Here is a 121445-nt window from a genome sequence, read left to right on the forward strand (position 1 = left end):
AAACACCTTTCCAATCTTTTGAAATATTACATTTAAGCCCAAATCCTTACTGTTGAAGAAGAAGCCAGCTTCTGGTTGAGTGAAGAAGATGAAGGTCTAGCAGCGGCAGGGCAGAAATAGCGAAGAAGAAAATAGCCGCCAAGAATAATAACGAGCGGAGTTTAGATTTAACATTTCTGACTATGTAATCATTTTTTTATTTTAAAACCTCATTAATTTAAGGATAAATATCACTTTAAATCCTAAACTATTTTCGCACTATCAATTATTTAATTGGGTTAATATTGTTAAAATACACCATCTTTTATTCAGTTTTGAATTTAAACACAAACTTTCAATTTGTTTGCCAAAATACATGAACTTTCAAAGTCCTTCCAAATTTAACATACAAATTCTCAATAATTCCAAACCTGGCCCAACAATCATTCAAAATCACAAATATCCCCAACATGACTTTTCTTTAGGCAAAATGATCCATCAGAGTATTCTAAACTTAGTGATTTTGTAGAAAATTATTCCCGAAGTTTGAAGTTTTGCAGAAAATTATTCCCGAATAATATATATGCGCCGGTATCATGGAAATATATCGGTGGTGTCTTGACCTTGTACCAAGGTGTTTGACCTGCTCCGCCGATTAATATTTCTGTCTGCTTTACTCTCTTGGATATGAGCAAAATCTTTTTGGAGAAATCCCTTCCCGCAATTCGAGGTAGTTCTTCTTCAACTTCTTTAGTCTGACTCGTCTCCGGTTGATCCATTGGTCAATTCCAAATCCTCAGAGCTAAAGACTTCTTCCTGCTCGTATATACTCTCGTCAGAGGATATATCTTCGAACTGATACACAGGTATCAATTCCTGATGGTAGAGAGCGTCTTCGATATCCGGTGTGGATTCGAATTTCCTTATCCCTCTTTTCTCGTTGTCTGGGCAATTGGTAGAGATATGCCCTTTTGCACCGCATGTCCAGCAGTTACAATCTTTGAAACTTTCATTTGTTTTGGCTTGGGTACGCCTGAAAGTTTTCCTTGCCGGGATTCGCTTTTGAGATGAAAGCCGGCTCCTTGATGGTCCGCTCCGTTGGCCAGATTTGTAGGAGCGTGCCTTCTGTCTGGTCCACATAGTTCTTGGCTTCCAAGAACTCCTCTTTGATCTTTTATCATAGGGTTGGTACCTATGTTTCTTTCTGCTCCTCAGTTGATACAGCAACTCAGCTCCAATCTCTATTGGAAGATCAATATTGTCGCACATCAATGGAGATCTTTTATTGAGTCTTCTCAATTTCTTGAGATTTCTCTGGTCTGCTGCCTTCTGACACCATTCGGACAGCTTCCTGTGGACATATGACATCCTTCTTGATGCATTATCAAGAGGATAATCTCCTGGTGACACGTACTCGTTGATGAGCATCTCTCTCCATGGACTCGAAAACTTTGTAAAAAAGAGGTCCTTGGCGGTTTAATCATTATGGACATATAGGGTGTACAGGCGCAGAAATTCATCAAGAGCTTTTGGCTCTAGCACTACCAATCGTAGATTGTAAAGTGCTTGTCGATATTTTTTGCGCTTCTCCTCTGGTGATCCTTCGAAAAAACTCATTCCGAGAAAATGGATTTTAATCTGATGGGTGGCCTCCTCAAGGATTTCAGAAACTGATGTTTTGGTAAACAACTCATTCTTCTCCTTGGTTGCCGCTTTATCCCAGAATTGTTTTGCCATGCCGGCAAAACTTGCCTCGAAGATTTTGATAAATTCTTCTTTATCATATTCTATCGTGGCAATCATAATCTTCATTGTTGAAGCCCATTCGTCAATGAGTCCTTCCCAATCTTTGAAACTGGCTTCATCGAGGTTGAGAATCAATCCGTATGGATGGATTGGTTCAAGTGTAGCCTTTCCTACGGGAGTATCCCGCATTTGAGGCCGTCTTCGTCTAGTTCGTTGATATTGGCTCAAATCTTCTTGAGCCCCATCTCGTTTAGACGATTCTGCTTGTTGATGCTCAGCTTTGGGCACCTCTCCTCCTTGGTTCATCTTTAGATCAACCATATTGAGGTTAGCAAAAGATTCTGCTAACTCTTGTAGATCTTCTAATCCGATTCGATCAAGGTTATTCATGTTGTTTTCCTTTCACGAGTCGGATTATATCCTCCGGCTGCAACTCCTTGGGTGCTGCATTGAGTGGTAGTGGATATGTCGGGTCTTTGGACCATTTATTCCGAATTCTTTCGGAACATGGTTTTCGCCGTTCGATGTCCTCCACCTTCTTCTTGATATCACACAAGAGGTTTAGAATTTCCTCTTGCTTGAGTGATATTTTGCTCATTTCCATCGGTAGTTCATACAGCTTGACGCCATAATATTCCACCGTTCTTTGGATCTCCCGCAAGTTGACGTTGTCGGAAGAATTTGGCTCGATCTTTTTTGTAGCTAGGATAAGCTACCCCTGCTTTGTCCTTCTGTTCCATCAAATGTGATACTGATGGAGGTTGGCTCTGGCTCGTCTGTTTACCGATTTGGCCTCGGCATTCTCCAGTAGGGCATCATGATGCTCCTGGATGTTCGTAATGATCTCACGAACAGTCTCTTCGTCCTCGGTAATGTTGAGCATAAGTGCTCGCCAATACCATCGTAATTCACCCATTAGGTGACTAGCCTCTCTTTCCAAGATTTAGAAAGATATCCTGTATACAAGACATCTCGGACATTCGTCCGAATCCATTCCAATTCTTATGGAGTCTCCTCCCACATAGGTTAATCCATAGATAAATCATAAAATAAATTAAATATAATATAATTCATCTATAAAAATCCGCTCTGATACCATTTTAGGCGAGAGCGTGAAAATCATGAAATTTTGATTTATAATTTTAGAAGGAAATACAATTGTGATCATAAGCCTAAATTTGGGGTTTTTTGTCCAAGTCATGAAAATTTTGGGTCTATGTGCAGTTAAACAAATTATAGGGCAAGTCTGTAAATATCAAATTTTGGATGGTGTCAAATTTAGACAAACCTTGAAAGTTGGTGTATTTTGATGAAAAATTGAAAGTTCATGTTTAATTTCAAAATAGAAGGAAAGTTGGTGTATTTAGACAACAATTACCCTATCCTGAACTATCGAAAATAATTTTTTAAACTTTGAACTATTAGTTTTGTATCAATTGTACCATTCGTTCATTTTTTTAGCTTCAAAAATTTGACGTGGCTCACTGAATACCATAATGTATTTAGAATCATTCTCTTTTTGACGTATATTATATAAAACGACGTGATTATATGCATTACTCATTAAAAATTCAAAGGATGAAAAATGGATAAAGGGTATAATTGATACAAAATTGATAGTTCAAGGTTTAAAAAATTATTTTTAATAGTTCAGGATATAATTGATAGTGCGAAAATAGTTTGGGGTTTAAAGTGATAATGTGGCCCTTTACATTTTGGTTTATTAATTTAATTTTAGTTAGGGTGATTTTATACATAACCCGTATTTTATTCATTATAGCTTCTAATTTAAATGCCTCTTTTATATATATATATATATATATATATATATATATATATATATATATATATTAATGGCGGTACTATTTTACCCCTATAGCCTCCAAAATTAAAAGTACTATCTCCGTTCAAATAATAATATCCCGAAAAAGTGGGACACGAAAATTAAGAAAATATAGATAAAATAAAAAGAGAGAAATATAGAAAGAGTAGTGAAAAAGTAAAAAAAAAATAAGGTAAATGAGAAAAGAGATAGAAAGTAGATAAAATAAATTATGAAACAATAGGGCCGAATGGCCCTATTCAACATACAGCATCAAATTTTGTCCACCATTTGAAAAAACATAAATTTTGGCCATTTTTTGTATGTCATGACTATTCTACTCTTCTCTCTCTCTCCTCTCTCTTTCTCATCTCCCCCTCTCTCTCTCCAGCGGCTCTTCTCTCTTTCTCATCTCCCCCCCTCTCTCTCTCTCTCCAGCGGCTGCGCGGCAGCGGCGCCGAGCTTGGAGAATTCGTCGGAGCTCTCGCGGCGGTGGTGGAGGAGATCCTCCCTCTCTCTCTCTCCAGCAGATGTCGCTCTCTCCTCTCTCTTTCTCATCTCCCTCTCTCTCTCCAGCGCGCGGCGGTGGCAGATCTGGTCTAATGAGGCGGCGGCGGTGGATCTGATCTGATCGTTGCGCTGCCTCGTCCATCGGCAGATCTAATCTCCGCCTCCTTCGATTTCAGCCATGGCAGATCTGATCTGATCTGTGTGCTGCACGTATGGCATTTATGGCACTATTAGTGCCATAAGTGCACACTTCCCCCTAGGGTTTAGATATTCCGGCCATTTAGGGTTTAGATTATCCATTTGAGGTTTAGATGTTCCATTTAGGGTTTAGATTATCCATTTAGGGTTTAGATGTTCCATTTAGGGTTTTAAATGATGTTGTTGTTTTTGTATTTGTGTTGCACGTATGACACTTATGGCACTATTAGTGCCATAAGTGCCCAAAATGATTATTTTACTTGGTTTTATTTTGGATTTCCGTTGGCACTTATGGCACTAATAGTGCCATAAGTGCCTAACCCGACCCGGCACGCGACCCGCGTGCCTGATCCTACCCGGTCCGCCTCATTAAGGGTAAAAACGTCCAAATCAATAAAAATTGTCAAAATTTGTGTTTTTTCAGTGTGTGGCCATAAATTGTGTTTTATGCTTCATTTTGGCTACTTCAAAATTTTACTCATAAATTATTTTCTTTTTTGGGTTGGGATATTATGAATGAGACGTTCAAAAAGAAATTTGAGACGCCCAAAAAGAAAATTGCCCCAGCACCTCTCACCCCCCGGACAATTGCCGCAACGTTACTTCCCTTGGCATACTACGTCTTCGTTGCCGCTCCCTACCCCCGAAAATTCCCAGCGCCGATCCCAAACCATTTCTCATCCACTGCTACTGCAGCGGCTCCCACTCGTTCCAAGGATTCATTCTATTTCGACTCCTTCAAAACACATAGCAACACCTGATCCGACTAACTTCTAATCCCCCAAATAGCCTCATTCCCCTTCAAAATTGCTTCTCGTGGCGCCGGATTCGTCCAATTTCGTCCCCAAATCAGAGGGATAGGGATGAGACCACTATTGTCGCCTCTCTCAGTCCTAGATCCCCAAAATTCGCCGCCAATCTCTCACCTCCTTCAGTGCTACCACCCTCCCGCCTTCGTCACGAAATCGCCGCCATCATCGACATTGCTTTCCACCAGAGAGAGCGAGAGAGAGTAATGAGTTTGGAAAAGAGAATGTAAAAGTAAAATGAAAGAAAGAGTAGCATTATTGAAGGTCTGTAATTTTATTTCTGAAGCGAAACGACTCAACTTAAATGAGAGGACATGATAATGAATACGACTCAACTTCGTGGGGATAGATGATGGAGTATAAAATAAGCACCCATGCTTACTAAGAGGTGATGTGTAATCTAAAGGATAATTTTCAACACGTATCAATTTTTTTTCTTGGAAATTTATTGCAATAGCTATTCATGTGGATCGTAATGCTATCAAAACTTCATACCCTTGTAGTCATAAAATTGTCTACTCAAGCGTTAAACCACCATGTGGCAAGGAATGCATTTGTCGTGGCACTCAGCTTGACGTGCCCAAATTTGCCACTAGCCTTGCAACCAAAATCAGAATAAGTGCCATAATTTTACACAAAGTTGTTATGGGATCACACTTTTTTTTAGACGAATATGGGATCACATTGTTATTCTACTATTTTATCAACAATAATTTTCAATATGGACCGCACAATGAAGGAGTATTGCTCCTAAAAGACAATTCATGCATCTATAAATGCCCAATACTTCCTCACATGCATAAAGAAAACATAATCATATTCCCACGCCCTCCTCTTCTTTAAACGTTGTAACTACCTTCGAGATTAATGTAATAGCGTTGTATCAACATTTACATGTTCTAATAACGTTGATTACATAGTAAATACCTCTTATAATTTTATTTTATTTTTAGATGAAATATATATATATATATATATATATATATATATATATATATATATATATATTCCGATGAAACATGGAGTAATATTTTATTTGAACAAAATGAATCTAGACATGTGTGGAACAAAACGTAAACTATTGCTTGACTTGATATTGAAAATGCCATACATTATGCATCTTACATGAACACACAATATCAAAAGTTACTCTCAAAAAAGACAAAAATATCAAAAGGTCCATACATGAAAGAGGGAGTACACTAATATACCCTTTATTTCAATATAAAAATATCAAATACCAAAACACAAACGACTAAATGTAATGGTTGAAAAAAACACAGATACCACATAGTATATCGGGTATCAAACAAAAACACAATAGTAGGTAACTAGTAGAATGTGATAGAAACGGAGACTGAAAAGCAAAAGAGAAATATTATTATTTCTTATCGTTTTCCTCATCCTCGCTTTCACTCCAGCAGCAGTGTAGAATGGACTTGGGAGATCCACAGCCAGCGGCGCTCGTGAAGTTGCAGTAGATGATGGATCCGCCATCACCGAGCACCTCGCATCTCCTCTCTGCACATCCATACTTATCAATGTCGAGTTTAAACGCAGCATCAAGCTCCTTCCCAGCAACAGAAGCGCGCACAGCCACAGAAAACTTGGCCGGGTTGAAACAGGCCAACACCCTCTCCACAAGGGGAGTCAAATCCACTTTTTCGAAATCATAGCCGACGGTTTCGAAACTTGCATAGCTGAAGCCATCTTCCGGCGTCACATGAATGGTGGACACCGCACCCCCTTCAATCGAGTTCATGGAGTAGCCACACGGCTCAAAATCGAAGTCGCATATCTCTGATTCAGGGAGGATGTTCCTGATGCCAGACGCATCAGTCATGACAGCAGCAGAGCTGGATTGGTTCTTGAAGAAGACAGATGCCTTCTTCTGGTCCAGATTGGTCATGCACATCTCGAGAGTATAAACGGGATCCACATCGCTCAACGGCTTCGAGTAGGCCGAGTAGACATGCCACTTTTCTTGCTCGTCAGCATCTCCCATCACATAAGCTTCGCTCATCAGTCCAAGTTCGGAGAAATGGCTGTCAAGAACAGCAACTTCCTCGGTGAAGCTCCGGTGAGGAAATGGCTGAGCACCGGGAAATATGAAGCTTCCACGGGAGTATCGAACAGAGCTCACAGTCAGTCCAAGTCCATCAGCCAGCTTCAAGATCGGTGGGATGGATAGCAGTAGTTTTGTAGTCCCACAAGTTTTCAGAATGATCTTGTACGAGTAGACAAACAGGCTCGACTCTGACAGGACATAGGAGTCGACATCATCGTTCTTCAGAGATGCAACAATGGTGCATTGAGCTGGATCTAAGATTTCATCCAACTGTGCTTTGGTGAGAGAGCGGAGGCCATAGCCTCCGGGATCAGCAAATACTCCAGGCTCAACGAAAGAAATCTCGAGCCTCTTCTCATAACCCTCAAACCCAATTGCAGAGACTGGCATGGCCATTTTGGCTTAATCGGCTGGCAGGGTACTTCGCAGAGAGAATAACAAGGATGAGGAAAGAAAAAATGAATTGGAAAAGCAAAATCTAAGCTACAATCCTGCGAGCAACGCAGGGTTGGTTATTGTAAAGATTAGCGAATCTCAGGATGGCTTGCGAGCGCACTGCAGAGAAGAAAAGGTTTAAAATTAAAATCCCATAAACACTAATAAGCCAAGTTAACATCATAAAGTGTTGGAACATAACAGGAGAGCAAACGAAACTCACGTTTGAGTATGCAGCAGATCTGAATTTCTTGATTCCTCCGTGTGGTCGAACGTCTTCAATGCTGTAACCGAGGGGAGCTTCGTAGAATTGGGATTTACTACTACTAGACTTCTTCTTCCCACCCTTTGTCTCCATCAGATCATTCAGATATTCCTGGATAATGAAGCAAACGAAATTCAGAACCAACACTAAAGTAACACACGAAACAGCAAGAGAACTGGAAAAAACAATCATAACATAGACATTGTTTTGAAAAGGCTCGTTATAATTAAAGGCGTTCAAATCATAACAAAATATCGAAAAAGATACCAATAGAAAAACCAAAACGATAACTTGTATATGACTGACTCATAGTTCCGGGTTTCAACGAATAAATTGTATACCCCAAAAGTTACCGTGAATTAAAAATTTAGCATATGCCATAATACAAAAAATTATACATGCCATTGTCGATTACGAAAACTGAAGACGAATTATCAATGAATGGCTAATTAATTTTTTTTGAGAAATTATAAAACCAATTGATATTTGTCTAATCCAGAAACTGTATTGAGATTATATAGGGTACAAGAAAATCAGGTTTCATCCTCAAATAATTGAAAACAGGAGCAAAAAAAGCAAAAGCTCAAAAGCAAAATAAAATAAAATATATCAACGGAAAATAAAACGGATCAAAATCATCACAGGGTATGCAATCGACAAGCTTCGTGAATTATCATACGAATTCAACATAAAATTCGATTAAAATATATCCAAAAACCAAAATACATTATCAATTTCGTGTATGACAACAATAATAAATATACAAAAAGAAACAACGTCAACGACCAGAACAATGGAGATCGAAAGCTTACAAAAAGTTGATTGTTGTAATTTAAACAGCCGATCCAGGAGGCTCTTTATCCCCAAAGCTTCGGCAACCAAAACTGAAATTTCAAAAAAAACAAACGCAATCTCATAAATAAACAGTTTCATGCAAATAGGAAACGAAAACACCAAAATCTAAACGACGAACAAAATTGATCAATTACCAGAAACTCACGTATTGAAACAAATAACTTCTATGAGAAGATCGAAAACAAACCCTAGAATGAGAGTTCTCGACCGACTGAATTGCAATATGAGAGAAGAAAAATATAAGAGTTTTTGTGAATTAGGGTGTGTGGAGGAGCGGAATTTATGGAAGTAGGAATAGGTGGGGGAGCTCGTTAAATAGGCGCAACGGTGGGAGGGAGTAGAATGTACGTGCGACGCGTGTTTTCCTTAAATTACTTTTATACCCTCCGCTTACTTCTGCCGCTAATATTTGTGAGGACGATTTTACCCCTGGAGGCTGCGTGTGTATTTGCGCATCGAAAATTGTTGGGATCTGATTCGCTTCGCATTGTGTTATTCTTGATCTAAATAAATACTCACTCCAACCCATGTTAAGGTCATTTTTCTATGTCACTTTCAAAAAAAAAGAAAAAAAAATTATCTCACAAAAAATTGTTATCTTACGCTCTCTATCATTTTAATTCTTTAATTATATTTATTCTTAATTATCGTGTCCAAAAATAAGTGATCACATTTAATAAGACGAAATGAGTTCTACATTCGCTCAACTAATTTTACAACAAAGAGACTCAACTCTTACTTCATTCTCTCATCTTCCTTCTACGCATGCTTCTTCTCAATTTCTTCCTTAAAAAATGGACCGCAAATTCAATAGAAGTTTGAAAAATCAAAATCAGTTTTTGGGAGTTCCCACTTCTTCCTCATGGGGTTCTGCTCTCAAGCTCGAATGTCTTCGCCACTAGTTTTGAAGCTATCAATTTAAACGAAATTTGTTTCGTTCAAGACGATGATGTTACAGAGATTTTGTCACTCTCTAAAACGAAACGATGAGGTCACGCACCAGCTACATTCCGATGAAACCTGAACTCGATTGCACGTTGTGGACGGAGGTTACCGACAACGTCATCAAGAAAAAGTCATAAATGTGTTGGTTCTGCTGTCATAAAATTTTATTAATTTATATGAAAATATAGAAATAATATGCTATACATTATTCGTGAGCATTTACCATGAGTACTAATGTACTCCACTACATTTTTGTGTTTCAAATTAATTTAAATGTTATTTTATGCCTCATGAATATATGGCAATTTCCACGATATTAATATTGGACATTCACATGTAATAAAATTATGACAACTTAATTTATCTTTTATTTAATGAAGATGATTTTTCACATATAAAAATATGAAAAGAAATAAAAGAATTGAACTCACTATTTCCAACATTTTGTAATAATTATTATACTATATTATATAAATATAAATAAATTCAACGTATAATTTTAGTGAAGATATATGGGCAACAAAAATATTTAAGTACATCAGTTCCATTTTAACTTTGATCTTCAATCCTTTTATGCAATATGCATTAATATATTAGTTGTTTACGTTGATGACAAACGTGATTTGTTCCTGCATTGTCTCCGTTTCGAAAAAATATGCATAATTTACTAAACACGTATTTTAATAAATATTTTCTTCATTCGTTTTATAAAAATATGCACATTTTTTTTATACACTATCTCATCACAATCTCTTTACTTTTTATCTCTATTTTTTATAAAGTGGGATCCATCCCATTCATAATACATTTTGAGTGAAAATTTAAATGGCCATATTCCCTAAGTTATATATGAAAAATGCCCTCATTTATAAACATAAACTTTCTATGTCATATTCTTTAAATACTCTTGATGTTGATAGATTTTACATTTGATAAATTTGACAGCTATCAGTCAACGATTTGATAGCTATCAGTCATTAGTAGATATGATCGGTGGGTAACTAGATCATCTGACATTGCCGTCCGACGACGGATGAATAAGTATGAGTTGAAGTTGAGATTATCATTTAAGAATAAAACATTAAAATTATACTCCAAGTCCTACTATTCATCTGACAGAATATGATCCACACAAAAGGAATAATTGACACGTGGGTTAGATGATAACCGTGGAAAATATATGTGTGGTAGGGTGGGTGGTTGAGGCTGATTCAAGTCCACATGGACCACACAGCTTTTACTCGCCATTACAAAAGTAAGTAAAACACAATATAGCTGGATTTTGATTTTCTCTTTTAGACTTTTCCACAACTTTCTCGCACTCACTTTGCATACACTCAGCTTCCCCATTCTTCCCTTTCATGGATTGTGACTCCAACTTGTCCTTTCAAAATGGCCATGCATGAACAAAGTTATGTCCATAGAAATCATAGTCACTTTTCCCAAATAAAATTGGATATGATTTGTTTGTTACATTGTCGATATTGAGTCAATTGTTGTGACGTGACTCTAATTACTTCTCAACACAAACGCAATACCTTACAATTAGGTTGATCCGTATTTAAAATAATGATATTTATACGGTTCGAGTCAGTATACAAATTCGAGTTAGAATGCGAATCAAGTACAAATGCAATTTAATTGTATGATACACTCGATTATACCCAAGATCGTCTCAATTCTCAATTACTAGAGAGCCCAACATTTTATATTGTATAAGCACAAAATCTCATGTACACCCGAGTCGTATTGGATCCAGATCCTAACCCGAATCCAACCCAACTGGATTATCCTATCCGGATATCAAGTGTTAGTTTTATTTCGATATAGTGTTAGTGTCATTTGTAAAACAAAATAGTGTTAGTATTGTTTTCGAAATAATGTCATTTGTAAAACAAAATAGTGTTAGTGTTGTTTTCGAAATAATGTCATTTGTAAAACAAAATAATGTTAGTGTCATTCCAAGATCGTGTTAGTGTCATTTTAGAAAATAGTGTCATTTGTAAAACAAAATAGTGTTAGTGTTGTTTTCGAAATAATGTTATTTGTAAAACAAAATAGTGTTAGTGTCATCAAGATCGAGTTAGTGTTAGTGTCATTTCAAAAAAAAAAATCAAAATAATTTAACTTGGTCAGAATCTAAATCGAGTACAACTCAAATGTACAATACACTCGAGTGCACAGGGAACCACCTCTTCTGCAAGCCACAAGCCACTAAAGTTTCGTACGCGGCTATCACAATTCACATGCATCGGATATTTTTGTATTTCTTCACCAAATAGCGTATCAATTTGGGGCCACCCATTACTATCCAATCCTACGAGATATTGTATATCCAATAATTGTACTAAATCTGATGATGTATTATTTATTATTCCCACCGAAAGTGATGCGTATTTTTTTTTCGACTGTCCCATTGAAAGTGGTACATTTCTTTTTCTAGTAATAATTTTACACTATAAACAATGTGGTCTCACACACATTTACACACCTTTACACTGTAATCTTATTCTCCTTAAATCTCGTGCCCAAAATAAGTGCACCATTTTGATCGGGACGGAGGGACTACGATCCAACATCAAAAAATTATAAATATAAAACGGAAAATGCATATAGGTATGAACCACTAAATATGAACAGACTGACGCTAATTTTGTATATATATATGATATTTGATATAATCTCTATTATTTAACACGTTGAGTATTGTCAAGATTGTGCTGACATTATTGTATAATAACTTTGACCCCAAGAATCATTGAACCCAAGTATACGTTTAATAATTTCCTTATCTCTTAGGTTCAATTAATGGAATTATTGGTTGTGTGCCGATTCAAATTCTTATTCCAAATATAGGTATATTTATTTATATATAGTGGATCAAAAGTATTGTGTGCGAATTGCGTACATATCTTGCTTTACTGGTTCACACTTCATCAAAAATTTCTGACCAATAATTCCTTCAAATTAATCAACTCCACTTGCTATCGAATTATTTTACGCCTCATATAAGGTAGACTTATAACAAGAAGTTAACAAAGGGGCTTCCATTATTTCATATGGGCTAACTTGAGGTGTTTCATTGCGAGATAATTTTTATTTTAAGGGTGGGTTTATTTTAATTGTAAAGTTTTTATTGAAAAGTAATTATATTTTTCTTTCTTTTATCATTATATTTATTAGAAATAAAAAATAAAATAAAATATATTGAAAAATATTTTCACACCACTACCCAAAGATAATATTATTCAACATTGAAGATAAAATAAGTGAAAGAGGAGCTGCTCAAGAAAATATTTCATCATGCCTGTAGAATTTTTTTTTATCATAGTAAATATTTGAAAATAGTGAAAATATATATTTTTTCTCATTTTTCATTAAAGTAAACGCACCCTAAAATGCATATAACGGGTAGCTTCTATTGTTGTATCTAAATTATTTTAGAACAAACTATACATATCACTGGATGGAAAGAATATAGGTCTTTTCTTTTTCTCTTGAAGTTGGGGAATATAAGGACTTTAACCTCACACACTTTGGGTGATTTCCTAATGGACTTAATGTTGCGTATTATCATCTTAAAATTACATAATTCTAAGTGCACATGCAATATGTGTTGGACAATATTTTTCTCCTTTCAGGTGCATTAAGACAATATTCAATATATATATAGGGTGTGGTTCTAGAGAGAACTACATTATTTGTGAGAACGTGAGAACCATCAAATCCAATGCATCCACTGTAAAAATTAATGCATTTGCTGTTAAAATTAATGCACTAAAAAAAATAAATAAAAATTGCTCCCTTCAGGATTCGAACCCAGGATTTGCATTCATCCAACAAGATGATGCATCCACCGTAGATCTTCATAATCGAATGGCTGAAAATGGTTCTCTATTATTCTTTTATTTAGTGATTCTTTCTTGAACCTCTCCCTATATATATATACATATATATATATATATATACACACACACACAGAGGATTAGGCTAAAAATAACTTTTAAAATAAAAATGTGAATCAGTTAAAAAATGTCAAAATTTTATGCAAGTGATCACTAATATATTAACAATAAAAATACGAATCAGCGACATGTGGATATGGTTGCCGAGATGTCCATTGAGCTCATGTGTAAACTCCTTCTCATCGATTACTATTTACTATTGCGTGTGACTTTCTTGTTTCAGTGATATCTCCATCCTCTAAATTTTGATTTGTGATTCGTTTGCGCCGACGTACTTGTATCGAGATGATTTACAACTTTCATCCAGACCATTCTTCCTAATTCAGTTTCAATATTTCTATAAATTTTATCAAAGTGTTAGCAAGTATCACATTTTACAAGAGAAAGCAATTTAAACACAAAATAATTATCAAACACTCAATTTCCTACAAAATTGACATCATACGAATATTAAAAACTATAGAAAAGTGAGTGTTATCTAAGACATTGTTTGTCCTTGAATAATGAGAAGAACACAATCAATAAACATGAATGGAGAGATTTCTAGATCATCTATGCCTAAAAATATAGAATACAAGAATTCCCAAAATCATCGACTATCAAACACAAAAATCATCAATAAGCATAATCACTAATAAAATCAAACATTGGCATTCCAAACAACTGAATCTCACAAGTATCACTCAACTCTCAATTGATGGAATATGACGTGTATACACTCATCAAAAACTCAAAACAATATAGATCACTTGCCATAAGTTTGTCAATCGTCTACAATCTCCATCTTAATAATGTGCTATGAGTCTATGACTAGCTAAGATTAAAAATGTCTTTTCTTTGTGCTATAATATAGAGATAATGATTAATGTAGAGAAATTTAGGCTAAATAACTCAATCATATATCAAGATACCTTATTTTTTCACAAAACAAGTACACAGTAAATTTCATCTTCTTTCCAATTATATTATCACAAACAATTCAAAACAAATGATTCATCATCAAAATACCACAAAGTTAGATACCCTCTTACGCTTTCACTTTCTTTCCAAATAACAAAGTCCATTCTAGTAAATAATTCTCCAATGCTCATTTTTCTAGACTTCCACAAACTTCTTCAAAAATTTATAAGAATAACTAGCATATATCAACATAAAATTATTTTTTCAACAACCTCCAACAAACTTCCTCAAATTAAGGTTCCCACAAACTCCATCATCCCCTATTATCTGATAAAAAAATGAGGACAAAATAGATTCTAAGTAGATAAATTTTCAATTAAATTACTCAATATACGTATTTTAATAAATTTTCAAATTGAGATGACAAGAGTTTTAGAAAAAAAAATATGACAGTTGTGTCCGAGTAGAGATTGAATCTCACATTTTCTTGTAAATAGTGATAGGGGAAGTTTGTAGGATTATTTTTAAATAAAGAAACACCACAATTCTCAAAAACGTCTCCATATATATAGTAATAAGACTATAATTTTCAGGGATTAGAGGGAGCATGTATTTAATTTTTGAATTCAACAATCTTTATGAGCTGGTATCCATGAAAACCGGGACAAATCTCATTTTCTATTAATTTAACAATTAATTTTCCATGATTGCACCGAAAAGATAAGATTCATTATTATCTTATTAATCTTATACTAACGAGTTGATAAGTCTAATGATTTAACAATATTGTTCTAGCGTGAACAACAGCATTACGTGAAAGCATATTTGTTTGTCTTTTTGGGGGCCATATCATAATCTCCTAGCAAATTATGTTGAATGGATTTATACCTTTTCAAAGAAACTTTTAGACGTTGGAGATGTGATTAGTGGGGCACAATTGGCATTATTAGATGGTATCTTACTAATTATTTATAAATTTATATTGAATCGTAAATGAAGGGGAGAAATTCGAATTTATATTTAGAGTGGATTTTGAAAATAGCCACTTTTATATAGTAAAAATAAATTTTACCCACTAATATAAAAACTTAAAAAAAATACCCACATTTACCATTTTACCCTTACATATACAATTTTTACAAATACCCACGAATTCACAACCGGTGAATTCACAATCAAAATAAATTTTGGTTGTGAATTCAAGCTTTAAAACTCGAATTCACAACTAAATAACAAGTATTGGTTGTGAATTCAAGTTTTAAAGTTTGAATTCACAACTTGAAATAGTGTTAGTTGTGAATTCGCGTGAATTCACAACCCACACTTTTTCAAGTTGTGAATTCACAACCGATAAAACTTGAATTCACAACCAACATTTTTTCATGTTTTGAATTCACAAGTCACAACCAATAAAACTTGAATTCACAATTAACACTATTTCAATTGTGATTTCACAACCAACACCGATATTTCAGTTGTGAATTCATAAACTTGAGGAAAATTAATAAAAAATAAAAACAAGAGGAAAATTGCATTTCGCAACAACAAATTTGAATTAAATTCTAACACATGATTAAATCTGAACTAAAACTTCCCAAGAATTTTCGATAAATGAAACAAATCTCAAACGAAATCACAGCAAAATCCCCACAAATCACGAACAAGGAAACTGCAAACAAATCGATTTAATCAGAAACAACCATCTTGCAAAATTAGGGAAAAATTCTCCCCCTATTTCTTCTGGAACAGCTTGCTTTTGTTGTACTTGAGTTTCACCCAATTGACGCCGACGGTGGCCCCCTTCTTCACTTTCTTTGCCGCCACCTTCGTCTTCTCGAACCCCACCGCCGCCACAACTTTGGTTTTCTCGAAGCCTGTGGTGGTCACTTCCGCCGCCGCCACCACATCCAGCGGCACGGCGATTTTCCCCAGCAATCGGCCGGAGCTGACTCCACAGGTAGCGCCGCGGCGGCCGGAGTAGACCGAAATTTTGAGCTGCGGCCTCTTGGAGGTGGAGAAGAGAGAGGATTTTCCGATGAGCCTGTCGAAATCGGGTTTGGTGAGTTGGCGGTGGCCGTGCTGAGGCGGCGGCGTGGTGAAGGACTGAGTTGGCGGTGGTGGCCGTGGGAGCATGCGGCGGCGGCGTGGTGAAGGGAATGATCGAGTGAAAGAGAAAGAAGAGAGAGGGCGTGTGGGTAGAGAAAGAGAAATGAGAGAATGAAAGAAAATTAGGGTTTGCCCATTTATATAGAAGGGTAATTTAGTCCATTCAACAAAAAATTGGGTAAAATTTTAAGTTTTAATTTGAGTGGGTAAAATTTATTTTTGTTATAAGAAAGTGGGTACTTTGATATATTAGCACTTATATTTATCTAGGTTTTGTATTAAGAGAAATATGTTACGTTAGGCAGTGATGGAGCCAGAAATTTACATTACAGGGGCTAAACTTGTATGAGGGTTTCCCGAGCCAAATTATATTACAATCTATACTTTTTTATAATATTATATTTAAAAAATAAAATTTTCTAAAAGTCTGCTCTGGCCTCATTCTGGGAATTGCTCCCTGAGTTAGGATGTCCATTTTCTCGACCACCATTGTGCCTATTGTAAGACCAGCAAAGAGACCAGCAGAGGATCATAACCTGAAGTTAATTCCCCTGTTACCAAGCTGCCTGAGTTCTTCAATGGCGACGCCATTGTCTTTCAGAGTCACGACAATATATGGCTTTAAATTTTGAAGCACATCTCTGAGCTCTTGGCTTGCATTGTTAACTTGAATCATCAGTCATGCTATTTCATCCTGCAATTATAGAATGTGTACTGCTGCATGTTCCGCCAGTTGAGGCTGTTGCAGTCTCGTTAATTCTGTCTGGCGTGCGCCAAGCTCTGCTCTGATGAACTGCAGACGATTCCCAAAGTTCCGCGCATCGCTCCATCTTCGGTAACCTCCAGTGGCGGAGCAAGAAATTTACATTACAAGGGGCTAAACTTGTATGAGGGTTCCCCAAGCCAAATTCTATTATAATCTATACTTTTTTATAATATTATATTTAAAAAATAAAATTTTATAAGTTTTTTATATTATATAAAATAGCTCTAACAAAAATAGTAGCATTAAAATAAAAATGAAATTATTTTATAGTGGAAGCCTCATCAAATGAATGATCAAGATTTTGACAAAACTTTTTTTATCTAATGAACACTATTATCTCTTTAAAGTTTTCACCAAAATACCTAAATATTTTTCTTTCAAAATTTCTATTAGTGTAAAAAGAGTTTTTGGAACTTTTAGTTATTTTTTATAGATTAGTATTTCACAACATATTTTTTGAGACGTTAATTGGCTGTAAACCACAAACTATTATTGAATTTTGGTATTTTTCTAATTCTATAAAGTTCTAATGCTAATAGATAAACTTTAATCAATTTCGGAATTTGCCATGAATTTTAATTTCACCCAAATAAAAAATGACATGACAAAATCAAAGTTGATATAATAAACATACATTATATTAACAAATATGGATGTCAATCGGGCTAGCCCACTCGGTTTCGGGTCAGCCCATTCGGATACTGGTTATTTTCGGTTCGGGCTAGTCGATTTTTTTTATTTTTCGGGCTAAAATTTTTCGACCCTAACCCACTCGGTTTTGAGCTAACCCGTTCGGGCCCGTAAGTTAATGATTTTTTTATATGTTTAATTTTTTTATATAAATAATCATATTCTTGTAATAAAATATGCCATATTTTTTAAATCCAGACATTTTGTCTTATTTTAAATACAAAAAATAGTTTTATTTGAACATAAGTTTACATAATATCTAACTTTGACTTCGTTTCCGATATAAATTGTATATAGATTTAATATAAATGATTATCTTTGTTTGACTTTTATATGATAGATGTTTGTTATTAACTATTGGAAAAAATCAAAATATATTTTACAAGCATCAAAATGTTATTATCGAATTAAAAAATCAAGTATTAAAGTTTAAAAATCAATTATTAAGAAAATGTTCGATTAATCGGGCCAACCCACTTGATTTTTGGGCCAACCCTATCGGACTCGGGCTATTTTCAATTCGGGACATTCGGGCTAAATTTTTTCAGGCTAAAAATTTTCAGCCCTAACCCACCTTTTTTATCGATCTATTCGGGTCGACCCGTCGGTTTCGAGCTTTTTTGACATCCCTATTAATAAATGGACAAATAAATTTGATCAAATTCACCCAACAAAGAGTTAAAATTTCAAACCAAAATAATAAATGATGTCCCCCCAAAAAAAGAACTAATTTACAACTGTAGTTTAAGTGGAATTTTTTTTTTTTTTTTATCATTATGCTATTATATAGATTAAACGAACTTTCAAATTCTAACACTATGAATAGGGTGAGAAAATTTTAAAATAATATTTTCAAATTCATAATTATTATAACATTCTATATAGAATAAGTTAATTTAATTACACAAATTATATTAGAATCATATACATCTAATTTGACTATCATATTTTAATATATACCCATACGTATGCAAATATCTACACTTGTAAGATACATGTTAGTTTTATATTTAAATTAATTACTTTTAAATAAAGAAATATGCAATTATCTACACAAATTATTGAAATTAAAATTAAAAATATATGAATTGATACTAAATTAAGTTGATTAATTGATTTAAATATATGAACTATTTAAACAAATAATTATATATATATATATATATTAGTGTAAATAAAAATTAAATTGGTTTTTTTTATAAAAAAAAAACTGAAAGTTTGGGAGTGGGCTTCAGCCCACCCTAGCCTACATGTGGATCCGCCACTGTATGTTTGAATAATATAGTTATTATTTATGACATAACTAACTATTATTATTATTATTATTTGGGGAAGGGGAAGGGGAAGCGGTGGAATTTGAACCCTGTGACGCCCCAATTTTCATTAAAATAATAAAATGCACTTTGAATAACATAAATAAGATTTTAATACTTAAATAACTAAAACTCAAATCCAATTGAGAAATGTGATTAAACATCATAAACTGAGTCTTCATTCTAATTGAAAATAAAACATTATTTCTTCTTTGATCTTGACCATCACTCGCCCTGCCTCTCATCGCCCGAGTCATCTCCTGAAAAAGATATTGTTTTGGGGTGAGTACAATAAACTCAGTGGGGTGCATTTATCTATATTATAAGAATCACAACAAAATATAAGTGCAATAAAAATTGTCTGCTCTTTCATATTGCCCGAAAGCAATAACTTTCTGTCTCTTAGCCCGAAGGCTATATAACTTTCTGTCTCATATAGCCCGTAGGCTATAACTTTCTTTCTCATATAACCCGTAGGCTATAACTTTCTGTCTCATTTAGCCCGTAGGCTATAACTTTCTGTCTCATATAGCCCGTAGGCTATAACTTTCTTTCTCATATAACCCGTAGGCTATAACTTTCTATCTCATTTAGCCCGTAGGCTATAACTTTCTATCTCATTTAGCCTGTAGGCTATAACTTTCTGTCTCATATAGCCCGTAGGCTCTGCCTGCATCTCACAACATATAATTTGAGTAAAACGTATAATAAGGATAAATGTTAAATGCAACGTTATAACCCCACCTTAACCTTTCTTGAATAAAACTCGCAATTAAATAATTAAGTCTTGCGCGCCGTTCCTAAAATGAATTATGAAATCATAATTAAAATATGTTTGACTAATGAATGCACATGATCATGAATATATATATATATATATATATATATATATATATATATATATATATATATATATATATATATAGAAAGAAATAAAACATCTAAACTTATTCTGCCAACAATTTTCTTAAATAAAGAAGGGTTAATAGCCGGAAAATACACGAACTATTTTGAGATTTGCATATTGCACATGACCTTCAAAATTAGCCCCATAATACATGACCTTTCAATTTAATCGCAATTTGCACCCGGCGAAAGTTCCGGCCACTCTTATGTTTGACCGGCAATGACGTGGAAAAAATTTTAAAATACGTGGCATTACACTTGGCATTTTTTACACAGTGGAATGCCACGCGTTCAAAACGACGTCGTTTTGATAGGGAGAAAAAATAAAAAAAATAAAGAAAAATGTCTTCTTCTTCAATCTCCTGCCCCGCCGCCGTTCATCCCCGCCGCTGCGACTTCCTCTCCCGTCCACCGAGCTTCCGAGGCCATCGAAGCAGCCCAGCCGCTGCGACTTCCTCTCCTGACCACCGAGCATCCGAGGCCATCGAAGCAGCCCAGCCGCTGCGACTTCCTCTCCCGACCATCGGAGGCCACCGCGACTTCCTTTTCCCCCACGATCTGCCGCCCTCCACCTCAGGCCACCGCCTCCGTCTCAGATCTGGATTGGGGATCTAGGGGCGGAGACATGGACGGTGGCTGTGTCGTCGCCGGATTTCAGAGCGAGGATTACTTTAAATCCCCCAGCCTTCTCTTTTCAGTAACCCTACTTCAACCTCCCTCTGCAACTCCGACATCGACGCCGCAACAGCAGCAGCAGACCGGCGCCTACCTCCCCGGCTTCTCCTCCGCCGCCAACAGACCGACGACGCCGCCCTTCGTCTCTCATTCTGACTCAAAATACGAAAACCCCCAAAAATTCTTCCAATTTCAGAACCCTTCTCCTTAAATCCCTAAATCTCTCTGAAATCCCCTCTCCTTCTGCCACACGTCAATAGCCAACGGCTGCCGCCGTTTCACCCTCGATTCACGGCGAGAATCGCCGCCCTACTCTCAACCGGTGACAATAGTAGGGTGTCGAGATTTGGTGGCTGAGGATTTGGTGCGTTGTGTGTGTGAGTTCTCATGTGTCAGTGTGTGTGCTTGGTCTGTGTGTGAGAGACGAGAGAGAAGGAAGTCGGGAGAGGTTAGGCCGGCTGGCTGCTCGCCGGAGCAGAGGAGAGAGGGGGCGCGGCGGGAGAGAAATGGGCCAGAGAGAGAGAGAGTCAGGGGGAGGGGCGCCGGATTTCATGTTTTTTTGTTTTTTTATTTTTTTTTATTTAAAAAAACTTGACAAAAACGACGTCGTTTTACTTGATCGCCGGTGCGTCCACGTCAACAAAATCTGATGGCCATGTCACCACCGATCAAAGTGTTAGTCAACGCGGGTGCAAATTGCGATTAAATTGAAAAGTCATGTATTCTGGGGCTAATTTTGAAGGTCATGTGCAATATGCAAATCTCAAAATAGTTCGTGTATTTTCCGGCTATTAACCCAATAAAGAATTACAATTTATAAATATATAATTATATATTCTGATGAAATCATACTCTTTAAACAAACATATACATATATACACACGTATAATTCTAGTATATGTATGTATATAACAAAGTTCTTTTCTATTTAAATTTACTAATATTTAAAATATACGAGTATATATATATATTGCATAAATAAAAGGCACATAACTACTAATCATGTCAAACATAAAGTTAAAATTAATAAATCATGCGCATAAGAAATTAAGGGAATTAAGGTATACATGCTTAACACAAGTATATTATATATTACAATAAAAATCTATTATGTATCATAACTTTAAACAGATATACGAAAATGATTTCTACTTAATATATAAATATTAAACATTAGAAGGAACACTATCCAAACATATAAATATATATATATACACGTATGACATCATTTAAATATGTATATATGTTTGCTTGTATAAAATAATGACTAATTATTAGATCATCACTAAAGCATGTATCTGCACACCTACATATCTACATATGTATAGATTATAATTAAGTATATTCATGGGAATTGGAAATAAGATACACGTAGTGATAAAACAATTATAATACTCTGACATTTGAAAATTGAAGACTCACTATCATCATAAAGTTTTCTTCTAAAGACAAGACTTAAAAATAAGAAAAAATGTTGTCTTTTCTTTCGAGATTGGATTGATAAAGAGAAAAAAATACAGAGAAAAATATAAGGGAAATGAGAGGATGAGTTATTTACCTCTCCAGCAGAGAGAATTCGGTGGTTTATAGGTGTGAGGAAGAGAATGAAAAAGGGTGCTATTTATACTAGGAGCTAGGGTTTAATTTTGGTAAAAGAATCAATCAAGAACAATCTTTCCAAAATTTTAATATTATCAAGAAGGAAAGGTGAATTAGGGTTTCCAATTGGTGCTGAAAATTCTAGAGAAGAAATTACTTTGGGCTCAAGCAATGGGCTCCAAGAAAGAATTGAGCTGAAATAAAAAATATAATTGTTTGGGTGTAATACCCCGTTTCCTCGAGCTAAGTTTAGAATAATTTTAAACTTAGATTTAAGATGATTCACGCCGGATTGAGAAAAAGAATTTATTTTTAATTCCAACAAAAATAATTTACAAAAAAACATTTGTAAATTTAGTTATTAAATTTATATGCATCGCATAATTATTTAATTTAGCATTCAAGTATTTTCACGAGCTATTTATTTAGCGAACACTGAACGATTATTACAGTTTTCATAGTACAACCCGGAAGATTTTTATTGTATTTTATTTTATTCTCCCATACCTACCTCTCCCATCAGCCACTTTAACACCTACTCAATTCCACCCACTCTTTCCACCTAACCAATTTCCTTTCCAACCACACTACACACGATACCTTGTCTCCCCAAAATCACAACTTTAGCCATACTTTTGTTAAAGCAATCAGCCATACTTTTGTTAAAGCAATCACATGCAAATCAATATTTTACAACAGTCAATCCATTTGGAAATTTCCTCACAAGCTCTTCTTCATCCCTGAAGTGCGCAGCAACCATAGGTAAATTCCTCTCAACTTTGAGATTTCTCCATCTCATTCTTAGTTCCTCTGCATATATTGAAGAGAAGCAAAAATCTGAAATATTGTGCAGTGATTCCAGCAAACAAGCAAATCCAGATTCAGGCAACACCTATTTCACATTTTGAGTAATTCAAACCAAATTCCTAAAGGTTTCCTCTCGAGCCCTTACCTCATTTACTCGACTGTTAAAATTCAAGCATACCATCTGTGCCAATCCAGTAAACCAACATACATGTATAAACTTTTGCAAGAATTTCTAATGATGCAAACTTTATTCATATGCATACACTCTGTTCATATACATTTATTTACAAGCATGAATGTTTTTAAAGAAAAGAAGAGATTTGTTTTATATTGAAAGCATCAATGTATTTGAAGGAATAAAGGTCGAGTCTTGAGGATTTGTGAGGACAGGACGGCGACGGCCTGAGAGTCGCCGGCTGTCGGGAACAAGGAATGGGCTGGGGGCTGGTCGGAGCTGGTCTGGGTAGAGGTTAGGGCTCCGGCGGGCGGCTCCGGCTGCTGCTCGTCGGCGGGAGTCACAGAGAGAGTTCCGAGGGAGATAAGAGGGCGGCGATGGTGGTGGCATGAAGCTGCTGCCGTCGGCCAAAGTTTAGCGGAGGGAGGCAGAGCACGGCGGCGGTACCGCTTCTGCCCGGCCACGACTTGAGAGAGAGAGTCGGCGGACGGCGGCTGCGTGCTACCTCCGTCTATGTGTCCTGGTGTGTGTAGATAGCCGAGGGTGGCGCGGCTTGTCGCTGCTGCTCCTCCGGCGAGCTCCACGGTGGGCGGCTGTTACCAGCCGAAGAGAGAGAGGTCAGAGAGAGAGCTGGTGGCGGTAGCTCGTCGCTGCTGCGCCTCCGGCGAGTCTCCGCGGCGTCGTACTTCCGACGTGAAGAGAGAAAGAGAGAGGTCGATGGGGAGCGAGAGATGAAGGTTGAAGAAGATAGAGGCGAGAGATGGGGAGAGGGGAGTCAGGGGACGGCGGAGGCGGCGCTACTACCGCCGCCGGAAAAGATCGAGAGGAGGGGAGAGGGTGCAGCCGCGTCTGTGTATGCGTGAGTGTGTGTGCTGCGCCGCTTGAGAGAGAGAGAGTGAATTGCAGTTGTGTGTGTGAGTGTTGTGCGGCTAGGGGGAAGAAGAAGGGGGGAGGGAGTGTTGGGCTTTGGAGTAGGGCTTTGTTAGAGAGTGGGCCGATTTTAATTAGTAGTGGGCTCGAGTCATGGGCCGAGATTTTATTTATTTTTGTTTCAGTTGGGCTTTTAATTTTTAAATATGTTGGGCCTTTATTAATTTATTTAATTGGATTTATGCAGATTTTTATTTAAAGGAGATACACTATTTTAATTAATTAGACTTATTAAGTTTGATTAATTATTTTTAATTTGCATAATAATATTATATTATTATTATGTGCATATTTTAAGTAAATTACTTATTATATGCTAAGCATGACATGCATTTGCATATGCATTTTTGCAAATAAAAGTACTCATGATTTAAATTGGTTTTCATTATAATTCCAATTATTAAAGAAAGTCGAGTAAGAATATTGTTGGTGTTCTTAACTCAAGAGAAATGTTTTCAATTATTTATTTATTAAATTTTGAAAACCCGGCTAAGTGAATCATAGAATGTTAAGCACTACACCATGACTTAAGATTAGATTTAAGGAGACCTATTGAGAATAGATTTCTTGTAGGCTTTGAGCATCAGAATGATTAGCACTGCTATTCCGATTCAGAGATAAGGTTAAACGACAGGCTTTGCCTATACAGGTGGCATTACTTTCCAAATGTACAAAGTATGATTGAGTTATTAAGCTCTAAATGTTTCAATAAAATGCAAATTGTTTATTTAATGTAATGAAAACTGTTTATCCAATAAAATGTTTATGTGCACTCTGCTCTGTTTAAGGCTCGCGCAGTTAATCAATTGAGGTTCTCTTATGACCTAATACGTTGTTTGAGAATTGTGTACACTTGTTAGTTGACTCGGTGAGTTGATCTCCATCGGGCTCTAACCAGAGGCGTTATAAGGGTGCTCGGCTGGATGTGTTCCGGAGCATGAGAAATATCAGGCCTGCCTGGGTAGCGTCCCGAGGTCAAAGTAAACTTGTCTGGGTTACGCCCTCAGTTCAAGTAAGCGGGAGACAGAGATCCGTCGGTGGCTAAAAGGTCCGGGATCACAGCGAGTAACAGAAAGGGAGTGTGACATGTGCGCACAAATGAAAGAAAATATTTTAACATGCTTAGAAGTTATTTCAATTTAAAACCTTCTAAGTCATGTCAAGTATGATTGGATAAACTGTCTTTAAGAAAATAATGAAATGTTTATGAAAATGCATGCCCACTAAGTACATTAGTACTTAGCCCAAAAATACTTTCAAATGTTTTCAGGTTGGCTGGCCGGTGCTGACGGGACGGAGCTGAGGCTAGAGATAAATTCCTATGTTAGACTTCCGCTGTAGCAATTACTCATATCAGTCTTTTGTTTTCCCAACTTAAGATCTTCATGTTAAATTTCAAATGATATATCTGACCGAGCTTAGACTCTTCACTACTTAATTTATGCCAATGAATGTCGGTTGTCAGAAGCATGAAACAAAACTTGTGATCCAAAGGGGCATAGCCCGACTTTCTATCCTATTTCGGGTTTTTACAAGGTTGTTCCTTGTTTATTTCTATGAATTAGTTGCACCTCGATTATATTTATTCATTCAAGAATTGGGGTGTGACATTGGGCTTAAAATATGTAGTAACTTATGACATAATAATAATAATAATAATAATAATAATAATAATAATAATAATAATAATAATAATAATAATAATAATAATAATAATAAATATGCTTGAAAAGATTAAATGCTCATGCTCATGCAATATCTAGGCGCGACTTATAAGACTTAAAATTTAAATAGTAAAAATAATTAAGGAATTAAAAAAAATTGTAGTAAAAAAAAAAATTTGGGGCACTACAACCTTACCAACTAAAAAAAATTTCGTCCTCGAAATTACTTACCTGAGTCAAACAAAAGAGGGTATCTAGATCTAATGCTATCTTCATTTTCGGCCTTTCCTATGTAGCCTCGCTATGATCATGTCTACTCTATTGGACTTTGATTAGAGGGATTTCTTTACTTCTTAACTCACGAACTTTTCTATCCAAAATGGCTATCGGGTGCTCATCATAAGTTAGGCCTCTATCAAGTTCTAGCTTGATGTGATTCACAATGTTGCCCGGGTCATGGACGAATTTTCTCAAAGACGAGACATAAAAGACGTTATGTATCGAAGTCAAGCTTGGTGGCGACACTAATCGATATACTACCTCACTAACTCTTTCGAGACTATCAAAGGGCCTGATGTAACGAGATCTTAGTTTTTTTTCTCCCTTGTCAAACGATCTATTCCCACCACCTTTCCTGAGGGAATTCTTACCTTCAACGGTTGTATCTGCTTTTCGTAAAATCTCCTTGCGATAAACGAATGCGAAGCACTGGAAAGAAATAGTACTAGAGCAGTCTTGTTCGAAACGGGTAAGATACCTGACATAGTCTGAGCCTCTCCCTCCATCTCTTCCTGGTTCATGGCATAAACCCGTGCCTCTCCCTTGCGGGCACCATTGTTGTTGTAATTTTGGTTCATTCCCCTGTTGTTGTTGTTGTTGTCCTGATTTCTTCCCCAGTCATTGTCCCTATTCCGCCAAGTCGGGACGTTGTTGTTGTTCGAGGCATTCGTACTTCGTGTTTCTGGGCAGTTCATCGCCATGTGTCCTCCTTTGTGACATCGAAAGCATACGTTCTCGCCAGATTTGCACTCTCCGAAATGGTAACGCTGACAACGTGGACAAAGAGGTTTGTGTGGCGCCAATTCTTGGTCGTCTCCCACATTACTCCTTGGTTTCTTTTCTGGCTGGGAGTTCCTCATGTTGTCTCGATCATCCCAGTGCCTCTTTTCTCCAGTATGTTGAGGTCGAACCACAGAGTTGTCCAGTTTCAGGCGTGATGCGACTGCTTGGGCTCGTTCTAAGATTTCCGAGTATGATGTGATGTTTAGAGCTGCTAAGTGCCCTCCAATCTCAGGGCGTAACCCATTCTCAAATCTCCAAGCCTTCTTTCATCGGTGTCCACCAAATGGGGAGCAAAACGGCCTAGTTGGGTGAATTTCCGCTCGTATTCCAGAACAGTCATGTTTCCTTGCTCCAAGTTCATGAGCTCTATCTCCTTTTGTTTGCGAAAACTCCTTGGGAAAAACTTCCCCATCACTTTCTCCTTGAACGTTCTCCAGGTGATGGCTCTCATCTGCTCTTCAGTAAGGACAACAGTTTCTGACTCCCACCAGTGTCCTGCATCGTCTATTAGTTGGAAGGCTGCACATGTCACCTTCAAATCGTCCCTGCAACGTATGTAGTTGAAAATGCGTTCCATCTGGCGCATCCACTCCTCGGTCCCTAAGGGTCCTTCATTCCCTCTTAGAATTGGTGGTGCCATGCTTCGAAATTGAGCTACTACTCCATTTCCACCTTCTGCTTGAGGTTGATGCGGTTGCTGAGGCAATACTCCTCTCAGTGCTTGTGCAAGCACGTGGGCCAGCGTATTAACGTCATTTCGATTTCGATTCCTATTCCCCATCGATTGAGTGGCTTCGCTATCAGATTCTTCGACTGCCGGAGGTCTCCTGTTACCCCTTGTTCTGGCCATAATCTAAAATGGTGCAGTATATAGTAAGAGTTGTGCGACAAAAAAAAAAAAAAAAAAAACAACAACTATAGGTACTAATTCTCATTGATTCTAAGAGATTCGTCGTCCCAATTCTTGTACACGTGTTGGCATCGCTGTACTTATTCTACAGGTTTTGTGTGTTCTAATATCATCTAGATAAGTAATCTCGAGGACATGAGAAGAAAAAAAAAATGAAATAAAATCTAACTTCATCAAGAAAACTTAAAGCATCATAAATATACTTTTGACTTTTACCTCACTCGGTAGCGATGTGGCGGCTGCGATGATGGTCATTTTTCTTAAAAAGATTTTTATTGCAAGTCTACAGAAATGTAGACCTGCTCTGATACCATACTGTGACGCCCCAATTTTCATTAAAATAATAAAATGCACTTTGAATAACATAAATAAGATTTTAATACTTAAATAACTAAAACTCAAATCCAATTGAGAAATGTGATTAAACATCATAAACTGAGTCTTTATTCTAATTAAAAATAAAACATTATTTCTTCTTTGATCTTGACCATCACTCGCCCTGCCTCTCATCGCCCGAGTCATCTCCTGAAAAAGATATTGTTTTGGGGTGAGTACAATAAACTCAGTGGGGTGCATTTATCTATATTATAAGAATCACAACAAAATATAAGTGCAATAAAAATTGTCTGCTCTTTCATATTGCCCGAAAGCAATAACTTTCTGTCTCTTAGCCCGAAGGCTATATAACTTTCTGTCTCATATAGCCCGTAGGCTATAACTTTCTTTCTCATATAACCCGTAGGCTATAACTTTCTGTCTCATATAGCCCATAGGCTATAACTTTCTGTCTCATTTAGCCCGTAGGCTATAACTTTCTGTCTCATATAGCCCGTAGGCTATAACTTTCTTTCTCATATAACCCGTAGGCTATAACTTTCTATCTCATTTAGCCCGTAGGCTATAACTTTCTATCTCATTTAGCCCGTAGGCTATAACTTTCTGTCTCATATAGCCCGTAGGCTCTGCCTGCATCTCACAACATATAATTTGAGTAAAACGTATAATAAGGATAAATGTTAAATGCAACGTTATAACCCCACCTTAACCTTTCTTGAATAAAACTCGCAATTAAATAATTAAGTCTTGCGCGCCGTTCCTAAAATGAATTATGAAATCATAATTAAAATATGTTTGACTAATGAATGCACATGATCATGAATATATATATATATATATATATATATATATATATATATATATATATATATAGAAAGAAATAAAACATCTAAACTTATTCTGCCAACAATTTTCTTAAATAAAGAATTACAATTTATAAATATATAATTATATATTCTGATGAAATCATACTCTTTAAACAAACATATACATATATACACACGTATAATTCTAGTATATGTATGTATATAACAAAGTTCTTTTCTATTTAAATTTACTAATATTTAAAATATACGAGTATATATATATATTGCATAAATAAAAGGCACATAACTACTAATCATGTCAAACATAAAGTTAAAATTAATAAATCATGCGCATAAGAAATTAAGGGAATTAAGGTATACATGCTTAACACAAGTATATTATATATTACAATAAAAATCTATTATGTATCATAACTTTAAACATATATACGAAAATGATTTCTACTTAATATATAAATATTAAACATTAGAAGGAACACTATCCAAACATATAAATATATATATACACGTATGACATCATTTAAATATGTATATATGTTTGCTTGTATAAAATAATGACTAATTATTAGATCATCACTAAAGCATGTATCTGCACACCTACATATCTACATATGTATAGATTATAATTAAGTATATTCATGGGAATTGGAAATAAGATACACATAGTGATAAAACAATTATAATACTCTGACATTTGAAAATTGAAGACTCACTATCATCATAAAGTTTTCTTCTAAAGACAAGACTTAAAAATAAGAAAAAAGGTTGTCTTTTCTTTCGAGATTGGATTGATAAAGAGAAAAAAATACAGAGAAAAATATAAGGGAAATGAGAGGATGAGTTATTTACCTCTCCAGCAGAGAGAATTCGGTGGTTTATAGGTGTGAGGAAGAGAATGAAAAAGGGTGCTATTTATACTAGGAGCTAGAGTTTAATTTTGGTAAAAGAATCAATCAAGAACAATCTTCCCAAAATTTTAATATTATCAAGAAGGAAAGGTGAATTAGGGTTTCCAATTGGTGCTGAAAATTCTAGAGAAGAAATTACTTTGGGCTCAAGCAATGGGCTCCAAGAAAGAATTGGGCTGAAATAAAAAATATAATTTTTTGGGCTTAAAATATGTAGTAACTTATGACATAATAATAATAATAATAATAATAATAATAATAATAATAATAATAATAATAATAATAATAATAATAATAATAATAATAATAATAATAAATATGCTTGAAAAGATTAAATGCTCATGCTCATGCAATATCTAGGCGCGACTTATAAGACTTAAAATTTAAATAGTAAAAATAATTAAGGAATTAAAAAAAATTGTAGTAAAAAAAATATTTTGGGGCACTACAAACCCAAAACCTCATTATTTACAGACATGATTTCGCATCGTTTGGTGTCCCATTGGGACATGACATAACTAACTAAGAGCAGCCACAATGGGGGATCAATAGCCGGTGCGAGCCCCCATTTATTGCACCCCTCCCCAATTCCGCACCGGCGGTGCAAAGAGGCTAAGCGCTGGGCCGCTCCGGAAGCAGTCTCAGGCGCGTGTGCTCACCTCCCACTTTTTCGTATTTTACAATTAAAAAAAAAATTCAAAAATGTGGAAGAGAGACGTTGGGTTTTGGCCGTTTTTTTTCGGCCGCTGCCCCCCTCCCTTTTTTTTTTTTTTTTTTTTTTTTTTTTTCCTATTTTGCTTCTATAAATATGTTCATTCCCTACTTCATCTCCTCCTCCTACTACTACTATACTTCATCTTCTATAATTTATACTCTCACAAAACCATGGAAGGAGATTGGAAAAATTATTGGCGTGAACATCCCCAAATTCCATCTCCTGGCGAATCAAATGCATCCGGCCAAGGATTCTCGCCGTCCATGCAAGAATCAAATGCCTTTCAATCGGCCACCAATTTGAACGCCCGATTTGCTGCGGAGGCCGACCCCGAGCCCGACGTGGGGGAGATTGCTTCTATGCCGGCGACCACCAAACAACGTGGTAACTATCGTCCGCCGGAAACGATACTCATATGTCGTTTGTATCTCGAGCACACCCACGACTCTATGGTGGGGACCGATCAAAAAGGAAAGGAGTATTGGGGCGCCATCTGCACAGCCTACAATGCTCAAAGGCCCCAAGGAGCTATTACACGCGATATCAAGCAAATCAAGTCACACTTTCAATGCGTGGCGAAGGGCTGCAAGAGGTGGGAGGCCTTGTACAAAAAGTGCCGCGATAATTGGGCATCCGACATGGGTGATGATCAAATCATCGAGCAAACAGAAAAAATGTGGATCGCCGAGTTTCAAGCTAATTTTAGGTATCCGTATGCATGGAAGGTATTGCGCGAGTCCAAGAAATTCGGAAGCATCGGCCAGGATGTCCACTCAGATAAACGCTCGAAGGGCTCTGACGGTCAGGGCACAATGACTTCTAGCGATCAAAGTATCTCCACACGGCCCCAAGGGCAAAAGGCGGCCAAGAGAGACAAAGGAAAAGGCAAGAAGAAGGCGGAGGAAAATACCCAAGCTCTCCGATACATGGCGGAGATGGTGAAGGTAATGAGAGTATTCTCCCAAACTCAACGTGACCTCGCCGATAGCATGTTGATGAGTAGGGACACGTCTCAAATGAATTCTGACGAGTTGGTGTTTCACTTGGCCAAGGTGGCGGAAATCAAGCAACGCAATAATCTCCCATAGATTTTAGGTTGTTCTCTTTTTTATGTTCTTTTTAAAATTTTAAGTAATTTAGGACTTTATTTAATTGTATTGCAATTTTAATTTTCAATCAATGTAGGCTTAATTTTTAAAGTTAATGAAATTTTATTTTTTCACTTTAATGTGAAATTAAATTAAAAATAAGAATAAAAATAAATTAAAAATGAAAAGTAAATCTAGTGAGCCAAGAGTGGGCTCTCCCATTATGAAGAGTGGATGCAATAGGAGTGGAGACCACAATTGTGCACCCACCTTGACTCACCATTGTGGATGCTCTAATCAAGGCATGCAAATATTTAATATGTATACCTTATTTAAAAGAAATGATAATACTATTCTGACTTTTTCTCGATAGAACATTCACAAGAATTTTTGAATTTTGAAATTTTATTTAAGTCGATTCTCGTCTGGAGAATTTTTTTGAGAAAGTATTTTAATTCCAGCAAAAGATCTATTAGGATTTACAAGAAAATGCAAATCATCGAAGTATTAAGAAAAATGCACAATTTCATGCTTTGCATATTAGTTCGATATGATTAGATTAAATTCCGACACGATTTTAAAGCTAGAGTCTTCTTATTGCAAAATTTTAAAGAATTATTCTATTAATTTCAATTTGGACTTTAAATTGTATTTCCAGTGACTTGAGTTTAAGTTGGACTAACATTTTAAATGGATGGGCTTTTAAAAAAAGAAATATTATATGATCCATTAAATTTTTTTCTGGGCTTTGACTGGAGGAAATTTAAGAATGGGCCAAGACATATTAATAACTAGGCCTTATACCTTTTCTTTTTAATACTAAAAATTGGGAGAAATTTTTATAAGCCCATTTCGTCCGATCAGATCAATAACTGGGCTGGGCTTGCTATTTTTCAGCCGATCAAATTTCGGGCTGGCCCGGCCCGACCCCATATAATTCTAAAGCTTGAAGAGCCGGGCTGGATTGGCCGACCCGGCCCATTCAACAGCTCTAGACGGAGGTTATATAAAGATTCACGTAAAATTAATTATTACTGAAATTTTAATTGGTTCGAATGTTAAAATATTAAAATTTTATTTATTAATTGACAAAAAAATACGACAATTTGAAAAAAAGTTGAATCTTATATTATAAAGGGATTATGGCCAAAAAATACACGAACTTTGAAAAAAGTTACAATTTTCACTTGAACTTTCAATTAGGCCAAAATATGCATGAATGTATATTTTTGTTGCAATTTTCACCTAAGTTTGACTTTCAACGAAATTAGAACTTAATTGACAATCAGAATTTCACATGATTTTTGTCTAATTTCTGATGATGATGAGTATTTAGAAGCTCGGAGGTATAGGAAAACAAAATTTAGTATATTTGACTTAATTTCGACCGTCAATTAAGCTCTAATTTCGTTGAAAGTCAAACTTAGATGAAAAATGCAACAAAAATATAAATTCATGTATATTTTGACTTAATTGAAAGTTCGATTGAAAATTACAACTTTTTTTAAAGTTCATGTATTTTCTGGCCATAACCCCTGTTATAAATTCTAAAGTTTTCAATTTTATTTTTTTCATGCTACATTGTGAGGATGTTCATTCAACATTTCAAAAATAACTCTTTGCCCAACATTTCAAGATAATTGCTAACAAGCCCTATAGAAAAGCTTTATTCTCATTGGTCACCAGCCACCCCCCATTTTTTTTCACAAAGAGTCGGAAAAACAACAGACATAAAAATCTTCGGAATTCCCATGTTTTAGCTCTTATCTTCTCCTTCAATAGCTCGGCTAAACTGAGCCATATCTTCAATCTCAAATTCAAGATCATAAAGAAACAAGGTAAATCCTACACATTCTCTGAGGCCAATTTACCACTTGTTTATCAAATTAGATTGTGGCAAATCTTGCAGTGGGTGGGTTCATGGAAACTTCTTTTTACTATTAATAAAAAAATGGCTTCTTTCCCTCTTGCTTGGAGCAATGGGTTCTTGATTGCACAAGAAAAGTTGAATCTTTGTGTTATAAATTCTAAAGTTTCTGCGGCAGATAGAACTCGCTCTTGTTCAATCTCCAAGAATAATTTTGGCCCTGCCTCTAGTCCCTTTTTGTTGAGTAATTGCTGTCGTAAACCGTATCATAGATTGTCATGTAGCAACAAGATTAGATTAATTGGAAATGAGAAGATAAATATTGATAGTCAGTTGGTTAGAGAAGGAAATCATGGGAAACGAAGGAGGTGGTTTTCCTTGAGATTGCGCCCTAGGATAAGGTTATTGTCGAGGAGACTGAAAAGGGCTTCGATTAGGTCGATGCTCGATGCCCTCGGAACGTTTCTCCGCAAGAATGTGAAGAGAGTAACCTTTTCGACTTCTGTATCTGTTGTTTTGGGGCTCTGCTTCTTGTTCCTCAAGTTAACTGCTATGCCGAATCCTAAAGGTGTTCCGTATTCCGAGTTGATAATGAACCTTCAGAATGGGAGTGTGTCCAAGGTGTTGTTTGAGGAGGGTACTCGTCGTATATATTATAACACTAAGTTGTCGACTGTGGAAGATAAGTCAGTGAGTAAGAGTGAGGGTGTGCTTGAGAATGAGCCCAACAAGGATGCTTCACAGAATAATGTAGACGAGAAAGATATGCTTGTGAAACTGACAAAACAGAAAAATGCATCCCCTGCGTGGGAGTTTTCTACGAGAAAGATTGATCATGATGAGAGCTACCTCCTTAGTTTGATGAGAGAGAAGGGTATTTCGTATGGCTCAGCACCTCAATCAGTACTTACGTCGATGAGGAGTATGTTGATCACAGTTCTTACGTTGTGGATTCCTTTGACTCCTTTGATGTGGATTCTCTATCGTCAACTTTCTGCTGCCAACAGTCCTGCCAAGAAGAGAAGACCTAGCAACCAATTGGTTTGCTTTGAAGATGTCGAGGGTGTTGATGCTGCGAAGGTGGAGCTTATGGAGGTATGTCGTCTTTCTTGCAAAATGATGTTTCCAGGGAAGTTTCATAAATTTGGTTTGCCATATGAATAATTCATGATAGTAGGCGAAGGTTATGCGCCAGTGTTTGTCAATATACTTGCTTTTCAACTTCTTTCTTCAAGGTAATGGAGTAATATTTATGAGATAGAGAAAGTAACCAACACGACTAAAATGGAACTTCTTTTGTCTCGTCCAAAATCAGGAAGTCCAAACATGGGTTGTCAAACGTTGAGTAAGTTACAGTGTTAGTGACCATGGCTTCTCTTCTTCTTCTTATTCGTTTAAGCTGGCTTTCTTGGTGCAAAGTATATTTTGTAAGTTTATAATTGTAACTCACTAAACTTCTGACAACTGTGCTGTTTTCCTTTTCACCTTATGGATAGATGCAAAAAGGTTGTATCCATAAATCGAGTGTGCTGTATTGCCTCATATTAAATATCCATGGTGCCGAAACTTTTTGGGCATGCATTAGTTGCTGTTACTTGTTAGGTTGTTTGCTTTCATATAATATGAGATGAGATGAGATAAAAGAGGTTTCTGTATATGACTACCTGTTTTCCTCATTAACAGGTTGTGTGTTGCCTCCAAGGATCAATTAACTACACTAAATTGGGGGCCAAATTACCCAGAGGCGTGTTGCTCGTAGGCCCTCCAGGAACAGGAAAGACTTTACTTGCCCGTGCTGTTGCTGGAGAAGCAGGAGTACCATTTTTCTCTGTTTCTGCTAGTGAATTTGTTGAATTGTTTGTCGGAAGAGGGGCTGCCCGCATAAGGGACCTTTTCAGTGTTGCAAAGAAGAATGCACCTTCGATTATTTTCATTGATGAACTTGATGCGGTAGGTGGAAAGCGTGGAAGAAGCTTCAATGATGAAAGAGACCAGACACTGAACCAGGTATTCTCAATTGCAGTTTCGACTTTGGGAGTCTATATTGTAGCATTTCCGCTTTTCTCGACGTTAATGTTTTCCTCGTTTACTTAGCTTGTTTTCAAGCACATTACAATGCAGATAATGTGTAGGCCAACATATGGTGCATATTTAGTATATTATTGCAATGCATACTATTTTATGAAAATCACTATAGCTGAACTATTGCTGGTTGAAGATGCTGGATATACGCATGAGAAAATTTGAAGCTGCTGCATAAGCTGAAAAATCACTGCATATTTGATGCGAAAATAGGATGAACTTATTTGATATAAAGCCCCCTCGCCCCAAACCCCCGTGTTCCTGTGAACCAACTATAGACTCATTCCAAGAAGTAAAAAATAAAATTGCTAACTTTGTCAGTCAAGGTGCAACGAAAAACTCTTCATCTATTTCTTTATTTAATTGTGCTCTGCCTATAGTTTATGCGCGCCCACGTGCATATCTATTACATCCTAGCTTTTTACTATAAGATTGATGCATACCATTAGTATTGTGTTCAAGTATAGTGGTCACCATCATGAAAATTATAACGAACTAATCTATTGCTAAAGATGGCTGATATAAACATGAAATATTACATGGTCATTAACAATTCTAAGTGACATGAAAAATTGGGACAGATTTCAACAAACAGATAACTGGAGGAACTTATTGATGTGAGCCTCATGCCTCTGTGTTGCACTAAACCAACTTTTAACTCTTTCCAAGTAGTAGAATGTTAAATTGCAAACTCCTTCATTGAAGTTATTAAATAGTAGGAATGGAGTAGAATGAATGTGGAAGTATCAGGACTTAAACTGGAATTGAGTAATTAGGATTAGTTAGCACGTGCTCGTCATTTTAAGTTTCTTTTCACATTGATATTGATTATCCAAAAAGCCAGAAGCATCTTCAAATTAAATAATATAAAATTCTCTTTTTTGGCTTGATTTGGCCCTTATTATCATTGTTGCATTCTAGTTGCTGACAGAAATGGATGGCTTTGACTCCAATGTAAATGTGGTTGTTATTGCTGCAACAAATAGACCAGAAGCCTTGGATCCAGCTCTTTGTCGACCTGGCCGGTTCTCCAGAAAAGTATACGTCGGAGAGCCAGATGAAGAAGGGAGGAAAAAGATTTTGGCTATACATCTTAGAGGAGTTCCTCTTGAGGAAGACTTGGCCCTTATTTGCAACCTAGTTGCATCCCTTACCCAAGGCTTTGTCGGGGCTGATCTTGCAAACATTGTCAACGAGGCTGCCCTCCTTGCTGCTCGCAGAGGTTTCATCAATATTATCAAGCCTTAAAAATATCCAATTTATTTGTTTATTTATTTTATCGAAGCTGCCTTGCTTGCTGCTTATCACACTTCATGTTCCATTTGAAAACTATTTATTTCATTATTACTCCCTCCCTCCATGATAAAACTTCATACTTTTCCTTTTTTGGACGTCCTCAAAAAAACTTACTATTTTATTTATAGATTATACCCACTACTTATAATACCCCGTTTACCCTTACTTTTCACCACTCCCAATACTAATTACAACAAATTTTTCACCACTCTCAATACACTCAACAACCTCGTCTCTTAAGACCCATGCCACTCCCTCCTAGGAGGTTTTTATCATGAACGGAGGGAGTATTATTTTTTGTGATTTTATTAGGACATTGTGGTGACTTTGTTTTCGGCTGAATTTGCAGGCGCTGAAAGTGTATCGAGGGAAGATATCATGGAAGCTATAGAAAGGGCAAAGTTCGGAATAAATGATGAGAGGCAACGGAATCCAAATACGATAAGCAAGGAACTCGTAAAAATGTTTCCTTGGATGCCCTCTCTTATGAATAGAAATGATTCTAGAAGAGATGGGATGCAAGGGCTAGGCTATCAAACTTTGAGCTAATAAACGTGTTTCCGATCTTTTATCTGTTTGTGGAATGAAACATGTTTTCGAGTGCATAATCTTCACATCAGCACTATTTCTTCAGCACTAGCTCAGAATTTGTCTTCAAGGAAGGGTCCTCGACTCCATTTCTACATCCAAAGGTTAGCATCACCATCATCAGTTTGATAATATTTCCATTTCGTTTCTTCTCATTGACTAGTCGTGTTTTCACTTCTTATCACCACTGCTCATTAGAATGATAAAAGAGTAAAATGCAGTAGTAGCAGGAGGAACTCGATGAGTGATGCACCATTTCATTTGAATTAAAAGTCGTCATATTGTTGTCTGGGATGCATAATTTTGAAACTCTGTAGACGTAGCGAGTGTCATGCGCCATAAGATATATGATCCGTCCCCTTCTGCTGCGCTTCTTTGATTTTTCATGTACTTGATCTGGCTCGATTCGAAGCATCAATAAGTTGTTTGATTTAATGTCATAATTCAGTAAGGTAGGGAGTGGTAGCAGCAGATACTGCATGTTCCCATGTTTGAGATATGCTTATATTTGACTGTTCTAATCCTAATGTGTCTTGTTATATAATACTACTTATATACTATAATCCATTTCATTTGAGAGCTCTGTGTCCTAATTGCTCTAAATATATATTGCATAATGAAATATGACTTTTGAAGGCTTTTGGAGACTTTTGTGTAAACTCTTTTGAGAGATTTGGATCTTACTTTTGTGTTTGTCGAATTTGAAGGCAAAGCTCGAGCTGGGAATCTTACTTTTGTGACCTTACATTATAACTAATTTTTCAACTGTCCAAATTAGTTACCACTCATAAAATCAAGAATGAGGAAAGTTGAATAAAAATTTAGTAATCTTGCACTAAATTTATAAAATAAATATATTGAACTTATGAAATAAGGGTTGTGTTATAATGAGAATGACTATTTGAAATAAGAATAATAAATAAGTAAATATAAATATACGAATAAATTGGTTGTGATTTAACGAATAGGCTACTTAGTTAATATAGTGAAATTTTCACCTCATCGAGAATTCGAACCTAGGTTTGAAGGGCTATTCATGCATTATAACTAATTTATTTGTAGATTTATATTGACTTACTTGTAGATTTATATTGGCTTATTTGTTATTTTTCATTTTACACGATAAATTTAAAAAATATAATATCAATCATAGGATTTGAATATCTGACGTTTTAGATTCATTCTCATTTCTCACCGTATTTGGTCCTTTTCACTGGATACATTCTCTGTAAAGTAATTGTATTAGATTCAACATTCAGCATATATAGGAATTTGATCAAATAAGAATTGATTTTTAAATGTAAATTAAGAACCATTTTAGTTCTTAAATCATGAAAATTTAATGTGGATTTATCACTATGGGTTTGAATCTTATAAGAGGAATTTTATATTATTATTTTACCAATTTTCACAATGGATTCATCATTCTGTAGTAGTTCATAATTTATACTACTCCCTTCGTCCATGAAAAAGAGTCATACTTGTCCCATTTTTTTTGTCCATGAAAAAGAGTTCCATTTAACTTTTTGAACCATCACATCATACATTTTCTCTTACATTTAACTATAAATTGTAATTTTATACTACTTTTTAACTAAAAATGTACTTTTATTCTATTTTTTTTGTACTAATAATACCCCTACAAATTATACCTTTATCTCACTTACACCTACTTTAACAATTTTCTTAAAACCCGAGCCGAACCCCAAATGAGACTCTTTTTCATGGACGGAGGGAGTATAAGAGAATTTGAAGTATAATTGTTGTGAGGCATTTGGTTTGAATGATAAGGCATAATTGATAAAATCTTCATGATTAGTGCATGTATGTCCTTTTTAGTCATTAATAATATTATTAGGGTAAATGTCACTTTTTATCCTATCATTTTAGTGAATTTTTAAAAATGTCGCATCCTAAATATTGACAAAAAAATATTGTTTGTCCTATTAAAAATTTTTTAATTCTGAAAATTGACGTGAGCCGGAGAGCTAGTGAAAAGAAAATAAATAAAAACGAAAATATATGTTTAATCTCTCTCTCTCTCCAAAACCCTCATCCTAAAAGCAAATCTTGCGCCCCCAACAATGGCGAAAGTCTAGAAATACATCACCGCCGAGGAGCTGGTCACCCACACCCAGTGGCGGACCTAGACTTTTTACTTAGTGGAGTCTAACTAATCATAATTTTATATGTCTATAAAAAGATTTTTTAAATTAAAAGTACAAATAAATAACGATATAACATAATCATATTATCACCATTTAAAAAGAATAGTTACACGGCTAACTCATAGTATTTCTCTTATCTTCTTTTAAGTTGGACGTACAAGGCTAGGTCCATTAATGATGGAAAAAAAAAATTCAGAATAGGAGAAACTTTTATATAAAGTTTTTCATTAATAAAAAATGCATAACAAAATTCAAAGTCTATCATAATACTAAATCTTTTTTATTGGATGAAAAGAAATGTAAACAAAGCTTTAATGAATTTTGAACTTAAATTGGCTCAAATGAGCGATCCAATTCCATACATATTTTTGCCTTAGAATATGTTGGAGAATAAAAAAACTACAACTTTTACATATAAGAGAAAGTTGTATTACTTATACTTAATACGTTATCGAGAATTAGCTCTAAATATATTTTTATTGTCGTACGAAACTCAATACCAACAATAACTTGGAGAAAACCAACTCATATCTCTTACCAAACACAATATTACTCGAACAAAAATGATATTATATAATTATTTAATTAAAAAAGACATATATACTATTTTTCTTATAAATTTCAGTGGGGCTCAGTGCCCCCACTGCCTCCTAGCCTTGCCCACACCACCTTCGACAACCTTTGGATCTCTATCGAGGACAAAATCTACGACGTTTCAAATTGGATTAAAATCCACCCCTGACAGCAACCTCTCCCTCCACAACCTCGTAGGCCATAATGCCACCGACACATTCATCGCCTACCACCTCGGCCGCGCCTGGCCTCTATCTCCAAAACTACGCCGTTTTCAAATCTCCAAAAACTACCGCAAACTCATCCTCGACATCACCAAAATCGGTCTATTCGACAAAACAACCACTCTTCCACGCCCTCTGTGGCATCGCCATGGGCTTCCTCTGGATCTAGAGCGGCTGGCTCGGTCACTACCAAATCATGCTCACCCCTAACCGTAATCGATTCATCCAAAAATTCTCTAGCAATTGCCTTGCCGAAATCAACATCCGTGGTGGAAGACAACGAACTTAGGGCCGCCGCGAAATTGAGACCCATTTTGGGATGAGGGTGATTTTGTGGAGAGAGAGAGTATGGTGTCATTTAATACTCCACCCGTCCCACTTCAATTGGCACACTTGCCTTTTTTGTTTGTCTCAATTCAATTGGCACTTTCCAAAAATAGCATGTGGTCCCTACCTTCTCGACACACATTAAATAAATGGTCCCCACCCACTTTACACACCCAACCCTTTATTCTTAATCTCCGTGCCCAAAGTAAAAGTGTCAATTGAAGTGGGACGGAGGGAGTAATTTCGTTTGGTTTATTTTCTTTAATATAATACAACCTACGTGCCATATAGATTAATAAATCCATGTAGGAACACTGACAATCCACGTCAATTTTTGGGAGCCGATTTTTTTTTTTAATACGACACAAATAATGTTTTTTTGGTAGATTGAATATCGTTTTGTTAATATCGTTAGATTGTGATATTTTTCAGAATTTATTAAAGTTAAAATGACGTGACATAAAATGACATTTATTATTATTATTTGATGTAGCTCCATTTGGATACGAGGGATTTAGACCAATCCAAGAACTTTGATCTAGACGTCGATTTTGACGTTTACAAATGAGAATGGACTTTGCTAAAATAAATTATAGACCAATTAGGATAACTCCCAGTTATAGTTTCCTAATATTTAGGAAGAATTGACGTCAATGAATTGTTAGAGGTTGATGTGAAATTAAAGTAGGAAGAGTCGTTTCCGAAGAGAAGTATAACTGTATAACAGTATATACTATTAAAAATGATCAATATGCTCTTTATTGGTTTGGCATATCCAAATGGGATCCTCTGTCCCAAAATATAGTGTGTACCACGTGTATCACTCTTCATTTCTTTATATTTTTAAATGATTTTTTATTCAATTTTAATTTATTATGCTTTTATATAATATAAAGATAATTAACAAGGGTTCACTCATCCATTTAGGGTTTATAATTATTTTTTTTATATTTATTTGAATTAATAATAGATTATTTGGGTTCATTAATTCAAAGTTAGGGTATATAATTTTTAAAATTTTAATTTTTCAATGATAAATACTAATTGGAGTTTATAATATAATAATAATTTTTATTTTTATAAAAAATAATTTATAAAACAAAGAAATGAAGAGTGATACACGTGGTACACACAATATTTGGGGACAGAGGATCCCATCTGTGGCATATCTGGGTCAAAATCTATGACATTTCAATTGACAAATAAATCAAACCACGTATATAATAAGATTTTTATCCTCTATAAAACTAACAAAAATTATGCGCTGTAATTTATTTATGTTAGGCAAAAATGAAATGTGCAACTTTAATAGTTATGTTGGTAAAATTTGGTGTGGGCAAACATATTTTGAGTTAGTCTGCCATATGTTGGTAAAATTTGGTGTGGGCAAACATATTTTGAGTTAGTCTGCCAGCAAATAAATTTTATTTGGCGATTGGATCCTACTATATTTCTATCATTTTTTTTTTTTTGATAAACTAACAGTATTAAATAAAAAAATTTAAAGGCCGCTTTTCAGAGAACTCGAACTCAAGACCTTTAACCTTGGATATTAACCGTTTGGCCAATACACACTATATTTGTATCGTTTTCATCTCAAATACACAACCACAACAATATGAGTTTGGTAATTGGGTCCGATTAATTACTGAACTAATTTTCCCAAATAGGAATGTCGACAATAGATTGGTTAGCCATTTTTATTAAAATATACTTATTTTAATCAAGGTTATCGACAGGCATCACAAGATCGTGTAAGATATTTTCCATTTTAATGCAAGCAGATATCATGTATTTAACGTATGAAACATGTGGTGTTACATTATTTTATGTAAAATGCTGGTGGACGACCTATGTTTTCAATACATATATATGCCATAGTGTCAATTGTTTCACTTTGCATACAAAGTAGGTGTGACTATTAAGATGTATAATAAGATTGAGGTACCTATTTCAATATATAAATAAAATAAATTTCCACTATTCGGATATATAATGTACATCTGTTAGGTAACTTGTACTTTGAACTATTGGAAAGCTGGTTTGATAATTAAAAAGAGTAAAATTTTGAAATAGCCAAAATGAAGCATAAAACACAATTTACGGTCACACATTGAAAAAACACAAAATTTGGCCATTTTTATTGATTTGGACGTTTTTACCCTTAATGAGGCGGACCGGGTAGGATCAGGCACGCGGGTCGCGTGCCGGGTCGGGTTAGGCACTTATGGCACTATTAGTGTCATAAGTGCCAAGATTTTACTTAAGATTTCCGTTGGCACTTATGGCTCTAATAGTGTCATAAGTGCCAATGGAAATACAAAATAAAACCAAGTAAAATAGTCATTTTGGCACTTATGGCACTATTTAGTGCCATAAGTGCCAACGGAAATTCAAAATAAAACTAAGTAAAATGGTCATTTGGGCACTTATGGCACTAATAGTGCCATAAGTGTCATACGTGCAGCACAAATACAGAAACAACAACATCATTTAAATCCTAAATGGAACATCTAAACCCTAGCTATGGATAATCTAAACCCTAAATGGAATATCTAAACCCTAGGGGGAAGTGTGCACTTATGGCACTAATAATGCCATAAGTGCCATACGTGCAGCACAAATACATATTAGATCAGATCTGCCGATGGCTGAAATCGAAGGAGGCGGAGATCAGATCTGCCGATGGAGGAGACGGCGCAACGATCATATCAGATCCACCTCCAAACCCTAGATCCCCAAATCCAGCCCCCCATTTTCCTTCATTTTCATAACAACAGCAGCCCAACACCGCCGGCGCCGGCGCTGTCTTCTATCCCATTCGACACACACGCATCAAGATTCACGATGACCTCTGCTCCTCCGCCCATAACGGCGTCACCTATGACTACTTCTCCAAAACCAGACACCCAAACCAGATGCTAGAGGAAAAATCAGCGGCGGTCGCGGCGGCAAAGCCCTAGCCCCAAATCGGCTGCGGAGGCAAAGAGCAAACCCGCGCGCGCCGACGAGGTTGGCGACAGAGCCTTCAAACAGAGAGAGAGAGAGATATCTGCTTCAGTGAGGGTAAGAGACGAGCGAGGGGTGGTCGGCAGTTGTGGCTGACGGCGGTGCTCTCCACCGGGGAAGAAAGGGGCGGCGTCAGTCTTGGTGTGTGTTGTGTTGTGTGTTGAGAGAGAGAGAGAGAGAGAGATGAGGAAAGCAAGCTGGATCCGACGGGTCAAAGAAAATTAAGTTGGATTTGCTGAGTTAAAAGGGTAGATTAGGTATGACACATAAAAGATGGCCAAATATTGTGATTTTTCATTTTGTGGTCAAAATTTGAGTTTCCATCTTCAATAGGGCCATCCGGCCCTATTGTTTCAATTAAAAACATATAACATGAAGAAAAAAAAATAGTGAGATAAATCTAGCTAATTTTAAAATATCAACAATCACAAGATATAGAAATTTGTTTTAGTACTCGTCAAGATAATTGTTCTAATATAAAAAACATGCATTAAAAGTAAAAATATTTTATTTAATAAAAATAATTATGAACAAATCAATGGTGAATTAGAATAATCAATCATGTCGAACTGCACACCAAACTGCTGTCAAAACTTTAGGCTCCTCAAAGCTACTCGCAGGGATGCTCGAAATGCAAAGTGCGTTGTTGCCCATTGCGACATGCACAAACTTAGATGGTGGCATTTGAGCTATCCATAAAATAGCTAATTAACTAAAAAGTCTCATTAGGGTGCCCCATAGTTGTACACATTTGGGTGTTCTCTTTTAATGAGTTTCTCCATATAAATAGCTTCAAACTTCCTTATGTTTCCAATATATGAACTTTCCAAGTTTTAAGTATTGAAATTAGGGATTAAATGCTCCTTTATCCCCACTTAAAAATGAACTAATAAATACACTAAATTCATATCTTTGGAAGGTAAATTTCATATCTATCATTTAGTTCCATTAAATCCTAATGAATCTACAATTATTAATATGATTTTAGGTGTTATTTATCATGTGAGTGATTAAGACAATACTCCCTTTCGTCCCATTAATTAGCATTTCAAAACTTTTGGGCACAAGAATAAAATAAGGTGTAAATTAATTAAGTATGGTATGGCACACACCTAGGGGCGGATCTAGGATTTCATGATAGGGGTGAACTCGTTAAATTATAGAGTCTCCAAATACTTGTGTAGGGGGCAAGGAGCGGTAGACCCCGAGCCAAATTTTATGGGCATTCCGACCGTTAACACGTTTTTGTATCCAAGTATAATTTTAATGGGCTTAGTATTAGATGTGTTCGTCTGGAACCGGAACCGTGAACAGGCTGGGAACCACGGTCAACGGTTCTGAACCGAAATCGTAGCCGCCTCCATCTGGGTCGATTTCAGTTCCAGTTTTTTTGAATCGGAACTGTTTGATTTTTATTTTTTAAAATTCCTTTTACTATATTGTGCTTAAAATTTATAAAAGGGCTAATGGTTGAAAATACCCTTTTTCATAGATAAAACCTAAAATGTACCCACCTATTTTAAAACATACAAAATGTACCCACTTTAGACAATTTTGCCCTTCAGCTATTTCCACCCTTTGTTTTGCTATGTCCAAGAATTCTCTTTAATTCATTATATGCATTAAAATTGGGGCTTGAATGGTATATCGGCTGGAAACTTTCCTCGTGCCCGATAGATTACCTGGTAATCTGGGTCTGGACTGTGAGACAACGCCACGTACTTTCAAGCAAATAACAGTATTTAGATCCTTGTTTAAAATGGTATCAGAGCGGGTTTTTATAGAGGAATTATATTATTTTTAATTTATTTTATGATTAACCCATGTGGGAGGAGACTCCATTTAAAATTTTATGGATCCGGACGAGTGTCCGAGATGTGTACACTACAGGAACTCTCTCCAAAATCTGGAGATTGAAATAGGCCACTTCATAAGTGACCTCAAATGGAACAATCGAGTCCTCGTTACCAACCTACGACGAGGAGAAAACATCGAACTGATTCGCGATATCATCGCGAGCATCCAAGGTTATCATGAGCAACTCATGAGAATGGCCGCTGCTAGGATGGCCATTGAACAAAGGAGAGACGAGGCCCATTGGTCACACGATTAATGGAACCAAAAGACAAAGCGGGAGTAGCTTTTCCAAGCTACCAAAAGATTGAGCCAAGCTCTTCCGACAACGTCAACTTGCGGGAGATCCAAAAGACGGTGGAATATTATGGCGTCAAGCTGTACGATCTACCGATGGAGCTGAGCAGAATATCACTCAAACAAGAGGAAATACTTACCCTCTTGCGTGATGTCCAGAGAAAAATGGAGGAGATCGAAAGGCGAAAACCATGTTCCGGGAGAATCCGGAATCAATGGTCCAACGACCCGACGAATTCCCCTATATTTGATGCAGCACCCAAGGAGTTGCAGCCGAAGGATATAATCCGAATCATGAAAGGCAAATATCATGAATAGCCTTAACAGAATCGGATTAGAAGATCTACAGGAGTTAGCAGAATCCTTTGCTAACCTCAACATGGTTGATCTAAAGATGAACCAAGGAGATGAGGTACCCAAACCTGAGCACCAAGAAGAAAGTTCGTCAAAAAGAGGTGGGGCTTCAGATGATGCAAGCCACTTCCAACGAACCAGAAGACGCAGGCCACAGATGCGGGATACTCCTGTAGGAAAGGCCACACTTGAACCAATCCATCCCTATGGATTGATTCTCAACATCGACGAAGCCAGCTTCAAAGATTGGGAGGATCTGATCGATGAATGGGCTTCATCATTGAATATCGTAGTCACCACAATAGAGTACGATAAAAAGGAGTTTGCCAAAATCTTCGAAGCAAGTCTGGCAGGAATGGCAAAACAATACTGGGATAAAATCGACATCTCAGCAAGAGAAGAATTGTTTACTAGTACGAAACCTTATGACATCATTAAGGAGGCTACTAAACAGATTAAGATCCATTTCTTGGGAATGGGTTTTTTCGAAGGATCCGCAGAGGAGAAACGCAAGAAATATCATCAGGCACTCTACAATCTAAGATTAATGGTGCTAGAGCCAAAAGCTCTTGATGAATTTCTACGTCTTTATACCCTATATGTTCATATGGGGGTAGTTGATGCTCAAACCGCCAAGGACCTCTTTTTCACAAAGTTTCCGAGTCCATGGAGGGAGATGCTCATCAACGAGTACGTGTCACCAGGAGAATATCCACTTGATAGTGCATCAAGAAGGATGTCATATGTTCACAAGAAACTGTCCGAATGGTGCCAGAAGGCGGCGGACCTGAGAAATCTCAAGAGATTGAGAAAGCTCAACAAGAAATCTCCATTGATGTGCGACAATATTGATCTTCCAACAGAGATCGGTGCTGAATTGCTATATCAAAGAAGGAGCAGAAAGAAACATAGGTACCAACCCTATGAAAGAAAGACTAGAAGGAGTTCTTGGAAGCCAAGAACTATATGGACCAGACAGAAGGCACGCTCCTACAAGTCAGGCCAACGGAGCGGACCATCAAAAAACCGATTCTCAAATCAAAAGAGAATCCCGGCAAGAAAAACTTTCAGGCGCACTCAAGCCAAAGCAAATGAAAGTTTTAAGGATTGCAACTGCTGGTCGTGCGGTGCAAAAGGGCATATTTCAACCAATTGCCCAGACAACGAGAAAAGGCAGATAAGGAGATTCGAATCCACACCGGATATCGAAGATGCTATCTACCACCAGAAATTGATACCCGTGTATCAATTTGAAGATATATCCTCTGATGAGAGTATATATGAGCAAGAAGAAGTCTTTAGTTCTGAAGATTCGGAGATGTCCGATGGATCAACCAGAGACGAGTCAGACTAAAGAGGAACACGAGGTCCACCACACCCAGAAGGAGGATCAGAATGGATTCACTAGCCATTTTCTGATTCCACAGGAAGAAGTGGTGAAAAAGCTCGTGAAGAAACTCAATAGGGAAACTGGAGAGGTACAAACATACCAAGGGTTTTCCAATGGGAGATTGAATCGAGTTTTTAATAGCTTGATTCCATCTAAGAGGAAGCATCATGTCTATTTTGGTGTCACAAACCGAGAAATGGCGCTTCCAATGGAGATTACAAGTAATCAGGTGGAAATCCAGCTGGTTCCTGCCGAAGATATTAGGCAGGATCTTAAGAAAATGAAGCCAGAAGTCGCAAGCACGATGAAATGGATTCATATTGGAGCAATTCAGTTGGTAATCAAATCATCCCTCTCCCCAGGGACAGACCAACCAATTGATGTCGCACTTTGCGATAAAAGAATCAGGGATACTAGAGCTTCAGTTCTGGGAGCCTTTTCGGGCAATCTCTATGCCAAAAGGATTATAACCGAATTCTATCCACAGATCGCTTATAATCTACAAGATTCATCCTTCAGTCGAGCCCTGACCCTCTATCAGGACTACAAAAAGAAGGAGCTTATGACAGAAGGGAATAGGCCATACTCACTGACTTATCAAGTCTCGTATGCCTTGTCAAATTCCCATCACACAGAATTATTTCTGGGAAAAGAGTTTATTGAAATTCCAGAAATATTCAAGGAGGTAGCCAAGGCAGTCAAACCAAACCGAGTGGAGATTCCTCAGATCGGAGAAATCGACATCGATATTGGAGACAAGACGGTGCTTAGCCATACCCAAAGTCTCAGACTAGGAGCACCAAGGCTATCATTCCAAGGAAATAGGCTAACTTCAGGGCCTATTACAAGGAGTTTCTCTCATTCATATGAGAGAATGGCGATTCAGGAAACCCCAGTTCTGGACATAAAAGTCAAGCTCAAATGTCCCGAAGGATGGAGGCAGGTTTCCACAAGATTTGATACAACTAACAAGGAGAACAAATTTCCTTGTAACTCGTTGTATTATTTGGCAAATCCAGGAGACAACCGATACATCGGAATTCTGGAGGTGGGCGGTTTTGAAATCCAGACCGAAGGCCAAGCCGGACAAGAAGCAGATGTCCTGATCTTAGGACGAGATTTCCTTGACAAATATAAACCATGGTCATGGAAATCAGGAGGAATGGAGATCACAATCGGGCGTCAGAAGTTGATGATCTAATGACAAGTCCATTCTCAATATACATCTCTGTTGGGATGTTATACGGGAAATTCAAAGCAGAATATTTTGCTGCTTATGTGGATTCGGGAGCAGGAATCTGTACAGCAAAACGAGGAGTCTTTCCAGCAGAAGTGGAAGAAGATCTACCTCGAATCGCAGGAAGGGATTTCTCCAAAAAGATTTTGCTCCTATCAAAGGGAGTAAAGCAAACGGAAATATTGATCGGCGGAGCAGGACAGACACCTTGGTACAAGGTCAAGACTCCACCAATTTATTTCCATGATACCGGAGCGGATATATTATTGGGAAATAATTTTCTGCAAAGCTTCAAGAGATTTATACAAGACAATGAGGCCAGGAGGCTTGTGTTCACAACCAATTGTGACCACAAAATCATTGTGCAAAGGCTCCAAGGAGCTTTTCATCGATCAATGCCAATCAAGTTCCGCAGTAAGCGTGGTGATGATGGCAGACTCCGGCGACCTCAAATGAAGGATCAAAGGAGATTCGGCGAAGTTTTGCTCAAATGCAGAACTGAGGGATTTCCAGATCTCTCTGAGGAAGAAATTCAAATCCTCAAAGTATCCCTGATATCACACAAAGATATCAAGGAAGACGAACAGGTGTCCATAGCCGACGTCAAAAGGAGAATCCAAAAGTGTTATCACGAGGATCCTTTGGCATGGTGGGACAAGAACCAGCTCAGAGCAACCTTGAAAGTCAAAACTGGAAAGGAGCATGAGTTCGTAAGATACAAGCCTATCCTGATGAACCCTCAAGATCAACAGGATATGATGAGTATAATTAAGGAACACCTTGATTTAAAACTTATCGAAGATGGAAGATCACCCTACAGCAGTCCTGGATTTCTGGTAAGAAATCATGGGGAGATCAAGCGAGGAAAGCCAAGATTGGTCATTAATTACAAAGGGATTAATGACATTCTTGAGTTTGATGAATATTTCATCCCAAGTAGAGAACACCTAATTAACTGCATCAGAAGTGCAAGGGTATTCTCAAAGTTCGATTGCAAGTCAGGTTTCTACCAGATTCGCATGGAGGAAGGGAGTAAGAAGTTCACAGCTTTCTCAACTCCACAAGGACATTATGTTTGGAATGTCATGCCAATGGGGCTAGCCAACGCGCCTCAGATATTTCAAAGGAAGATGGATAATCTCTTCAAAGATTATTCTTCGTTTATGTTTGTTTATATTGATGACATTCTCATTGCATCAAAAAACATTCATGAACATGTCAGGCATCTGGAGATCTTTGCGGATGTTTGTCAACAAGAAGGACTAGTACTGTCTGAAAAGAAGGCAGTCATTGCCACCCATAAGATGGAGTTTCTGGGGATTGAGATCGATGAATCTGGAATCATTCTACAAGATCATATTGTGGAGAAGGTCCAGAATTTTCCAGAGGATCTCAAGGAGAAGAAGCAGCTTCAAAGTTTTCTCGGAGTTGTCAATTTTGCAGGGATGTTTATTAAAAACCTTGCAGAACACAGAAAGGTCTTCAGTCCACTACTGAAGAAAGATGTTCCATTCATATGGAAGAAGGAACATCGAGAGGGTATGAAGAAGTTGAAAGAGATTTGTAAAAATCTCCCGAAACTTTCAATACCACAAGACGAAGATGACTTGGTCCTCTACACCGACGCGAGTGATCATTGGTGGGCAGCTGTGCTTACAAAGATCACCCCTTATGGAGAAGAACCTTGCAGATACTGTAGCGGTCTTTTCTCCAACGACGAAGCTGTGCGATGGCACATAAACGAGAAAGAGTTTTTTGCAGTCAGGAAGGCGTTCAAAAAATGGCCGCTATTCTTACTTGCTAAAAAATTTGTTTTGAAAGTTGATAACACTAACGTTAAAGCTTTCTTAACTAAAAAGATTGAATCTAAACCTGAAAAGGCTAGATTAATTAGATGGCAAGCAGAATGCCAATATTATGATTATGATATTGTCGTTTTGAAATCTGATCAAAATGTTCTGGCAGATTTCCTTACAAGGGATGGAGCTCCCTGAAGTGGAGGCCATCGAGGCAATACAGGGGCAGCTCTTTGAAAGCTTAGAGTTGCTACAACAAGAATGGCAGAAGTGTGTACTACACACTAAACAAGCAGGAAAGATACAAGCGGCTGATGAAGCCAAAGTATCTAGCCAAATTGATGTCTGTTTCATGAAGATGTTCAATCTTCAGGAAGCAACTGAAAAGCCGTTCTTGCGCGCAGTCCGTGAAAATCGGGCTAAAGCAATGCTTTCCGTACAGGGCGGATTACCTGTAGCAGGGGATTCAAGTACCCCTAGCCCAAGTCCTGAGAGAATGGCTTCACAGCCGGACGCTCGAGGAAAAGATGTTGTTAAGGGGTCACTCCCTGAATCAACATGTCAACCCTCCACCTCTGGGGAAAAAGAGGGAGAGATCAGCCTTAGGCCCATGACAGGCCAAGTTAAGGTTGATACTAATCTTATTATTTCTTCTCCTTCTTGGCAGATGTATCAAGATAGGTGGGAGAAACTTCTCACGAGGAGAGGCATTAATCCGGGAAATTGCCGGGTTGATGTTGCAGGGAAATATCCAAGGGTTTGGATGACTCCAGGAGCCAATCCAAACGATGTTAAAGAATGGTATGAATTTGGAGCATTAGCTTCAGTTTATACCACTTCTCCGGCCTTCACCGAAATCAAGGGTCTACCCAAATGGATCCAGAAAACGGTGTTCGACGCATGGGAGAACAACGAGTCCCTCAAAAGGGGAGACGTTCTAGAATTGTACTTTTTCAGTGCAGCTCCAGAACCAGTGGGCAAAGGAATCTACGAGGCTTTCCATTTTATCAAGCTTCGGAGACCAGATACGGGAGCCTTGAACCGGATCAAAGTTCCTGAGTTTAATGCCGCAATCGTCTCAACATTTACGGAGGATCAAATCTCCACGAGACGAGCATGGGGTCTTTGGGTCTGTCTTACAGAGATGGACAAAATGAAGTCCAGATTCAAGTTCTTTCAGAGCTCAGATCTGGGAACGTTCCTGGTTAATACAATTACAGGAACCACAACCCAGTTTGCCGAAAATTCTTTCGAAAACAAAAGGCAAACGATATGGGGAAACAGGATAGCGGGGAGCAAGGAGACTCGTCGCAAATTCTGCAATATGGCTCATGTAAGCCATTGGATCGAAAGGATCTGCGATCAATGTTCGTCGCAGAAGGAGCCAGAATTCGGCAAAGGTTTCCTTCCGAAACCTGACAGAAGGAGGTTCCGGTCTGATGAGCATGACGAACGTCAGACCCCAAAGGGAAGAATTCCGCGGGCACCAAAAAAGTAAGGTGGCCGACAAAGCAGAGTGAATCATGTGATTCACAGCAAGGATCGCACCCACAAAAGAAACGACAAAAGTGGGTGGAAGAACAGGAGGACCACTCACCAAAAGCTTCAGGACAAAAGTGAGTGGAGAAGAAAAGTAGCCGGCCCCTACCAGCATTATCACAAGACGATAAAGCAAGGGACCAGCACCATGTGAAGCCACTAACAAGTGTCGGCAATCAAGGCCGACAAAAGAAGGTGGATGTCATATTCAAGCAAGCTGGCCACGAAGAAGGAATCCGAGGCCAACAACCGAGCAATAATAGAGGGGTTCAAACCTCTATATAAACACAAGTGCTGGAGAGAAGAGAGGCATCAGAAAATTCACACCCATTTTCACACAACACACATCTTCTCTCTAGAAAAATTATCTTTGTAATTTTAATTTTGTTTTAAAAGTTTTTCAATTTTTAGTTTAGTTTCCTTTTATTTTATGTACACAAGTATTAGCTACTATGAGTAGCTAAACAAGTTTGTCTCCTCCCTTGGGGAGTTTTTATGAAATAAAATTAATTATTATATAATTCCTCTATAAACGCTTTGTTTTTGTCCAACTATTCCGGGTTGAGTAAAAATATTTTCTTTATTTTTCCAACATATTATTTAGTCGGCACTTAGTGAAGGAGAAGGGTTGCAACCATCTCTTGCGAGTGTGTGGTTGGTGCGTGCCGGGTGGGCAGACGAGCCGTAAAACGCAACAAGACCGACTCCTGAAGAAGACCAGTCGACGAAGGTATAATGTTGGTTTAATTTAAGATTTATTTCGAAGTGTTTACGGAAGCATGTTGGGCCTGTTTACTGTTTAAAAAACATAAATGATTATAATGAATTTTAGAGAATCATTTGTTCAAAGGTTGTTGTGTATATTGCTCGACGCACTCGACGTGCTCGCTTGTTTGTTGGCGAGCAATACACCAGAATGTGCATAGGGGTATTATTGTCTTAAATGGGTAGATTTTATATGTTTGGTAAAGGGTGGGTACATTTTTGTTTTTGTCTTTGAAAAGGGGTACTTTCCATTTTGCCTCATTATAAAATGTACACGATGTTTGATGTAAATGATTAGCCTTTAATATAAATTAGATTAGATGTGGAATGAGAACTGATCATTTTTATTTAGATTATAAATAGTTGAAGTTTAGTATTTCTTTCATTCCATTTATCTTGGCACACTTTTATGCACTCGGTGATGATAATATAAAAAAGATGAACTCTCGTTCTACGTACTGTCTCCTCCTAATAATTTAACAACTTTATTCAGACGAATATCCATAAATATGAATTAAAGAACTCACCCCCCTTGAGCCACATGTATTTTAGAATATTCCTTCTAAACATTTAACAGTCATTTTCAATAAGCATGGAATACTGGAACACACAACATCGTGTATCACGATTAGAATACTATAAACTAAAAAAATAATGGAGATATCAAATTCTTTTGGAGGTATGGAGATATCATTTTATAATAGAGTACTGCTAAACACACATAATATGTGCACACATAATGCCCTCCAAAATTTATTACCTAATTTAAATTATTATTATTTCGAAATTACCCTTAAGTTATATTGACTAAATTTTCAAAAGATATTTTTTCTTTTATTAACTTCAACAATTTTGGAAACAAATTCTTGATATATATGGTCACTAATCAAGATGCCACTTTGTTTTAGAAATGATATGGAACGGTTTATTAATTCTTTTTATTTAAAATACAAATATTTTCATTAATCATTATCCTATCTACTAATATTTGTTTTAAAGAAAAAAATTCATGGATAAGATAATAGTACGATTTTTTTTTAAATATCCTTTAAAAAATGTCGCAATATTCTTCCAATATTTAATTGCACAAACTATATAATCTATATAATATATATAAAAGAAGAGTTTTTTTTTCCTCCAATTTTTCTCTCTTTTTTTCTTTCTCTTCTCCCATTAATTTTTTTAAAACTATTTTTATATGTATTTTTTTATATAATTTAATTATTTTCTAAAGATCATCAAATTTTATTAATGAAGAATATGCATCTTAAATTTAAGTTTGTGACAAATTATTTAATAAGATATAAAAAATCATCAAAAATAAATTTAAAATGAATAAATTATGAAAACTTTAATATATTTTATTTTCTCTCTTCTTACACCTTTTTATTTATGTTTGTGTACGGAAATATTTATTTATTTATTATGATGTATAATAATAATAATAATAATAATAATAATAATAATAATAATAATAATAATAATAATAATAATAATAATAATAATAATAATAATAATAATAATAATAATAATAATTTTCACCATTATAGTCATTCATTCATTTTTAATTTATATTTTTATTATTTCAAGTTCACCAATTCATCATATTATAATACCCTATTTGGCTATATTATGATTTCATTGCGTAATCAATCGACACATTATTCTCACAATTATAGTCATTCCTTTATATTTTTTATTTTAATTTCACTAATTCATAAAATATATTATATTATAATATAATTTTATTATTTAATCCATCAATGCAATATGGTCAACTTATGATATTTTTTTCTCAATTATAGTAATTCATTTCTATTTTCTAATGTAATAATAATCAAATAATATATTATATTATAATATAATTAATTATTATTATATGATAATCATTAAATTTAATATTATACTATTTGAGTTCATAATATTGTAATTGTACATTATTTCAAATCAAATACTAATATTTAAATTAACACAACTTAACTTATAAATATTTCAAGTATTTATTAATTTAAATAAACAATTAATCAATTCAACAAAAATGGATCCAAATATTATTATCTTAAAAACATTCGCAAATATTCTCTTGTAATGTGACAACTTATAATAATGTGTGTGTATGTTGGCCAAACGGTGAATGGTTACTGCTCAATACCAAAGGTCTTGGGTTCGAGTTCCCTGTGGCACGACTTTTAAATTTATTTATTTAATATTGTTAGTGTAACAACAACAACAACAACAACAACAACAACAACAACAACAACAACAATAATAATAATAATAATAATAATAATAATAATAATAATAATAATAATAATAAAATATGGTTACATAATATGAAAATTCAAAATTGCTAAAAGTTCATACCTGAACTTCATTTTTGACGCCTTTTATAAATTATATTACAATAATAACCACTAATTAATCTATAGCAAAATAAACATTCCTTTATATATTTTATAATTTTTATTAAATTCTTAACATTTCAGAATGTAACATGCATGATTACCAATTAATATCCTATATCTTTCATCTTTAAGTTTATTGTGAACTTTTTATTTCTATTGACATTTATTAAGTATGAATATGAAATAATAATTTAACCTCACTTTATAATTTATGCATTCCGATTTATATTAATTAAAGAAATGAAATATTGTACTATGTTTTATAGGAATGCAATTTGATTCTTCCCGTAGGATTTGACTTCATGATATATATATATATATATATATATATATATATAAAATATGTAAAAATTCATGATATATTAATGTCTAATTAAAAAATTAATATTTGTATAAATTAGAATGTAGATAATAAGTTATTTCAATTTAAGGAAATAAAATATTTTAATATTAAGGAAAGATATATATAAGATTCAATGAGTTGTCCCTTCCTTAATTATCGCTAGAGGATAAAAATGTAAATCACAAATTCAATTAAAATTTGATTATTTCCTTAATTTATGAAAATGTGTAAAATGACAAAAAAATCCAATTATGTGCGCACATATTATGTGCATTCAGCATTATTCTTTATAATATGGAATCTCATGATATGCCAGATAAGATCCTACCACACACCAACTCAATTTTTGTACTCCTTAATGAATCAAAACAAAATAGGAAAGTAAAGAATCTGCAGCTGATGCTGACCTTCCAGTTATTTTTTTCTCAAGATTCTAGGAATCATTCATTCAAGTCGTTGTGCCGTAAAGCAATTTTCCTTTTAAAATTTCAAAAGTTGATTGCAGCTGTTGACAACTTCCGCTTGCAGTTGCACAAAAGAGAAAGCATCATGTAGTCACAGGTAGTAAAATTCTTGCCACAAATTTCACATCTGAATTGAGCCAAGAACCAAATTTTACAATACTCATCGACAATGACTCAAATACCCTAAAAAAAAACAGAAAAAAAAAAGTTGAGAAGAGCTTGCTAGGACCATGGCATGAATCATGGGTTATTAATGGAACTTGAGAGGGACAAGGACCTTCCTACATATTTTTCAACATTTGGAAAAGAAATCCTTGTCTCCTCTGAAATCTATTTACAATTCTTTGCAGTTGCAATTTCCATAAACATCATCATCTTCATCATATTCATCTTCATTGTCATCTCTACACAATTAGTCGGAACTAGGAATCTGTATAGTTTTCCGGTCACTTGGCGGCGACTTTAGCCTGCGAATGAGTTCATTCCTGCACGAATGGAGTATATGATTTCGACTATAAATCATACAATTAAGTTGAATTAATTTAAATTAAATTAAAACTTGTGAATTGAATAGATTTGTAGTTATGTTACCTCATGAGCGCTCTATCAAATGAGGAGGCAGAGAGGAGTCCTCTGTTTTCCTCCGCCCGCCGGAGAAGATACGGAATGATCTGCTCGACGCGGCCGTAGGGCAAGTACTTGCTCACTCTGTATCCGGCGTTTCTCAGCCCGAACGAAAGAGGATCCGCCATTCCATACAGCTGAGCGAAATGGAGGCGCTCGCTGCCCTTGTCGATTCCCAAATCCACCGCTTTCGCAGCCGCCATTTTGCCTGATTCATTCGTAATTAATTAACCAGTGAGAGACGGATTAAAAATAAAATAAAATTAATAAAATTTGCGGAGAACGATGGAGTAGGTGAGAAACGCGTGACTCACCTGACTCCATGTTGTGCGTGGCGAGCACGAGGGAGCCGGAGCCGCCGGCGATCTGGTGCAGCATGAAATCCGCGCAGTCGTTGTAGCAGGCGTGGGTGTTGTGGATGGTGTCGTGAACCGGGGACTGGACCCCGAGAGAATCGGCGAGTCGGTTTTCGGAGGCCATGTAGGCGCCTCTCACCAGCTTGATCCCGACGCCGACCTGCATTTGATCGGCGGCTTTTTTGGCGATCACCAGCCTGTCCTTGGCGTCCTTCAAATAGGCTTGAACGGTGTTGAATATCAGCGGCTCGTCGTCGTCGCCGCCCTGGCTGAACTCCACGGCCGCCGCGTACGTGAAGTAGTCGATCGCCGGCTGGATCGCGGTGTCCTCCGCGTCGATCAGGATCGGGAGGCTCGCGTCGATGCTGTTCCTGCAAATCTTCGCCATCCTCGCGTATGCGAGATCGAGATCACGCTCTTCCTCGGCGGTTAACGCCGCCGGCCGCTCCGGCGTGTGGTACAAGGGGCTGGAATCGGCGAGGAGAGGCAGCGATTTTAGCTTCCACGGCAGATTCAGCGATTTATCCTTGTGCTGCCACCTCAGCAAATCGCTCACTCTTTTCAGTATGCGCGGCGGGCAGATCGCCGTGACCTTCACCACCACGAAGCTTATCTGCACACACGAAACGCGTCTTCTCGATCAGCGACGGTGTCACAGTGTGTTATAATCGTGGAGTTGTGAAATCAGATGAGAACTCACAGGCGATTCGTCGACGGATTTCGTGGAATCGATGGTGCGGATGAACTCCTCCATGTTGACGTCGCACGATTCGTTGTCGTCGGCGTGCTCCAACCCGTAATCCAGCATCGCCGTGCGTCCGGACTCCCAGAGCTCCCGCGCCGTCGCGTTCGCCGCCGCGAGGTCCTCGCCGGCGCAGAACTGGCGGTAGAAGGTCCGCTCCGTGATCCCGAGCACCACCTTCCTGCACAGCGGGTCGTCCATCAACCTGGATTTCATGATCCACAGGCCGAGATCGGCCACCGGCGCCGCCGCGGCGAGGCGGAGCGTCACCAGCGACCGGAGCAGCTTCACGGTGGGGACGGACGAGAACAGCTCCTTCGTGTCGGCGAGGTTCAGGCCGTGGTCGTCGGCCGCCGCCGCCACCGCCGCCGCGTGCGGCAAGGCATCGGCGGCGACGTTCCCCGGCAGGACGGCGGTGGTGGAGGTGCGCGCGCCGGATTTCAGGCGGCGGAGGAGTCGAGGGCGGATGGTGCGGCCGGTCATGGTTGATGATCTGTGGCGGGATTGCTGGCTTGCGGTTTAGGACTTAGGAGAGTCGACGCTTATTAATAAATAAAAAAATTAATAAATCTATAATAGTATGCAGCAAGAGTTGAGGTGTTTATGAGTATTTATAGCTGCATTCAGTTTGAGATTATGCAGTTCCGAAAAGAATAAAGGGCTGTTTGGATAAGCTGATTTGGGAAAGTAAAGATTTGAATTGGTATGAGATGAGTGCGCGAAATTCACGATATTTTTCATACTAAATGCAAGGGGATTCAAATCCGTATTGTCATATGTATTATTTTTAGCTACAAAATTGATCCGAAAAATTGAAAGATTCATATGATCAGATAAATTGATCCAATTTTAGAGGATCATGGATTTAATTATTAAATCAAAAATAAAAGGTAGGCCTTATTTAACGGGTCTATTATTGTCTTGCTCCGGGGATTGTCCTAATCGCATGGGATAATGATGCAATGTCAGCGCTGATGAAGTATACATTCGGATTGCCACGTCATGGCTTAATTTATTTATTAAATTATTCTATTTTTGAGGGGAAATTAAATTAAATAACTACTTCGTAATAAGATAGATGCTGGGTCACATTTATGTCATCGTTTATTTATTTTATTAAGAAATCAGTATCAACTATATTCACTCGCCTTGTTATAGACTTATAGTAGTCAATCTCAGATTCCAATAAAATAATAAAAAAATCCCAGATTCCAAAACATTTGGTCATGTGTGATGTTATGGCACCGATTGATACTATTTTAAATTCTGAAAATATCTTTTATTACTTACCAAACTCGTTTTTAGTTTGAATAATGTTTTGTTGAAGCATGCAGTGAAAATTCAGAAAAGAACATGATAAGAAAAAGGTGATCCAGCATGCTAGTAGCTGTCAACAATTTACAAATTGTTCACATAAATTATTATACTACTACCAAGTTGCAGATGGATTGCTACTTGCTTGCAAAATGGCTTAGTATAGAAGTAATATTTTAGTCGGTGATTATCATTCACGAATAAAAGGCTGCACAGATATTTATTAATCTAATTTCTGGAATTTGAGATGTTTTGTTGACCAGTATTTCACATAGCATTTTAAAAAAGGGTTATTGCCAGAAAATACATATACTTTGTCAATTTTCTGGTTTATATCATGACTTTATAATTTGGTCAGAAAATACATCAATTTTCAATTTAATTACAATTATAACATGACTTTATAGTCTGGCCAGAAAATACACCAAGTTTCAATTTATTCTCAATTATAACATGACCTTATTTAGATTATTTTTCATCATAGATGTATTAATATTTATTGTATTTATATTAAATTGTTATGTACAAAATATTTATAATTGATTGATTAATTTTTTAAAAAATTAAGTTAGATGATTAATTATTTCATATATATATATATATATATATATATATATATATATGTATTTGTAAGCCATCAATATAATATCTTGTTATATATATATATATATATATAAATTTGATTTTAATGTTCTATTAATATATTATATATATAATAAGTATTTATTTACTTAAATTATGAAATTATAAAATATTAGGACCAATAAAAAATTACGTACATATATTATAGAAACTATGTTAAAAAGTAAATAATATTATATATTATTTACATATAGATGTATATTTATCAAATATATATGTATTTATATATAGTATATTGTGAGATGAAAAGAAAATTAAAAATATTTAATGTATTAAACTTTATATTATTATGCTAAATTAATTACAAGGTCATGTTATAATTGAGAATAAATTGAAATTTGGTGTATTTTCTGGCCAGACTATAAAGTCATGTTATAATTGCAATTAAAATTGAAAATTGATGTATTTTCTGGCCAAATTATAAGGTCATGATATAAACCAGAAAATTGACAAAGTATATGTATTTTCTGGCAATAACCCCTTTTAAAAATATATATTTAATTTTTTATTGCGAACTATTTTGTCCGTGTGATAACATATTACCAATTTTATGAATCAGAAGTCACAATTTTTTCAATAAGAGAAAGAAAAAAAATAATGATAGAATATGTGCGTCATCAATGATTCATTAATACTTTATCCAATATGACCTATCTGGACTAACCAAAAGAAATTATTCACATTTAATAAAAAGTGGAACAAACTACATAAATCAATTAAGTCCAATTAAAAACCTATATGTGCTTTCAACTAAATGATAGTAGCATATAGTAAGTGGTATTGTTTACAAGACATAATTGACACTTTATGTTAGATATTTAGCAGACAAACCGCATTTTATGTGTGCATATTATATAAATAAATGTACATGAGTATAATAAGATTAGATTCTAATGAGAAGCAAGTTGCTTAGTGGATGAACTAATTGCAATTTGCAAGTCAATCTCATCATTTATTATGTTATGGAGATTTGGACAGATGAGATTAAATAGAATATGCATGCGCAATTATGATGTCAATTGGAGATATGAGCCAATTGCATCACTAATAATGAAAATTGAATGGATGGGATTAAAAAGAATATACATAGTCCATATGTGTTGTCAAAAATATAAGTAAATTTTATTATTATTATGATTATTTTGATAAAAGTCAATTTTATTATTAATAATAATAAAATTGGACGGACGAAATTAAATACTTTATTATGCATGGACGGACCGCGTGACCAAAAAAATTAGAAGTATCTTCGTACGAGAAAAGTAGTGGGGTCACCTAACCTCACGTGGTCCCACAACTTCATTTGGTTTTAGGAAGTGTCTTTTTCGATCTTGCACTTTACTTCTTACTTCTGTCTTATTACTTTCATTAATTCACTGAAATTTTTGTATTTGGGGGAGGCAGATTACTCGAAAATTTCACTGTATTTTTCATGATTCAATACATTTATGCAGCCATATTTAAATAAAAAAAAATATTTATTACTTTTTAAAAATAAAAATAATATTGGCTTATAAATCAAGAAAAATTCATATGGGTGGCCACAAATGATTGTTTAGCATCACTCTTCAAAATTATATAGATCTAAAAGACTTTTGAGTATCAATTTATATATTGCTTATTAACATAAAAGTTAGATTAATTGTTTTGATTTTGTTACTCCTAGTCTTTCTTGTTTAAAGAATAAAAGTTAAAATACTCTTGGTCCTGGTTACAAATTTACTTGCTTATTAACATTTACATTTCAATTAATCAGTTTCATAAAAATACATCGATATATAGTAATTATACGCTCCTTGCAGAGAACATTAAGGGTGTTTTATTTGATTGTAAATTTATCATTAGAAAGGAAGGAAAAAAGAAAGATAATTTATTATTATTATTATTATTATTATTATTATTATTATTATTATTATTATTATTATTATTATTATTATTATTATTATTTAATGATCCTCGCTCTTTTTATCTTATGTTCTTTTTTATGAAAAAATATATGAAAAATATTATGAAAAAAGAGAAATAATAGAGAGAGAAAAAGTGAAGGGAGAGAGTACGAGAAAGAGAGAGAGAGGGAGAGATTAATTAAATTGTAGTACTATATTTTAAGATTAAACTTGTGAGAATGTTATCATGAATTGAAATAAAAATGTGAGAAAATAGGGTACTCGAGTAAAACTTTTCTTTCTATTCAAATAAAATTTTCAATTAAAAAAATAAATATATGCACATGTATATGTATTTCACCCTTTTCCATGGAAGCGTTCTTCTTTCTATTCAAAGAAAATTTTCAATTAAAAAAATAAATATATGCACATATATATGTATTTCACCCTTTTCCTCTTGAGAAAATTCATTCGGCTAAGTATCAATGTATATGACAATTTTATCTATGAGCTGTTTGTATTTAATTTATGCAATAAATTTTTTTTTCTTATAAAAGAAAAACCCCGCCGTCCAAAACAAATCGGCAAGTTGCACATTATAGTAATCATGATTTTATCATTACAATCTAAAGCTATTGGATTATTTAATAATACGTTTGTAATAGATCACCTGGTATATATAATTTCATTAATTAATGCATACATTTTTGTAAATATAGCACTCCTTTTATATAAAAATAGCACCTATGAGTATTATATTTAAGCAAAAAAATTGACATTTAGCGTCGCATACTTTATTATGCAAAAATAGTAGAATTACATTCATCTGAAATATCATTATATTTAGAATCATGTTTACTCAAAAATAGCATTAGGCTTCACTAAATCCAAACCTTAATTTATAAATACTCAGCGCCAGAAAGCTTTATTATCAAGGACTATATACATCTTTGGTCATTTTCTCGATTGGATTTAGTTTAAGTGGTAAAGTTGAAGTTTCAAAATTTGTCTCTAAGAAGTTATTAGTTCAAATTTTACTGACGTCGTGTGAATTATATTTTCTTTTGTTTAGTTTTTTTTTCTTTTTTGAAGGATTTTCTTTTGTTTAGTTATTTAATCTAATTTATACTATCTTAATTATAATTTAATTAATTAATTCATTGTAATATATATCTAGTTTCATGATAATACATCAAAATCCGGATATGCCCCTACTTTCCCGTGAACATACTTTTCTCCCCAAATCTCCCAATTGAATTCTTTGTTCTTTTTATTTTTTGGGTCTTTTTTTCGTCTTCTAGAACGAGTACCACATCATAGTTTTATTCTTCAAATTTATTGAGTAGGTAAATTAAATATAACCAGTTTGTGCAGTTGAAAAATACGTATGACTTAGTGAGCCACAATAGAAGAGATAAGCTCAATAAATGGAACTTCGTGAAGGGAAATTATAGCATGATTCATTTTTGCCTTCTAATCAAACAAACACGTGAAATATAAAATTTAATTCACAATATTTTATTTTATTTATTTCCCAAAAGTAAAATTTGAGTTCACAAATTTATTGCTTCCATTTCTCTAGATATGTAATTTAAAAGGCAATTTCAAGTTGTTACCTTTTTTTTTTTACTCCATCCATCCGCAAATCACGATATCGTTCTCACTTTTTGGACGACACGTGTTTTACAAAAATGGTGAGTAGTAAATTTGACTAGTCATGACTCATGTCAGAAGTAAATTTGGTCGAAATCTCGATTAGTAACAAAATCAAATTAAATTAACAGTTCGATAATTACCGCACTACTTAATTTTTAAAATTTGTATGCAAAATCAGAATTTGATGAAAGTTCAGTAATTACTACGCTACATTTTAAAGTTTGTATACAAAATTTGAATTTAATGAAAGGAGTGAAAAGAGGCGGTCCGATAAAATATTCTACCATATCCGAATTTTTTTTTTCATCATAGTAAACATGTGAAAATAGTGGAAAATAGGTGAAAATATACTTTTGATCTCATTTTCCATCAAAGTAAACACACCCTTACAGTAAATGATGTTTTATGGATTAATCATTCTTCCAATAATATATTTATCTCACTTAAGTATAAAATTATAATACCCCTTTAAGGAAAAGATGTTGTCCATAATTTTATACTGCCTCTCCAAATTTTTTATTACATTACAAATAAGGTATAAAGTTGTAAATGAAACTTATCATTAATTCTCTTTGATTTTTACGTTTACGAACTGATGAAAAATTATATGGATATATTGTAGATCGGCGGCAGATGAAGGCTCAATGCCCTTAGAAATAAATAATGAAGAAGTGAAGCCAGAGAAGGCAAAACAAATATTCTTCTTTCTTTTCAAATTATTCAGCCTGTGACAGCATGGCTAGCTAGTAATTTTTTATTTAATATTTGCTCTATAATATGGTCCTTCTAGAGAGATGTCGTACATTTAATTATTCTTTGTAGCGACAATATATAGCAAAAAAAAAAAAACAGTATTTTTTTTTCATCTAATGAACTGATGATTCTGCTTGAGTTTTCTTAATCAATTTAGTTACTTAATTATCATGCTAAGTTTAATTTATGATCCTAGTGTGGGAAGAAAATATTAGAGTTGTTCAAATAGCCTAATTGAATTTCTCGATTACATGTGAATGGTGCCAAATATTCACATCTAAAACTCAATCCATCTTAACTGTGAGTCCTTGCAACCTCAACTAGTCTAAGAATTATATGTCTTTAGAAAAAACTTGTCATACTTTTTAATTTCTACTAATCTTGAGGTTGATCTAAGAGCATATATTATGGTTTAAGTGATTAGTAGGAAGCATACATTATGTATATCGAGCATGGATCATGCTGCTTCACATGTTAGGCTTGCGACGCATCCGGCAGATAAGATAAGGCAATGCCATTGGGAGTATGTAGTTGTTCTTCATCCATCATCCAGTGTCCTGTCATTTTGTGGCACCCTATCTTGTTACTAACGTTCCCCGTTGTCAGATTTCGTCGTAGCATCAGCACTTGCACTTGTCAGAGCTTAGTAGAATATGCTTGTTCTTGAACAAGGTGATAGTTTGCTTGCTGCCCTTTGATTGCCTTTATTTGTGTGTGAAACTCTGTAGCTAATGAGGTTATATAGTAAGGCCTTTTCATAGAAGTTGGGACTATTTGAAACCTTTGTAAAGATTATAGTATAACTCATATAGAGCACTCTCTTCACTGGCGGAGCTAGGGGTGGGGCAGGGGGGTCACTGGGCCCCCCTGGGATTTTCAAAAATACTAGGATATTTTCATAATTTTATATTAAAAATAAAAAATACTCCCTCCGTCCCTGAAATGGCTTCCTCTTTGGGGACGGCACGTGTTTTAATAAAAAGTTGTAAAGTGTATTGATAGTGGAGAAAAAGTGATACTCCCTCCCATTTTTAATATAAGTCGTTTCAGCAATTGTCATGAATTTCGTTTTATATGTCGTTCAAGGGGTGATTAACCAAAATTAACCTCATTTACTTTCATTAATAGATTTCGGTGACTTTTGTTTTACATAGTATTTGAAGAGTCCACCTTCACACTATTTAATACTCTTGTTATCATTAAATAAGGTTATAATAGGTATAAAATTTATTCATTAAAATATGTGTAAAACACTAGAACGACTTATATTAAAAATGGGAGGGAGTATAATTATTATTGAAAGTTGTGAAAAGTGTTATAATTAGTATTTGTAGTGGTGAAAAGTGAAAAGTAAGAATAAATAAAGTATTATTAGTGGTGGGGTAGGTTTCCAAAAATGGAAAGAAAGAAAGAGGAAGTTATTTGGGGGACGTCCCAAAATGGAAAAAGAGGAAGTTATTTTAGGGACGGAGGGAGTATATAATTTTATCAACATCATTATCTTGTTGAGCTATTTTATAATGTACTCCCTCCGTCCCAGCTAAAATGTCCTGTTTTCCTTTTTGGGTTGTCCCACTTGAAATGTCTTGTTTCCTTTTTTGGCAATACACTCTCTCTGTGTACTTAATATTTAAATAATTTCCACCAACTCACTTTATCTACTTTATACACATTTCTTAATCTCTGTGCCGAAAAGAAACAAGACATTTCAGCTGGGACGGAGGGAGTAATTGATATGTAAGCCATATAATTAATTTATACATACCATGTTTGGATTGGATTCTAGAGATTTATTTTTTGAATTTTATATTGAAAGTTACTTTGCCTTACAAAGTTTCATGGGATTTTGGAAAATAAAATCACGGACTATTTTGAATTTATAATTTTAATGTCTTTTTAGTTTGGCGAATTAAATCATTATTTTTTCAAGTTTTGCAATTTCGTCCCCCAATTTTTTTCGATCGCTAGAGCGTCGAATTGGAGCTTACATGGATTAGTAAAGACGATGACATTTTTGTGAGGCCTAAACGACATCGTTTCGTACCATTTCAATTAAAAATTTCTCCAAATTAGAAAGAGATTGTATCCTGTATTTGCACTCTATATAATATTCAATATTTAGTAATTTTATTGCAAAATACATCGTAAAATGAATATGAGCTTGAAAATCTGTTAAAATGTGTTTTTTGTAATTTAAATAATATTATAATTGTGCTATTGATTCATTTATTTTTAATTTAATTTAATTTTTTAATTTAATTATTAATTTTCTTTTAAAATTTTTTTTGGACCCCCCTGAATCGAAAGTATGGCTCTGCCCCTGACTCTCTTAGTAATGATCAAGAAGAAATGAAAGTTACTACCTTTTGATTAGGCCATGATATTTCTGAAGCAATGTTATGTAATTAACTTTTCTGTATGTGTATGAATTATTCAATTGTTTATCAAGTTTTTGGTAGAGGGCATGCCCTTTTCTACACTCATATTAATCTTCAACTATGCTTTAAAAAAGATAGTGATCTCTCTTTTTGAATAATGCAAAAAGGAAAAGTTGAGAGATAAGATCTAAAGTGAAAGAGGGCCAAAAGCAGTTTCTTTAATTTCCCAATAACAAGTGATAATCAGTGTGTGTGGTAAGGCAGAGAGGGAGATGTACGTCAGCAGACCGCGTTCAATCTACCACCACTTCCCCGGAGCTCTCTCGTTGCAGCCGCAGGTAGATGTTCCGTATTCAGGCCACCTCGTTGTGACAGATGAAGATTCGGAGGCGATGGATTCCTTCTGCTGTGGAATATGGAGGAATCACAGAATCAGTAGGCTGCCATTCCCTTCAGACAGAATCTTGCAGGTGGTGCACTCTTCGTTGCAGGAGGAGGCCGGCGTGATCAAGGCGTGGTTCATACCTGTTCTTGATCAGCCTCTCTCATCCAACCGCTACTACGTCATCAAAGCTAAGGGAAGGCGAAAAGGGTACTCTCGTGTTGTTCCTTTTCATCGTTATACAGATATGGGTTCAGTTCAGTTTGTGAAAGACATTTTGCTGTCAAATTGCTTCTGCAGGCAGGCTTATACGTGTTCGAGAGAGGGAGAGGTCGGAGTGTGCTGCTTTAGGCGCCCTCGTGTGGAGTCGAAGACGAGGCCTTTTGATCACAGGGACAGGTACCAGCAGTTGGAGATTAGGCCATTTCATGGTGGTGGTTTCTTTGCTAGATCAGTAGAGTGGGATGGTTACCCTCCGAGTTTCCTCAGGAGAGGTGGGTGGGAAGTCTACACGGTTGCTTCGTGCAGACTCCGTCTGCACGAAGCCCCGGGCCTCCTTGAAACGATCCCGTTGGGGTTCCCCGACCGGGACCTCCCACTGCACTCGAGGCGTTCCACCCCCGTGGTGATGGGGAGGTGGTACTGCCCTTGCGTGATGGTGAAGGACGGGGACGTGGGGGCCCACGATCAGATGAGGAAGTGTATGGTGTATGAGCTGAGCCTGAAGCAGTGGTGGGAGCAGATACACTCTGTGGAGAATGAAGGTGGTGGGAAGAATGAGGTGGTGGTGGATGCAAGAGTGAGGAGGTTGGTGTGCCTGGCCCTTGGGATGGAGGCCGAGAAGGACGACGGGGGACGAGGCGGGGCCGACGGGTTCGTGTGGTTTAGGGTGAAGGGGGATTGTAAGAGAAGGGTGGGTGTGGGGTTGAGTGGTAGTTTGTATGAGAAGATGAGATGGGTGCAGGAAGCAAGAGGGTGGTTTGATGGGGAGAGAGAGGTGAGAGTGAAAGGGAGTAAGGAGGTTGGGAGTGAGAGTGGTTGGACAAGGTTTGGTTGCTATGTGTTGGTGGAGAGCTTTGTGTTGAGGAGAATGGATGGGAGTTTGTTGATCAATTTCAATTTTAGAAATACAGATAAGATTGTGTGCAAATGGGAGTGATGAGATTGGATGATTCCTACTAATCTATTTTTTTTAGATCAAGAATTGGTATCATCTTTGTTTGTATGGTAGGGCTAGATTGTATATGATGAAGTGATCATTTGTGTGAAGTCTCAACATATTAATACTAGCTAGAGAGACCCACAAAGTCATCATAATTCATAAGAGTATGTGCGTTGCAGAATCTGAACAAATTATATAAGAAACATTATAATCTCAAAGTCTACACTTTGGTGCTGTAAAGATAAAAATTAGTAATATGTAAAAGTAGTTTGCTATTGTAAAGATAAAAATTAACAATTGATGGTAATATTACTAATACATTCCTTAGTAGTAGCACTTGAATTATTATTATTTTTATTATTAGTATAATTTAAAACATGAATGTGACATGAGAAAACTAATACTACTATAAAACGTGTGGATTTTGAATTGATACATTTGGAATGCGTTATGACAACTCTGAGCTATACGAAAAGATTGGGCTTAAGTGATGGACCAAACCAAACACCAATTCGGGCTTGGAAGAAATTAGTTAACTAGGTAAATTTGCATTCAAAATAGTCACTTGGCCAAAAATAAGCATTCCATGCAAAAAAAATATGCAATACATATTTTTTTATTAATCATATTTTTTTAGGGGACTATTAATCATATTACTATCCACTAATTTTAAGGGTTTTGGCAAATAAAATCACAAACTATTGTGGAATTGCAATTTTATAATGATTTTTGAAATACGGCGAATTAAATCATTACCTTTTCAATTTTTGCAATTCTCTCCCCTCAATTTTTTTTTTCGATTGCTAGGGTGTTTAATTGGAGTTTACATGAATCAATAAAGACGACGTCATTTTTGTGAGGCCTAAAAGACTTCGTTTCGTACAATTTCAATTAAAAATTTATTCAAATTATAAAAGAACTGTATCATGTATTTGCACCATATTTTTCAATATTCATCAATTCTATTGCAAACAATCTCATAACATAATATTATGTGGAGTACTAATTCACGTAAACTCCAACTCAACAATCTGACGACGAGAAAAAATTAGAGGGGCGGAATTGTAAAAATTAAAAAAGTGGTGATTTAATTCGTCACACTTCAAAAATCACGTTAATATTACAAATCTGAAACAGTTCGTGATTTTATTTACCAAAAACCCCTTAATTTTGTAAGCACGCATGAGTTCTTAATATTATTCATCAAACCTCATACTCCATGTCTTTTGACCTCCCCTAAAAAAGTATGCAATTTCAAACAGGGGTGAATAGTTGTTTTTACCTATTATCAAAGACAAAAATAAAAAAATTACCACTATAAAATAAAATTAAAAAAATTACTAATTTTGAATTAAAAAGGTCAAAGTTTCCCCTACTTAAATCACAAATTTTGTTAAAATCATGAGCTTTGTCCGACATGCTCGACCAATGCAAGTCGAGCATGTTGAGCATTACTGGTAAATGCACTAATGCTCTACATGTTTGATCATTGAGAGTCGAGTATATTGAAATAAATATATTAGTGTTTGATATGATCGACCTCTGCAAATCGAGCATTAATGGTAAATACACAAATATTCGACATGCTCAACCATTGTGAATCATATTGTTGTGTTTTTTTTTTTTTTTTTTTGACAATTTGAATTTTTATTCAAATTGAATTTGACATAGCTTTGACGTGGCACCATTGTGATCATAACAATGTCGTTTTACTTATGAAATATAGTAAAAAAAATTAAATTATTTTTAAAAATTTTATTCTAATCAAATTACTTTGTATTATGATCTAATTAAGACGGGTACACTATATTTATTACAATGCACCATAGTCATAAAAATTAAATGACATGTTTAGTAAATAAATATGAATATTAAGCATAATTTATAATGCAATATGCATTTATTATATTGACTAGAAAAAAATCTATCTCCTAAATAAATGTCATTTCACCATTTCTTTCTTGTTTTATATTATAAACCATATTTGAAATGTTATTTATAAGATGCATTTAACTAGTTATTCATTTATAAATTTATACTTAAAATAATACAAATTCTACATTTAAATAATTTGTTCTTAAAATCAAAGAATGCGGAATAAAAGTACAAAAATTAATTTATAACAAAAATATATAAAATAAAATAAATATAAAACAAATTTGACCGTTTTTAATATGTAAATGGTGAAACAAAATTCTTTTGGGAGATAATATAATTTTGGTTTATATAAGAAATTTATATTGTATAATTTTTTTATTCAAAAAAAATATTCAATATGCATCTTAATTGAAAGATCATTACAAATCTTTAATTTAATGTCAAAATAGTTAAAAATAAATTTAAAGCGAATAAATTATACTCCCTCCGTCCCACGAAAAATCAATCGTTTCTTTTGGCCACGAGATTTAAGAAAGTATAGTATTTAGTGTGTTATTGTGATAGGTGAAAAAGTGAAAAGATGAATAAAGAGTAAAACGTTTGTCATATAAGAAAACGTAACAAGTTTCGTGTGACGATCTAAAAAGGGATACAACTTCTCTCTCCTTTTTTCTTTCCTCCTATTTTTTTCTTTCTTTCTTACGGTTAAGTTGCCTTGTCTCCTCCAGACTTTTATAACTGATTGCATTTAATGATCATAATGTACAATTAATGATCATAGGTGAGACGGATCGGGTCGGAGTTGGGGGAGCAGATCTGGGCGCGGGTTGCGTGTCTAGGCCAAATAATTCAAATTAATTATTATTGTAATGAAAAGTAATAACCGACATGAAAAAAAATAATATTTTTGAAACATTATATTTTTTATATCAATAATTACTTTTGTTACAATAATAATCATTTGATCAAAATAAGTACATTGTGGCCTCGTCCTTAACTCTACGCCCTCCACTGCTCTGCTAGGCAGGATTGGTTGAAAAGTATAAATTATTCAAAATAATTATTATTATGATAAAAGATAATCGATGTTAATGTTTTTCAAATATCACCTTTTTCTATATTAATAATTATTTTTTCGATCGACTCATCCTGTTCGCAACATCTTGTCTGAGTTTGATTTCCTCATGCAATGCAACATTGGCGTCTCGCTCGCCGCCTCAACACCAACCCACTTTCTTTATTACTCAAATAAATGCTCTATTAAATACGATAAACGATTTTTCAACCTTTCATTTTTGGCAGAAATGGCGGAATCTTGTTTCCTTCCCTCCTCTCTCACACCAAGACTTCCCCTCAAAGGTAAAACTCTCTCCTAGCTTGCTCTATACTATAACATTAACACACCTTCTTCAGTTTCATCATCTCTTCACCACTATCCTAATCTTTATTGGAAAAAGGAAAAACAAATAAAAATAAATATCCCTTCTCTCAGATAGTCTTTGCTGAAAATGGAACGAACCCAAGTACAAATTTTGGCGAATCTTAACTTCTTTTCTAAATCTATCAACAAAGTTCTTCATCTTCATTCACCCTTTACACACATGAAGCAATTATGAATATTTCTTGGTGGAATTAATCAGGAGGTGAGCAATGGCGGATCTGTTTTGCCCCAAATATAAAGCCATCTCATTTGAGGCTTCCATCCAGCTCCAGAGTACAAGCCTACACTGCTGATTCTAGGGCAATCGAAATCCCTAATCGATGGTACAACCTAATTGCTGATCTCCCCGTGAAACCACCACCCTATTTGAATCCCAAAACTCTTGAACCCGTTAAACCAGAGGACTTATCACCTTTATTCCCTGATGAATTGATCAAGCAAGAGGTGAGCAATGAGAGGTTCATCGATATCCCAGAAGAGGTGATCGATGTTTATAGGCTTTGGCGGCCCACGCCTCTGATCCGGTTAGTTCTGCTTCATCAATCATCATGATGCCTTAGTGTAGTTGAGAGGAAAATCTAATGCCTCTAGCTTGAAATGCAGAGCCAAGAGGTTGGAGAAACTGCTGGATACGCCTGCGAGAATCTACTACAAGTATGAAGGTGGTAGCCCTGCTGGTTCCCATAAACCGAACACGGCTGTTCCACAGGTCTGGTATAACGCCAAGGAAGGTGTCAAGAACCTCGTTACTGAAACGGGCGCTGGCCAATGGGGGAGCTCTTTGGCCTTCGCGAGCAGCTTGTTTGGCCTTAACTGTGAAGTAATGAACTCCTCTTCCTGTCTCAATTGTTGGTTTTATGCTTGTTTATACTAGTAGGGAGCGTTTACTTTTCAAGATTGACAATATATAGGATGATATGAATCTAGCGCGTTATCTATCTAGGCTAATCCTTAATAGTAAACGTCCCTGTAGAGTTATAGGTTGTGATAGATAGTGATGATGGTTGTTGACAAGCCTTGAGTTTTTGATATTGATGATAAAGTTATAAGTGTGTGATGAGAGGTGGATGTATGGGTGTTTTGGGTGTGCAGGTGTGGCAGGTACGCGCCTCCTATGATCAGAAGCCCTATCGTAAGCTGATGATGCAGACGTGGGGGGCGAAGGTGCACCCCTCGCCTTCTAATGTCACTGAGGCTGGTCGGAGGTTGCTTGAGAAGGATCCCTCGAGCCCGGGAAGTTTAGGGATTGCTATCTCTGAAGCTGTGGAGGTTGCAGCTATGAACCCCGACACAAAGTATTGCCTAGGTAGTGTTCTCAACCATGTTCTGATGCATCAGACTGTCATTGGTGAGGAATGCATAAAACAGATGGAGGCTATAGGAGAGACTCCTGATGTGATCATCGGATGCACTGGTGGTGGTTCTAATTTTGGGGGGCTTGCTTTCCCATTTATCCGGGAGAAGCTCAGTGGCACGATGAACCCCACCATCCGAGCAGTGGAGCCAACCGCGTGCCCCTCCCTGACCAAGGGTGTCTATGCTTATGACTACGGTGACACGGCAGGGATGACTCCGTTGATGAAGATGCACACCCTCGGGCATGACTTCATACCCGACCCAATCCATGCTGGTCAGCTCCCGCCACTTAGGCAGCTTACATTGCATCCTTTCATCATTTCATCGTTCTCTCGTTAACTGTCCTTGAATTGCAGGCGGTTTGAGGTACCACGGCATGGCTCCATTGATCTCACATGTGCATGAATTAGGCTTCATGGAAACACTTGCAATTGCTCAGAATGAATGCTTTGCAGGTGAGATCAAGAGCTTTTTTCTCACCACATGCTATACACAATACAAGATGAGTGAGATTGTCTCAAATATTTGAATGCTTGTTCGTATAGGGGCGATACAGTTTGCAAGGACGGAGGGGTTGATACCAGCGCCAGAACCAGCTCACGCCATAGCTGCCACCATACGAGAAGCTCTTCGTTGCAGGGAGACAGGCGAATCGAAGGTACTTCTCATGGCAATGTGTGGACATGGGCATTTTGATTTGCCAGCCTATGACAAGTATTTGAATGGAGGGCTTGTTGATTTGTCTTTCTCTCAAGATAAGATAGACTTATCACTTGCTAATATTCCTCAGAGTAAGCAGAAAAACTAGCTAACTCTATCAGTGGACTAAATGTTTTCTTCTTTTCAGATCATTTTATTTCCTTAGCCATTTGATTATAGTGTTAGCAACCAATGTCTGATCTTTTGGATGAACAATTTTCCCTTGCATCATTTGGTCCACTTTATGTTGTAGTATTACTTTTCTTTTTCTTTTCAAGAAAATTTTGTATTACTTATGATGTTTGTTGCATGTTAGTAATAATAATGATGTCATGAGGTTTCTATGCTCCTCTCTATTACAAATTATTACACTTGAGCAAACTTCACATTAAAAATTCCCTTAGTAATATGCTGCAATTGCAAAAAATTACTAAATACTATATGATGTTGTAATTGCAATGTTTCAAAAATCTTTTTTTTAAGTGTAGATTACGTTAAGTATTTGTGTTATTTGCAACCATTTAGATGACTAAATGACAGAGATTAACAAACCACATATTTTGGTGGATTATACAATTTTAAGCTTGTTTGATCAATTAGTTAGCCCAAAAGGAAAACGAAAATTTAGTGCATATTTAACAAAGGAAGTGAATTATTTTGACAAAATATGTAATATCAACGGTTTCTATGGGACGATGGGAAATGGTTATTGGTGTAAGAAACAATACACCATTCTGAATAAATTAAATGAATATATTATTTAAGAAGATAACCAAGAGATGCAAACTCATACGCAGTGAGGTTTATGGTTCAAACTCACTCCAAATCAAAACAAATAAATAAACATATTCAAAACTAATTGGTTTAAAAGACAAACTTGTATATTTAATTGGTGAAATTATTTATGAAAGAAATATCATGTTATATATAATTCAATTTGGATTTTAGAATTTGTTTTGTTTTATTTATTATTATTATTATTATTATTATTATTATTTTGAGGAAGAATTTAATACTCTCTCCATCCATGAAAAAGAGTCTCATTTAAGGTTCGGCTCGGGTTTAAGAAAGTTGTTAAAGTAGGTGTAAGTGAGATAAATGTATAATTTGTAGGGATATTATTAGTACAAAAAAGTAGAATAAAAGTACATTTTTAGTTAAAAAGTGAAATAAAAGTACAATTTATAGTTAAATATAAGAAAAAATGTATGATGTGATGGTTTAAAAAGTTAAATGAGACTCTTTTTCATGGACAAAAAAATGGAGTAAGTAGGACTCTTTTTTATGGACGAGGGAGTATATATACATCGAATGAGCACGTTTCTGGTCCAATAAGTAGGTTTGCGCATTGATTTTTTTTTTTTTTTTTTTTTGTATTCTTTCTATTGAAGAAGTAATAAATATTGTCATTTTCTCATTATTATAGCTGCAAAAAATATTTAATTTGTCTAGTTTGACAACTCCCTCCGATTTGACTCTTGTGATGCGGTTTTTTTTTGGATGGGTAAGATTTGGTACAGTAACCTTTATCCCATGTGACAATGGCCGACTATCACGTTACTAATATAAAAAATAAAAAATTATTAATTGTTCTAGATATTTATATACTTTCTCATTCTCTCATATATTTATACTTGAAATCTTTTGACATGAATTTTAATAAAAAAGTGATTAAAAAGTTATTGAATTTATTAACAACGAATAAAGTTATTGATAGTAGAAAAATGATCTCACATTAACTCTTTACTCATTTGCTTGAATTGTTTTATTATATTTGATTATATTTTTATTAAAAATAAAAATCCATCCGTCCATAAGCATGATTTTAAGGATATGATTTTTAATAAATGATTGAAGATATATTTAAAATGGAGAAAGAGATTCACTGAAATTTATGTATTAAATGATTGAGTTTTTTCCTTTTTATAAATGTTAAATGTGAATATGGTATAAAATATAAAGGGTAACTTCTAAAAAAGGAAATATTATAATTTTCGTGGAGGAAAAGAGTATGAAATCATTATAAAAATATTATGATTAGATGATTGGGTGATTATAGTGATCATCGATAAATCATAAAAAAATAAATGTTATTTGGTTGAGGGAATATTAGTGATATAAAAGAGAAATAAATTAATTAAATATTTAAAATATTGGACGATTATGTGATGTGTTGAAACAGTCCATTTATTTTGTATTGTTGTTGTTATTTTTTATTATTATTATTTTTTTAATAAAGGTACAATCAAATTGTGGTGGCCCATTTTCCTTTTGAATCGGGTTAAAATTGATTGGGCTTATCTGGATTCAATCACGGTCCAAATGGATTGGGCCCAAATGTGTGGAACAACAATCCAATTGAAAAATAATACAGCAACGAGTCTTAACGATTCTCTGAAATTTCAATGGGGGAAGCAAACTTCACATAAAATGCGTACAAACCATCACGTAATCAAGCAAAACCCTGACCCCCCCAAATCTCATCTGAAGCCCACTGCTGTCGCCGGCGACGAGGTAAGCGATTGAGGTGACTTTAATATGCGAATCGATGGAATTTGCGATTGTATCAAAATCATCCGTTGCTGAAAATATCTTCTAGAGATTAGTTCGCGTGAATTTCGATTCATGGGTGGGATTTTTCTGGTTTTCTTTCTTGATAATGTTTATGCACATTAAAAAAAAAAAATTGCCTACAGGAATATGAGTTAGGCAGCGCCCGGAAGATCCGCTGTTGTGTAGATTACATTATTTTTATGAAGTAGGATCTTAATTGTGTTGTTTGTGAGCTCATTATTTAGATAACATTTCTAGGGTTGTTTGAGGGCTTTGGAGTTTCTCTTGCGAATCTGACCTTACACTTGCTTAATCACAACCATAATTTAGGCCTTTTCTTGCTACAATTGATGAACTACACAGGGTATTATCCACTATCTACATGTACGCATCACATACGTTCCACTCAAACGTGTATATGTGCAAATGTATGCTAGATATTTTCCATGGTTTAGATCACTAGCTATAGCATCTATGCAACCCAAAAGTGCATAAGAGGTATTGACATTGTTGTTTCAAGATATGAACTAGAAAGTTGTATGGTGCAGAAATGTTACTGCAAATTGATGCCTATTGACATTTCCCGGGTTTGTGGATCTCTACCTCAGATTAGGTATCAAATCCTAAAACATGGTGGAATGTAAGTGTTGTAAGGTGTTCGTGTCGGAAATACTTCAAAAAGAATTGCAGATGAATCTAGAACAATGTGGATTATCTTCAGATATAAAGTTATTTTTCTTATAACAACTTGTGAAGTATGAAAGATGATGTCCAATTGGTAGGTTGTTCTAAGTTAGTCTCACTGGTCTTGATTTTCTATGCAGATTTTTTCCACTTTTTTTCTTCTTATGACACTGCTGAAATTCAAAGATCTGCATAATACTAGAATTAAATATAATAAATTGTTGTAGTAAGTAACTAGATATAGAAGTTCTCTGGGGTAAGAGAGAAGAGGATTATTAAATTCATTAGGTTGTTCATAGAAGAAGCAATATGGCATCTCGTGCCCTTGGCATTCTGTGGCATTATTTATTTATTTATTAATATCTTTGGGTATCCGATGGAGCTTATCTTTTATGCACTTATGCAAGTGAAACATCCATATACTTTGAGTCTGTGTACTTGTTTATGTTGAAATTAGGTCTTGGTAATGTTTGAGTCTATATACTTTAATGTATGTAAAATTGGGTCATTGTGCTACCCCAAAAGGCAATGACCAACTTTAACATAAATGAAAGTAAAAAAACTTGAGTTTGTATGAATAAAGTTCAGGAATTCGAAAAATAAAAAATGGAAAAGCCAAAGAAAATAGAAAGACCTATAAAAAATGGAAGTACAAGGACCCCATTTAGAGATCTTGAAAGTGCAGTACCTAAATATGCTTTATTCCTTGCTTTTCTTTCATTTTTGTTAGAAATCTCAAGGAGCTTGTGGAAATATATTATTTGTCCATTTTCTAACTTTTTAATTTATTTATTTTTTGCTTGAGGTAGATTGCATCTTAACACATTGAGTTATACCAGTTTCTGCCCAGTTCTGCCATACACGACTTCTCGATTTTGTGTAAATGTCATACTGCACAACTAAGTTATGTAGGAATTGATTTGTTGTGGTGCAGTGAGTGCAATTCCCATATGCATGATAAGTAATAATATCCAATATAAGAGGTCAAAGTTGGGAGATAATTATGGCAAGTAAAGGTCGAGTCCCTCCTCCCCATCATCGTCGTCCTCTTCCTGGGCCTGGTGCAGTGCATCCTGATCCATATGCTTCTGCCGTTCATCCGCCTGTTGGTGGTTTTCCACATTTCGAAATGTTGCCTCCTCATGAACTAATGGCGCACAAGCTTTCTGCACAACATATTGAGATAGAGAAACTCGCAACAGAAAATCAGAGGCTTGCTGCTACTCATGGAACTCTGAGACAAGATCTTGCTACCGCCAAGCATGAGTTGCAATTAATACATGCACACATTGCTGATGTGAAGTCCGAAAAAGAGAAACAGACTAGAGCAATTACAGAGAAAATGTCAATGATGGAGTCTGAACTTAAAGCTGCAGAATCCATCCAAAAAGAGTTGCAGCAAGCACGGACTGAGGCACAGTCCTTAGTTTCTGGAAGGCAGGAACTAGTTTCAAAGGTACAGCAGTTGAATCGTGATCTTCAGATGGCTCACTCTGAGGCACAACATATCCCTCCGCTAGTGGCTGAACTTGATGGCTTGAGACAGGAGTATCAGCATTGCAGGTAATTTTTTTTTTATAATTTGAAACAAGGGTTTAGGACAGAAAAATGTGCAATGATTGAATATATAGCTAAAAGAAGAAGCTGTAGGGGAACTTGAACTTCAGCTGCCTAAAGACATCCAAACCAGTCAGTTTTCTAATAAGTTTCCATCTGGCATGTCTCTGGACTATAGTACAAACTTATGTTGGCATCATCAGATCATTGGATGGGAAACTAGTTTCATAAAGCTTTTTGCTCTATGTCGTGAATTTCATTTTTTCAGTTTGGACTTGGCATTACTTTTGAAACGACCAAATGATTTTTGAGATTTAATCTGCACAGGGGTACTTATGAGTATGAGAAGAAGTTATACAATGACCACCTCGAATCGCTTCAGGTAATGGAGAAGAACTATATGGCAATGTCGAGAGAAGTGGAGAAGCTCAGGGCTGAGTTGAGTAATTCCACAAATTACGACCACCGAACTGGTATAGGCATCTTCATGTTCAATTCCTTTCCCTAGTATGTTTATCTTTTACCTTGAGAGTAATGTTCCGCAATTGCGACTGTGAGTACAGGAGGGCTGTATGGTGGTTCCGCTGGATATAGTGGTAATGTTCCTTCGGGTAACTATGCTTCTGGTCAGGCCTATGGTGTACAGGTATGTATGTCAGCAATACATTGGCCATTGATAATATCTTCTGTGTAATATCTGAACTGTTCATGTTTTGCAAGTTGGAAATTACCATTTTAATCTGGATATATACCTGTTCAAAATTGCTGCAGTTTTCTATTGAAAACAAAAGGTGGACCTTTTTCATTTTATACTTTTTATTTTCTTTTTTTCCAATCTGTGAATGTGTTTATTTGAGTTGGTAGGAGAGAAAGTTGGGGATCAAACCAAATGACCTCATCTTTTTATTGGGTGAGTGACACGCCAATCTACAAATGTCAGGCTAAAGCTTAATAAGTCAAAAAATGTGCTTCCAATTTCCAAATTTGTATTTGTGGACTCTCTTACATCTAGATTCTAGACCATTTAATTGGACATAATTTTGGTCTCTGAAACAAAATTGAGAAGTGTGTAGATTTTTTCAAATTTCAAAGGAATCTCTGTGTAATTAATTTTGCACATTGCAGCAGGGCCATGGCTCTCATCTGGGAGGGGCTACTGGGGTTGGGCCTGCTGGTCCCGCTGGTACTGATGGTAGTTCTCAGCCTGCTCCCTACGGTTCAGCAAATGCTCGTGATGCATCCAGAGGCCCATTTTACACGGCATTTAGGGGAACTAGTTACGATCCCCAGAGGGTGCATGCTGGAGCAGGATATGAAGGCCAGAGGGTACAAACTGGAGCTAGTTATGATGCCCAATGGGGACCTACTGGACCAGGCTATGATCCCCTGAGGGGATCAGCTCCATCTGCACACAATACCCCTAGGGTACTGGGATATGAAGCTCAGAGAGTTCATAGATCTGAAACCCAGGAGGGACCCGGTTATGATGCTCGTAAAGGGTCGATTTATGATGGACAAGGTGCCCCCCCTGCTTATGATATCCAAAGAGGCTCAGGAGATGAAGCTCAAAGAGGAGCTAATTACGAGGCACAAAAGGGCGCCAGCTACGATGCAGCATCGAGAGGTACTGCAGGCCATCAAGGACAGGTTTCCATGAATAATCAACCTTACCCGCCAACACCGAGTTCTAGAACTGGTCCTGGATATGATTTAGCAACGCGTGGTGTAAATCCCGCCCATAGGTGATTTGAATGCCACCCTCAGGTTTTGGCGCCTGTGGAACTTGTTGAAGGTCACCTCGTCCGACCTACGGGTTCTCAATTGATGGAAGGGGCAATAAAGCCTTGTCGTTATTAACACTTGATCCTGTTTAACTTCTTCTAGTTTTTCATGAAGATGCTCTGCTGTGAGCGTAAAGAGTGAGAAGGAGCAACGGCGGAGTCTTTTGAAGTTTTACCGAGTTCACAAATCAGGCATATTGGATTAACTGCCATTTCTATCGGTTACAACTGTAGTAGAATTCGTTTACTTACTGTGCAGTTCACATAAATTGAATTTTGTGCTGATTTGGTATTCTTCTTTGTTTTCCCTATGCATTTCTGTCTATGTGAGCCGATTTTTTTGTTATTTCAACTTATGGAATATAAGAATATAGCCGAAGTGTTTTCACAGAAATATTCAATCAAATTTCGTAACAAGTTTTGTAAACAGGACTTAAGAAAGAACTCTTACACGTAATTTAAAAATCATCACAGTAAACATGTAAAAATTATTAGAAAATGGTGAAAATACTTTTTTTCTCATTTTCCATCAAAATGATCACATCCTTACTAATGACATTGCCTATAATTAGCACTATTTGGTTATACAAATGACACTATAACATTTTAAAATGTTATAGTGTCATTTGTATAACCGAATAATATCAATTATAAACAGTGTTATTTGTATAATCGAATAATATCAATTATATACAGTGCCATTTATTTCACAGCGTCGTTTATATAACCGATTAGTGTCAATTAGAGACAACGGCATTTGTATAATCGAATAGTGTCTTTTACATAGTTTGGGTCAGGGTCTGAGTGCGGGTGCAACCCGATTGCACCCAAGACCACCTCATAGAAAATTATTATTAAAAATATAGAAATTAAATAATAAATCATTATTAAAGTAAATAATTCATTCTTTTTACATCGTTTAGTAATAAGTATATATTATATATCCCATTTGTTATAATATATTGTTATTAAGTAAAAATTTTATATTTTTAAGAATAAGTAATTTAACATTAAATTTCAATCTAAGCTAGATTAAGTTTGGAATAAGCTCGTGAACCTCAAAATGTTCGATAAATAAAACTCGAGAGGCCGACTCGATAAGAGAACAAGCCAAGCTCGAGTTCAGCACTCAACTCGACGCAATCACGCCCTAGGGATCAAAGTCACAAATACGAGATAGCAACAGAAACACATCATGTACAAATACAACACAAGAATCTGTTTTGCCACAGAAGAAACTTGCTTGTTACAAAGAAATTAGATCGACGAAATTGTTGAGCACTTTACTCACCAAATGCTTCCCATAAACAGCTCCATCAAACTTCTTGGCGCCACCACTCTTCTGCACGCATATCTCTAGTGGCTCTACAGCAGCATCAAAGTTTGTCTAATAAAAAACCACAAGAAAAATCAACTATGAGAACTTTAGCGTTAAACCTAAAAAATAATCGCGTTGAACTTTATAAGTACACTATATACTGGCTTATTCATTATTTTCACTTCTCACGAAAAAAAAAAAAGCAATTCACTATAACCTAACCATATATATATATATAGAGAGAGAGAGAGAAAGAAAGAATCCAGTGAGAATTGAGAATACATATATCAAAGCATATATTCGAGCGAGATTCAACCTCATAGAAGTATGCAACACAAACACGATAGTTTGCAGAGTTGTTGATGACCCGATGCAGAGTCGATTCATATAGCCCATTCGTCAAGATCTGCAGCTTCCCAACATCCAGAATAAATAAACGTACGTGTGTGTGTGTGTGTTCGTGTCTACAATTATAGTAAACTTGTGGAATGAGAGGTTTGCTGCATGCACTGTGTGTGTACCTTCAGCATGTCGCCTATATTGCAAACGAATGTGCCTGGAACAGGTACAGCCGGTATCCATTCCCCATCATTGTTTCTCACCTACAACTCGAGAAGCCATCACAACATGTTTGTTGAGTAAAAAAAATCTGTAATTGGTTTCTGCGACGAGGGAGGAATTCACGTACCTGCAGTGCGGTTATATCGTCATCTTGATTAACCAATGTTAGTAAACCTACAAGTGAAAGCAAAACAATCAGTTTCGATTCATAAACAGGTTAAGAGGTGAATGTGTAAAAGTTACCGTAGTCAGTGTGTGCTCCGCTGGATTTGTTGTAGTAGCACAGAACCATCAAACATTAGAGATGAGATCAAACATTAGAGATGGGATTAAACATTAGACGAAAGCAAGTAGCTCGACACCTTACCATCCGACGTCATTCTGGGCATCGGGCATTTGCTTGCCATTGGAGTGGGAAACAGCAGGATATCCAATGATCCGAAGCACCCAGAATGGATCTCCGGCTATATTACCTTCGAACATATCCAAAGGCCCGCCCAACGCCAGAGCTATTCCCCTTAATATCTTTCTTGATAAATCTGCAAATAATGTACTTATCACTGTTGTCCATTGCAGACACACTAAACGGATATCAAGATGCACAAAATTTGTATCGATTTAGCACCTGTGCAACGATTGACATAATCCTCCATTAAATTTTTAAAACGAGGAAGATCACTTGGCCTGCAAATAGGAATAGATTCAGCAAGTAACTCAACCATTCGTTGTCCTTCATCCCACTTCATGCAACGAGTGGCAATGTTTCACATAAGTCAGCAACAATCAATGACATCATTAGTAAGCACACAATCTAGTGAGATGACTGAAGTTCAGGAACAACACGACATACAGTAAGTTTTGATTAGAATGCAAGAAATGCTGCAATATTTGGTGTCGCTAACTATTTTTTAGGCGAATACTTACCATTGATTACATCCTTCCAAAATTTCACCAAGACCTCCGTGCATTCCAGGTCTCACTTCTCTGTAGCACTGTTTTGCAGAATCAACGATACAAATTACACGAGAGAAAAACATGCAAGGACTATGTAAATAATTAACACATACAAGCACGACTTTTGGACCATGGAGTAAAAAATGATCAATTCTTACGAGAACACGCGACATGATGGTTGAAGAATTGGCTCAACTCATATAGCAAGACCCATCAACAACAAGCACGGTCATCACAAACATCCACACCCAAAATTAGCCCCTAGATTTCTCACTACATTCGACAATACCATATGAGGAAAGAACTATGCATCTCAATGCTTACTTCTCATTGCAAGAGATTAATCTTATCGTATTCTTTTATGATTTTGTAGTAGTAAGTGTCATTATATTTAAACACTGGCATTCAGGTTTAATTAGGAGGTTGTAAATGGGAATTTACAAATGAAAATAGTGTCAAAATGCCTCCAAACATTGAATAATCAATCAAGCAGCATATAAAGATTTAATCAATGATGAAACATGAATCCAAACCAAACCTACATCTATAGCTTCGTGCATGTCGGGTACACCTTTGGTAATGTTCTCTCCAACGATTTGGTATCCTCTGCATTCATCGGCATTGTCATTTAGACGTCATATCAATTACAACAAACTATGCAACCTTACATGTTGCAGACCTGTATCCAGTTGCTGCACAGAGTTTTATTTTGAGTTTCTCATCATATGGCAAATCGAAAAACTGGCGAGATATGCTTCTGATTTCTTTCACAATAGAATCTGGAATCTCATGGCCCGTCTGCATAAACACTACTTCATCAACATAAAACTAAAGACACCAAGAAACAAGGAAGAAACACAGGTTTCTTAAACTTTGTAACCAGTGCAACATAAACCCTCATCTCTCTCTCACACACACACACACAAATCAGCATGAATCGATTATAAGATAATTCGATCCAAAAATATCTATAGAATTCCACAAAAAAAGAAGAATATGATAAAAATAAAGGGGTGTCTGGGAGTTGTTTTAGGAGTTTATAAACTTTTGAAAAGTCTATATCAAAATAAGCTCCCCAAGAAATAAATTCATCATTCCCAACTTATCTTTTTCATAGTCTTATAAGCAAGAATCATTTTACAAAAATAATCCTACTACAATTAATCATTTTCATCATATACCCTTCAAATTTCATATATCTTCAATTATGATTTTCTCTGTATAACTCACAATACCCTCTCTAATTTATAAACTTAATTATCCAAGTACTTTACAACTTATAAGCTCTTGAGACATTATATCTTATAAGCTATTGAAATATCTTATTGTAAACTCTTTAAGGGCCGTTTACTTTGGAGGATTAGCCTTTGTAGATAAAAATAGTAAAGCTAGTCCCTTGTTTGCTTTGAAGGATTGAAACTTTGGGATATCCCAAGCCCTTTGATTATTTATATCATTTAAGCTAATTTTGCTTGATTCTTATCCCATTGAAATAGTGGGATTGGAAAAATCCTAATTTTGATAATAAAAATACTCAATCATACATCTTATCAATCATGCAAAATAAACGCCCACTTAGAATAAGCTCAGGCAAGCACCCTCTAAGAAAGAATGAAGAAACACATAAATCTTCTCGACTTTGCAATCACTGCAACATAAAACCCCCTCACGCACACACAATCACACACAAATCAGCATGAATTTGACTCTAAAATAATTCGATACAAAAACTATCTACATAATTCGATAGAAAAAAGAAGAAAATGAGTAGAATTTAGTTACCACGTAAAAAAAGCCAGCTTCTCTACAAGCTTTGTCCAGTTGTCGAACAACTTCTGCAACCCTTTCATCTCTGGTCGGGTTCGGATCGTCCCATTTCTCCACCAGTGGACTGATATCTGTCGTAATTGTGAAATTTCATTGTTGAATTAATCACCAACACATTAGTTGACATCTAAAATCTTCAAAGAAAATTTGACGGTAAAATAGCAAATTTGGGGAAATTAATACCGATCAACGGGATGGATCTGAAGTTGGTGGCCATGACCGCAGTTCTCAGCTCAGCTCAGCTCTTCTCTGACTGCCTAAAAACAATGTAGAATTGTTGCTATAATAATTCTTCTTCTTCTTTTTGTTTTTTGGTGTGTTGTATGTGTGCTGCAGTAACAGAAACAAGCAGGAGTATTCTATAACTATGGAATAAAGCTTTACCGTCTGGAAATTTGACACCTTAAAAGAGTGGATTTTGTGATGTCCAAAGCTCAATGCAGAGAAAATAGATTGTATTGAGATTACAGAACTGATGTGAAGAAGGGAAATGAAATGAGGTGGGGAGAAAGCTTTACTGCGTGGAAATGGAAATGGAAATGGAAATGGAAATGAGAAGGGAATCATACTCACCATAGTCCAGAGCAGTACCAGGCTGACACGGTGGGACCCCCACTTTTTTGGGCAACGTGCAATTGTGATAAATTAAATAAATAAAAGTAAAGATCGTGTGCCAAACGGAACTCGAACTCAAGAGCATTGGGCATAAAAACATGCTCTCTTTTGTTTCATTCTTTTTATTTCTTCTTTCAAGTTTCAAATTTTGTTCTTTCCTTTTTAATGTTGTCTTTTTTCCTTTTTCCTTTTTAATGTTTCTATTTATTTGATTGTAATGTATAAAAGCATAAAGGCCAAATTCTCGACGGACAATTTTTACTGTAAATATCACAATAATTTCATATATTTTCTACACAAGTCACTATTCTCATTTCTCAAATTTCTTTCATTTCAAAAAAATTTCAAGAACATTATGAATGAATTTTCAAATTAATTTGATTCCTATGGATCAAATTCCATTTCTATGAATTCAAGTTTTTATTCTAAAAATTGACGTTCGTCCCAATTTTTCAAATTTCTCTTGATTAAATATGCTTAATCTTCAAATATATCCTAACAATCCCATGAGTCAATCAATCCCTTCATTTCAATTTTCATTCCAATGGCATCCGTTGGATTTCAGCCATATGGATATCCCTCGAGCTGGTATCTCCTGCCAGGATTTCCCCCACAAGGATATTCTTCGTAAGAGTTTATGTTTTCAGACTCCTCTAGGAGTCCAACATAGATATGAGAGTGGTATTGATGGAGGGACACCATCTTCAAAAAAGGCAGCTCAAGGTACGAGTGCTTGCGCCACTTTTGCCGAAATGTTATTGAGGTTTTCGTGCACGCTACTTGAGGCGGCCAACTGTTGATGACTATCGGCGATTGATGGAAATGCACGAGTAGAGGCACAACCCTCCTGGAATGATCGAGAGTCTGGATTGTATGCACTAGACATGGAAAATTTGTCCAATAGCATGGAAAGGTCAGTTCACTCGCGCGCGATCATGGAGTCCCAACAATTATGCTTGAGGTGGTTGCGTCTCAAGATTTGTGGATTTGAGATGCTTTTTTTGGAGTTGCAGAATCAAACAATGACATAAACGTGTTTACTCAGTCTCCCATGTTTAATGACGTTCTACAAGGACAAGCTCCTTGCATTCCGTTCACAATAAATGACACTCAATATGTCCATGGATACTACCTAATAGACGGTATATATCATGAGTAGACAATTTTTGTCAAGAGCTTAGAAAAAGGTTAACTTCATTGAATGCATTAGTACTCAGCCCAAAGTTTTTTTTAAAAAAAATCTTTTCCATATTGAAGGAGTTGGGTGCAGTAGAGGGTAGGATGTAATATAGGTCTGTAACAATATATGAAGGTCGAGCATTTTCCTTGACAAGCCCTTCCCCCATAACTTTTTGAAACACACTCAGTTATTTTGGCAATGCTCTTCGTGGCACTTAAAAACTTGTTTGTTTGCTTAAACAAATTGAACAAACGAGTTGCTTTCGGGCACTCAACTACCTTTACAATGAACTTCTCAGACTTGACCGGAGTCTTCGGACTTCGTGTCAAGTCTGGTTCTTTTGAGCAACCAATCAAAGATCGATTAATTAATTACACTAATTAATCAATTTTTAGCAATGATAGATAAGTTAATTATTTTCGCGAATTAATCTAGTCCAGTTAAGCACCCACAACCCACGTGGTGACCTTTAGATAAGTCCGGTCGTCACAATAAGTTTTCTTCTTCTGTTGTCTTCGCCTCCGAAGGCTTTCCGACGAACTAATTACATCTGCAATTTCTAAAAATCCAGACACAAGTTGTACGAATTAGACAACACCTCCATCGTTGTAGCCTGAAAGTTGAGGAAATAGCCATTCAGACTTTCCCCCCCCCCCAAAAAAAACAATAGTTGGCAGTTTATTATTATTATTATTATTATTATTATTATTATTATTATTATTATTATTAATGCACGCGCCTTCTTTAACCTCACTAAAGCCTGGCTCTAATGCACGCACCCTTTCTGAGCCACCCCACCCCGCCAGCATTGCTTCGGCTCTAGCGCCGGAACTTGAGACGACCCGTGGAGCTGGCGCTTCAGATGCTCTACGGACCACAATTTTAAGTTAAAAATTTACAAATTTCTACTCCTTTTGTCCCACAAGAGAGAGCATCATTTTTGGTGGCACGAGTTCTAATAAAATGTTAGATGAATGTATTGGGAGTTGAAAAAATGATTCACTTTATTATAAAATAAGAGTAAAAAATAAGGAGTTAGTGGTGTGGTAGTATCTAAAAATGGCAAATGCATACTCTTGTGGGACGTCCAAAAATAAAAATAAGGGCACAGTCTTATGAGACGGAGAGAGTATTAAAGTATGTAATAACACGCTAATAATTTTTTTTATTAGAATATGTAATTAGTTTGCAACATATGAACATTCTCAAAGGAGATTGTGATTAATGATTTGGTATTTATAGATATCATAATTATTAGGAAATGAATAATGGATAATGTTAAAAAATTATAATCCATCCGTCCCAATTTTAGTATTCATATTTCGTTTTTTGACAATCTCATATTTTGGTATTAATTTATATTTTTAGTAAAAGTAGATGGAAACTTTACTCTATTTTAATTATTTTAATACTCATTATTCACATAAAAAAGTAAGACCATTATTCTATCTACGACAGATTCAACTATTTTATTAAAACCGTGTGACACTCTAATTGATACTAAAAATTGGGACCGAGAAAGTAATTATAATTTTGTTTATATATATATATATATATATATATTGGTTTTTGGGTTATTATAAATTTATTTTGATTTTTCGATTTGATTCGGTTTAAATTCTAAAAATTGTGATTAATTTAATTTGATTTGATTTGATTTTTTAAAAATTAATACTGTATAAATTTAATTTAGTTTAATTTTAGCAAAACATCGAATCGACAAACCTGTAAATATAGATATAGATTTATAACTAGAAAATTACTAGTGAGGCGAAAACTGTATATATATCGAACCAAAACAAAATTCAAAGTTCAAAATTTTCATTTTCGCGGCACAGATAGTTGCCAGTTGCCATGAAAGAGGATTCGCTTCAACACCATTTAGGTAAATCAATATTTCGAGTTGCATAATATCGCTCTGATGAACTAGATAATTCATGTGTGCATATTCTCAATCAGCCTTAGGGTTTCGCTCGCCCCTTCATTTTGGGTGGGTTTTGATATTTTTTTGTATTTAATCAATTGATTTTTTCTTTTTGTGGCTTTTTCGACAGGATCTGCTCGTCACCTTGTGAAAGGAATGGAATCGGTAGTGGCGACGGTCAGCGGTTATCAGGGTTCCGAGAGATTTAATATAATCAAACTGATTGATCGCACTGGAGCTAGTTACGTTGGAAATATGAGCCAGTCAGTTACACATTTGGTAGGAGGTTGAATTGTAGTTGTATGTTTAAATTGTTCTCGGTATGATATATGATGTTGGAAGATATTTTTCGTCTGAATTTCAAAGATGTTTCCTGTTTCTTAGCAGTTTGATTGGTTGCGTTGGTTAGGTGTGCTGGAAATTTGAAGGCAGAAAATATGAGCTTGCCAAGAAGTTTAGGATACCGGTTGTTAATCATTGCTGGATTGAGGAATGCGTAAAGCAAGGAAGGCGTGTTTTGGAGGAGCCATATACCTATAGAAGGTAGGTTGAGCTCTAGAAAAGTCACATTATTAATGTCAGTTGTCTTGCGATTGTCCATTCTATTTAAACCGATGTCTGGTAGAAATCTTGAGTTATAAGGGACTTAAAATTATGTTCGTTCTATGTAATGTAGGATCTTGAAAAGTTTTCGATTACGGTTTGCTGATATAGTTTCATACTATGTGCGAAGCTTTGAATGAATAACTAATTTATCATATGGAAGCTTTTGTCAGTAGTATTTTAATGTCTAGAAATAGAGCTAGTACAGGAATGGTAATGCATATGCACCTTATTGACTGCCCCTAAAAAGTGCTTCTTCCAGCTTAAGTCAGACTGCTGTCATAATTCGTTTACAGTCTAGTCTATTGAGGCAAAATCATTTTCATTGGGACACATTAAGCTCAATTATTTCTTACAGTGTCCCAATCTCGACAAATTAATTTATGATTATTCAACTATAGTTAGTATTTTTGAGATATCACTGTCAACGCAAACCAAATTAATAGTATCCTGAATTATTTCAAAGTTTTTAGTATTGCTTCTTCCACTGATTTGAAGTTATGCAAATTAAGGCTTCCATTCTGGACCAGATATAGTAACTTGCTTGATTTCAGCCAAACAAACCATTGTCCATTTCACTGTTGTCTGGTTGTATGTTTGTCAGAGAAGTATTATCAAAGCGTCTATTGCAACAACCGATTTTTAATGGTACAGATAACAATCATTTATATTATTATTCATTATTGATTTCTTGCAGTGGAGAAGAAATGGGACATTTGGTTCTGGATATCGACCTGGCAAAAGCTCAATCAAAAGACTTGAAGAATGCTAAAAGATCTTTTGTTGAAACTGAAAGTGAAGACATAAATGATGCCGGTTGGAAGAATTCAATCCTTTTAGATGAGGTAGTGTTACTTTTCTTCAAGTAATCAGTAATCATTAATATGCATGGACCCGTATTCATGGAGCTTGCTGTGCCCTGTTATTGGAAAAATTAGAATGTAGCATTCTTATGGTACCCTTTGAAGTTTTTGTTGGCTCTGTATTTCATTGAAAAGATGCTTGTGGATTTGCTGCTGCAGATTTGTTTGCAATGACCTCAGTTGTGGCTTTTGTTTTCTGATGTATTACAGGATCTATTTCCTAAGAAGAGGCGGAATGATCATGGTTCCAGTAGATCAATAGGGAAAGCAATCAAAAGAAATTCAAGGAAGGATTGTCCTAGTAGCAGTAGACGTGGCCTTAAAAAACTATCAACAACCAAGAATATAGAGGTACTAAATTTTAATAAGCCCCTCTCTTTATCCATTTCAGAAGTTCTATTCTAGGTAGACGGTATGAAAATACAGTGGCCTCTATGTTTACTGGATTTAAATGGACACATGATAATCACTTTTGGTGTTTCTTTGAAGCTATCACAGCTTAAAAGTTAACACAGGCACTTATCACCTGGAATAAGGTGTATTTTCTAATTATAGATAAATTGGATTATCACCCAGAAATACGCCTCTCGTTTATAAAATATTTGGTATTATCACTAATTCAATTAGCATGTGAACCATCTCTTTTACAAAAAGAAAGAAAAAGAAAAAAATTCATCCTATAGCTTCAAGATGGCATAATTTATAATTTCAATCTAGTTGTATAGTAGAAGCATTTGGATTCAAGTACAGAACTTGAGCCAATATTTTAGATGACTTCATTTAACCTCTAGAACTAGCGTTTCTAGAACCAAGACCCTAAAATAAATTAAAGTTAATCCTTAACAAAGTTCGATGAATTTTATTGACTTTAAAGATTAAACCTAATTCTCAATCTCACTAACCCTATATGGAGTTTCAGATCTTACCATTTTGTTAGATTGTTATTTATTCATTTATTTACTCCATTGCCCTGCCCTTGTCCACCTTTGTTACAAGTTGGTGATTTGTTTTCATTAAGTCTATGTGCTCAAAATTTTCATGTGATGTTGGAATTATGTTGTTTCGTGATGTTCTCCTTCAACAGCTTGGAGAAGCAAGCACGTCGCATCGTGCATATTCTTGTAGACTGGAAAAGAGGAACTCTACTTCTCCGGAATCTCGGTCCAAGGGCCGTAGGCTGGTGAAAAAGTGTACGAGTTTGAAGGATTGGTTAATAATTTCAGATGTGGAGGAAGAATGTGAGGAAGTTAAAGTGTTACCAGAGATTAAAAGCCGTGGAGATTTGGTTGAGAGGCACCGATCTACTAAAAGGCATACATCTGATATGAGGAGTACTTTAAATGGTTTAGAAAGTATTGATGATCATGATACTGTTCAAGAGATTGAGCATTTAGATGGTGATGACATTGAGGAACCTGGATATGTAAATCATGAAAACCAGAATTCACATGCTCGTGTTACACCATCATCCTTTGAAACTCCAGAAAAGCTTCATGAAGCTGCTAACCCGGGTTCAACTGAAGAAGAGAGCTTACTGCCCGCATCAAGTGAATTGTCATGTGTTATATGCTGGACGGATTTCAGTTCCACTCGTGGAGTACTTCCATGTGGTCACCGATTTTGCTTCTCATGCATCCAGAACTGGGCTGATCATAAGGTGCACATTCTCTGCTTCTCATTTTTTCCAAATATATTTTGTTCTTCTAAGTCCTATTTGCAGTTATCATTGGCAATTTGGCACCTCATTTTCTTTGAGTTCTAGGCTGTACCTTTTATTTGCATATTCACTTCAGAGGTGGGGCGTTTGGTTTGGTGGATGAGATAGATAAGATTGATAGAATAGAGTAGGATTAGAAGATGATTAAATAATCAACCCAACTTTGGGGTGATAAATAATCATCCAATTGGATGATTAGAGTGCAGGCCGAGTTATCCATCACCGGCCGAATCATGCAAACCAAACATTTGATTAAGTTGGATTATTTTGTCAATCATTCTTTTCACTCAAACCAAACGCCTCCTTTGAGTTTAAATACCAAGATATTGCTTCTGCTGTAACAGCATAAAATGTTTCTATTGGCTAGGGCATAGCTAATAGATATTACATGATAAAATATTTAGTCTATCACAGGAGAGAATATGGATTGTTTGTTAATAAGATACCATCTCATATGTAGCCTGCTGCTCTTTTCCTTATTTCCATTAACATTTGTTTCCATTTAATTAATTGAGTTGTAGTAGGATTAAACAGTAAACACAACAAAATCTTAGAATTCTTATTGTATTCAGCACCATATGCATTTACTTATTGATAGTTATACTCTTGACAGAATTCAAGTGGAAAGCCTTCAACATGTCCTCTGTGCAAAGCTAGTTTCATATGCATCACTAAATTGGAAGATGCTGTTTCTTCAGATCAGAAAATATATTCTCAGTCTATGCCAAGAGACAGTTCGAAAACGAATCTGTATGTTCTTCCTGACGAAATATATAGTCATCCAGCCAATGTAAGTGATTTCGAGCTTTCCCTTTTCTGTTCGGTTTCTTCTGCAGTAAACCAAGATCTGTTGGAGTCTACATAATTATAATTGACAGATCAATCCTAAAGTGTTTTGTTACATTCGAGTTACTTATTAAGTTAAATGTGGTTCTCCTCGTGTAAATAAAGATTTTGAACAACTGAGGAATTCGTACAAGCAACATGGAAACTGATAAAATAAATAGACTACTTACAATAATTTTGTTCCTTCCCTTTATTATACTTTTCTCAAACTGAAATAACCTCTTTTCAAGGTGTTAGGACCTCGACATTCATTCTTTCGCTGTTTGTGCTGTAATGTTATTATGTTTGGTTCGATGTCTTAGAAGAGATGTTTATTGGTGTAGGTATCAGTATCAGCATCAGCAACAGTTTGTTACCAATGCTCGAGTAGAGAACCTGCGGATCTTCTCGTTAGTTGTAATTCCTGCCAGAATCGATGTGTTCATTCATTCTGCCTTGATCCGCTATTGCTTCCCTGGACATGCGTGCATTGCCAGGAACTCCACACGCTTTACCTTCGCAACCGTTAGCTCTCACCTACATGTATTGCATCTTTTCAATAATAGTGGAAATGTATTTTTCCATCCTAGACTATCTTGGTATTTTCCCTCGAATTCATCTGCTTTTATACTCTATGACATGGATTTGTTCATAATAAAGCAAACCATGCATAATTGGTTTGTAGAAATTATTATTATTATTATTTGGATGAGTTCACCAGTTCTTGGCTTTGTCTGTCCTTGATTTTTCATCAGCAACGAAATAGCAGGTAAGATGCTTGAATGCTCTATTTTGAGACTTATCATTTTTCTACTCATGATTTAAATGGACGTAGGGTTGTAAACGAGCCGAGCTGAATACTAGCAAGCTCAAGCTTGGCTCGTTTAAATATTCGGGTGTTCGAGCTCGATTCGAGCTTATATCTTGTTGATTGAGCTTGACTCGTCTTCCACTTACCAAGCTTGAGCTAAGTTCGAGCTCGGCTTGGGTGATGCTAGATAATATCGAATTTGAGCTTGAGCTCGGCTTGTTAGATGTTTGTGTATATGATGTTCGAGCTTGAATTTGTTATAAATTTAGGGAAAATTTATTAATTAATATGCTACTAGACCTCGAGTTCAATTCGTTTAAAGCTCGTGCACTAACTCGATTGAAGGCTTGACTGAAGATTCATGAATAGGTTTGCAAACATGTTCACGAATAATCGAATCCGAACATGTTCGCGAGCTCAACAAGCCGAGTATTGTCCGGTTTGAGCTTAGCTCAATAAAATTCTCGAGCTCAGCTCGTTTACTATCGAATCGAGTTTCGAACGATTTTCATTTACAGCCCTACTCATAGAGATGAACATAGATAATAGATTAGGTAAGTTGCTAGCTAAAATGTGGATTAGGTCGCCAAAACTTCCCAAACACAAACCAAAAACACTCACAAAAACCTGTATTAAAACATCATCACATTCTAATTCATATGCATCACTGCCTCTGATCAATCAATAATGCTGTCAAGAATCATATATTGCAGCGCAGTTGTTTTAGCCACAACTGCAGTCATACTTCTAGCCTTGTTCTCGCCGCGGCCCCACCGGAGCGGCCGCATCACTCCCCAGATGGCCTTATCTTTCTACATCCAACAACCCCAGCTGGGCGGCTCCGTGGCGGCGCCGCCCAGCGCAGGGGCGCTGATCTTCCACCGGTGGCTGACCGAAGGCCCCGAGAACACGTCGCGGGTGGTGGGGAAGGCTCAAGGGTTCATAATACCGGTGGAGGGCTTCGCGCACTCGGCTTTCAACATCATTTACCTCACGTTTCACACACACGAGCATTCTGGCAGTGTTAGTGTTGAGGCCAGGAACTTGGCCTTCAAAGAAGAGGAAGAGCTGAGTGTTGTTGGTGGCACTGGCTCTTTTGCCTTTGCTACTGGAAATGCTGTGTTTGCTCAGATTGGGAGACAACCATCTAATATGGAAGCATCCTATCACATAAAATTGCATTTGGATTTCCCAGACAATTTTGGGATGAGGTGAAAGTTTAGACAAAATTACTTTTTTGATATTATTCTTCATTTCTCTGCTATTACTTGCTATTATAAAAATCAGATAATTGTTTCTGTTTTTTGATTAATATACACACACTGCCGGTGACGAACGCAGAAAAGTATATTAACTGATGTCTAATTATAGGCTTATATTCTGTTTGGCTGACAGGATTACATGATATCAAGAACTCAGCACCCTTGCCACACATGAACCAAACACAGGTAAATAATCCATCTACTGCAAGGATTGAATCTAAAATATGATAAGAAAATTCCTATCCCCTTCGTCCCAACTTTTAGTATCCATTTGAGGGTGACTCGAGTTTTAATAAACTGGTTGAGAGTGTTGCGAGTGAAACATGGGTCCCTTTTATGTGAGTGTTAAAATGATTAAAATAGAGCAAGAGTCCCACCTACTTTTACTAAAAATAGAATTAGATACTAAAATGTAGGACGATCAAAAAAGAAAAATTAGATACTAAAAATTGGGACGGAGATAGTATTTTTATGTAAATATATAAAAATCGATAGTATTTATGATGAACTTATTTTGTACAATAGAGTGTTTGAGTCTCCTAGACTTGTTCATTAATTAATTAAGTTTCTTTTTATGTTTCTGATTCATGAGTTTGTTTTGCATATACGTGTCATAAAAAAATAGTGCATATAAAAATACAAGCCTTAAACTAATACATTCAAATAGTATGTATATATAATAGGAGAAATCAAAACATGAAATCATTTCAGATTATTAGGGCATGAGTGAAGCTATAAAAAATATGGGCATATAAAAAATTTAAAATACGATATTGTGTATATAACAGAATTTTCCAACTTCAAAGCAGTTTTGTTGGATGGAAGCTCGAAGCAAAAGGAGGTTGGATTCAGCTATGCAAGATGGATGAAGATCTTAAAAGTTTATTCAGTTTGCAAAATTATATTGTGTGTAATATATAATGTAGTGGTTGGATGTAATAAGTAATGAAAACATATAACACACGACAAAAAATGAAGAATTCATGGCTGAACAAAGGCATAGTAACAAAATGAGAATGACATCTGTAATGTTATTTATCGACTTAAATAAATAAGGAAATATTTGCATCCAAACTTTTACAATTTGAATTTCCAGGTTGAGCTTGTAACCTTTCAAAGTATAAATTCAGGTGCTGGGTGCACCTTAAAATTGGCAGTTGTGTAGTTATGTTAACTACTCATTTTATATTAAAGAAAATATCGAACTATTTTTTGAAAATATCAAAGAAAATATCGAATTCAATATTTGGCACTCCATCTTATAAACACTAATTTTGGCTATTTTTTGCTATTTTTTGCATTTTCGGACTGTATTATCCTTAATTTGCGCGGACCGGATCGAATTGGGCGCGCGGGTTGGACGGGATTTCGGATGTACTTTAGGCACTAATGTTAGGTGTTGATTTAATTTATCTCATGATACGATATTTACCTTAAGGGAGAATTTTTTTACCTGATTTCGAATTGGGACAGAGCGAAAATTTTATTAATTTTTTGAATATTGTTATTCAACATTATATGCTAATTTGTTCATTATTTTCACTTTTTATAAAAAATAGTAATTTCACTAGAACTTAACCTATGCTGTATTTTACTGTAGTTTTTCACTGAGAATAACATTTTTGTAAATTTGTTAGCTATTCAACATTTTTGTAAATTTGTTAGCACGAGATTGATAATGAGCTCCTTTCAAATTTACGTTATACCATTATTTGAATTATTTCAATTAATTAAAAAATAATAATAAGACCAAGATTGAATCTTATCGAACTCGTTAAATGGCTCACTTTTTCACCTTTCTCCCCTTTAATAAGTAGAATATTAAGATTTCCACCTCAAAAAGCACAAGTATTGCATCAAACTTTTACTATGATAGGCTTGGGGTGGGCGCCGCTTAACTTTTATGCTTCATTGTTTATACATATTAACATCAAACTTTACTAGGCTAATACATTCCTAAAACTATGCATTTTGTTTATTTGGTACGTTCCTTAAATATATGTATTTTTTATTTTTAAAATCACTATCAAATTAATGATATATCAATAAAAAAAAATTTAGATATTGAAATTAAAATGAATGTATGAAATGAAATAAAAATAATAATATTAATATAGATTAAACCTAATTAAACCTAATCATGAAACAGGTGGTCTTCTGTGAAGCCGGTTTCACCATGAAACCAATTTCACGGAAGGTGAATGATGTATTTTGTGTTTGTATGCGTTAGTTATTACACATTTGCATATATATAGTTGATGAGTTAGTTATGGGTCGTGTGTCCATTCCTTCTTCTATGTTTCTTGTTGGAATTTTCTGTTTGACATCTATATATGCTTCGTTTTTTGCTTTCCAAAAAGATTTTACATGTAACATATGCCTCACTTTATTTAATTATTGTATAATATATGACGCCGATTCTTCATTTAATATCCATTTAGAATTCTTTAGCAGGTATAGAATTTGGTAAATGCATGACTTGTGACACCGTTTCACGAGCTTATTAATTTGTGATACCGACAAGTAGGTATCACTTTTTTTTTTCTACCTCTTGTAATAGTAATTCTTTCAAGAAAATTGTATTTATTTGCAAAAGTTTATTATTCGTTTGAATAGATTTTAGGGGGAAGAAAACGTAATACTTTGTAGCATTAGTGAAAATGATATATACATATTGCTCAATTCTTTTTGTTAAGATTAAAAACGCAAAAGATATGGATACGATAAAATCATCCGTTAAAAAAAATTAGAAGAGATAAGTTTCATATTAGCTATTTTCAAATTATCCAATGCATTTTGTGTGTAACATTATGCATTTTTGTATTTTGTATTATGCATATATATTTACGTTCAACGTTATGCGTAGTAAAAATGCGTCAAAAACTTAAAAGATGTAGAAGAATTCCCAATTATTATCAGATTTAAGGGAAATGTGTTCATATGAACACAATGTATATTTTCGTTGTAATAGCGTATCTGTGCTTTCAAAGATTTTTTTTTTAGGTTTCTTTTTCTTTTATAAAATTTTCTATTTCGACAACACGAACACATAATCCAGATTAGAGTCTATACGCTATCTAACCTAAGAGATCTACATGATCACGTACACCTCATGTAAGATATATATATATATATAAAGAATGAAGACCAAATCTTGTGCGTTGATCTTGCTTAATCTAACGGTGATCATTCGTCCATTAATTATTGTAATTTTTCCATATTTATTTATTTCCCTAATTGCAACTAATCAAATCTTTTATTTATGCTCAAATCTCTCCCTCATTGTTCCGTCCCTCTCTCCAAACTCACGCTCTCTCTCTCACACACACGTTCGTAGAAAATACTGATGAACATACTAATGTTCGTTGATATGTTTGTAGAAAAACAAACGAACATAGCAACGAACATTAGTACGTTCATTAGTATTTTCTATGTGAACTTAGTATGTTCGTTTATTTTTCTACGAACATATCAACGAACATTAGTATGTTCATTAGTATTTTCTACGAACGCGTGAGAGAGAGAGAGAGAGAGCGTGAGTTTGGAGAGAGGGACAGAATAAATAAAAGATTTGATTAGTTGTAATTAGGGAAATAAATAAATATGGAAAAATTACAATAATTAATGGACGAATGATCACCGTTAGATTAAGCAAGATCGACGCACAAGATTTGGTCTTCATTCTCTATATAAGAAGTGGTCTCCATAGAACTCCACCCTATATATATATATATATATATATATATATATATATATATATATATATATATATATACCTTTTTATCAATATTAATTTCAAATAGCTATGTATAGAGGAATGATATGATATAGTTTGTTAGGTTATATTTTTTTATCATTCTTTTATTTTCTTTTGTGCGATCTCCGTTCACGAAAAGTATACAATAATTATATGATTTATGAGTATACTATTTTCTTTTTTTGGACACGATTCCACTTTTATTTTTTAACTACAACCACTCATTTTCACATGCTCCACACTCAATTCAATCATAATCACTCATTTTTATTTAAAGCACATTTATTGACCATTTTAGTAAAACTCATATCGAACCAAAATAGTATATTCTTGATGGACTGAGGTAGTATCTCATAATTAAATTATGGCCACCATCGCAAGCCAAACGTACAAATTCCATAAAATTCAAATTATACTTCAATGTGAGTAATAAAGTATTAACAAATTAAATCAAAATTTAATTTTATATCAATTTATAAATTTAATGATTATAGTAATAATTTATAAAAAAATACTAACGTAGACAACACACACAAGAAATGCTCATAAATAGTGTGTATTTACTATTTACCATATCAGAAAATATACAAAAATAATATTCCCTCCGTCCATTAAAATTGGCTTGTTTTTCATTTCGGAACGTTCCATTAAAATTGGCTCGTTTACATATTTATAAAAAGTCGTGGGTACTATCACACTTTTTATCCAATTTACACATTCTTCTTAATTTTCATGTCCAAAAGAACTGAGACAATTTTAGTGGAACGAAAATAGTACTAATTTTTTCTGTACTAAATGCCCATGATGGTTAAGCAAATTAAAGAAAGGGTTAATAGTGTTTTATGTCTCAAACTTTCAAGTTTCAACGTTTTTCATAAAATGTTCCGAGCTTTCATTTTTTTCCTAAAAAACCCCGAACTTTTAATTTTTTCCATGAAATATCCCGCTTCACAAAATTCAATGACGAAAAGATGACAAAAAATCCCGAACCTTCAGCGTTTTACAACAATGGTGGTTCCTAATATGATTTTCCAACAATGACGGTTCCCAAAATACTTCTTTCGGCGAGATAATTCATTTTTTTGTCAACGAATTTTGTATAGTAAAACATTTTGTTCGGAACATTTTATGGAAAACGCTGAAATTTCGGGACATAAAACACTATTAACCCTTAAAGAAATTCATTCAACCTAGTTTGAGTTAGCATGCAGCAGTGGTCACACATGGAAAACAATTTGCAGATACTTTTTTAAAGGGATTTTCAAATAAGATGTTAATATTAGACACATCCAAATCAGCACCACAATTAGCGCCTGGACGGACTCTCCCAACAAATACACACCACATGCTTCTCATCACATCTCCTGCTACCTCCATTTTAATTATATCTAATTATCATTTATCAGATTAATTAATCATATAGTATAATTATTTGCACTTGTAAATAAAGCTTAAGATTTGAAACACCACACATACAATTATTCAGATTTATCAATATAGAGCTACAGAAATCTGTAAGTCACAATCAAAATTATCCCCATTATACAGAGAGAGAGAGAGAGAGAGAGAGAGATTCTCTAGAGAGAGTAGCTTCTGGTTTTAGGGGAATCAGCGATTCTGAGGGTATCTTGGATGAGTTTGCGAGCCTTTCTGCTTCTGATTTCGACTCTCATGCTCTCGCTTTTGTCAATCTTGTCGTAAGAATTCTTCATCTTCATGCTCTTCATCAGCTTTGATTTCAAGCTCGTCATCAACCTCTCCAGCCCCATCATCACCATCTCCACCTTGCACCTCTCTATTTAATTAATTATTATATTATACATAAATCATGCAACAAATCTAGTAATTATATATGTATAATGGAAGCTTATTTATGGCAGAGAAGAAGAAAACGAAAGCTTATTACCTTCAAGAGTTCAACCACGACAAGTTTATAGAGAAATCCCCACCACCTCGAAAATTCTAGAGAGAGAGAGAGAGAGAGTGATTGCTGCATACTAGGAAGGAATTTTGTGACAATATATTGTAGTAATATGTAAAGGGAGATGCTGACGTATTATTAAGAAATAAATGTATTAAATAACAAATGAGGGCCAGAATTAATTTGAGAATATACCAAAAGCTTCGTGTTCGTGCTTGGTTTTTCGTCTCTTCGAAACACCAAAAGTGTTTAGTACGTAGTTACTAGATTTGCCCTTGTTGCGATGTACGATAATAATTATTAAACTAAGTTAATAATAGAAAATTAAAATTAAATTATATATTATAATTATACAAGTTAAATTAAAACATATTTTAAATAAAAAATTAAATTGAAAAAGCTCGATTGTATTCGATACTGTATTCGACTCGATTAAAGCTCGATCAATAATTAAACGAGCAGTTCGATTAACTAAACGAGTCAAGTTTGAGCAAGACACTATTCGACTCGACTCGATTACATGATTGAGATTATTAATTAATGTAGAGAAAATTTAATTTGTGCGATTTCAACTAATTTGTGTTCACCGCATAAATATTTCCGAATGAGTCGAGTATGGTAAGCTAGCACTATCTTTGATTTTAGAAAAAGAATTCAGCAGGGGAATCTATATAGATCACTAATTACAAAGTGACATAACAGCCAATGGATATATGAGTATATAATTGTTCTTTAAAAAAAACAAGAAAAATATCTTTACTACCACAAGATTGAAAAGGTACCACAAATTTTACGAACAAATTAATTATAGACAATATGATCGTTACACTACAAGAAAATACGACCCTAACGACTGATCGAAAATTCGGTTGTTAGCCTCCAAAAAACGGTCGTTAAAGATCTTAACGCCCGTTTACGATGGTCACCGTTTGAATCGCCGTCCGGGTCTCCAACAACCGTTTTTTTTCGGTCGTTGAGTTTAAACTGCCGTTTTTTTTTAACAACTATTTATTCGATCTTTAAGATCTTGGGACCATCGTTAAATGGCGATAACGCCGAAAAACTAACGACCGAAAACAACGGTCGTTGTGTCGCCGACACATTTAACGACCGTTGCACTTAATAAAATCTGCAGTTTATAGCTAAAATCTACGTAAAAATATATGCAATGAACAAAGTTAATAAAATCTATAAATAGGTTAATAAAAATTTATGAACAAATCAATTACTTTCTCCGTCTATTAAATAAGTAGTCATATTTTTTTTTTGATTCGTCCATTAAATAATTACTCTTTTTTTCTTTTTGCAAACGTACCTTACACAATTTACTCATAATAAAAGTAAAACCTTTATTTCATTCACACACTTAATCAATTTTTTTCATTCAGTGGAGGGAGGAAAAGTATAGCACAATAAAAGATCAAATCCTTAAAAATCACACCAAAAGAAAATGACGTGTGTATGCATACGTGGCTAAACCATGTCCCAACAGAAAAATAAAAATAAAAAATAGCATCATTTTTTTTTTAAGCAAAAGAAGAAAAACTAATATCATTTGTTTCCACTAATTTCTGGTCCTCCCTCCATCATTTAATATATTTAAGTGGCAATTTTCAGCACGGATCTGAAATGTCACCATTGCAATATAGTAGTATGAGGTACTAAAATATAGAACAAGAAAAAAAATAATTAAAAAGGGACCTAATTGTCTATATTAATTTTGAAATGACAATTAGAAATATCCCCATAACTTTTATATGAGCTGTCGCTTTATGCTTCAAATAAGTCATTTGGGGGAAGGAAACAATGCTATCACAAACAGTGCTCCAGAGATGTAACAATCTTTCATCTTTGACAATTTTTTTTTTTTTTTGATCGGGCAAAGTCATGTAAGATGTTAGTAGTTAGTTCCCCCATCCACTCCAAGAACCACCTTATCTCTCCATACACCAAATCCACCTTATATCTCCAATCTCCAATTAATAGTGTTGCTTCTGCAATGTATGTACCAGATATTTATATCTATATATACATCTATAATAAATATGGAAAATGCTAAACTTATATAATATGTAAGGGATAATTGCGTGAAAATACACAAATTTTGCCAAAAATTCATATTTGACGCGAAGTTAGGATTTTACATTTTAATACACCAACTTTCGTTGTTGTCCAAATTTGACACGACTTAATTCTTAAAAATTCAAAAAATAACCCATTTTTGTAAATAATTATACAAAGACCCACTTATGTTATTATTTGGGACATTTAAATTAAAACAAGATATTTCCTTATGATATTTTCTTTTAATCTTTGATCCACGCCTAAAATGGTTTAAAAGAAAACATCATAAGGAAATATCTTGTTTTGGTTTAAATGTCCCAAATTACTATAACATAAGTGGGTCTTTGTATAATTATTTACAAAAAGGGGTTGTTTTTTGAATTTTTAAGAATTAGGTCGTGTCAAATTTGGACAACAACGAAAGTTGGTGTATTAAAATGTAAAATCCTAACTTCGCGTCAAATATGAATTTTTGGCAAAATTTGTGTATTTAGGTGCAATTTTCCCAATATGTAACAGATATTTATTCCTATCTCTATTTCATCCGTCATTTCAATTAGAACTAGGTGTAATCGAATCGAGTCGAATCGAATTTTATTGTGCTCCAATTAATTTGTTTAATATCGAGTCAGATTTTAAACTTTGTGTATCGAATACTTTGAGGCTCACGAGTAAGGATGGCAACAGGCCGGATCTGGACCGGGTCTGGCCAATACCAGATCCAAATCCGTTTTCATATACCAGATCCAGATCCAGATCCAGATCTGTGGATCTGAAAATTTTGGATCCAGATCCAGATCCGTCAGATCCGCGGGTCCACGGGTCCAGATCCATGGATCTACTATTTTTAAATTAAATTAAAAAAAATTCATAAAATCAACAATATCTAATTTCCATCATGAAAAATATAACACAAAATACTTTTATCTAATTACTTTTAGTTTTTATTCTTTTGAATATAATTTATTTTTAATTTTTAATTTAATTAATATTATTAGTAAACTAAATATAAAATATAAAATATATATATAAAATAAAACGGATCCACGGGTCAGATTTGGGCCGGATTTGGATCTAAAATTTCAAGATCCAGATCCGTTTTCAAAATTGAGATCCAGATCCAGATCCAGATCCGTCGGGTCAAAAAAATTGAGATCCAGATTCATAAAAACGGATCTGGATCCACGAATCTGGACCGGGTCCAAGATCCACTGCCATCCCTACTCACGAGCTTAATCGAGCATATACGAACTTTCTAAATTTACATTTATATTTAAAATATTGATTATTTTCTTTTAAAAATAAATTATTTCATTCAAAATAATAAATACATTAATTATTTTCTAATACCAAACAGAGTTAATTAGAGGTTAAATACATTTACTATTATTTTTAGTAGATAAATATATGTCCTGCCTACTAATAATTTATATTTTTCAAACTAAATTATTTAACGAATCAATTCTCGAGCTAACGAGTCGAATATCACCAAGCTCAAATTGATTTGTTTATTTATCAAATTTCATTAAATGAACTTGAGCGAGCTTTCTCGAGTCGAGCTCCGAATAATTTGCGAGAGACTTGGTTTCTTATCACCGCCCTAATTCCATTCTACTAAGGCAAAGCACCTTGTTAAATGATCAATGTGAATACATGAAAAGAAACCCAAAAAAGTGATGGGCTTCTAAGCCCAATAACTTTTAATTATATTTGCGACCTAAGAAAAGGAGACCACGGACCAAAATTAAATCCAATAACTTTTAATTATATCAGTCAAAAAATCATAACATTTGGGCCTTCAAATGATTTAGCAAACTTTTTTTTTAAAGAAAGATTTAGCATTAAAACTTGATTAAATTATACCACGTGTGGGTATTCATTTCCATGATAAAAGCTAAAGGGCTCTCTTTATCTTATTCATGATAAATTAGTAATTCATTAATTTTATTTTATCAATTTACTAAAAACAATAACTAATTTGTTTTCAACTCATAATCAAGGGCCGTAACTAGCTATATGCACAACATGCAATTGCCTAGGGCTCCAAATTTTGAGGGGCCCATTTTTTAGCTCAAGTATGTATGTATATATAAATATATATAATATTTTTATAGATTAATATTCATTATTTTTCTATTTATTTTGCGTTCAAATGGAAACAAGATAGATGGATAAAGCTAGAAAGGTGAGTTGAGCCTTCAATTTTTTCTTTTCTTTTATTCTATATAATAAAATACTCCCTCCGTCCATGAAAGAACTTCCTAGGAGGGAGTGACACGAGTTTTAAGAAAAAATATTATTGAGTGTATTGAGAGTGGATAAAAGGTAGTTGAGTGTGTGAAAATGTGTTATAATTAATATTGAGAGTTGTGAAAAGTGAAAAGTAAGATGATTATAAGTGGTGGGGTATAGTCCAAAAATAGGTAGGAATTTCTTTTGTGGACGTCCCAAAAAAGAAAGATAGGAAGTTCTTTCGTGGACGGAGGGAGTATTATATATTCCCTCCGTCCACGAAAGAACTTCCTATCTTTCCTTTTTGGGACGTCCACAAAAGAACTTCCTACCTATTTTTGGACTATACCCCACCACTTATAATCCTCTTACTTTTCACTTTTCACAACTCTCAATATTAATTATAACACCTTTTCACCACTCCCAATACACTCAACTACCTTTTATTCACTCTCAATACACTCAACAATATTTTTTCTTAAAACCCGTGCCACTTCCTCCTAGGAAGTTCTTTCATGGACGGAGGGAGTATGTTAAATTTGGTTATATTTTTTTTTTCTTTTCTTTTTTGGCAACTTAGCATTCAAAAAGTTGATGATTTTATGTTTTTACTAAATATCAAATATTATATTAATTGATATCGTAGAAAAAATGGGTAATTGCCTGTAAATTCATAACGTTTACACGGAATTGGTTTTTGCACCTAATTTTATTTTTCTTCTTTTAAATACCTAACCTTTAGTTTTTGTCTGAAATTTGTTCGGTCACCGGTTTTTTCTTACACCGGCGCTGGAAATGCTACTATGGCAGCCGGAATTCACACTGTGGCAGCCAAAAATTGACACTTGGATTTTTTTTCACATGTGGAATTAAAAAAAAATATATACAAAAATCCTCTTTCTTCTTCCCTCTTTCCCCACCCCCAAACCCTAATTCCCCTCCACTCCTATCCCGCCGCTGCCACCACCACCCCCTGCCGCCACCACCGTCGGCGCCGCCTCCTACTGCCACCACCGGCGCCTACGACTAAGCTTGGACGGGGACCCAGATTCATGCCCCATTTTCAGATCTTGGTGGAGGCGAATGATCTGGGAGGGGGAGGGGAAGGTCGTTGCGGTCTGGGAGTGGGAGACCGACGAGATCTGGGGAGGGGGAGGCCGGGGAGATCTGGGGAGGTTGAGGCCGGAAGTCCGCCACGAAGTGGAGGCTGGTCTGCTGCTCCGCCGCTTGGTCGCGCGCCTTGCTCGTGCACTACCAGATGTGCGCCGAGACCACCTTGAACCTGCTGTATCCGTGGCGGCCGCGGTCGGAGGAATTATCGAGATCGAGATCGGCATTGGAGCGGAGCTTTTCGATCTGGAGCTTGGTGAGGCGGAGGACGACAGCGATCGACTTCCTCCGCTGCTCCAGGCGGTGGAGCGTTGGTGGTGGTAGCGGTGGGTGACGGCGCCGTCGGTGGTGGAGGTGGCAGGGGGCGGCGCCGGGTGGGGGGGGGAGGGGGAGTTAGGGTTTGGGGTGGGGGGAAGGGAGAAAGGACGATTGGGGGGGTGGATTTTCCTTTTCTTTTCTTTTTTATTTTTATTTTTTTTCCACATGTATTTTTTATTTCAATTTTTTTCAGATTTTTTTGTCACATGTCACAAATGAGCCAAGTGGAGAATTTCGGCTGCCACAGTGTGAATTCCGGCTGCTACAGTGGCATTTTCGGCGCCGGCGTAAGAAAAACCGATGACCGGATAAATTTCAGACAAAAATTAAAGGTTAGGTATTTAAAAGAAGAAAAATAAAAATAGGTGCAAAAAACAATTCCGTGTAAACGTTATGAATTTACAGGCAATTACCCCTAGAAAAAATTGTATTATAAAAGTCTATTTTTAAATTTTTGTTTTAGGGCCCCGTGAGACACAGGTACGGCCCTGCTCATAATTCAATCCCTCCAAAAACCTCATAACTCCAGTCGACTGATCAATTTGGCGTCGTGGGATGTCGTAATTTGACTCCATCTGATTACGTACAATGCCAACAAATATTAGCTATATTTTAGTTTTCTTTTGCTAAAACCATTTCTTTAATATTCTTTCTCCAAACTAAATTCAAATATTTTTATAAATTTCCCATTTTTTTAGAAGAACTATGCATTGATATTGGAATGAACAATATCGAGAAGCCATGATAAAAAGTTATATATATTTCCAGATCATTACATCTTGAAAATTCGTAGCAAATTTAGCTAATTCGTGTACAACCATATTTGCTTCCTGCCGTATATGACAGATAAGCGGCCTAGAAGTGAAAAGTGAGAGGAAATATTAGAGACAAAATGACTAAATGAGGGAGAAAATAAGGGAGGAGAGAGAGATTAACATATCTTTTTTTTTTTAATTTTTTTTAATTTTTTTTAAATAATTATATCTTATTCTTTTAAATTTTATATTTGATAATTTTTATATCAAATTAAAGTTTTTATCGTGATTTTTAGTTAGAAATGTATATTGAATATTTTTCATTAATAAAAGACTATATGCAATATAAATCTATATCTGTATAATATATGCAATATAAATCTATATCTATATAATATATGCAATATAAATCTTGTTCTATATAATATTTTCCATTTTCTTACAATTTTTTATTTCTTTATTTATCTCTTGTCTTTTCTTTCATCCAAAAATTATGTAGTTTTGATTATGACAAGATATTCAATATGTTTCCCAAATCAAAGATCATTATAAGAGTTTTAATTTGACATATAATATGTAGAATATGGATTTAAGATTGAAAATATAGAAATTCCAAGTTTTTTTTTTTAATTGTTACACTCTAACTCTCTAGATGACTTGAACCCCCGATCTATTGGTTGAAGAAGAAGCGTCTTACCAACAGACTGCGGTTCATCGTCACACTCTAGCTCGCTAGAAATTCGAAGTTACTTGACACTTATTAACTAATGACTCACCAATAGTATCATCATTTTAATAAAATCGAAATCTAACTAAAATTATGTAATATTATTATTCATTGTTATATTTTTTTCAGAACCAATGTTATAAAATTAAAGTTAATGAATCAAGAAATTTAATTTATGAAAATAAATCATATATAGTATGTTACTGCATTGAAAAAAAATTGTCGGATTTAATTATTTATGTAAGATTAATATGTATAATATTGAGTTTTTGTAAAATTTAAATTGATTTCAATATTCATTAATTTGACCTCCATTAATTTAACTGATATTTCAACTATTGAAAATACCGACTAAAAAACTAATTATAGGTTCAGGTTCTATATTGAGTAATTGGGGTGAATTAGAGCATCCACAGTGGAGGTGACCTGATAGATGGGGGACTACATTGGGTTAAGGAGGCTACAGTGGGGTGACTTGATAGCTGACCTTTCATTTAATTTAATTGCACACATTTAAATAACACAATTGACCTAAAATTAAACTTCATTAATGTTAAAAATCCTAAAAATTACATTAAAAAAAACTTAAAGACATAATTTAAAATTACTTAATTAAAACCTAAAAACATAACTAAAAATTACATAACTAAATAATCTAGTCTCCACCGCCCCTTCGCCGAGCTAGAATATCCGCCACCCGTTGCTTGTGTCATTCTAGCTGCTCCGGAGTCATGTCGGAAGTCTTCATGAATAAGATTCAATCGTCGTGGATCTTTCTCTTCAGATCATTCTTCTTGGCGTACTTGCTGAACATTTTTGCCAGCTTGTCGTCCGATCTATCCAATCTCTCTGTGTATTGCGGTGGAGGCTCCGAGCTTTGCGACGCCTTTCCCTTCCCCTTCGCCGCTCTCGCCGCCGCCTTCGCCACCTTGTTTTCAATTGACCGGAAAGACGTGATCTCATCGGCCGACGCCGAGGTGGTGAAGTCGCCCGTCTCCGACGTCTTCGTCATCTTGGAGGAATGGACGTCGCCCTCAAGGTACATGGACTTGAACCATCGATCGATTCAGAACGTCCTCCATGCATTCTAGTAGTTGAAGGAGCCAGAAGTGGGTCTCCTACCTTGGAAGATGACTTGGGCCTTCTGTTGGAACATGTCGTCAGAATGGCCGGAAGGCCACTTCGCGCAAACCTCCACCCAAACATTCTCCCACAACTTCACCTCCGCAGACACTCGGGCGAAGTGTCCCTTTATTTGGCGGGGTTTGAAGGCGACGCCGAGGAGGGAGTTCACCCGCTCTAGAATACAGCCACAATAGGCCTCTCCCTTTTGATCGACACCCCGGACGGCATCGTTGGTCTCCTCTGCCCAAACACGTACAATAAGGTCCGTCTCTTCGATGGTGTAGGTGTGCCGAGCGGCTCTTCCTTCCTCTGGCATAGGAGCCGACACCTTCTCTTTGAAGGCTATAGCCTTCCGCCGCCCTCCTTTCTTGGGCTTCGACGCACTGTGGGGGGGCGGCGACTCCTCTTCGCCGCTTGGACGAGGTTCCTCCTCCAAGTTGATACCCGCCAAATCGGTATGATAATCATCTCCGCCGAAGAGCTCGGGAACCAAATTTGGGTCGTACCAATTGGGATTGTGTGAATCCATATTTTTTTTGAGAGAATTTGATAGAGTAGATAGATGAAAATTGGAAAAATAGGAGAAGATGTGTGAAGAAGAAGAAGGTAGGAGTATTTAAAGAAGAGAGAAAGAAAAAAAAAAGAAAAAAAAAGGAACGGTCAAATGACTGATTTTCAAAAAAAGATTTTTTTTTTAACATTCGATAACGGCGATTCTCAAATTTCATTTTTCTTTTTTGATAGATTCGTGCTCAGCACGCGCCTTCTCCAACAGACATCAGGTCAGCCTCGATAGATCGGGGCACCCTCAAGGCAGGCGATGCTGCAGTAGGTGACCTGATAGCTCTAGGTGAGTCCCCCCTATGATCTATCGGGTCCCCACTATGTAGATGCTCTTAGTTTTTTTTTTTTAAAGTTATTATTCAATTTCAATGCTCGCGTACTATTTTTCACAAAAACAAACAATACACTGTCATCTCATCACCGACGAGAAATATTATTAACAGCTATATCAATTTATATTTTTATTTAGTATAAATACCTTTTTGTGTTGCACTATAAAGACACTTACTCACATACACAAAACCTCCATAGAAATGAGCTAAGTTTTGCTGTATGAGTTACACACACCATTCCCGTGCATATGATGAAATCCCAAATGCGAAAGAAATCACGAAAGCTAGCTCCAATCGCAGCCCTAACACTCCTCCTATCAATCTCTCTATACCTCTCCTTCATCGGCGATTCCTCCCACCACAAACTACCCCAAACTCTCCCTTCACACCACGATCCGCCCCAATTCGACCAATGCGACCTGTTTTCCGGCGAATGGGTGCCGAATCCGGACGCCCCCTGCTACACCAATGAGACCTGCTATGCGATTCAGGAACACCAGAATTGCCTCAAATTCGGCCGCCCCGACACCGGCTACCTCAAATGGAGGTGGAAGCCCGACGCCTGCGACCTCCCCCTCTTCCAACCCGACCGCTTCCTCCAATTGATGCGGGGAAAATCGTTAGCGTTTGTTGGTGATTCCGTCTCCAGAAATCACATGCAGTCCTTGATTTGCCTCTTGTCCAAGGTCACTCTCTCTCTCTCTCTTTCTCTGGTGTGAGTGATGAACTGATGATTAAGTTTAAACATAGATTATTAGGCGCGGAAATATGAGTATTCTTTACATAAGAAATTAATTAATCAGTTTGTTATTGGAGTGATTAATTTTTGAGCAAGTAATTTAATTAAGAATTAAAGAATTATGGGCTGCATTATTTGGTTTGGATTTGATTGGGGGTGGCCCTGGCTCACACAAGTTGGGATGCCATTTATTTAAGGGGTGGGGCCCGCATTTGGAAGTGATAACTGATGAATTATTTAGGTTCACACATGCTGTGGAGCTTTATCTTCAACATTAATTCATACATGAAAACGACGGATCCAAATTTCAAAAGCAAATTCAATTCCCATCATGTGTTATTAGTGCTCCCCAACTAACCAAGAAATTCTATGCTGTCCCTATCATAATCAAACATTATTTTACTTGAATATTACTCTTTCACTTTAGGTTTTTGAACATCATCAAAAACACATATAAGTTCATAAAATGGAGTACATAATACTAGAACACAAATAAGCATTAGAATGTGTCCGTGTGTTGGCCTAACGATAGGTGGTTAATGTTCAAAGTCTGAGGTGATGTGTTCGAGTCCAATGTTGTGCGTTCTTTAAATTTCTTTATTTACTTATGCAATTTATTTACTACGAAGAAAATATTATCACATTTTATCAATCCAAAATTTCCATATTGCGTACTAACCGACAGTGCATAATAATGTACTGTACTCTCAGTTTTGAAATGAATCAATATGTTTAAAGAAAAAAAAATTATGGAACACTAAATGCCATCAGGTACTTGATTAGCAACTAAGTTTTTTTTAGATAAAAGTAGAATATTATTAATTAATTCACATCGGATCGTACAATGTTTAGAAGCAACTAAATTAATACTATATAGTTAATCCTAATAGTAATTTGTTATAACAATAATAATTAGTAATGAAGCATTCTGCGATCCGTTCTAACGAGTTTCTGGTAATGAGTTTCCCGAAATACAGTATATTTCGGGAAATTTTAAATATGATTTTCTTTTAAAATGGAATGCTTTTGGGCATGGAAAAGCAACAAAACATTCTTGGGGACTTTGGGCAAATAATTTGAATTTATCAACTTATTGTTAGTTAATAAAAGTAAAATTAAATGAAAAAAATAATTATATATTTTAATTAAATAAAATAAATCCTAATTAATAGTAATTACAAAGTGAAACTAAAATAAAATAAATCCTCACGGGAGTATGCATACCTTTGTTCAATAACATATCATATTATTACATAATCGAAATTATCATGCTCTATTAAATATTGCCCATACTCTAAATTGTTTGTCCTAATCAAATTCATTAAATAATTTTTATCCTAAGTATACGTGCGGACCTCTAAGTATACGTGCGGACCTCTATGTGGAATCGTGGATAAATGACACGCTTCTAAATACCTTCAAATACGTGTTTATCTATTTAAAAAATATATATATATTCACCAAATTTAAACATAAAAATTATACCAATTTTTTAGATTTATTGTCATTAGAACCTTTAATGACAAAACAATTGAAAATAAACTAAAATTTTCAATTGTTTTCCTTTTTTGAATCTAACCAACACTAAATACTCCCTCCGTCCCATATGCTTAGGCTTGTTTTCCTTTTTCGAATGTCCCATTTATATAAAATTGTTTCCATAAAAAATAATATTTTTTTACTCATTTATTATTATATCCCTATTTAATTATTTAATTTACTCCAATTTTAATACAACATTAAATAATAAATATGGGCATACTAGGAAATTTACTTATATATTTTCATTTTCAATTACTTTTCTTAATCGTTGTGAAAATCCCAATCAGCCTATCCATATGGGACGGAGGGAGTATGAACTAGTATCCAAAAGGTCAAGATTCAAATTATCTCATTTAACACGCCTCTTAATTTGTAATATCGAGTTGCTTCTTGAGCTTCTCGAATTTGTCATAGGTAGCTTCTTTTCACCGCTTCTTGAGCATTTCCTTTTGCTACAAGTTGAACATTGTGTTTTTTTAATTTCGCCTTGTTCATTGAACTTGATTTTGAAGACCTCTTTTAGCCATATTGTCTTCTTTTCTTCGGGCAAATCAACGAGCTCCCTAGTTTTATTTTTCTTGATGTTGGACATTTCTTCGTGCATCGTCTTCTTCCAATGCTCGTCCTTTGATGATTCTTCAAGGTATTCTAATTCATTTGTAACCAAACAAAACTCACAAGATTCATAAATGTAAGTAACATTTTTGTCAATAGGGTAGAACATAAATTCTTCTTGGGACTCTTTAGAGAGATTGACCTCTTCTTTTCCTTTATTTTTCTTTTGAAACCAACAATCCCTTTGTGAATGATTTGGGATTTTGCACTTTTACACATTTGAAAGTAGCAATCTTTGGATCCATAGTTTGACTTCATACAAATAAGACAATTAGAATTGTTATCAAAATTTTATGGTGGCTTGCCTTTCCAACTGCTTTTCTTCAGTTGTGATTGAAGGTGTTGGGATAAAATGGCTCTTGATACCAAATTTGTTGTGTGCATAAGCAATGATAGGTTTGGATTTTGAAAGAAGAATTGAGTAGCTGCTGCTCACTCTTTTAATATTTAGTTCAGATGATTTTACTTGATGATATTATAAATGAGAGCGCACTATCTATAGGACGCGTTTGGTGCCCATTAATACACCGCATTAGCTAATTTAAACGGGAGTAATCTTGTGTTTGGTATTTTGATGCGCATCACGTTTGGCCCGGGGTTATGAGGCGGCCCGGAGGAAATAATACCGTTTACCCCGTGTAACGCATCCCACCTCCCCCCTCCGATACCGCTGCTACAATTAATCAGTGGGAATTAAATCACTTTTCTACCCTTTCGAATTTTGGAATTCAAAATGCACGCAACAAAAAATTGACCGCTCCTCACTTTGTCTCCATTATTCTTGCGCTTCTGGAGAACTCCGGCGAAACCAGTCCCTGACATTAGAGCAACCGACGGTAAGAAAGAAGATGATTTCACTCAGTTGATGACATGACCTTTTCCTTCTGCGTCTCACATACCTTTCTTGAGTTTGGGGACCGACATTTTTTATATTCTGTGTCTCATAAATTGCATATCCCATCTCTCAGTAATGAACGCGATACTGAATTGTAGCCCATCTCATAAATTGTCCCTTTTTTCCGACGCATATGGTTTTATTTATCACTTATGAGTGGCATGAAAAACTGGATCTAAGCCGTGTTGCAAATATAAATTTATGTCATGTCTTGTTGTCTTGAAGCAATTTCATATGGCAAATGGCAGAACAAATATACACCACTTTTGCTTTAAAAAACATAAGAGCCAACCTGTGTAGCCAGATGGGGCGGTTGGGGGAAGGAAGGAGGAGGAATAAGGGGGACGATGGGGTGGAGAGAAAAATGGTGAAATGGGGGTGGAGAGAGAAAATGGTGAAGGGGTGGTGGGGGTTGACCGATTTTTGGTAAATGTTTTCAAATTTTTTTGTTTTGTTTGAGTTGCTAAATGTTTTCAATTTTTACTTATTTAAATTTATGAAAGATATTTAAATTTGTAAAAGGATATAATTGTAATTTACTTATTTAATCTAGATTTTAATTTAGGATATCAAACAATTAATTCATAGTATCTATATTTTAATCTTGATCTACCAAACACTGAGATATGTTATTAATCTCACTTTATATACGGTACACATCTCATATTTTAATTATCTGGACTTATCTCAAGAGAGATATCAAACATGCCCATAGTGTGCAATGAATGAAATAAGAAATACTTGATATTAATAGATACATGAAACTTTTAAGATACTCCACTTAGTAAGGTGATTTTTAATCTAACCAACACTAAATATGAACTAGTGTCTAAAAGGTCAAGATTCAAATTATCTCATTTAACACCATTGTCGCTACTGCAAATCTCTCTCTCTCTCTCTCTCTCTCTCTCTCTCTCTCTCTCGTTGTGCTTCTACCTCATTGCACCACGGTTCCTTGAACGTCAACTCATCGTCACACCGCTTTTCTGCATCGCTGCGTTGTTGCGCCCTCATACTCTCTCTCGCAGATTTGGAATTCAACACTCAACGCTTGAATAATGTCGAGCAATAGTTGCCTCGGTGCTTGACACTTGATCTGGCATCGAGCATTAGGGTTGAGTACATATGGTGGTAGTAATGGATCTGAGGATTGGTGGTGGCGACGGTAGTTGTGGCGGTGGTTGTAGTGGTAGAACAATTTTGTGGGTTACGGCGGTCTTTGGATTTGCGAAGTGCGGCGGTCGACGGTGATTGTCAGCTAATGGGACGAGGGCGCGGTGATTGTTGGCCAAAAGTGACACTGGTAGGAGTATTTTATTTTTCAATTATTTTATAAATTATGATTAATAAATCAAAAATCTAAAACTAAAATATTAAAATGTAATTTAAATTTGAATAATAATAATAATAATAGATAGATAGATAGATAGATACTCTCTCCGTCCCGGCCAAGACGCTACATTTGTTTTTCGGCACGAGATTTAAAGAGTTGTAGATTAATGTTTTAAGTGTGTAATAATAAAGTGATAAAGTAAAAGCGAGAAAGTAATAAAGTGATAAAGTAAGAAAGAGAAGGTAATAAAGTGATAAAGTAGGAGAGAGAATGTAATAAAGAAATAGTACTTAATTAATGTTAATTAAGTGTTTAAAATTCCTTATTTTTGCCAAATATAGAAATGTAGCATTTTCGTTGGGACGGCCCGAAAAGGAATATGTAGCATCTTGGACGGGACGGAGGGAGTATGTTTTATAAAATGTGGATATTTTTTATCTTTTATTTTTTTTAAAGCAAATATTATCCATATTGGATATCGGTAGTACTTATCCTAACAAATTTTAATCTAGTTAACCTCTCAGATATGGGACTAGGGCTTGTAACCGAGTCAGGTACGACCGTACCCGAAAATCGGTTACTCGTACCCGATTTCACCTTGATTTTGATATCGGATATCGTATCTGATTACCAATAATCGATTTGGTTAATCGAGTCGATTTGTCGAGTAAGCAAAATACTCGAATTAAAAAAAAAAAAAAAAGACAACCGCCACAAACCTAAACCCTAATCCAAATCCAAAGCACCTTTTCCTCGGCCCCTTTACCTCTCTCTCTCTCTCTCTCTCTCTCTCTCTCTCTCTCCCCCTCTCTCTCTAATCGTGTTTCTCTTTCTCCTCCGATCCTCTCAATCTCAAGTGGCACCATGTCGAGCCACCACTTGTGTGGCGGCAGGATCCGATCATTGTGCGGGTGGGGGAGTTCATCCTAGTCACCGAAGGCGTATTCAATTTTGAAGACGAGCCCTTGGCTGTCGTGATCTAATTCGATAGAAATCGGGTATCGATTATCTGAATCCATTGAGTATCGGGTTGGATCGGTCAAAAACCCGATACCTAAACCTGTTTTACCAGCCATATATAGGACAAGCTACTTCAATGAATTCATATATATACATGAGTTGTGACTTTTCAAGATTTTGTTATTGGAATATATTCGTTAATAATAAAACTCATATGTGTACTAGAATCCATCTACTGTCTTTTGTTTATATCTTTTAAATTGAGAGAGACAAAACGAAACCATGTACTCCCTAACATATTGGCAAATAATCATGTATGAGTGGCCTTTCCAATAAAATTAAGAAAGTTGTATATGAGTCTAATCATTTATGAGTGGCCTTTCCAATAAAATTAAGAAACTACTACTAAGTTCTGTTATGGTGATTTAAACTTTGAATTTTTATTCATTAGGTAAATAATTTATATAAGGGTAATTGGTGTATAAATACATAAACTTTACTCACTTTTTGGTTGGTATTTAACTTGAATTTTAAATCCTAGTTTTTTTTTTTTTTTTTTTTTTTTTTTTTAAAGAAAATCACCCGAATGGTGAGGGTTAGGTAGACCTCCAACCTGTAAATAACCACCAACTAGTATAATTTTAAATCCTAGTTATAAATACATGAACTTTACTCACTTTTGATATTTAACATGAACTTTAAAACATGATTATAAATACATGAATTTTAAATTTATTCAATTTTTGACTCGTTTTTCATTTTTTCCAAATAAAAGTTGTCTTAGAATACCTGAATCTTGACGTGGACAATTCAACGTTGAGATACGACGACGTCGTTTTTGGTTAGAGAAAATAACTCAAAACTAAAATATGAAAATATATATATATATATATATATATATATATATATATATGAAAGCGAACGATAAAAAATTGTCTACAAATTTCACATATTCAGAAAGCCAATTTCGTCTTTAAGATTTGTGAGTTATTCAGAAAGTCAAATTAAAAAATTCAGGACGTAAAAAACGGACCAAAAATTGAACGGTGAAGATTAATTTTTATAGCGAGAAATTGTTCACATCAAGATTCAGGTATTTCAAGTCAACTTTAATTTGTGAAACAATGAAAAATGAGTCAAAAATTGAATAAGTTTAAAATTCATGTATTTATAATTATAAAATTCATGTATTTATAATTATAAAATTCATATTAAACACCAAAAGTGAGTAAAGTTCATGTATTTATAACTAGGATTTAAAGTCATGTATTTATACACTAATTAGTCTTTATACAATGATCATGATTCATGTCATGCTCATTTCACTATACAAATGAAACCACACAACTTCGAAAAACAATAAAGATAGGGTTAACATCACATATATAATGCATATGGTTTCAATTCCTTTACAATTTGGAGACGATTTTAAAAATATTTCAGGTTGCTCTGCCGAAAGAGTTCTCAGAATCTGGGAAGCAAATATGGCACCGATACAGAGAGCACGATTTCAACATTTCAATATTCTGGACGCCGTTTCTGGTGAAGACCGGAATCCTAGACCCTTCCCTCAATCGCCCCTTCGATATATACCTCGACGAGTTCGACGACACGTGGTCCGACCAGATCGCGAATTTCGACTACGTCATCCTCTCCGCCGGCCACTGGTTCTTCCGGCCGAGCTACTTGTACCTCAACCGCCGCCTCCACGGCTGCGTCTACTGCCCGGAGCCGGACTCCAACATCACGCACCTCGCGCCGTCCTTCGCCTTCCGCCGCGCCTTCCGGACGGCCCTCCGCGCCATCAACGAAGCCGCCGGCTACGGCGGCGTGACGTTCGTGCGGACGTTCGCGCCGTCGCACTTCGAGGGCGGCGCGTGGGACCAGGGCGGGAACTGCCTGCGGACGGAGCCGTTTAGGAGGAACGAGACGGCGCTGGAGGAGCGGTTCATGGAGATCTACGCGATCCAGCTGGAGGAGCTGGGAATTGCACGGAGAGCAGAGAGGCGAAACGGAGGGAGGTATGTGCTGTTTGATACGACCAAGCCCATGTTGCTGAGGCCCGATGGGCATCCTAGCAAATATGGGCATTTGCCAGGGGCAAAATTGGTAATGCCCAATGACTGCGTGCATTGGTGTTTGCCTGGCCCCATTGATGCTTGGAGTGATTTTTTGCAGGAATTGTTGAGGAGAGAAATGGGTCACAAATAGAAATTTTATTTTGTTTCTTCTTTTTTTTTTTCAAAATTAAGTGGATCGGATAAGTGGACGAGCATAAAAAATTCATTAAGTATTTTTTTTGAACGATTTGTTTTATTTTTCAATAATCTTGATTTCTGGTGAGATGTGATGTAATTATTTACTATAATTTCAACTTTTGTGTGGGTGTGTGTTATGAGAAGTTTTTTATTATTTGAATTGATTGACTGGTAATAAATTTTTTATATAACATCGAAATAAGCTTTCATATCTACTAATAGTATATTATTTGTGCAATGCACAAGGACTATTATGGTATTCCGCACCACACGATATTGTTAGTGAAACTGCATAGAAAATTTTGTGGTGAACTGTTTGTGCAGAAAATTGGATAGTTGATTTCATTGGAAATTAAAAGATAGTACCACATTTGTGATGATAGAATTGCATTCTTTTACTTATTGATAGAGGAGAGCTTGCATCAATACCTGCTTCAGATATTTATAACAATTGATCTCACAGTTAAGATCACAATAAAAAAAAGGAAAACATAATTCAATGATCGAGTCATATGATATGATCGACAAAATCCATAATCAGGTTAAACACTTGCATAGAGCGGTACGAGTTAGTGATATTGATTACGTTCTAAATTTATGAATGGACCGCAACACATTCGATAGACTTTGGTGAGTGACGAAAGATGTGTTAGTGTAGAATGGCAAGTTGCAATGTTCTTAGCCATCATCGCCCATCACAAAATATTAATAGAATTGTTAATTAGATTTTATTTTGGAGGTTAAGCCAAACCATCTTACACTATGTTCATGTGATTTTAAAGGCTAGTTCAAAGCACCATGTAATATTGTTTGTCAAATCTGAGCCTGCACCAGATGATTGCATTGACCCAAGATGGAAGTGGTTCAATGTACAAAATAAAATTACCTAGACTTTCATATGATCTTATGTTTTTCATTTCAATAAACCAAATGATTGTATGAAGTTTAGTCCATTCCCCATCGTTTATTATTATTATTATTATTATTATTATTATTATTATTATTATTAGGGTAAATATCATGAAAATCCCTGAACTATACCCACTTTATCAAAAATACCCTAAAACTTTCGAAATGTTCTCTAAACCTTCAAACTATCAGATTTTTATCAAATACATCCTGCACCTATTTTTCGGTTACCAGAAATGTGATGTGACTCGCCGGATGCCACAATGTAATTTATATTCTATTTTTTTTAAATACATAGAAAAAACGACTTCGTTTCGTACTATATTCTATCGTGTTTATCCCTAATTCTAAGTTATTATTAGCGTGAATTTCAAATACGATAGGAGTGAATTTTAAATTTCAGAGTGGATTTTTTTAATGATATGGTACGAAACGACGTCGTTTTTACCATTGCATTTTAGAAAAATAGAATATAAATTACATTGTGGCATTCGGTGAGCCACATCATGATTTTGGTGACCGAAAAATAAATGCGGGATATATTTGATAAAAACCTGATAGTTTGAGGGTTTAGATAACATTTTGAAAGTTTCAGGGTATTTTTGATAAAACGGGTATACTTCAGGGGTTTTTATGATATTTACCCTTATTATTATTATTATTATTATTATTATTATTATTATTATTATGAAAAAGGTGCAGATTGGCCCCCGAAGTAGTAGCCCCTGTAGCGTAAAACCCCTCTTAGTCACTGTGTGTGCAACTAAACCCCTGAACTCCGAGAAAAGGGTGCAAATTCCCCCCTCTGACCTAACGTCGTTAACAACCGTTAGTCAGAGGGGGGGAATTTGCACCATTTTCTCGGAGTTCACGGGTTTAGTTGCACACACAATGAGTAAGAGGGGTTATACGCTATAGGGGCTACTACTTCAAGGGCTAATATGCACATTTTCCCTTTTTTTTTAAAAAAAAATTATCTCTCATCTCTCTTTTCTCTCAAAAAGTCACGCACAAAAAAACAGGGAGCCCTCCTCCTCCAAAATCTGATCGCCGCCGCCGCCGCTGATTCAAGCTCCGGCAAGGCCAGCCGAGGGCGCCGCCCCTTTCCCTCTTTCCTGGGCCCTAAACCTCGGAGCTCTCTCGACTGCACATGCTCAACGTCAAGGGCGAGCCCTAATTCCCCCCTTCCGTCCGAAATAGTCGCCGCGATATTCGGCAAATCGGCTGCCTACCGCCAACGACACCCACCGCATGCTCTCTATCTCAATCTGTGACAGATCTCAAGCCCTAGCTTTTCTCGATGAGGAGTCGCCTCTTTCTCTCAAATACGGTGAAATCGCCGCCACCGCTGCTAAAAGGCCGGCAAGCAGCCAATCCATGGCTCCAGTGCAGCCGCACCCGGTCGGAGAACCGCCTCCTGCTCGATTCTCCTCTAAAGAGGACGAAGGATTGAACCTTAGCACCAGCCTACCTCCACCGCTCGAATTTCAAACGAAGAGCGCCGCGCATGCTCCCCATCACCACCGGCTGCTCTCTCTCTCAAACTTGTGGTCGTCCTCTATGCTTTGCTTCAACAAAAGACATCACGAAGGTCGCCCCCAAATCACGCCGCAGAAGCAAGCCAGCCGCCTCGAAGCTTTGCGAGTTTGCGATGTTTGGCAATGCGTCGGTGCCATCGCCAAATTTGACGCCTCTCACAATGTAACGATCATAACCTCCTTATTTTCGCTATTTCTATATAATGTCGATTGATTGGAATTGGAATTGGATTAATCGTTTGTGTTTCTGATAAAAGATGATCCAACAACTTGGTGATTCAACCACCGTTAGCGGCGGTGCAGTGGCCGAGAGAGAAAGAGGGCTGAGTGAGAGAGATGAGAGTTAATTAAAAAATGAAAAAGGTGCAGATTAGCTCCTGAAGTAGTAGCCCCTATAGCGTAAAACCCCCCCCTTAGTCACTGTGTGTGCAGCTAAACCCCTGAACTCCGAGAAAATTGTGCAAATTCCCCCCTTTGACTTAACAGCCGTTAGTCAGAGGGGGAAATTTGGACCCTTTTCTCGGAGTTCAGGGGTTTAGTTGCACACACATCTATAGGGGCTACTACTTCGGGGGCCAATTTGCACATTTTCCCTTATTATTATTATTATTATTATTATTATTATTATTATTATTATTATTATTATTATTATTATTATTATTATTATTATTGTTGTTGTTGTTGTTGTTGTTGTTGTTGTTGTTGTTGTAGTTAGGGCTACCTATGTGCATTAGATGCCACATACACTAATATCATGGTGCACAATATCAATAAGCTCAAATATAGAACAAGAAATGGACAGATTTTTACGAATATTTTGACGGTATACAATCGAAATTTGAAATTTGTGTACGTCTTAACTGCGTGGGAAGGATCAATCACTAATATTACGAGA

The 121445-nt window shown here is 35.6% G+C and overlaps 12 protein-coding genes and 2 long non-coding RNA genes across 26 annotated transcripts in view; 9 read left to right on the top strand and 5 right to left on the bottom strand.

Moving 5' to 3' along the window:
• Nucleotides 1-190, bottom strand: part of LOC130989799 (pentatricopeptide repeat-containing protein At5g38730) — a 3596-nt gene extending 3406 nt beyond the window's left edge. For 3 of the 4 annotated variants that reach the window (XR_009090756.1, XR_009090755.1, XM_057913895.1), the window contains exon 1: nt 51-190. The gene's annotated coding sequence lies outside the window, so the exon portion shown is untranslated. The other variant, XR_009090757.1, reaches the window with a different exon arrangement.
• A 6072-nt stretch (nt 191-6262) lies between these two features.
• Nucleotides 6263-8989, bottom strand: LOC130989800 (S-adenosylmethionine decarboxylase proenzyme-like). 3 transcript variants are annotated; one of them, XM_057913898.1, is made up of 3 exons: nt 8833-8989; nt 8645-8716; nt 6263-7943 (listed from the first exon to the last, which is right to left on the bottom strand). In XM_057913898.1, exon 3 carries the CDS (start codon nt 7526-7528, stop codon nt 6446-6448), a length of 1083 nt encoding a protein of 360 aa, XP_057769881.1. In that variant the 5' UTR covers nt 7529-7943; nt 8645-8716; nt 8833-8989; the 3' UTR covers nt 6263-6445. The 3 variants fall into 3 exon arrangements, with proteins under 3 accessions (XP_057769881.1, XP_057769879.1, XP_057769882.1); XM_057913896.1 differs by having other exon boundaries at nt 8822-8980; XM_057913899.1 differs by having other exon boundaries at nt 8875-8973.
• A 16037-nt stretch (nt 8990-25026) lies between these two features.
• Nucleotides 25027-26028, top strand: LOC130989801 (uncharacterized). The gene is made up of 2 exons (XR_009090758.1): nt 25027-25113; nt 25735-26028. It is a non-coding gene; the product is annotated as an uncharacterized LOC130989801 (long non-coding RNA).
• A 5028-nt stretch (nt 26029-31056) lies between these two features.
• On the top strand, nt 31057-31974 carry LOC130991008 (uncharacterized). The gene has a single exon (XM_057915212.1). The coding sequence runs from the start codon at nt 31057-31059 to the stop codon at nt 31972-31974; it is 918 nt and encodes a 305-aa protein (XP_057771195.1).
• Nucleotides 31975-33663: 1689 nt separating this feature from the next.
• LOC130989802 (probable inactive ATP-dependent zinc metalloprotease FTSHI 3, chloroplastic) lies at nt 33664-38384 on the top strand. Of its 3 annotated transcripts, none has more exons than XR_009090759.1 (5): nt 33664-34936; nt 35525-35848; nt 36845-37145; nt 37569-37911; nt 38006-38384. XR_009090759.1 is itself a non-coding variant. In XM_057913900.1 (4 exons), the coding sequence occupies exons 1-4, from the start codon at nt 33926-33928 to the stop codon at nt 37766-37768; spliced, it is 1836 nt and encodes a 611-aa protein (XP_057769883.1). In that variant the 5' UTR covers nt 33673-33925; the 3' UTR covers nt 37769-38384. The 3 variants fall into 3 exon arrangements, 1 of the variants encoding a protein (XP_057769883.1); XR_009090760.1 differs by having other exon boundaries at nt 33673-34936; nt 38029-38384; XM_057913900.1 differs by having other exon boundaries at nt 33673-34936; nt 37569-38384.
• An 18266-nt stretch (nt 38385-56650) lies between these two features.
• Nucleotides 56651-59114, bottom strand: LOC130989803 (proline dehydrogenase 2, mitochondrial-like). The gene is made up of 4 exons (XM_057913901.1): nt 58233-59114; nt 57491-58145; nt 57144-57384; nt 56651-57037 (listed from the first exon to the last, which is right to left on the bottom strand). Exons 1-4 carry the CDS (start codon nt 58755-58757, stop codon nt 56965-56967), a joined length of 1494 nt encoding a protein of 497 aa, XP_057769884.1. The 5' UTR covers nt 58758-59114; the 3' UTR covers nt 56651-56964.
• A 7772-nt stretch (nt 59115-66886) lies between these two features.
• Nucleotides 66887-68670, top strand: LOC130989804 (uncharacterized). The gene is made up of 2 exons (XM_057913902.1): nt 66887-67495; nt 67586-68670. The coding sequence occupies exons 1-2, from the start codon at nt 67176-67178 to the stop codon at nt 68442-68444; spliced, it is 1179 nt and encodes a 392-aa protein (XP_057769885.1). The 5' UTR covers nt 66887-67175; the 3' UTR covers nt 68445-68670.
• A 2805-nt stretch (nt 68671-71475) lies between these two features.
• Nucleotides 71476-74117, top strand: LOC130989805 (uncharacterized). Its single transcript, XM_057913903.1, has 6 exons — nt 71476-71684; nt 71966-72290; nt 72370-72586; nt 72859-73396; nt 73479-73577; nt 73668-74117. The coding sequence occupies exons 1-6, from the start codon at nt 71510-71512 to the stop codon at nt 73928-73930; spliced, it is 1617 nt and encodes a 538-aa protein (XP_057769886.1). The 5' UTR covers nt 71476-71509; the 3' UTR covers nt 73931-74117.
• Nucleotides 74118-76159: 2042 nt separating this feature from the next.
• Nucleotides 76160-80688, top strand: LOC130989806 (protein FLX-like 2). 2 transcript variants are annotated; one of them, XM_057913906.1, is made up of 5 exons: nt 76160-76335; nt 77993-78621; nt 78943-79088; nt 79179-79261; nt 79744-80688. In XM_057913906.1, exons 2-5 carry the CDS (start codon nt 78062-78064, stop codon nt 80359-80361), a joined length of 1407 nt encoding a protein of 468 aa, XP_057769889.1. In that variant the 5' UTR covers nt 76160-76335; nt 77993-78061; the 3' UTR covers nt 80362-80688. The 2 variants fall into 2 exon arrangements, with proteins under 2 accessions (XP_057769889.1, XP_057769888.1); XM_057913905.1 differs by having other exon boundaries at nt 76174-76335; nt 79741-80688.
• A 752-nt stretch (nt 80689-81440) lies between these two features.
• On the bottom strand, nt 81441-85705 carry LOC130989807 (probable 2-oxoglutarate-dependent dioxygenase At3g50210). 2 transcript variants are annotated; one of them, XM_057913907.1, is made up of 13 exons: nt 85441-85705; nt 85240-85313; nt 85012-85127; nt 83909-84027; nt 83772-83835; nt 83200-83267; nt 82901-82959; nt 82643-82814; nt 82519-82538; nt 82403-82449; nt 82236-82316; nt 82031-82120; nt 81441-81783 (listed from the first exon to the last, which is right to left on the bottom strand). In XM_057913907.1, the coding sequence occupies exons 2-13, from the start codon at nt 85271-85273 to the stop codon at nt 81643-81645; spliced, it is 1011 nt and encodes a 336-aa protein (XP_057769890.1). In that variant the 5' UTR covers nt 85274-85313; nt 85441-85705; the 3' UTR covers nt 81441-81642. The 2 variants fall into 2 exon arrangements, with proteins under 2 accessions (XP_057769890.1, XP_057769891.1); XM_057913908.1 differs by having other exon boundaries at nt 85240-85309; nt 85441-85671.
• Nucleotides 85706-88607: 2902 nt separating this feature from the next.
• Nucleotides 88608-93503, top strand: LOC130989808 (uncharacterized). Of its 3 annotated transcripts, none has more exons than XM_057913909.1 (8): nt 88608-88736; nt 88906-89054; nt 89185-89318; nt 90076-90223; nt 90452-90592; nt 91326-91898; nt 92572-92748; nt 93128-93503. In XM_057913909.1, exons 1-8 carry the CDS (start codon nt 88706-88708, stop codon nt 93311-93313), a joined length of 1539 nt encoding a protein of 512 aa, XP_057769892.1. In that variant the 5' UTR covers nt 88608-88705; the 3' UTR covers nt 93314-93503. The 3 variants fall into 3 exon arrangements, with proteins under 3 accessions (XP_057769892.1, XP_057769893.1, XP_057769894.1); XM_057913910.1 differs by having other exon boundaries at nt 88715-88790; XM_057913911.1 differs by lacking the exon at nt 88608-88736 and having other exon boundaries at nt 88962-89095.
• Nucleotides 93504-94139: 636 nt separating this feature from the next.
• LOC130989809 (pterocarpan synthase 1) lies at nt 94140-95930 on the top strand. Of its 2 annotated transcripts, none has more exons than XM_057913914.1 (3): nt 94140-94805; nt 94990-95042; nt 95666-95930. In XM_057913914.1, the coding sequence occupies exons 1-2, from the start codon at nt 94282-94284 to the stop codon at nt 94997-94999; spliced, it is 534 nt and encodes a 177-aa protein (XP_057769897.1). In that variant the 5' UTR covers nt 94140-94281; the 3' UTR covers nt 95000-95042; nt 95666-95930. The 2 variants fall into 2 exon arrangements, with proteins under 2 accessions (XP_057769897.1, XP_057769895.1); XM_057913912.1 differs by having other exon boundaries at nt 94210-94805; nt 95645-95930.
• A 4140-nt stretch (nt 95931-100070) lies between these two features.
• Nucleotides 100071-100759, bottom strand: LOC130989810 (uncharacterized). The gene is made up of 2 exons (XR_009090761.1): nt 100520-100759; nt 100071-100408 (listed from the first exon to the last, which is right to left on the bottom strand). It is a non-coding gene; the product is annotated as an uncharacterized LOC130989810 (long non-coding RNA).
• Nucleotides 100760-109803: 9044 nt separating this feature from the next.
• Nucleotides 109804-118263, top strand: LOC130989811 (protein trichome birefringence-like 19). Its single transcript, XM_057913915.1, has 2 exons — nt 109804-110447; nt 117289-118263. Exons 1-2 carry the CDS (start codon nt 110010-110012, stop codon nt 118054-118056), a joined length of 1206 nt encoding a protein of 401 aa, XP_057769898.1. The 5' UTR covers nt 109804-110009; the 3' UTR covers nt 118057-118263.
• The last annotated feature ends 3182 nt before the right edge of the window (nt 118264-121445 follow it).

Source organism: Salvia miltiorrhiza, chromosome 6 (assembly GCF_028751815.1).
Source record: "Salvia miltiorrhiza cultivar Shanhuang (shh) chromosome 6, IMPLAD_Smil_shh, whole genome shotgun sequence".
NCBI classification, from domain to species: Eukaryota; Viridiplantae; Streptophyta; class Magnoliopsida; order Lamiales; family Lamiaceae; genus Salvia; species Salvia miltiorrhiza.

Coding starts and splice junctions, on each gene's coding strand:
- LOC130989800 (XM_057913898.1), bottom strand. CDS start 7,528: ATGGCCATGCCAGTCTCTGCAATTGGGTTTGAGGGTTATGAGAAGAGG.
- LOC130991008 (XM_057915212.1), top strand. CDS start 31,057: ATGGAAGGAGATTGGAAAAATTATTGGCGTGAACATCCCCAAATTCCA.
- LOC130989802 (XM_057913900.1), top strand. CDS start 33,926: ATGGCTTCTTTCCCTCTTGCTTGGAGCAATGGGTTCTTGATTGCACAA. Junction 34,937..35,524: donor CGAAGGTGGAGCTTATGGAG/GTATGTCGTCTT, acceptor CCTCATTAACAG/GTTGTGTGTTGCCTCCAAGG. Junction 37,146..37,568: donor CCTCCTTGCTGCTCGCAGAG/GTTTCATCAATA, acceptor CTGAATTTGCAG/GCGCTGAAAGTGTATCGAGG.
- LOC130989803 (XM_057913901.1), bottom strand. CDS start 58,757: ATGACCGGCCGCACCATCCGCCCTCGACTCCTCCGCCGCCTGAAATCC. Junction 57,385..57,490: donor CACGCACAACATGGAGTCAG/GTGAGTCACGCG, acceptor CGAATGAATCAG/GCAAAATGGCGGCTGCGAAA. Junction 57,038..57,143: donor TTTGATAGAGCGCTCATGAG/GTAACATAACTA, acceptor CCATTCGTGCAG/GAATGAACTCATTCGCAGGC.
- LOC130989804 (XM_057913902.1), top strand. CDS start 67,176: ATGTACGTCAGCAGACCGCGTTCAATCTACCACCACTTCCCCGGAGCT. Junction 67,496..67,585: donor GCTAAGGGAAGGCGAAAAGG/GTACTCTCGTGT, acceptor TTGCTTCTGCAG/GCAGGCTTATACGTGTTCGA.
- LOC130989805 (XM_057913903.1), top strand. CDS start 71,510: ATGCAATGCAACATTGGCGTCTCGCTCGCCGCCTCAACACCAACCCAC. Junction 72,587..72,858: donor TGTTTGGCCTTAACTGTGAA/GTAATGAACTCC, acceptor TTGGGTGTGCAG/GTGTGGCAGGTACGCGCCTC. Junction 73,578..73,667: donor TCAGAATGAATGCTTTGCAG/GTGAGATCAAGA, acceptor TTGTTCGTATAG/GGGCGATACAGTTTGCAAGG.
- LOC130989806 (XM_057913905.1), top strand. CDS start 78,062: ATGGCAAGTAAAGGTCGAGTCCCTCCTCCCCATCATCGTCGTCCTCTT. Junction 79,089..79,178: donor AAATTACGACCACCGAACTG/GTATAGGCATCT, acceptor CTGTGAGTACAG/GAGGGCTGTATGGTGGTTCC. Junction 79,262..79,740: donor GTCAGGCCTATGGTGTACAG/GTATGTATGTCA, acceptor TGCACATTGCAG/CAGGGCCATGGCTCTCATCT.
- LOC130989807 (XM_057913907.1), bottom strand. CDS start 85,273: ATGGCCACCAACTTCAGATCCATCCCGTTGATCG. Junction 83,268..83,771: donor ACATGCACGAAGCTATAGAT/GTAGGTTTGGTT, acceptor TCTGCAAAACAG/TGCTACAGAGAAGTGAGACC. Junction 82,450..82,518: donor CGGAGCACACACTGACTACG/GTAACTTTTACA, acceptor TTTCACTTGTAG/GTTTACTAACATTGGTTAAT.
- LOC130989808 (XM_057913909.1), top strand. CDS start 88,706: ATGAAAGAGGATTCGCTTCAACACCATTTAG. Junction 88,737..88,905: donor TTCGCTTCAACACCATTTAG/GTAAATCAATAT, acceptor CTTTTTCGACAG/GATCTGCTCGTCACCTTGTG. Junction 90,593..91,325: donor CAACAACCAAGAATATAGAG/GTACTAAATTTT, acceptor CTCCTTCAACAG/CTTGGAGAAGCAAGCACGTC.
- LOC130989809 (XM_057913914.1), top strand. CDS start 94,282: ATGCTGTCAAGAATCATATATTGCAGCGCAGTTGTTTTAGCCACAACT.
- LOC130989811 (XM_057913915.1), top strand. CDS start 110,010: ATGATGAAATCCCAAATGCGAAAGAAATCACGAAAGCTAGCTCCAATC. Junction 110,448..117,288: donor TGATTTGCCTCTTGTCCAAG/GTCACTCTCTCT, acceptor AAAATATTTCAG/GTTGCTCTGCCGAAAGAGTT.